The sequence below is a fragment of the Argiope bruennichi genome, chromosome 2, assembly GCF_947563725.1.
Source record: "Argiope bruennichi chromosome 2, qqArgBrue1.1, whole genome shotgun sequence".
NCBI classification, from domain to species: Eukaryota; Metazoa; Arthropoda; class Arachnida; order Araneae; family Araneidae; genus Argiope; species Argiope bruennichi.
Genome location: NC_079152.1, coordinates 100719741 through 100850278, shown reverse-complemented (window position 1 = coordinate 100850278; position 130538 = coordinate 100719741). Strand labels below are relative to the sequence as shown.

At 27.8% G+C, this 130538-nt stretch overlaps 2 protein-coding genes across 7 annotated transcripts; both read left to right on the top strand.

Annotated features, from left to right (window-relative positions):
* Positions 1-22779: 22779 nt before the first annotated feature.
* LOC129989317 (SEC14-like protein 2) lies at positions 22780-60888 on the top strand. 3 transcript variants are annotated; one of them, XM_056097772.1, is made up of 13 exons: positions 22780-22931; positions 30470-30583; positions 30717-30792; positions 34521-34564; positions 36404-36463; positions 40488-40581; positions 43537-43631; positions 44965-45043; positions 49603-49683; positions 51147-51233; positions 53762-53868; positions 57699-58011; positions 60616-60888. In XM_056097772.1, exons 2-13 carry the CDS (start codon positions 30533-30535, stop codon positions 60720-60722), a joined length of 1194 nt encoding a protein of 397 aa, XP_055953747.1. In that variant the 5' UTR covers positions 22780-22931; positions 30470-30532; the 3' UTR covers positions 60723-60888. The 3 variants fall into 3 exon arrangements, with proteins under 3 accessions (XP_055953747.1, XP_055953754.1, XP_055953762.1); XM_056097779.1 differs by lacking the exon at positions 22780-22931 and adding an exon at positions 26782-26923; XM_056097787.1 differs by lacking the exon at positions 22780-22931 and adding an exon at positions 30313-30332.
* Positions 60889-62965: 2077 nt separating this feature from the next.
* LOC129962107 (SEC14-like protein 2) lies at positions 62966-111056 on the top strand. 4 transcript variants are annotated; one of them, XM_056075837.1, is made up of 13 exons: positions 62966-63056; positions 79943-80077; positions 81829-81904; positions 85765-85808; positions 87783-87842; positions 89283-89376; positions 92385-92479; positions 97731-97809; positions 100486-100566; positions 104059-104145; positions 106266-106372; positions 109482-109794; positions 110828-111056. In XM_056075837.1, exons 2-13 carry the CDS (start codon positions 80027-80029, stop codon positions 110932-110934), a joined length of 1194 nt encoding a protein of 397 aa, XP_055931812.1. In that variant the 5' UTR covers positions 62966-63056; positions 79943-80026; the 3' UTR covers positions 110935-111056. The 4 variants fall into 4 exon arrangements, with proteins under 4 accessions (XP_055931812.1, XP_055931810.1, XP_055931809.1 ...); XM_056075835.1 differs by lacking the exon at positions 62966-63056 and adding an exon at positions 76623-76760; XM_056075834.1 differs by lacking the exon at positions 62966-63056 and adding an exon at positions 78214-78347.
* Positions 111057-130538: the final 19482 nt, after the last annotated feature.

Sequence of the window (130538 nt, the reverse complement as noted above, 5' to 3'; positions counted from 1 at the left end):
CGATGTAAGATTATTCAATGAGTTATTTCTAAAATTTAAGAAGAAACTTTTACGTATGTTTTTTAACATTCATTTCTAACTCATTTTTTTTTTTTTGAAATTCTAAATGATATTTAACACAGTCTTGAAGAAACGTAACTAGTCTCATGGAATTTATTCATAGCTATACAGGCAGATATTGCATAACAAAAACTTATTTGACTTAAATACTTCTACATGTGTATGAATTTATGAGAAAACGCATAATTTTCAAGGATTTAACAGGATATTAAACAATAATTATTAAGGTTTATACTGGTTTTTTTTTATCTGAATGTTAAAATACTTTCTTTTGTCTGTTTAAACATTCAAATAAATTTTTATCTTCAGATATATGACTAAAAACCTAATTTTGAATATATGAGAAACAACTTTTCTTTTATACTGCACAATTTTACTTTTGAATAATATATCAGTTTTCTGAGTAAAATTTGCTAAGCTGGAGTACATAAGAGGCTAAATTCCTATTATAAGTCAATGTAAGATAAATGAAATCTTCTATATGAGGTAAGGTAAGGCATGCTAGCTATATACGCGTAACTATTCTGCAGTATTTTGTCTAGAGCATACAATCCGTCTGATTTACAGTCGAAACTATGCCAAGTTGCCACCATGTCATGAAAAGCTATCAAAAATAAATTTTAAATGTGAATTGTGATGTTTTTATTTATAAATACTTGTCAATTCTTATTTTAAAAGAGGCAGCAAATATGAAGAAAATATTTAACAAAAAAAATATTCATGACCATTTAACAATTTTTATTTCTATAGTCTTTTGATCCTCGAAAATAGAAGACTAATAGAAAACTGAACATTTCAGTTTCTTGCAATTTTTTTTCCTTCTTTGAGTAAGATGATATATTTATGAAATAATATTTGAATAAAATGTCCTAGTTTTCTTAGAACTTCTGAGCTAACGTGACAGCTCTTGGATTTTGCTGCGATTGAAATTTTCTTTTCACCCCTTATGTACGTCAGCACAACAACATAGATAGAACATCCCGAATTTCAAATGCCTGTGCTTAATAAAGAGTAACATATCAATGAAAACTTTTTGTAAATTTTGAATTTAAATTAAATAATTTTGAAAAAAATTAAAAAGCATCCCTATGTATAGTTATTTCTTGGCTTAAAAGTTAAATTATAATTTAAATGTTAGGAGAATAAGCATTTATTTTTACATACAAAACAAGTAACATAATAATTATCTATGTGCTTATTATAAATAATTAATCCCTATCTGCAAATTTTTAATTTAAATAATATTGAATAAAAGGGGGGATGAAACGACGACGAAACTTGGACCTCGGTGGTGCGAAGGCAATACCCCGACGACCACGCAGATTCGTCGCATAACTATGACGATAACATACTAGAGTATAAGCTAGGCCAAAAGTTTGAACATTATTTTCTCGTAATTGACTGGCTGTTGCACTTAAATATCTTAATGGATAAACATCCTAAAGGTATACTATTTATTATAATAAATCTTATTCCGAACTGAAGTTTCCAACCTGTTTAAAATATAAATCATCCATCCTTCTTAAGCTCTTTTTGGGACAACGTAGGTATCTGGAGTATTAGATATGGTTTTTCACAGACAAGTTTGTAGTGGAACTATATTTCATTTCCACATTTTGACATTATTTGCTGCTATCGTAACAGGGCCTCTTTAACAGAACATCCACGTTGCTTTGATTAGATCCTTTCTGATGTCGTATTTGAAAATCAAATTCTTGAAACCCGTGGATCCATTACTTTCCTTTCCTTCTTCGGGTTCTTTGATATTAAGAAAGCACTTCATAAGGAAGTGATCAACTCGTAAAATTAATTTCTTCAGACACAGATATAAATGCAAAGTTTCACGAATATTAAAATAGATAGAAATTCTTTTTGGTTACATAATGTTTTCTCTTTACCTTTTCCTATTTCAGAATCTTTCTAAAATAAGCGATTAAACGCTCCTCCTCGTCAAACATCTGAGAAGACACAAACCCCTATTCCTCTTTGAAAACATTGGTATCAAGAATAAATTGTATTTGTGATGGAGAATAGGCAGAAGTGGTACTGTTTTCAAAATCTGTGTCAATTAACTAAGCAAGCTTTCACATTCTTTATCTAATTGAACTCAGCTACAAACAGCTTCGACTATTCTACTTACAGGCTTCATTATAGCTGAGGAGTTTCTTTTTTAAATTGTTGGTTAGAGGTGCCAGAAAATAATGAAGATTGTGAACCATTTCTTTTACTCCTGCATCTTTTAATTTTATTATTTTTTCAGAGTCAGTTTTTACAACTTCTGCAGACCTAATATATCCAAGATAAGTAACGCTTCTAGATTATCTAATTGATATTTTTAGGATTGAGTTTTATATCAACATATTTCCATAGCTTATTGAGATGTTCTCACTAAGTACCTTCAAAGATAATGATATCTTTCAAATATACAAATAGGCTTTCATTATCAATTCAAGCAAAATACTATCTATTAGTCTTTTAAAATTACCAGTATATTGCAAAGACCAAATAGCATCACTTAAAATTGGCAGTGTCCTTGTCCGGTCTTCGGGGCGAATCTCAACATAACAGTCGCCGATTTTCAAATGCTGTACCAAAAACAATTTATTCCAACTCAAGGAATCTATGTCAATAATACAACATGATGAATGATATTTTTTTCACCGTCACTTTGTTTACTTTACAGTATTCCACGATCTATTCTTCTTTTTAACCTATGTTATAGTTTAGATCAAGACTCCTATGATTTTTAATAATATTATTGAAAATTATATACTTAATCAATTACTAGATTAGATCTAGACAGAGTCTTCTTGGGTGCTGTTTACTAGATATATAATCATTGTCAATACGTTGTTAGATAATTATTATATTGCAAGGAGGGATGTCACAATTCGAAATTAAATCTTAGAATTTATAGAGTAAATTTTTGAGCTAAACAATCAAACCAAACCAAATCTTTCAGTTCGTTTAACATGGCTCAAGATAGTTCGAATGTATTTCATTCTTTGACGATTTGCTAATTACATAAAATGTCAACTATAAGTTATAAAACTGTTATTTAGTTTTCTTTTTCTATTATTCTGGGTTTATTATTTGCATTCAAAACTTTGATTATACTAGGGCCTCTTTTTCAAGTCTTCGAGTAGGACTACTACAAGACTTCCATTTTGAGGAATTAAAGGGAGAGTGTCTGGTACAGTCGAAGAGATTTAATATATCTAGGCAATAATAGTTCTGAATGAGTCGGTATTATGATTTTCTCTTTTCTTTCTTAGTAAAGTGCAAGATTAATGTAATGATCGTTTCTAAGCGCTGTAACTAACTGTAATGGAATTTTTATGACTATCTTTGCAAGTTTCAATTATTCAAGATCTAAGATATATAAACCGATTTCTGCAAAACGACTAGGACGAGAATACATTTTTCCATTATATCAGTGACGAACACTTGATTCATGAATCTTTTTTAACTACATTTAATGATCACTTCTAGCCTCCCAAATACCGTCGTTTGTTCGTCAATGGCAGTTCTAAGTAAAATAGTAAAATGCGTATACAACTGATATTATTTTAATTTTTTTCATAGCATCATTTCTTAGTTATGTAACATTTGTTACATCGCCTATCAACATAATATGGAATAAGATTAACTTTCTACATAGGCTCCATTAACTTTGTTTCTAATTGCGGAAACTTTACAAACTTTTACAAGGACGTCTTTCAAAGAAGTAGTCTTTGTTTCACAAGACAACCTATATTTATTTTTATATAATATTTTATATTGAACTGAATTATCCAGCAGGTAGTCCTTTTGAATTTATCCTTACTGGGCACATGCTCACCTCGTGTAGTTTGAAGGTCGTCTAGTTTCTCTGTTTACCTTCACGCTGTATTTGCCTTCTTTCAACAAATTTTCTAATTACGAATTGAAGCTTCTATTGATGATTGGTTTGTGGGATTCGTATCTTATATTCTAGTTTCCCGAATCTATCTGTTTTTTTTATTGAAACTGATTTCATAGATTCGAATTTCATCACAACTGCAAGAGCTTATTCCATATCTTTGGCATCTATCAAACGAGTGGCTAACTGTTTGTCCTCATCATTAATCGTATCCGTTCAACCAGGCATTTGACGACTTCAGCAAAACAACCGGAAAAAGCAAAATGCATCAATCGATCAATATTTGCCGCAAGATCTTGTAGGATCTTTCCCGCCTTTTGATGATGCGCCTTGAAATCTGCTTGATAATAATACTCTAGATGTCTCTCTCATCCGATCTTCATCAATATCTGATGAGAAATACATCTGACTCTTTCAAAAAGGCATAAATTCAGATCTTTGGAATTCAAGAACTTTTCCAACTGTTGACAAACTTATATGTACTTATATGTACTATGTTATATGTACTTCCGTTCGAGATTTATTGAAGGATTTCTGCTGGTGTACGGAGAGATGAGATGAGGTGGCAATTAATTATCTAATTGTCGCAGCATTCTATTTATCGCAGTCTCATGCGTCGAAATAATTCAATTTTTAAAACACTCCATTTGATTGTTCATCAAAAGTAACAAATTTGATGTTTTGAATAAAAAATTCCGTTCATTAGATTCAGAGAAGGAACTTTTAATCAATGATTCAAGAAATTAACGGACTTTAATTTTCCTTTCAATTTGTATGGGATTTGGGTTTTGATTTCAGTGTCCATATCCACCTAAAATTTAGCCTTTGACTCGTATAATTTAACTACTATTTAGACTTCAAATAACTTTATTGCAGGATATTAATTTAATGCTGGAAGTTCTAAAACTGGATATTATATATATAGATGTGTGTGTGTGTTGAGATCACGCACCATTAAAATATGTTTATGCACACACACACACACAAACACACATAATTATCCATTTTAACAGATTAACAAACATTTCATAAGAAAAGAGAACTTAATAAATAATATCAAATAAAGGTTTAAAAAGAGGAGATAACATAAATTCTTCGGGAAAAAGATTTTCTTTTAAATATTTAATGGGGAATTTCTCTTCATAGTTTCATTAAGGAAATACAAGGACTTTTTAATATGTTCTTCCAAAACTAAAAATCCTGTGTTGAAAAAGGGTTTTTAATGGATCGAATGTCATTTCGAAAAATGGTAATTGGAATCATTGATATTATTGATATTAATATAAACAAAATCCTTGAAAAAAATGTAATGCGAATAAAATGTAGTAGAAAGAATCAAAAGTCCCCAATTACAAGACAGTGAAGAAAAAAGTAGCAATTAGGTTAAGTATATTTTGAGCTCTCTGAGTTCTGATCAATATGGTAATTGTGAATATAAATAATATGAAAAATGCGCAGTCACAAGTCAACATTTTCTTTTAACTTCTCAAATGAGACCTACACTTATAAATGCAATCTTTAAGATGTTTGGAAACAATTATTAAGAACGATTCTTCTAAAGTAATTGATTTTAACACAATCAGAAAGGAAAAAGTGAAAACCTAATGGGTCTTGAAAAGGGAAACTGAGACAAAACCATATTTATCAAAATATGAGCTATATTAGACAAAAGGATAAAATTTTAATTCTGATTCATTCATTGTTCAGCTGCGAACTGTTGCTTATGGTACATTTGGTAAAAGATCCTAATAAGGGTTTTTCGAAGACATATTGAACCTTTTATGGAAAAATACGCTCCGATTACATGTTTATTTATTACATATATCTGAATTGTCATATTTTATTAGAATACTTAGACGAAAAAAATATTCTTTAAAGATATATTATAGGGAAATTGACAAAGCATTAACAACCTGTTGAAATGTACTTGCATTAAGTTTTCAAACAAATTACGTGACAATTTCCACGTAATTTGTTTTTCAAACAAATTACGTGGAAATTGTAGCGCAAACTTAATGAAACACATATTAACAAAACAGAAATGAACAGTTATAACGGGAAACTCACTTATATAACAATAGGAAGAGTGAAAGCACCAATTTGCGTCCACGCATCGTAAAAAGAATATAGATTGCCCCTACTCACGAACATTTGAGCACATTCACGCACAAAGACGAATTCCTCGATTCCCAAGGTCTTGTTATTTGTCCAACTTTTGATTCCTTTCGCAATTAAATATTCATCAACAATGTTTCCTAAACAAATCATTTATTATTTAAGAAAGAAATTTTGTAACTTTGTGAATCATTCGGCGAGATAGTTGACTTTTAAGACTATTTGGGCAACCTGAGACTAAGAGCGCATCTTCAGCAGACCCAGTTCTTTGATATTCTGGATAAGAGTCCAAGACGTGAGCTACAACTGACAATAGATGATAAAGTTACAGCCTACGAGAAAAAGATCAAAAGTCCTCTTGATTCAGTGAAGAAAAATTCTTTACTTTAAAACCTCGGTCATTCCCCCCTCCCCATAAACCTCTCCATAATAAATCGAAAAATTCTGTGTTATGTGCGTGTGAGTGTGCGCGTGTGCATGTGCGTGTGTGTGTAAATTTATACACTAAATCAAATTTAAGTACGCAAATTTAGTAATTAATAAATTATTGATATTTTTTACTTAGTAATGGAGATAAAGAAGAAAAAGTAGCACAAATGGCTAAATGAGTCTGAACTGGTTTAATACACTTGATGCAACTATCCATCTTCGTAGATTACCGAAAGTTAAGAGAAAAAATAGCCGCAACAAAATGTAATAGATAAGAATAATTTAGAATAAAACATGCAGGAGAAATACCGTTGTTAATGAATTGGACTTTTAAGTTATAATTTTCTTCCGACTGAGTGTTCTTGGTAGAGAAGATGGTATTTGATTCATGAATTTAATTAAGAACAGTATTCCTATAGATTTTAATTCAAATATTAGACGTCAAAAATAAATAGATTAAATGTGAAGTTAAAATACTTTCTTTTGTCATCAATACTGACGCATAAATTGCTTAATATTTTTGATTTCTAAAATCCAAAATAATTAAGTATACTCGATTAAATACTATAAGATCATGAACGTTTTTACTTTCTCACAAAAAAAGTATAGAGAAAATATCGTTATCGTCGAAAAATATAAACTCGAAATTTTCAAGTATCTTTCACAAAGCTAGATATAAGGCAAATATTGTTATTGTTTCATTATGTACATTAAGGTTCCAAAACAAAATCATTCATTTCATTCAACATCAATAATTTTAATAATAATAATAAATTCTTACTATAAGAATTAATTTCATATAGAGTGTTGTTTCCAATAAAATAGATTCAAATATATTTAATATGCGGCTGGTTGCTTTGAGTCATTTTTTAAAATTTCTGCAATTTAAATTTCTTAGTAAAATCTTCTCCACCATCTTTGCCTTTCAATTCAAGTTTACTTTTATAAAAAAAAAATTATGAAACCCCATTAGATTGATAATAAAAACCATTTATATTTTGGAAAAATTAAATTTGAATTGGGAAATACCACTTAAAAGCAATTATTTGAAAAGCATGGACTCATTATTTACATACATTTGAATGATCAGCATCAGAGTTTTACAATATTAAATAAAAGACAAATAACTGTGTTTACTTATTTGCATAATAGACAATAAACTGATGTCAATGCGTCAATCGTCTTTTTTCAAATCAAGATTTTATAAACACGAGTAGAAAAACAAGTTTAGATTAAAGATTGCATACAAATTGGGCGATTTAATCTTCATAATAAGGCCTTATTTACAGTGATTACATAAAACAGAAAGAATCTATGCCCCTTCCTGTTATGAATATTACAGGTTTTATTTATATTGCATTGCGTGTAGAAAATATCATAAATATGGTAAAAATGAAAGATTCTATGACGTCAAGGACGTGCAATAATGGAATAATTTTATTTTGAAACATTATCTCATTAATGATATATTTCCTTTCAAACATGATGCGCATAATCAGTTTTTCTAGTTTGCTGCTACTAAAGGTTGTATAATGTAAATATGATTAATTATCACCAACTAGAATATTCAAATTATTTTCCTCTCTTCAGTTCAATTTCCACCTTTTGTCATGAATCCCAGTATTACATCTTTCTACGTTAAGATTTATTATGGTAGTCAAAGCTAGAACATTTCTTTCTATGTTGTTGTTGTTTCTTATGGCACTTGCCACCTGACAAGCCCGCTGTTTAAGCCGGAGGGGGAGCGTCTCTTGTTTTTATAGTAGCGCCAACTAGGACCAAGAGTACGACTTTGCTACTCACGCATCACTCATTCGCTTGCACAATCCCTTTTTACAGGAGGACAAATTCACACATCTTACAGATAGAACAACGGAAGAACAACTATGCCGAAACCGGGATTTGAACCCAGGACGCCCAGATCACGGTGAAGATGCTCTACCCCTATGCCAGGAAGCCGGCATTTCTTTCTTTGCCACCGGCTTGTAACATCGTAAAATTCTTTTTTATTAAATCTTCGATAGTTCAACGATTTACTGAATCTTTCTTCTGCGATGTAATTCGATGCTTCTGTATAAGAGAACAAAACCCCTCATTCTCCAAACAGTTTAAAAAACAGAACTGAATAGTTCATCGATAGCTGATTCAGCAAAACACCACAGTTTCAGCTTCTTTTAATTTATTACACTATGGGCACTTTGACTGGATGAAACCGTGATATCTGCAAGCATAGCAATGAATTTCTTTCTTGTCTAGAATTAGTAAACTTAGAATTATCATAGATGGTATTTTAAACCTGTTTGACATCTCTAGGATTATGAGGCTTAAACTTTCTTTCTGGAACAAATTATACATTTTCTTTAAATTGTTAAATGTTTTATGTTTTTTTTGCAACTATAGGTGCATTTTTCTTCATGCTAAGACTCACTTTTTCTTTACAATCGGGAATCGTAAGTTCTGTCTTCAGCTACTTTTTGTTAAACCAAATTGAGCCCTCTCCTCTTCTTTATTGTCTGCAAAGCGTTCATTGATAATATTAGTTAAAATATTCTTTGTAAGTTCTTCATCATAAGTATCATAACTCATTATCACATCTCGCAATTGTAAGTTATCCGTAATTTGCAATACTAGCATTACAAATATTACTAGCATAAAATATTAGCATACCTCTGCGTATTTCAAGTATGGCCGATTTAGCCACGACCTAAACACACCTCTTGAAATAGATTTACATAGTTTTTATTCTTTGATAATTGTTCATGAAGTTTCCAATCTTACCTAATACTTGTTCATCGGTGTAAACTTATATAAATTGGGAAGAAGAAGAAACTACTAAATTTCAATGTATTTTAAAAGAAAATTTGAATGTAAATTTTTTCATTAAAGTATTAAAAATATCAAAAGCTCAAACCTAAGACAGCTTTACTTATATGAAATCCTTATATGATATATGTATAAAATGATATAAAAATATATATGAAATCCTTAAGTGTAGGAAATTTTATTAAATTTCTTTAAAAATTAGATAAAATGCATACAAAAATTTAATCGTATGTCACTTTTCAAACATCTATTTAAAAAAAATTCAGTTTTACTAAACATATTTAACTTTCGCTCTCAAAATGAGTATGGAAATAGAGTAATGTAATATTAAATCAAAATAACAGTGAAAATAACAAAATAGAAAAACTGCAAGACACCGTTCATCTCCATGCATTATGCATTAGGATAAAATAAACACTCTTTCACTCAAGGATGGGTCATGCAAAATAAAAATACAAGAATGAATCATCATCAAAGCAAGACAATTTTACTGCGAGGGATCCTTTTTGTTCAAGGATACTTTCGTTTCGAAACAATTTCTCTGAATGAGTAAATTACTTAATATTTCTCTTCAAGACAAAAAAAAATTGTTTTCTATTATATATGTTCATTTATTAAATAAGAATTGAATACACTTACAAATATATTTAAAACATAAATGTAACCCTCTTTTCAAATTTTAGTATCAATTTTAAACAACCACTTTCCTTTGTTTTTATTGTTAAGATACGAATGCACCATATAAATGTAGGTGTCATTTTACTTTCTCATAATTAAAATATTGCAAGTTGTGACGAGTTAATTTATGAGTTAGCAAAGCTATTGATATCTAAATTATCATCATGTAATCCTAGTTTAAGTTTCGTTTTCGTTAACACTTTAATATTTTTTAAAACTTTCACAATTAATAAAACTTTATAGATAAATAAATCTTCTCCTACTTACAGCAGAGTTACTTTACAACAACGCTCGGAAAACGCGTTTCGTGCCGAGTTGACTATTTCTTCTTTGCTGGGGATAATTTTTGGGGAAGAATATCGCTCCTTCCCCAGGCTTGTATGTCGCCGGGGGAAGGAGCGATATTCTTCCATGATCACAGGAAAAGCCGAAAAGAAATTAAGCTCAGGTTCAATAAGAAGCATTTCTTTTAATGGTGAATGATTTTAACTTTTTGAACACCATTAAGCTGACACTTTCTTTTATGTAGAGATATGTAACAGGCTAACTGAAAATTTAATAAGTAACAATATGCAAATAGAAAAGAAGCTATGTACAATTACAAATTAATTTAATTACACACAAGCATTATATAAAATAATTATAGCACAAAAAATACTTTAAAAATAATTATAAAAAAGAAATTTACTCTGGGACAAGGGGAAAAGTCATGCACAATCAATCAAGAGCTGAGTTGTTCTTAGCATATTGGCTGCATGGTCCCCTGTGGTAGCGTTGCAATATTAAATTGAACAGGCTTTCGCTTAATCGAAGCGAAAAATTACTCACTCCAAAAACCGACTTTCATTCTAATAAATTCCATAGAATTCTCACTACAATAAATTTTCTGAATATAGCTTTTTGAAGTATTAAAAAGAACGGGTTTTGTAAAAAAATTCAAAGATTTGCAATTCTTTTCAAAGATTTGCATATCTTTTATTCTATATCTTTACTTATAATAAAGATGAATGTAAGTATGTGATGGTACTCTGCAGGCCAGACCTTTTGAATAAGAGTTACCAAGCTTGGCACATGCACATTTTGCAGGGGAAAATGTTCAGCTCGGAGCGAGTTTTTTTTCGAATTTTAATTAAAATTTTAATTATTTAAAATGGGAGCGATAGTTTGGTGTTTTCCGCGATACCTTCCGACAATACAACACAATAATTATTTTTACATCAAGTTCAAAAATCATTTTAGTGATTCCAGTTTTTTTTTAATATAAAAATGTTTCCATTTTTAATGAAATTAAAAAATAATAGATTAAGAAATAAAAATAATATTTTCCCCCAATTTACTGCCAACAAAGAAAAAATATATAATTTAACCTGCAAAAGTACATAATGTGTGCATGAGAAGAATTAGCTTTTATCAACATGTTGACCTCAAGTTGACAAAAACCTCAAAATGAAAGATTACGTTACCTCTCGCTGTAAGCCAAACATAGAAAAATATCGTTTTTAGCGCGTATCGGTATGAAATGAAATGTGACATTTTCCTAAAAAAAGCAAGAAAAAACTGTTTCTGATCTTTTAAAAGATCTATGCTATTAAATAATAAATAAGCTTTATTTAAGGTAAACATGGTTTAATATATACTGGATAACCATTCTCATAGAACTCAAAGCTAATTTCAAAATTTTTAATGAAAAAAAAGTCTAGAAAAGTAAATTATTATATTTTATATAGTTTAGAACAATAAATGTCCTTTTGATATACGAATCTTACATTTATTTGCAGATTCTTTTTAGTGTGTGTCATATTTAATAAAATATTCCCTAAGTCGCTAATATTTTAAATAAAGAAAGTTCTACTTTTTAGAGACTAAAATTGGTTGAGTTAAGAAAATTTAAATATCATTATTCTATAAAACGGTCGCCATCGACCAATTAGAAGAAAATACGCCAATCAACATCCGAAGTTTCCAGAAGGCTGACTGGCCTAAAATAAAATAAAATATTACTTATGTCATTTATATCCTTTTAAACGAAAAATTGAAAATTGAGTTTTATGATGAATCAGATAAATTTTATTGAAGATTTTTTTTTTGAGATATTTCATAAATCATTAAAATAAAGGATTCTGATATGTACATAAGACTTCAATAATCAGCGATTCAATTTTCTGCACAAATATTTAAAAATATATATATTTGATTTCAGCAAATAAAGTTTTTGTATTTGAAGTTTGATCACTTCCTCAATTTAAAGTTCAAATTTTATGGAAGCTGACAGAAAATTAAACAGATACGTAGCACAATGAACGGAGTATTATAAGTATGAGTTATATGACTATCAAATTTTGAAGCTTAAAAATATTGTTAGGAATCTGTAATGTTGCTCCCCAGCAAATTTAGTTCCATAATAGGAAAGGCTGTTTTAGAAGCAGCTGTATTGGATGTTGATCGGACATCGGATGAATGACCCCTGAGCTTGACGACAAAATGAATGGTATTAGATACTTCTGAAATTTTGTCATAGGGCGAATGGGTGGAGATTTATCCTTGAATCTTCAAGAACCTTTTCTGTCCTTCTCCGGAATCTATAAAAGGAAGTTGTTTATGTCGAAGTCACTTATATAGTGTATCGTATAAACAGTCAAATGGCATATTCATTGGATTAGTCCAGCGAAGAGTAAGAGTAGAGTGGAACTCAAGCGATTAGTGGACTGACAATTGAGCCGTACACCGAATCTTGGAGCTAAGTATTTAAGTAGCATCGAGTCGTGTGTGGAGTAGCCAGTAGTAAATTGACAGTTCGTTACAGCTAAAGTGAGGAAACAGTGGAGAATAACAGGTGTTTGGAGATATCTTAGTGAATAGATACATAGATTTCCTCCTCCTACTGAGTTTTGTCCGTCTGCTTTGTGTGCTGTGGTTTTTGTTTGCTACCGATTACTACTTGTGTACTGTTGTTTATTGCTTGTGGACATATCGGCTGTGTAATCATAACGTCATTAGTGATGATTGTTGTTTGTGTTAAACCATACACCCACTATAGGCGAACCCGTCGTTCGAGTTTTAGTGGAATTAATGTTTCCGTAATAATATTTTATTAAAGGAATTATTAAGAGACCAAGTCGCGTCAAATATTTAATTGAAAATTTTAAAGAGCATTAATCCCAGCGAACCGGCTGTTCACCAAATGCTTCTAGTATCAAATGAAAAAAAAAATATTACTATTTTTAAATTCACCATGGTAAAATGCATTTGTGGCATATAGTAAAAATTTGCAACATAAGTTACTATTGAATACAATTTTTCAGTTTTATTAAAAACGGTGCAGCACAATTTTTAATTTTTAGCAGAATTTCTCAAAGAAAGTTATATTTACCATCACCTATGCTTGTACAATTACCTAAATGAAATTTTTCTTTAATATTTTGCAATCAATTGAAGCATCACCTTGACCTCAAAATTTATTAATTGGAAATTTTGATTATACTATTCAATAGCTTTTTACTTACAAAGGTATCTTAAGTAATATAAAATAAAATTCCTTTCAAACTTCAGCATCACGTTTTTATTGAAATGTGATAAAATATAATCCAAAATTTATCAAATGTGCATTATTTTTTACTTCTAAAACATCCTTTAGATAGTAATTTATGTTGTTTTCAAAAGTATGATCAACTGAAGGTCACAACACATCTTTCTTAAATGAGACAACAATTTATTAATTTCTTGTTTTATTTATTTGAAATTTCAGTTATGTCATGTGACAGTCTATTTTCTAAATGCTTTCGAAAGTTCCAAAATCGATGTCATTACTTCATTACTTGGATATAACTTAATGCAATGTACATAAAAGGGGAAACGAAAAAATTGTTTTTCTCAATTGTCTTAAAATAAGAAATTTCAGAAAATAAAGGCATGTCACATAATCCATCGTTCAATCAAAACAATAATAATCTTCGAAGTTTCATTCGATTTTTTTTTATCAAGGTAATAAAATCTTCAAATTGCTTTTCACAATGCGTGAAAAAGTTCAACTCGTATTCTCTTGATTTGTTTCAAATACAGCTTTTGGGTCACACATCGGATAATAAATAACAATTTCTTTTGAATTTGCAGGTCATAAAATGCTTCTTAAGAATTCTTTTGAATAATGGTGAATACAAAAACCATAAAACCGCATTTAGGGAGAGAAACCACCTTTTTCCTCTTTCTCACAACATCCAGGCATCCAAATTCTTTATCTAATGTCATTGTTTGGATCAAATTCCACGCATGGGTGATTCGTTTAGTCTTCACTGACCTTCGTAAATTTATCAACACTTTGTTATGCAAGTAAGCAACTTATGCATGCTTATAGTCGTCTAAATGTCATTATATCAGTTAACACCGTAAATCATGTTTCATGAAATGATGTTTGCAATTCGCGCAATGGTTTTTTTAGAAGAATTTAGTTACTCTGAATTACATATTGTAATAAAAAATGGTTAAGTTCCCACCCTAAAAATAGCAAATTAGGAGAAAAAAATAACGTTATTTCCATCTGAAACACATTTTGATTTTTTCTTTCAAAGATGTCTAGTTTAATCTTAAATATGAATCGGTATAAGAGTCCATTCTGTAGGAACGCTTATCACTTTCGTGTATACGTAGTATACACGAAATACGTATTCTTACACGTATACGATATTCTTCTATATGTAGTATAGAAGAAGTATCGTAATAGTCAAAATATTCGAACTCAAGATTTTGATGAATCTCAAATTTTTGGCGTTATTGGAAACATTTTTGGCGTTATATCGGTCTATCTGTGAACAGGATAGCTGAAAAAAGCTTTGAGCTTTACGGATGCAATTTGACATTTGTTAATTAAATTTGTTTATCTATCAAATATTGGACAAAATCTATTTTTAGGAAGTCTGTATGTCTGGCTGTTGGATTCCAAATGAATTCAATACCTACAAAATGCGATGAGCTAGATAGATAAAATTTCACTCACAGGTTCAGCATGTATGATATAGATTAGTTACAAATTTTGAAATAAATTTGTGAAAGGGTTAACCCTTATCTGGGTAAGTCAAATTTTAGGACTTAACTGGGGAGGTGCGGTCTACGAGACCGCATTTCATTCACACTCAAATTAAATTTTCTAATGAATGTATTAGTATGAAAAACTGCCAATATATTTTGCAGATATTTTTCTTGATATATAGATATGTTTTAGAAATTTTTCAAATTATATTATCATTGAAAAATGTAAATGCGTTGGAACATAGATTTTATACTCAAATTACATGTTACAATATTACTTTTTACTTTTTAAACCATACTTACTTTTACAGTATATGAAGGTATTTAGAAGAAAATATAATGTAAAATTCAACATTTATATAAAAAATAAAGAAAATGGCAATGGGTGAAATTGGCCCTTTTTTTATCGGCTTGTGTGACTTTCATAGCACGGTTTTCTAGGGCATTTTAAACATAGAGGTAAAGAACTAGTATAAAAATCAACCTATAAATTCTGTATATATACCTCTTGGTATATTAATATATTTTATAAATTTTTCAAAATACATTATCACTAGAAAAATTAATTAGGTTTGAACATACATATCAGAATCAATTGAATGCGAATTTTCCTCGAAAAACTCTTCCGTATAATTATTCCTTATCACTAAAATCACTTTCTGCTTCATTTAAAAGTGTCTGGAGCACTGCTTCATAATATGATCAGTAAACTGGATGATATTTCGAGGCCCAAGTTTTAGCGCCATCTGCTAAGCCTTGTTTATCACTGGGACACTAACAGGAAGATGCGGTCTTAGAGGCTGAATTCGGTTGAAAAAGTGCACGTGTATTGAAGGTCACAAAACAGGAAGCTACAGGGTCAATCGATTCAATTGAGCTAAACATAGAAAGGGGTGACCGCTAGCAATGGATTTTCTCCATTGCTAGCGGTCTCACAGACCGCACGTCCCCAGTTAAGGGTTAACCCTCTGTCGATCCACACTTTCGCATGCATGCAAACGCAATAATTAAATTGACTAAAACCAGTGAAATTCGTTATGTTACCCTGTGACTACAAATGTAAGTCCGTGGCATGTTTTGGTTTCATTTCGTCGGAAGAAGTGTGTTTAAAATACCTATTAGCAAGATAGATTTAATTAAGATGATGGATTTACGCCAAATATCTATATTTCGAATGTAATTGTTTGTTAATGTCATGTAAGACATTTGTGGCCATATTGAAGGTCTATAATTTTATATGGAAGGAGCAGAATAACATCGTAATTGGACCAAAATAGAATTAGAAATAAATAATAAGTTTACAGTCAAAATTCAAAAAGAAAGATAAAATGAATCCGGCCCGAAGGCTTTTTCAAGGGTCACCCTTAGGCAAGGATTCAAACCAGGGATTTTTTCTGTGTAGGGTCTGACTCTCGTCCAACAAACTGACCCCTCGTGACCCGAAAATCCCAGAAAATTGAGGTTTTGGAGACAAAATTAGTGTCACAAGAATAAAAGATAATTATACAAAAACAAGTAAAATCATTTCCAAAAAACAATCCAGATAAAAACACAGCAAATCAAACCAAAAAAATACCATGAAAATGGAACCAAAATCATTTGAACAAGAAAGCAAAGTACTTACTAATTGAAAGTATAATTCCAAAAGACAATGTGAGGTATAAACTTGTTAGTGCAACTGCACTTCGTTAAATTGAACTAAATTTAAATTTCCCACGTTTACAGCTATATATGCTTACCACGTTTTGTCATAATGCAACATCATCAAAGTTGAAGCGCCATCTGCCGAGACACAACTCAAAGCCAACAAACCGAAGGAAGTCAGACAGTCCTTCTCTTATCAAAACCTCTATATTGCAAAAGTTTTTGGAAAATCCGTTAATAGTTAAGTTTTTAATGAGATTGTTTGTTGCCAAAATATAAGAAATTTTATTATTGCATATTTTTTAATACTTTTAAATTGTGAAAAAATCAAATTTTTTAAAGTTTTAGTGTAAATTAGAATGGTAGTTGCTAAGTTTTATTATTTTAAAGTAAAATTCATCCCTTTTATCAAAAATATCTATTAACGTTTTTCCATTATCAATTTCTATATTTAAATCTAAATAATTAGCTTTAAGTTGATTTTCGTTTGTTTGAGTCAAAACTAAATCTTTTGGGTAACAATTAATAACATCATTAGGATTATCCAAATTTAAATCATCAATATATCTCCAGCCTATTATTAAGTTGTGTTTAATTATTTCTTTTTCATAATAATGTAGGAAAATATTGGCCAACGCACTTGAAAAGGGTGTTCCTATTGGAATACCCTTTACTTGTTTATAGAAATTAATTCCGTTACAAACATAGTTTTATTTAACATTAAATTTACATAACTCTAGCCAATTACTTTTTGTAATAATATCTCTATTTAAATATTCGTCATATATAATAGTACAGACCTCTATTAACTTTTCATGTGGTAGATTAGTGTACAGATTTTCAAAATCATAAGTATTAAGCTTATAAATATTGTTATCTTTTAGAAAGTCCAAAATATCTTTATTACTATTGATAATAAAACTATCTTCATCTTTAATTTTATCTAAGACAATTTTCAAGTATTTAAAGAAATGTTTTCCTGTATAGTAATTGTAACTACCGGTGCTACAAGTTACGAAACTATTGGACAGTATGCATACAAATTTCAGAAACGTCTACGTAAGGTACATCATATGCTGATACGTTTCTTACTATTCATGCAAATTACGATTAGGAAATCAATAATACAGCAATTCATGATAAAAAAATATTTGCACATACCACAGAAAAGAATCTAATGGTCATTATTCTATTCATTTTCTATAATTCACTTTTACTTTCTCGTATTCAAGTATAGTAATCGAACTCAAGACTTTGGTAAATTTCTAGGTAATTTGGTAAATTTTGGTAAAAAATAATCTAGGTAAATTTTGGTAAATTTTTAATAGACCTCCCTTTGTTCCAAAAATAAATTTTCAGAAAAAAATCTATTTTTAAAATAAATTTCCCAATAATAAATTTATAATAAATTAATAATTTATATAATTATAATAAATAAAATAAATTATATTCCAAAAATAAATTTTCGGAAAATATCTGTCTGTTTCAAAGATAACTCATAAAACGATTTAATCTAAATGGATGAAATTTGATATACAGCCTTTACTTCAAATTTATAGATTTCTATCAAATTTTGAGTAAATTTCGTGATGAGGAAGTCTTGTCCTTGTCTTGTTGTTGGTTGTCCGAATTTACGCAATAACTACAAACCGAAGACAGCTAGATAGATAAAATTCGATACACATATTTAACATCTATAGTGTGACCACCTATCAAATTTTCGGCCAAATTCAACAAGGAAATGCTCATCTGCCGATTTGTGCTTTCAGATAAACGCGATAGCTCAAAAACTGTCTTGTTGCTGATTGTCCGAATTTACGCAATAACTACAAACGCAATTAACGCAATAACTACAAACCGAAGAAAGCTAGATAGATAAAATTCGATACACATATTTAACATCTATAGTGTGACCACCTATCAAATTTTCGGCCAAATTCAACAAGGAAATGATCATCTGCGGATTTGTGCTTTCAGATAAACGCGACAGCTGAAAAGCGCAATTACTTAAATATATTAATTTTAGAATGGAATTTTATGATTACAAGTACATTTCTATGTTAAAGTTTTTTCCCCAATTGTTTGGGGAAAATGCATCTAAAACACAACTTTGATTTTCGGATACTGTTAACCGTATATCAGGGATTAATAGTATTTTGCCATAGATCACATGATAGATTCAATAAGAATGCTAAATTTACGCCAAACATTAGTATGTGGTAACTACTTATTATATCCAATACCACTCAAGGAGTTCTTTGGAATAACATATTTTTAGAGGGTATGCTAGAAAATTTTGGAAACTGGTTGCTTTTAATATTAATGTGTTCAGTTTTAAAATGTTTCAGTATTGCTTTTATTATCGCTTAACAGCTAATGCTTGATTATTTCGTTATTGCTTAATATTTTGAATGTAATTCTACCTTCTACGTGTATCATTTTGTTTTAACGCGTACAATTAATTAATGATTACTCAAAAATTTCCAAAACTCCGTTGCATCTGAATTTCAGATTGTGCTTCTGAACTGCTTCACTTTTTTCAAAATATTAAACAACTTGTGGGAAACCACGTTTTCAAATATTTTTCCAGGGTACGTTCTCCCAGAAACATATTTATTTAAATATCCATCATATCATACAATTATTATCTTCAATATAATATTAAATTTGTATTTTGAGAAACAGATTTGTGCCTCATATGTTGTTCGAGGCTTTTCATTTTCGTTGCTGCAAGCTTTAAAATTCTAAAAATTTAGATAGTTATGGTAATTGTATTCTAGTATATCAGTGTATTTTTTTTATCATTGATAGTATATACTTCGAAATAATGTTCATATAGTATTATATGCAAGTTAAGTCAAAATGCAAGCCCAGGTTTCAAATTTTTACCGTGCAACAGATAGTTTCATATTTTTTGAAATTTACATTACTTCAAGAAGTAAAGTATTCACATAACAACTCAAGAATCAGCGTGCTTTTATACGTTATTTTATTACATAATTATCATGTTATATATATATATATATATATATATATATATATATATATATATATATATATATATATATATATATATATATATATATATATATATATATATATATATATATATATATATATATATATATATATATATATATTCATGTCCAAAATTACGGTCACAAACATAAAATCTGCGGAAAATGAAAAACTATTCACTGTGTTGCCACGAAATTTGGCACAGAGGTACACTAGAATGGAAGAAAGAACATAGACACATAACAACATGGAAAAGATTTTAATTGGGAATTAAGAAACAGGGTATATCAAAAATTGTTATATTATGAATCAGAGATAAAGCATTTACCTCGGTAAAAGCCTGTCCAATATGGAGTGTGACCACCTTGCACTGCTATACAGGCTTCATAACGAGCTTTCATACTGTTTATGAGGGTGTCAATAAATGCGTGGGTTAACAATGGCCATTCTTCCAAAAGCGCTGCTTTTAACTCTTGGAGGGTAGTAGGAGGGGTTTTACGCTGTGCAATGGCTCTTCCGAGACCATCACAAACATATTCAATAGGATTGAGATCCGCAGACCTCGAGGGCTAGTCCATACGTCGAATATCCTCTTCCTCAAGAAAATCATCGACGCTCTGGGCTCTGTGTGGACGCGCGTTATTGTCCCTAAACATGAAGTCTGAGCCAAAAGCACTCCGGAACCATCTCACATAGGCTTCAAGGAACTCATCCCTATAGAGATGTGCATTGACCGTACCCGCATCGAAGACGTGCAGTGGTGTACGACTGCCCAACATTATGCCACCCCAGACAAGGATTCCTCTGCCATCAAATCTGTTGGTTTCTTTTACGTAGGAGGGATGATAGCGAGCTCCTCGCTCTCTCCAGATGAAGATTCGACGAGTGTCACTCTGTATAGTAAATCTCGACTCATCACTGAAAAGAACACCCCCCCATTCTTGCTGTTCCCAAGACTGATGTGTTCAGCACCACAACAACCGGGCTTTTCTGTTGGATGCAGTCAAAGGGACGCACTTAACTGGTCACTGGGCATAAAGGACCTTCTCTGCTAGACATATGTATACTGTTTGTCTGGAAATTCTTATTCCAGGCGCAGCAGCAAGGTCCCGAATAAGTTGAGGAGCCGTGGTCAGCCTATGCCATCGTGCGCTTAATGCCAAATAACAATCCTGTGCAGGCGTCGTTGCTCTGTGACGGCCTTGGCCGGCCTTCCTAGCTACAATACCACTTGTTTCGATTTGATTCTACAACATGGATACCACTTTCGGTGCCACTTGTAACCATCGAGCCACCTCCGCTTGAGACTTCCCAGCTTCAAACCTGCCAACGGCTCTTCATCTCAAGGAATTGTCTAAACGATTATGAGAACTCATTCTCATTGGAAACAGGTTAAATTTTTTGTTTTAATGCAATATTCACAAAATTGCAGGCAAAAATCCCAAATACCTAAACGGTCTAATTTTAGTAGTTCCTCAAAAAATAATGCTAAACAACATTTTTTCCCACAACAAAGGTTAATATCGTGTTACCGGTCCTTCACAATATATAAAATATAATTTGTTTAGATTTTATTGGTTGCCATTTAGAATTACTTTGAAAAACATTTTTGTGACCTTAATTTTGGACATGAGTGTATATATATATATATATATATATATATATATATATATATATATATATATATATATATATATATATATATATATATATATATATATATATATATATATATATATATATATATATATATATATATATATATATATTAAAACCCTGATTTCTTTGAGAAGAAAATTGATCAAAATGACTACATATTAACAATCACAGTTATTCTTTCATTCAATGTCTTTAAATAGTTTTACATTTGATTACGTTGAACACTTCTATATTCCAGAAAATTCACCTCTAATTGAGTATAACTTACTCTGTTTAATGACTGATAGAGAATTTGGTGATAATTTCTCTAGAAGTTGTTCAATGATCGAATAGCTGCCTAGTTAAGCTTAGTTGCTCAAAGATTCACCTGTATAGTTATTCAATTACGAATAAACTGTCCTAATTCAATGAATACTTTTTGAAGGTAAAGTGTAACTGTCATGACTTTTCCCTTGAGTAAGTAACCTTCTTGTTACTAAAAAGTGCTTTTTCATACCAGTAAAGAATGGATCATTGCAAGGAGTCTCAAGTCTAAGAATTGGTGTAGGATTCTGCAAAAATCCATCATTTATGTTAATTGAGCAGATGATTGAGATCAGACAGCCTTCAGCGGGAGTTGTAAGAAAATTTTAGTACTTTTCATCTAATCTTATTTTAAAATGAACTCTACAATAACTTTGTAAACGTTTAACATGGCTTTAACCGAATTAAGCTAAACAAAATTAATCCAACTAAAAAGAATCAAATGAAATTAGTAATAACACGACAAGCTTGACAGCGATATGGCGGTTTCCCCCGAACAATACATTATTCGAGGAAGCGAGAATTTCCTTTTACACTTTTTGGTAAATTAAAACAAAAGTTTTAAAAGTTAAACTATTCATTAAATACGATTTTTCTGGTTTCCTCCAGTTAAAAATTACGCATTTGAACACATTTTATAATGTTTGATAAAATCGTTTAAGGAAAGAAAGGGAAAAAACTTTTATCTTTTGTAATCAATAAATATTAATCTTAGAAAAGTGATACTACTGGTAATAATTCAACCTCATTAGAAAATATTTTGAAGAATGATGAGGAGGATGTTTTAATTTCTCAAAAGGATTAAACTGAGGATGAATAAAGAAATGAATGAAAATGATTAAAATAATTGTAATATAGAAAAAAACGGATATTCCAGAAACTATGATACGTTTTAAGGGCATCTGTTAATGATTACGAAATTCCAACAATGGCTGCTTAAAATTATTACTTATGTTCTACAAGGAAAACCTGAAACCAAATCTACTTGACATTATAACTTTAGAGAGTTTACAGGTTGCTATTGTAGCCACGAATTATTGAAATAAATGGGAAAACTATTTCCTTGTTGTACCAAGGCCTGGATATTCCCATTGTTTTGGAACTTCTTTAAATTTTAATTAATGTTGCTACTACAGGTTGCTGCCCTATTTCCACAAAGGAAAAGAAAAACCACAAAAACAAAATAAAAACGTAGAAAAGAGGGAGCTACTCACATTTTTATTCAATAACCGCGGAGAACTTTGATCTTATTTCTTTCACTCTCTGGTCTTCATATCTGGTAAGTTAAGTTTCGTTTGAAAACTTAACTTTAGAACTTTTATTCAGAGTTCAGTTTTAAGCTTTAGAACTTTTATTCAGAGATCACTTTATTTTTATTCTTTTGTTTATGTTATATTATGTATAGGTGTGGCAATTATTTTTGAATTTTATCATATATTTTGTATAAAAACCGGACTCAGTTATATTCTAAATATTTATTACAATTCGATGTGTATTTTTACTCTGTCATCTCATTAAAATTCTATATTCTAAAAAATGTTGTTAACGATTACAAATATAAATTTGTCATATGTTGTTAACGATTACAAATATAAATATAAATTTGTCAAATATTGTTAACATTTATAAATATAAATATCAATTCGTTAAATATTGTTAATGATTATAAATAAAAAATTGTTAGATATTGTTAAGGATTATAAATATAAATTTGTTAGATATTGTTACCGATTGTAAATATAAAAATAAATTTATCAGATATTATTAACGATTATAAATGCAAATATAAATTTGTCCTCCTTTTTTAATTTTATAGACCAAAAGACTAAGCAAACTAGTAATTATGTTTCTAAAGTACAAATTTTAAAAGTATTTAAACCTATATTAGAACTATTCATTTACCTTCAGTTGTTTTTTCAATTATATTTTATATAACTTTTTAACCAGGTTATTTATGAATCTAGCTTCTAGATAATCAAATTATTTCTAAATTTTGTTTCCTTTTTTAAGAATATAAATAACGATTGTAAATAGTAAATATAATTTTTTTTTCTTTTCACAGGCCATCAGACTAAACAAACTATTAATTGTACTTTCTAAAATACAAATTTTAATAACATCTAAATATATAATAAAATTATTCACTTATCTTTAATTTTTTGCAATTATATTTTATATAACTTTATACTCAAGTTATTTATGAATCTACCCTCTAGATAATAAAATTACTACTAAATTTTGTTCTCTTTTTTATGAAATTTTTATACTTTCTCAAATTTTAAATAAATTTCTTTAAATATTTAATAATGTTTTCTATTGTTCTAAAAATTCGAAGCATATTCATAAATTAATTTATATTTTATACTATTCTTTTATTTCGAAGTAAAAAGGAAAAGTTTAATACATTTATTTAGTTGAATAAACTCATTAAATCAGAATTCCATTTCGTTTAATATTGACAAAAGCTGCAGGAACAATTAATATATATAATTATCTTTATATAATTGAACCGTTCATAATTATTTTCATGTTGAAATTGCATATTTTTTCTTATATTAATTTTAATTTTTCTGTTTCGCTAGATAGTACATAAGTTTTTTTAAACAATTTTTCTCAAATGTTAACATCAGCTTAATGAACCATGAAGTACTTTTTCTTTTCCTTATTTCATTCTACTTTCTTTTCATTTCATTTCTACTAATTATTTTAAAAAATCGTATGATATTAAAATGAATTTCTTGTTATTAGAAATTTTAAATTTAATTTACCATCAGAAGCACTAATGTGACAATTGCACTCATGTGACAAAGCTAAATTATTTCAAACGATGGCTTTGAAAAATAATCTATTTTTAATTCATTGATTGTTTTCCTGGCATCGTTGATTTGTTGAAATGCTTTACGTTATAGATATTTTCTTGACTTTTATTATTTTTGAAGCTTTCAAAGAAAAATATTTTTTTACCATCAGAAGTTTACAATTAATTTGTTTCTAACAACTTATTACAAAATTAATTTAATGATTTTATCTTTCTTTATTATTTATTTTTCTTCCTTAGATCTTTTTATACCGCTTTATTTGCCAAAAGAATGACATGTTTACGATAGAATTAAAAACTTGTTCTAAATCGGTTATTTCTTTTATGTAATCATTATTCATTGAGCTTCCTATAAATATATCTATCATTTCATGGCATATGTAAAAATAGTTTTTGAAAGTAAAACACTATTAATATCAAACGAACAGAATGAAAAATGTCCAGGACCTGCAATCCAGTAATAAAAACAAAGAGTTTGCCAAATTTATTAATAATTCGAAGAAATATTATAAAATTAATCCTAAAAGTTATTATTTGACTGTTATTAAGTTAAATATCGATATAATTTTTAAATAGAATTTCAGAAATATTAAATCAAAATCAAAATTTGATCATTCCAGATATCTTTAAAAATGCTTATGAATGAAAAGGATTTTACCGTATTTAATGCTATAAAGTGCATAAAGAAAAAATAAATTCATTTCATAAATTTGACAATGCATTTTACGTTGTTTCTACTTTTTTGTTCTGCTTTAATATCGATTCTCTCTTGCCTTTTCAAATAAAAGAAGGTTGTTCATAAAAGCAATTCACGCAATTTTTATAATAAATTTTCAAATGTTTACGTTATTTTATCAATTTTACAATATCGATTTTCCATTATTGTAACTTAACTACAAATACTTCATTATGTATTTTTAAACTTGATTTAAAAGCAAAATTTTATTTAATAATGTTTTCTCTCCTAAGTTTCAAATAGATAAGATTTTAGATAAGCTTTGCTATGTTTTTATTTTTCAATTCTGCTAGATTTTTCAATATCATTTACTATCCAGTGAATTCCATTAAGAATTTTTTCAGAAAAATTCTTTTTGGATTCCCTTAAACAACATTACTTAAAAATGTGTTTTTTTTTATGATTATATCTTTAATAAACGAAGATATATTTAAAAAATAGGATACAGAGTCTATAACATGTCTCAAAAATCTATAATTGGTCTCATCACCTAATTCTTTCTCAAAAGTTGAAACATATGAAATGGAATAATTTCGCTGTTTCATAATTTTCATTATGTTTTAAATAAAAAATTGGTTAAACTTTCTTAATACGAAATTTAAATCCATGTAACATGATTAGCTTGAAGAAAAGTTTATTTTATAAAATAAATGTTTCTTTATTTCATCTATTATCTGAAAGTATTCGAGTTCTTTTTTTGATTTTGCAGTAAAATAATGCTTAAAATTTAAGTAAAACATTTATCTTTTCAAAATTCAGAAGCAAATTGCACACGAAAAATCCTTTCGAATACAAAAATTCTTACTGATTACTTTTAATTACACTTTACATGATGGATTGACAAAGGGAAAAAACTATAAGCAAAATCCCCAAAAAAAGTAATACAAATGTAAAAAAAGACTGCTTACGTTTAATTCCAGTTTACATGATGGATATACATCATAAGTAAGTTTAATAAAATACAGTAATTTAAATAAAAAACAGTAATAAAAATGTAACGGCAAAAAAAGAGCTAAACATTTTAACCAATGTCAACTTCAATCAGATGAGGAAATATCATGGAATGTCAAAAAATAAGCCGTACTTCAGACCCAGTATTTGTCAACTTTAAAAGGGATTATTTGTCAAGATGAATCTATGACAAATTTTGATGGACATTCCCAGAAAACTTCTGGGACATTATCAGTCATCTACTATTTAAACAATAGACGCTGTAAAACGTGATATTGCACAACAAAGGAGTGATTATGTGTCTGCGTGTCAAGGCTACGTGTTAATAGGCACTATCATACTGTGAACTTTCTATAATATATAGTTTAGTGGTTGATAAAATTATAATGTTTCCTATTCCATTAATGTGTTTAGTTTTCCTTTTATTTTTTGACAAGCATCGGTTATTATGTATTAAAAAAATTTGTAACTTTTTTCCCTGAAGTCATTTGATTGCTACAGATCAAATGTCGTGTTCTTACAACATTATAATTTCACGTTTTTTTTTTTTTTTTTTTCTTATCGGCTTTTAAATCATATAGAATTTGATACTTCTTGAAACAAAAGTCTTATTCTTTTCTTTGTGGCTTTCACTGTGATTTAGTTTCTGGATTTGTAAAATCCCCTTTAAATCGTCAATAAGCACTTCTTGCAGTTTGTGCTTCATTACATTTCAGCTCTATTGAAGGACTGCCTTTGAATAACTGTCTTTATTTAAGAATCAAAAGTAAGCAAATCTTTTGCATTCTTATTTTTTCATCGTTGACTATATCGATAGCAGCTTAAATTTCTCGTTTATTTAAATTATCATTGACATTTCCCTTTTTACTGACTCTTTTTTTTGTTACAGTTCACATAAGAAGCAAGCTTAATTTATGTAGAATTTGCTTTTATTTAGTTCATTTTTATAAATGTATTATCAAATGATCTCACTGTCTTCCGCAATGAAATACCCATTATTTATTCTTATGTATAATCATTGGTTTTTTTAAATGGAAACCTCCACATATCTGTAAGGAAATTTGTTGGTAAAGGAACAATTGTAATTAGTTTTATTTTTTGCCTCATTTAAAACTATAATTATTCTTCGTACTCATTGAACGTTAATAACCATATTTGTTACAGAATAATTCTTAAAATTATTAAATTTGTTATAGAAAAATTATTAAAATTAATAAACAAAAATAAGCAAGTTATTTTAGTGATAAACTAAAAACGAGAAAATAATGCTTATCCGAAAATGTGAAGAAAACAATAACCATTGAAATTGTGTGAAGCAGGTTTTATTAGCATATTTTTAGCAGGGTAGCATATTTTAAAAGAACTGGTATAATAATTGCATTTGTAATTTATTTTAATTTTAATGGTTATTTTGAAATTACATTTCTTTATGGCACCTCTGTATTTAATTTTCTTATCGTATTGTATTCTGTGTCTAACTCTAACACTTTTTTTAAAATTTTTATGTTTAATATTTTATTAGATTTATCTTTTTCTTTTTAATACACTGATTAATGTATTTTTAAAACTTTTTGAATAATAATTATCTTCCACTTTTCAGTAGTATAATTATCTTCTACTTTTCATTTAATCTCTATCATAATTTAAATTTGCAAGTATTATGAAATTTTGAAATCAATTACTCATTAATTATCATATGACGATTTGCTTATGGAATAATAATCTAAATAAAATAAATCGATTAAATGATAATATACCTCCCAAATATTTAAAAAATGCATTGCCATTGGTAAGGGATTGCAGCAAAGTTTTAATTAATAATTAGTGGGTAAAATAGAAAGTAATTGTAAACTTCTATCCTTATAAACATGAAAGTAGTTAAGAAGGACTTTTAAAAGCTAATTATTATTGCAAATAAATTTAATTTCCCCGTTTCTAATAGGTGCAATATGAAATAATTCATATTGCTTCAATCATCTCTGTAATTCCTTTTTGCTCACATTTTATCAAGTATGAGATTTCTTTAAATCATTTTGCAAAAACGTTGCTCATAACAGAGAAAAAAAATATTTTGATTATGTAAAACAAAAAACACCCCTCAGCATTTATTTATTTTTAAATTTATTTTGATTCTATTTATTCTTACACGCGAAACGAGAAATTTTTGAACTTTCAGCACATTTTACATTGAAAAACGCAGATCATAATATTTACACTGACTGTCAATTCCTCGCTTCTGATTGGTGTAATATGAAATAATTCGTTTTATTTTATTCAGTTTGCTATGGAATTTCTTTTTGCTTATTCTGTATCAAGTATCAAATTTCATTATGTCATTGTGCGAAAACCATACTGCAGAAAGAATAAAAAATTGTGTTGCTTATGAAAAAAAAAAAATATTTTTCTCTTGTTTGTGATTCTGTTTATTCTTACTCGAGAAAAGCTAACTTTTGTAGTTTCAGCATATTTTATGCTAAAAAATGCAGCTCATAAAATTCACGCTGATTTATTTTAATTTTCTTGTCTTCCATCTACCAAAAAAACTAGCCGCCTTTGGTCATCAACTTGCCCTCCCAACTTACTGATTTTTTTAGGCAGTTAAACAATTTATATGGAAAGTATTTTTTTAATCACCTTGTTATTTGACTTGACTAAAAAAACTTGAATTTAATTTATTCAGTCTAATATAAACTATTGTGCGTACAAATTGAAAGGTATATATACTACAAAAAGAAAATTTGGGAAAAAAATCCTACTTACGTTGAGTTAATGTCCGAAGAAAATAATTCGTTTTCTGACTTAATTTTGTCTCTACTAAAAGTACGTTATAGTAGTTTGATGGATGATTTTGAATTTCATCATAATATCAAAAATATTGATACAGAATTAAATTTAAAAACATTATTGAAAACGAAGGAAAATCGTTCAGAAATGAATGCATATCATTTTAAAGATAAAAAGGGGGTATCTAATTTTACAGATGTTTCGATACTATTAAATGGCAATGTGAGCTACAAGTGAGTCACGCGTCAATCAACGTTCTAAACGTATTTTCGAGCTCGATTAAGTATTTTGTTTGATGACTATTTCTGTCATTTTGATTTATTTTACATCTTCTTACCTTTGCTGAATACAGGTTTGCTGCATCTCCAATAATATTTTCCAGTTCCAGTAATTAATAAAGAGAAGCAGTAAAAATGTTCAATGAAACAGCCTAAAATTGTTTGTTTGCATTTGTTCGATTATTACAGTTCGACAATAATTAATAAGAGCGATTTCTGTGCTACGTACAAGGGTTGTTTAAAAAGTATCCGACCTTGAATTTTCCTGCTTACGGTAATGATACTAGAACGGCGCCACTATGCCCAGTGGAAGAAGGTAACTTAATTGGCGTGCTTGAAAATTTTCTCTGTATTCCTGTAAGCCAGTCACTTCTAGTTAGTCGCTGGATAAGGTGATTCATAAGTGTTCCTCAGATTTTTTGTTTCTCTCAAGATGACTGAACGAGTTGAGCAAAGATACTGCTTCAAAGTTCGATGATTCTCAAGGCGAAACAATTTGTAAGATTCAACAAGTGTTTGGAGACAATGCTATGAGGATAATACAAGTGAAGGAATGGTTTAACCGATTCAAAAATGGTCGCACATCGTTGGAGACGATCACAAATGCATCGTGAATACGCACCGGAAGGAAGAATAGTAACAAAACAGTACTAGCAACAAGTTCTATGACGACTCAAATATACAGTTCGATTCAAAAGACCAAGCTTCTGGACGTTGAAAAACTGGCATTTGCATCATGACAATTCTCCAGCTCATTCGGTATACCTGATCCAGACTTCCTTGGCGAAATGAGGATTTCCAGTCATCTCTCAACCTTCCTACTCTCCAGATATGGCTTCTTACGACATGTTTGTTTCCGAAATTGAAGATTCTGTTGAGAGTGCACAAAAGATAATGCATAACGCGACAATGGAGATGAACACCATTCCATACGAAGGCTTCCGAGAGCGTTTTCGCTTGTGGAAGGATCAGTGGGCTAAGTGTGTGGAGGTGCAAGTGGTCTACTTTGAAGGGGATTAGGCTCCCAATTTCGTCACTTGAGTAATATATTTTTCCTGGCCAAAGGTCAGATAATTTCTGGACAACCCTCGCATGTTACTTTCATATATATAGGTATATATTTTTCATATATATAGATTATTTTTAATGGTTCTTTGATTTCAAATACCTTTCTCCTTTGTAAAGGTTTTAATCTATGCACTGGTAAAATATTGCAAAAGTATATTATTATTTAAAAAAATATTTTGCAGAAGTGGGCGAAAACTTGATCTTGAATATTGGCACAATAATCTAGAAGAGATTAAATAAAGAAAATGACTGAAACAGAAGATTATTCACCTTCAGAAAAGGAAGCCATTGAAAAGGTATTGATTATTGAACCATAATTTGATAAGAAATGTATTACTATTTCTGAAATATTTTGGATATAAATGCTCTTTAATTTCATTATGGAAATAATTTAGAGTTTGCAATTTTAATTGGCTGTTTATTTTTCAGTTGAGAAAAAAGGTATCGAAGGATCTTGACAAAGATCTGTATGAAGATAGTCATCAACTATATCTGATGTTGAAAGGTAAGAATATTTTCCCAATATAAGTTATCTTTTCGGAAATAATAAACTAATACTTAAATACCTTTAAAAAACTAAAGATTTGAGTAATACCCTGTATGGAAAATCCATTTATATGATTCTGAAATTTTATTATAAAATAAATTAGTCTTAAATTCTTAAAAAAATATTATGATCATAGTGAAACATTAAAGATCCTGGCTTAAACTGAGATAAAGTATTGTTTGTATAAATATGCCCAGATCTAAAGAGGAATTTATTAAAGAAGTTGTTGTTACACATGCCCCAAAACAGCAGAGCTATATCAAGTCTATGAAATTATGTACCCTGAAGAAGTCCAATACTAACAATGGATAATCAATAAGATCCTTCCTGGAGAGGTCCAGACAAATAAGAATGTGATCAGGCGAAGTCTCTTCCATAAAACACTTGAGGCAGACTTGAAAGCGCTTAGAACTCTCAGAATATATAATAGTTCCAAGGTGCCCACTGAGAAACCGATTAAGAGTAGTGCGATCCTGCCTACTACAATCAAGAGTCAGAGTTGGCAAAGTTCATTGATGGCAATAAGCTCGCTATGTACCCTGGACCTCTATCTTACATCAGTAATGTACTGGTGGGACAAGCCAAATGGTTTCATTTTGACTTTTAGCTTAGGTAAGAGTTCCAGAGGCACAGATGAATCATTAGCTCCCACTTTAGGCAGGAGGTCCCATTACCCTTGATGCCAACATCCATTGTAGATGGATCTGATAAGACAAGGGCAGGTGTTTTAAGTTTTGGGGTAAATTCATTCCCCCATTATTTCTCACATATTCCCAGTTGGCCAAGTATTGAATTGAGCGTTCTTCTATCTGACAGAATTTTTATGAGTGAGTGACTTGAGAAATTCCAGTCCTTCATTGATGGCAATAAGCTGACTATGAAAAACAGAGCAGAAGTCGAGATTCCTCTTCTGTATTTTTACCTCTTTCTTGAGATTTGATGTTGATTCCACTGCCAATACAGTCATTATCATTTATGCTACTTATTTTGCTTTTAATTACAATTTATTAACCATAGATTTTGATAAATAATTTTTGTTAACTTTTCTTAAATACTTTTTTCATTAGAACAACTTTCCTATAAAATAGCGACCATCATTGTTCCTCATATCAGAGCTTCATCATTAATTGAATTCATAAATAAATTTGTTTCTTTTTGTTTTTAATATAATTTAAATTGACAATGCTTTATCTAATATATTTAAATTTCACTCTATATTTAGTTGAAAATGTCGAATAATTATTGCGATTGACCGTCGAATTATTGCTGAACATGTCGAATTTTTTTTTTAATCACGTGGAAGAAATTTTAGCATTAGAAAGATTATGGTGCTTAAAAAAAAGTGAGCACCGCAACTCAACAGATCTTTGAGAATTTAAACAAAATTGACATTATATAATTATTTAACAATGAATAGTTTTCATCATATTTTCTAAACTGTCAGCATCCAATTCAACATATCGAAATTTATAGGAAGGCATATCTTAATGTTCACTGCAGTTTTGGAAAATTCATTAGTTTCTTATTCACCTAAACATCGCATTTGATAGTATAAATGGTTCAATTCCTTTCACAATTTCAAACAGCATATAAAACGCAGACTTTATTCTCAGTGGCAAACTCATTTTAGACCTCAAAACGTAATGCAAACTTTACGCTATCATATCAATTATTATCTGGAGGCATATTTTGCCCTATTTAAAAAATATATATGCTATCCTTACACGATTAAGTATCGGTCGAATTAGATTTATTCATAACTTTTTATCATACAGAAAAGTTATTTCTCTTCACATATTTTGTCTATTGCCTCGGCTGAAATGCCATAAAAAACATCAAAATGAGGGGAAATACATAGCATGAATTGTATTTGTTTAAATTGTAGAAATGGCTAATCTACGCCGGCCTCCAGATATGTTATAAGAAATGTTGGAAATTGAAACAGCTGTTTTGTGCTTAAATAAAACACTTAATTTGAGAGAAAAAATTTTAACAGAAAAATTGTAGGTATAAAAAAGATCTATGAAATAAGCTAAGAAACGTAGCGATAACTTAGGTAAGCCAGAGTTAAATTAATTAACTTAGTTAAATTTTTAAAAAGCTATTTTCGCAAAAATATTTTTAATTTCTTTTTAATTTGAATGAAATCTTTTTATCTGAAAAAAAGCAAAAATAAAAAATATTACTTTGTACCGACTCGTTTCCGAAAAGCATTATATAGGTGTGTTCATAAGCATAAAGGTTATCAGGAAATGTCTTCAATCTTAATAACTAAGGCAGGATATTAAACTTAAACTCTATTTTAACCACCTTTTTCTCTAGAAATTGATCCTTATAAAAGCAACCGAAATGGAAGAACAATACTTTTAGAATAGCATTACTTTTCGGTCTACGAATTATGATTGTTTGAAAAAAAATTTGTTGACATTTTCAAGGACTCCATTTTTTTTTTCAGCAGCATCGATTTTTTAGAAAAATAATGCAGGTATATGCCTGGAATTTTCTCAGGATATTTCCATCTACAAAACATACATAAGTGGTATTCTAAAAATTTCGCTCAAGGTTAAAAATAGTGAAAAATATTTTTTCTTATTTCTACATTTTTAAAATTTAATTTTGTCTTAATTAAACATATTATAACGTTTGATTGCTTATTTGTTTAATTTCTTTAATACCAATAATTTTTTTAATTTTATTTTTTATTTAAGCTTCAAACATCAGATTTTCGAATTCTGTCCCTTTTCTTCTTATTCGGTAATACAACCAGAGACAAACTTATAGGCCTGTGTTTGACAGGGATTTCAAAACTTAAATTTAAAAAAAATTGCTGTTATGTTTTTCTGTCACGTCATAGTACAATTCACTAAAAATACTGTTCGTTTCAGTATCCTGAGCGCATTTCAGTGATTATTCGTTATTCTTTGACCTTGATTTTTGACCTATTAGATTCTTTTTCGTTCAATTTTTTTCACGTGTATGTATTATCATGTCGCTTCTGACTGTGTTATTTTATTTTAATCTAAAATTTATTTATTTTATTTTATTTCCACGGGAAACCTGAGTTTACTTTATTGCTAAATATCAACATCTCCTGCCATCTTTCCTCTCACCGCTACTTCGACGAATTTGATCCATCCTAATGCATGCATAAAGGCGCGGAAGGTTTTAGAATCCGTTGTCAAACAATATATCCCCTGCATCTGTTCTGAACGTTGTTAAATTGTTCGATTCCTCTTTATGAACATTCTTCCTATTTCCGCTCTCCTATTACTTTGATTTATTTCATAGACCTGTTCTTTTTTTTGTTTGAAATATATTGTTTATTCCCTTTAATTTGAACTTCTTCAATTTGTGTGAATACAGCAGAATCTATTTTATCAATGATTTTTTTTCCACAAATTGAATTAATTCCGAATTCTGAAATTTGATTCAGACTCTATAAAAAGACACTATATCCCATCCAAATCAAATGTTTTCAAGTATAAATTGGTGAAGATTTAAAATAAAAAATAAGCTAATCAGTAGTACGAAGCTTATTCTGTCTCCAACTCCTCTTAATTTCTGGAATTATACAAAAATGTCTTAAAGCAAATTTAATTTAAATTGAATCTTGATTTTATAACAGCAATATGATTGAAAACCTATTTAATTTATAGAATATAGAATTATTTTTATACTTTTTACAGCTCAAGATTTCGACTTGAATAATGCTGAAAATATGCTTACACAGGTATTTTCTATTTTCTTTCTTGTAATCATAATTTTATTGTTCTGTTAATACCTATAAATTATAAATAGTTATTTAAGATACTGGAATGGCATTTATGTGAAATAGTTTTAAATCCATTCCCATTATTTATTAAAGATTAAATAAATATGTTACCGTTAAGATACAAAATTTAATTAATCTGCGTTAAAGTGCTGAAAATTGTTTCATTTCTTAAATTACCTTGGTAATCTGCGAATTACTTAGATAATTACCTACTAGAACACGTTAATATGCACATTATTTCATTAAAGTGGAAAAATGATGTTTTCTAGAACAACAGCAATGTTTCTGTACTCTTAAATTAAATGTTGCTTATTTATTTATTGATATCTAGAGAATCAAGTTAATACAATAGAATAATCAACATATTAGTTGATAGAATCAATCATCAATCAATTTAAAAATTTCAATACAAAGAATCAAAAGGTTTAAAATATTATTGCTATTAAGGAAATTGGCATAATGTTATTTATTTATTTATCAATAGCTAAAGAATCACGTTATTACAATCAAGCAAAGAACAAATGAGTTAATAGTCAATCATCAATGAATTAAAAAACTATAATACAAGATATCAAACGGTTTAACATATTAGTACAATTAAGGAAATGAGTTAGCAAAAACATATGTTAAAATTATGCTTACCTATTAGCACAATCTAAGGATTGGTGACACTTTGAATTGCATAGCAATTACTTTTTGCAGCAAGCAATTGCATAGCAATTACTTTTTGCAGGGATTTGTTTCATTGCTGTTTGATGTAAATATATTTCAACAGAGGTTAAATCTTTCGTTAAAAATTTCTCTTTGAAAACACTGAATTCAGATCTCGCGCACGACTTTCGAATTTAATGATTCTGAGGCCTCTAATGTGCTAGTTAAAGTGCGAAAAACTTTTGATCCCTCACTTTAGAGCTGCAAATCAGTTAATATGCAGATTAGCCAGTAATATTCCCATTAATGGCTTTCGAGCTTTAACGGTAGTATATATCAAAAAACTTGTGAAGTTCTATTATATATTAAGCATAAATTTATAATATATTTCTATCTAAACGGAAGACTTGATTTTAAACAGACGAAAAAGGTTTTTTGATTTTAAAGGTCATAATTGGAATTTTTTATTTTGTTCTCAAAACGAATGAAAAAATTATGCATTAAGTTTAGTATGAAGTTATCTGAAAGAAAAATTAAATATAAAATTTGAAACTAAACTGCCTCAACTATCGTACAAAGATCATACACCAAGTTCCTTTTCTACAGCTTACTCAATTTTTAAATTATTATCCTCACAAACAGGTTTAGTTTCCAAATTCTTGCTTTAAGGAAGGGGGGATCTAAAATTTGATCCAAAATTGGTCTTTTAAGGGGGAAAAAATTTGGACGATCTTGGGGAAGTTCAAAATTTGGGTGTTTATAAAATTAAAAACCAAAGAATTTTACTTTTTCTTTAAATATTTAAATACACGATCAAATAAAAAGGCTTTTAATTAATATGCATTCGTAAACGAATGTTTCTTTGACATTTATTACAGTCCAATTGATAAAAATTAATGTGTTTTTTTTCTAAAATTTCAGCCTTGTTATCATTTATTTCGAAATTACGGTAATATAAAAACTTTATTCCAGAAAACTGATTTTAAATTTAAAGAGTGTAATATTTCTTAAATGAATGAATTTCCACTTTTAAAAGTATTGCTTCCTTAATAACTTACTGAATGATGCTGGTTTTTGTGTTTACAATACTACTACTTTAAAAACTCTTATTTTTCATTTAAAATACTTGTTTTAAATTTTGCATAGATTTTGAAATGGAGACGGAAGCTACAAATGGAAAAGATTTTCGATTATAAACCACCAGAGGTGAGCATGTAATTCTGTATTTTTAACGTTTTTCATCGGTTTATTTTTTTCTTCTACTTTATAACTGAATAAAGTAGCAAATTTTATGAACAAACCTGTTAGCAATTTCTTTCATAATATTTGATTGAATGAAGCTTCTAAATTAAGAACCATTTTCAATACATAACGAAACGAACTTCATATTAAGATCTCAACTTAGCTCTTGTAATTATTCGCCTTTCTTGTTTTAGGAAATTTTATCCTACCTATTGCATGATATAACGTAATATGCATTAAAGTATACAGAGATTGAAAACTTTCAAACTAAAAATAATCTATTTGTGCATAATGCTTTATTTGCTCTTGTTGTTAGGTCATGATTCCTAGATCTATATAATGCATCATAAGCTGTGAGTATAAATTATGATAGTAAATACTCAAAACTCATTAAGTATATAATCTGACGAATTTTTGATAAAATTTAGCATTGAAAACCAAATTAGTGAAGTTCTGAACAAACAAAAAGATAAAGGGATGATATTCTAAAGCCAAAAAATACAAGCATTTGCTTCAAATCAAAATAATCTCTATAACTGAGATTGGAAAATTAATTTAAACTTTTTATCGATTAAAAAACTTTTGGAAAAAAATACTTGGGAAATATACTGTCTGATCAAAAGTTCTTATATAATTTCAGATATACATTTTTTTCGAATTTCTCCAGAAAGGCTATAAAAATATACCTAAAATATATTTAAAATTATACTTTAACTAACATTTTATAGTGAAAATTTAATCATGAAACTACTTAGGGGATCGGCTAGTAATTATCGAAGAAGTATATTATTTGATTTCCCTCATTTCACAAAATCTGACATTAATTTCTATATTTCATCAATGTTTTTTATTTTCTCTGAGCTATATTCACAAGCATTTTCGTAAAACAGAATGCATAATCGAAAAGATTTTTTTTTTTTTTAAATCCAGTGTTTTTTTTTTTTTTTTTTTCGTATAACAATTAGACTTTTGAACTAAATTAGTTAAAAATGGTAAAATATGTGATAGTATAATATCGAAGCATTATTTTAAAAATCAAAAATGCATTGAATATTCCAAAATATATGAATATTTAAAAAAAATTAATTACGCATGTTTCAAAAGTAGATTATTTTTCTTTTTTATAATTTTAAAGTCAGATTTATCGGGTAGCTTATGTAAAAATTTCAAATGAGTACCATTGCGATTCAAAAAGAGATCAGCACTGAAGTGAAATGAATTTCAAATATTTTCTCACAACTGGTACTTCCTTCACTTGAATTTTCGAATAATTGTGTGTGTGTGTGTCAAATTCGAGTTGCAGTGAAAGTATTACCAATTTTTCTTCAGCAGATTTATTATATTAATTCCTTTACAATATATATGTCCAGTTCTTGCAGAAATGCACAAAGCAACCAACGTATAGCCTACCGAATACAAGAAGAAATCGTCATACAGCAAAAAGAAGAAAGAAAAGTCGTTTTTTTTGCAACACAAGTAAAACATAGTGCGATTTTATTTATAAAATATGGATCTAATTACATAATATTAAAGTCTAATTCTTAAACAAATAATGGTATTTACATAATAATATTTTTAATCACCATTAAATTCTTGAAATTGAATATAATTAACATTTTTTTACAATTCATTAATACTATTCTGAGTATAAATAAATATACGTGGATATTTATCATATTTATAATATTTAGGCAAATTAAAAAATATTTGCATATCTAAATGTAAAAAATGAAAAAAAATTAGAATAATCTTCTCTATTTAATTTTTTATAGGGCAACGGGTTTATAATGAGTTTATTATAAAGTTGATATTTTCTGAATCTTAATAGCATTGAAATGAAGTCTTTATATAAGCTGCTCTTCTCCTTTGACTTCAACAGCGCGAAAGAAAAAAAAATACGTTGAATATGTACGAAAAATATTTTCAATAAATATCCAAAGCTCTCGAATATTCAAGGCATTTACTTCACATTTTAATACAATATCTTTCAAGTAGATTGCTAGATATTCTGTTTGTTTTGTCATAGAATTTTACTGAAATCTCTGCATTTTATAAGTAAAAAAAAACATGCTAACAATTTTCAGTTCAAAAGATAAAATAGCTTTAAGTCATTCCAACGATATGCAATATTTTTTTTTACAAAATCAATACACTGCTGGACTGTTGCTAATAACGGAAGACAATAGCAATGATGGCAACTACAAAATGGAAGGCACAATATATATATTTTTTGGAAATCATTTCAAACAAATGGAATATGTAGCAAACATCCTGGGAGGGGGTTGTGTTCGCAGTACAACCCCTGTAAAAGATTGGTACATTGCCATATCGAGAAAAAGGAGCATTCGCAGCATAAAGCAAATCAGTTTCTTGCCTGCTACTGGCTAACAGATCAACTGAAAAACTGTCGCCGATGTTTGCAACAAGGACAACTTTACACCTGTCGTCATGTTGTGCGCATCCTATTATCGAAACGACATCGGACCTCTTTTACAAAGATGTAGTCAGTATCACAATTGGAGATAACAGGACTAGGCTCGAGTACTTTCCTTAGATAAAAGTAAGTTCAGTCTTTCGTCTAAATGTCGACGACAACTGATCTGGCGTGAAAGTAGTACTGTATATAGCCCGGCATCGTACAGAAAAGATACCGATAACCAACATGTAGTGTCACGGTATGAGCTGCCGTTTTGTATAATGGGCATGTGTCCCTCTATGTGCTTCTATTTAGGACTATGATTGGCGAACAATAAATTAATTATGTTCTGCTGTTTCATGATCGCATGTTCCGTGCTGCCAGCAGTGAAGAATTCGTTTTTATGGGCGACAAATTAACATATCATAGCACAATCGCTTTCCAGGAGTATCTAGAGAGCGATGATATTCAACGCTTCGAATGGCCAGGACGTTCTCCAGATCTGCATCCCATTGAAAATTTTGGGATGCTATCAGAAAAAGAATTATTAATCGGTAATACCCTCCAATAAAGAAGGACACTCTCATCCATATACTGACTGATTAATGGGATAAATTACCCCAAAAGCTGCTGAAATAATGTTGTGCAAATCATGCAACGATGTGTGGAATCTTGTATTCCCCTCCATGATGGCCTTTCATCAGAATACCTGTTGACGGCAAAGACATTTTTTTTCAATTTTACATACTCAGCTCAAAATGGTCATTTTATTCTTTGAACTCTTTTGAAACCTTTCTGGATTTCAGAACACAATAAAATATCGTTACTTTAATGTCCTGGCATTCTGACATTATTTTATTTCACTTGTATCCAACCATGGTTATATTTTACGCTCTATATAGCCATTTGTTGTCCGTTGTTAGCAATTGTCCACTAGTGCACTGTCCAGTAAAAACCAAATAATTGATGAAATGTTCAAACATCATCAATTATTTACGAAATAGCGTGATAACAAATAATTTATTTCAACAATATTTGATCGGTCCCTTAAATAGCTCGTAGCCTATTTTTCACTTGCAAAATGTGAGTTCAAGCATTTTCTTTACACAATTGAATTCAACCAAAATTCTTCCATCTTTTCTGGAGAAAATCGGAAATGCCAAAGCGTCTCTTAATTTTTATCAAATTAATATTCTAATTAGAATTTTCAAAAATCAGTTTGAGGTGAAAATTTTAACCCTCCAATATATATACTTACCGTGTCTGATCTAGATCAATTTGTTTGCCCTGCAAACCACCTACACGCAAACACAAATGCATTCATCTTTATTATTATTACAGATATATAATAAGAAGAAGTATTATAATATTTTAAATCATGTAATTCTTCTTTAAATCTATTTTCTTTCCAGGTGGTTTTAAATAAATCCGTTTCTATTTTACTCTTATTTTATTTAATCAAACGCTCATATAATAAATTTGTTTTTTTCCCTTCATTTTGGAAATTGTCACATTTAACTTATTTGTAATAAAACTAAATGTATAGTTTAAAAAATTATTTCTATTTTCCAGGTAATTGAGAATTATGTCAAGAAACATAAGATTGGAATGGCCAAAGACGGTTCATCTGTTCATTATTTGCCGATTGGAAAATATGATAGCAAAGGTAATTATTCATTTGTAAATGCAGTTATTTGAAGATTTTCCTTAATGTTTGATTCCAGAATTGGAAATTGGGCTAATTTGAGGAATGTTCTGAAATAAATTATCAGGATAAGTTTTCCTTAATATCAGTAGATTTTGTATGTGTATGAAATTTAATGTATAGATTCTACAACATTTTCCTTCTTTGACTAGATTATTTTAAGCATGTTGAGAATTTGATGAAATAAATGATAGATTTGATAATATTCTGTATTATTTAATTATGCTTTATGTAGAAGTTTATTAAAAGCTCAGTGTAGAAAAAGGAGTTTAAATCATGTTTTTATTTTACCTTAATTATCTACCTCGTTATTCATTGAATATATTTCAAAATTAATGGATGAAAGGTAATTTTACATTTTTACATTTCTAAAGAAAGTATCAGTTAAAAAATGCTTGTTCTTCTCTATAAATTTTCATGAAGAGTTCTTTAGAAGTTTGTTGAAGGATAATTAATGGTTGAGAAATAATGAATAAACTTATTTCCATGTAAACAAACAGTTTGATTATTAAATTTTCTCAAATATTAAAGCAAAATAGGCAATCAAATAAAAAAAGAAGAAGTCTATTTCGAAGTACCCGATTCATTGACTGAATCAAGATGAATGTTCTAATTTTTGTTTCATAAACTTAATCCTCAGATTGGTAACGGAAATATTCCCTGCTGTTTATTGTTAAATCTCATCTCCAAATAATGAAATATCTTCCAAAATGTCTTCGCATTTTCCTTTTACAAACACGGATGATGATTAGTTAGGAAACCAAACGGAATGGTGTCCTCGATATTTTCTTTAGTACTCTCTAATAAAAGTTTATACCAGAAAACTCCTTGCATGACGTTGGCATACAATAGGCACGAAATATTATCCTTTGGCGTGAATTTAGCATTTTTAATGAATCTAGCGTGTCAGATCTGGCAAATTATTTAGTGATTAATTAAGGAATGCGGTGAATAACATCCTAAAATAGAATTTGTGATTTAGAAATGTTTTTCATAACCCTTGACACCAAAATTTGGACAAAAAAACTGTATTTATAGTTACAAAATCCCATTTTAAATTTAATATACTTAACTCATTGTGTTTTTGAGTTATCGTGTTTCGATATTTCTAGAAATACAGATCGACAGACGGTCAACCCCTCATTGGATTTAGTTCAAAATTTGACGGGTGTCTACACTATATATGTGAAATCTGAGTACCGAATCTTACTTACCTAGCTCTCTTCGTTTTGCAGTTATCTTGTTAGATTACAATCGAACAGCAGACAGACAGACTTATTCTTGAAAGACTTTGCTCAAAATTTGATAGAAATCTACAGATTTGATGTAAAGATTACATTCCAAATTGTTATTTTCCAGCTCTAAATGCTTTTGAGTTCTCATGGTCATAGACAGATGTTTTCCAAAAATATGTTTTTTGAACTCAGGGTGGTCTAAAACGTGGAGATTCCTCAAAATATTGAGTTCGAATTTTTTAGCAATTACCTTACTTTCTCTGTACTACGTATTTGAGAAAGGAAAAGGGCGTAAATCTTTAGTTTATTTTATTAATGTTGATTATATCTATAAAAGCTCATTCCAGAGTGATAAAGAAAGTTCTATTGCATTTCAAGCGAGGATTAAATCTGAAATAAACTTTTATTATGGTAATTCATTAATTTTTAACTCTTTAAATTTATGTGTTATTGAGGTCTTTTACGCTGATAATTATCAAAAATATTATTGAACAAATGTAATTTGTTTATTTTTTAAAATTTAAAATATTGATTTTTTTAATCATATCAATTTAATTGCCCTGCAAATGCTTTCCTCAATTTTGACAATTTTAAAAAAATATATCCAATATTCATAATAATATTTTTTTATTGTTACAATAGAATTCTAACTGTTTCTATTCTTTCATAAAATATATGAAAATTCCATTGTTGCATCAAATAAAATTTCTTCCAATGTTGAAAATTATAAGAGAAACATTCTGAAAATTATAAGAGTAACATTATTATCTGAACAGTTCGCGACAGGAATAAGATTTTGAAGTTGCAATACCGTGAAAGACAACTGGTAGAGACATAAGCCTGAACAGTTATATTTTTTGACACTGTCACGTGAATTAATTCCATGAGAAAGATTAATATACACAGAATAGGTGTCAGATTATTTTAAAACGTAACTGCAATATTTATACCCAATTGTTTTAAATTTTTTTGAGGAAATCTTGAGCATCGAGTTATTAATAAGAGATTTCATTGAAATTAAACACAAACGATTTTTTGTTGGAATCTACTTTAATGTTTATCTTGAGATTTTTGCCTATATGGTAACCAAAATACGGTGAATAAGTAGTGCATCTGGTAACCTTATTGCTGATTTATTTATTAATGTTTTGCTTTGTTGAGTTGCATGTCCACCACTTTCCAAATTTTTAGATACTTTTGTTTTGATCTCTCAAAAAAGTAAAATTTTTAAAAATAGGTACTTAAAATACTAACAGTTTTGCTGATGAACATCATTAGAAGTATGATCTCGAAAGTAGTTGCAAAATAACGTTTTTATTTAGACTGATTCGTCCATTTTATTTATAACAGCTATATACAACAAAATGCTCATTTTACTTCTTGAAATTAATTACTATGGTCCAAACTTATTGGTCAATCATTAATCTACAATAGCTGAATGACAAACCAGTTTATTTTTAATATGAATTAGCACTATATATATAACAACAATACAACAATACTGCAAAGATGCTACCTTTTGTTAAAGATAGTTCGCCAAAAATATAAATTTTGTTTGGTTACCATTAAATATTTTATACATAAAAATGCATTTTATATCCTTATTAGCATAGGAAAAATGTATTACATATATGTTTCATCTATGCTTGTAAAATACTGTAATATATTTTCCTCTTCATAGGTATTTATATGTCAGTAAAGATAATTGATTTAGAAAAGGTATTTGCAAAAATAGTAGAAGAGATTCTACAGATTCTAAGAAAACAGAAGAAAATGGTAAGCTGCAGCAAAATGAGATTCTTTGACTGTTATAAAAATGATTAATTTTAATTTAATACGAAAAGTATGCAATACCTAAATTTAAATGCAAATAAATACCTTTGAAACAAAATTTAAATAAAATCTGGAATCTTTGTTCATTTGTTAAAGTTATCATAAAAAATAAAATGAAAACTAATATTTTTATAAATTTAATAAGTAATACTTTTATATTTATTTATTTAATTAACATATTAATCTGCCGTATCATCTTCAGTATTGTTTATCTGTTTCTACAATTCTCCACAATTAATATATATTTGATTATTACCATTAATACCTTTTGATTTCTATACTATGTCCCATGCCTTTGAATTGTTAAAAATATTATTATATAACAACTAAAATTTATAAAATTAAATAAAATTCTGTTTAATTATAAAAGTCAAAATTTTTATTAAAAGTGACGATGACACGAATAATTTTATTCATACTTTTATTTCTATAATCAGTTCTGATATAACAAAATTGGAAAATTGGAAAATGGATTTTTTTCCAAAGGGTGAAAAGAAGTATAAAGCAAATATCTTTTTGTTTAGGTGTTTATCAAATGATTTGCTTCATATTTTACAGATAGCCTAAGAAGAATATTAACTAATAGCTGAATTAAAAAAATAAGTTGTACTTTTATCCATTCTTTAAATATTGGAGTTCGATTGATAAATAAAACGAAATGTTCGATTTTTTTCAAATTGTAAAACAATAAAAGAACAAAAAAAATATTTCTAAACGAATACATTACTTTTTCTCTAGTTCAGAAACTGTAGAACATATTGAGAAAATAGCATATCAAGCTAGAACAAAAAATATTCGTTAGATTTTAATTTATGAGGCTTTTCGTAAGAAAATTTTAACAAAAGTTAGAATCTGAGAAAATATCATCCAAAGATATAAAATATCACTAAAACGTAAGGAAATGCCATTATAAAAATCAGTATAACTTCCCAAAACATAGAAACGAAATTCTAAATATGTTATAAAAAAACCTGTCCAAACATTAAAAATATTAAATAAAATTTTTTAAAAAATTATAATTTCGCACAAATATCGACATTTTAATGAAGGCATCTCTAAGGCATTTTTTTTTCAAACTGAGAGAAGTTGAAAATATTGAAATTATTGAAAACATTAAAAATCAAATCTTGAAAACAAATCTTTGATGATTACAGTACTTTCCACGTGCATATTTCTTATTGCGAGAAAAGAAAAAAAAATTGTTATTCTAACTATTTAAAATCTTTAAATTTATTTTCTATTAAATCTGCAAATAATTTTATGTATTTTTTTACAGCCAAGGGGTTCATATCCTAATATGATTTTAATTTTTGACATGGATCAACTGACATTTGCGAATGCAACAGATAAAAAAGGTATCGTGACTTTCTCATATATTATAAAATGAAGTGAAAAGTTTTATATCCCAGAATTTTAGTTCTTCAGTGCACATTTTACTCCTTTCTGTTGCCTTGAAAATATTACTGGATTACTGATAATATTACTGAACTGGATACTCCGGATTCTTCAATTTTCCTCATTTCAATGATTATTTAATTTCAAATCATTTTAACCCTTTCTAGGGTCGTGGAAAGTATGCTTCCCACCAAATTTATCAATCTGTGTATGAAATTATGTAGGTTGGTATAGGTTCTGACAATTTGTTTTAGAAAGACAGAAACTTAGATGCTTCAGTTCTTTATCTTACCCAAAATGATGTGTCTTGATTTGTTACTTAATTATTAATTAACCAAATTAATTAATTAAATAAATTAAATTTATCTAATAAGCTAAATGAATCCCTTTTCTTATTCTAATTTCAAGCCTAAAAATATTTTAACATAATATGACTAGAAAAAAAACGGCCCTTTAAAGGGTTAAGACCGCTGTGTTTGAAATTAATAAAATAAATTTATGTAATGTAAAATGTCTAATATAGTTTTGCCAAGTAAAAAAGTATCAGTATTGAAAGTTGTATTTAGTGCGCTAATAAAATTTGGCATAATCTATTTTTACATATACTATTAGGGTTAGAAATTTTTCATTGAATGTCTGGTATTTTCCTAAAAAAATAAATATTTCTGTATATCAGATAATGCTATTGTAAAATGTGACTATCTTTCCATTCCCAGATTAATTCATAGATTGGAATGAAAAACAGTTTGGCATAATTTAAGCCTTACGCTATTAAACTTTTACAACCTATATAAGTTACAACCAATCTATGTAAAACTTATTGCTTGAATTTCGACAAATTTGACAAATATGTATGTACTATTGTGACATGTACTATTGTATTTAACCTACATGTATATATTAACATACATATATTTATTATGTATTATGTATGCGATAAATAGAAAAAAATATTTCAAGTTTTTATGTAAAGCTTTGTGAATACAAATATTATAATATATTTTGATATTTAGAATTACAATTTCTGAAAGTTTTCAATTACACATATTTCAATTGATTGCCAAAGTATCTAAGTATTCAGATCGCAAAAGCAGGCATCAATCTATCAATGTCAATGAAATAATATATATCCTGTATTATGTGCATACAATAAATATTCCATAATCAAAATCTAGAATATATTATATTACTTTTTAATTATGATGAACAAATAAAAAAATTGTTAATGAAACTAAATTAATATTTGCTGAAAAGCTACATTGTGTTATTGGTTATCGTTATTTTAAAAATAGACAACATAAATTACTAAAATGCATAGGTGTAAAATTTGATGAAATTTGAAGAGCTGAAGTATTTAAATCAATTTATTATTACGCTGAATATAATGAGATTGATAGACAAAAAGTATTTAATGAATATTTTTTTTTCTGTTGAATGAAAAATTCTCAATTAGATATGTGTTTATAATTCAGAAAATTATTCAGTCATTCATAAACATTCGAGATTCTTTAGATGAAAAAGTTATTAATTTTATAGTCTATAAAATGCATTTCTTTTCCTTCTTGCAATAAAGAAAGGAAAACTATGGCTAGAAGTTGTTCATAATAGAAAATATATGGAACTATTGAGAAAGCTTTAATTACTCATAGCAAACCAGGACCAAGATTTTCGTATTGGAATATTAGCAAATGATAATATACAGATATTTTCCGCTAATAAATTGTCTGTGATGTATTGTAATATTACAGTTGCCGATGATGTAGCACTATACAATTTTTTTTGCGAATATTTTATTATAAAAAATAAAATCATTTCAATGAAGTAGAAGAACATTGTGATCGATTTCCCATAATAAATAATGGCTCCTCCAGACTGCTCCTGTGACTTCCCCCAGTTTTTGTTACTACATCATCTTTGAAAGATGTATTAGTCTCGTAGCTAAAATATCAAAAAGTCTAAAGTAATAAATATAATATATTGTATCTTCTCATTCAAAACTATTGGTTTATCTATGAAAAATTTTGAAACGTAGTAGCGAATAAAATTCCTACTATTCACATTTTTATGAATAGTTTATTATCAATAAAAATAAGTCAAATAAAGCAGAAGTAAATTTTTATCGATTTCCTAAATGAATGAATGAGTCTTTATTGTTTATCTTACCGCATCATTCTTTGAACAACGATATCAGATGGTCAATAAAATGTCAAAAACTTTTGATTATTCCATTTTCACTGACAGTTACTGATTTACCTGTAATGAATTTTAAAATTAAAATTTTGCAAATAAAATTCGCGTTATTCCGTCTTTTATGAACATTTTATTGCAAATTAAAATCGATAAAATAAAGAAGTAGGAATGTTTAATCGATTCCCCATAGGAATGAATGAATCTTCATTGTTATCGTACTGCATCGTTCTTTGAGCAACTGTATCAGACGGTAGATAAAATACCAAAAGATCTAGGGAATTCCGTTTTCATTGACAACTACTGATTTATATGTGATGAATTTTAAAACTTAAATGTTGCTAAATAAAATCAATCAAACAAATAGAAGAAACTTTTGATCGATTTCCTATACAAATGAATGAATTTTTCAAATCTTTTGTTTCTACATCATCCTTTTGGCGATTTGTGCCAGTCTTTTGTATAAAATAATGAAGAGTCTAGAACGGTGCGTTTTCATTGTAGATAATCAGAAAATCACATATCTACTAAGAATAAATAATTTTTGAACTTATCAAAATTTTGTATGCTTGGTTCCCTGAAAAATATCCTCATTTGTAAATGCTATAATTATAAGAATTTTGTAATATGAAACAATTTTTTTATGTTTAATTTTCTGCAAATAACTTATGATATCGAAGTTTTATTTTTTCTTAAACTATGTTTTATTTAATTTGTAATCAATATAACCATTACTGAAGCTATGGCAAGAATTTTAATTCAAGATGCCTCACTTAATTAACTAAATAAATAAATAGTAAACCTTTTCCCACTAATTTTATTTTTCTTGAAAAAGCTAAAAACGGTTTGGTTGCAATGCAAAGAATTCCGAAAGTACTTGTATAAGTTTCCTTCATTAGGTCCAATCCTATTTTATGATAAATTCTTTTTGAAAAATCGTGTTTCAATGTTAAGTATAATGAGTTTCTTTGATTTTATTGAAACTTCAATAATGTACTGCAAGATAAAAAAATTTAATAAAAGAAAGCATTTTAAAAGATGCTGAATAAAATACTTCTCATTGCTGAATATTTCACCTGTATTTTGAAATAAATATTACATTCAATTTTAAGAATGAAACAATTCGTCCATGTAATTATGATTTAGATACTAAATTCAAATTCAGAATTACATATATGTGATGACATTAAATTGCCAACTGCTTTTAAGCAAAAAGAGTGATAAAATATAAGAATATGTTATATGACTTCTTTTGAAATTTATAATAAGTAAAATCATACGTCTCATAGAAGCTATAAGATTGAAGTTACAAAATAGTAGGATTCTAAAAAAAGTTATAAGATTACAAGGGAAAAATTCGCAATTTTATCAGGAAACTTTCATAGCTGATGATGTACTTTATTTTTGGATGGAATTACAAATTACATAATTTTGGTATTTAAGCCTGTAATTAAAGCAAAGAAAATTTAATTTAAAAGACAAAGATTAGTGAAGTTTCTTTAAACGCTTCAAGTTATCATAGAAATTTATTATCAAGATTAATAATTTAATACCCAGATTAATTAAATGCATACATTCAGAGTTTAATTTCAATTTTGAGAATGAACTTCTTGCATAATTAACACGGTTTGAAAAGAAAGGAAAATTGATATTTAAACTCATTAAATATTTTTAATATAATGGAATTCATCGTTTCTAGGAAGAATATAATAGTTCATAGAAATATAATAGTTTCATGGAATTTTGGGTGCAATAAATTGAATTATTTCTATGAATGAAAAAAAAAACCTATATAATGAGAGTAATCATTTTTTTCAAAGATATTTCTATAGCTTATGTGAATAGGCAGAAATACTTATGTTACATGAGTTCTGGAAAAGAAATCATAACTATCATAGCACATTAAACAATTCTTTCATTCAAATTATATACATTTTCAAAAAAATTGTATTTTGTCTAGATCTCTTTTAGTGGCAAAAATGTAACCTTTAGTATTAATACATTTATATTGTAATGTTACAAAATGTGATATCTATACATCTAAATATTAAATATACCCATTGTTCAGTCTATTTATTTAAATTTAAATTATATAAACCGATCGCAAGAGGTGAAATGCTAAAATAAAAGAAATTAAACGAATAAATTAAATTTTATTATGAAATTAATTTTGAACCATCATTTGATTTCAAAATTGATTTATTTGAATAAGGAATTGATATGAATATGTAAATAAATGTCACAGTTTTTAATTGCGGAATGAATATTTATTACTTTATTACTTTTTGTGAATAATGTAACATACACATAATATAAATCGCATTTCTTTCAGGACTTGAATATCTAATTCGAATTTTAAAAGTTTGTCAAGATTATTATCCCGGAATCATAAAAACTATTTATATTATCAACGGTGAGTATAATGCATATTTTGTGTGAAGATATTGAGCTTTATTCCCTTTCGAAATCTTATCATTTATTCAAATATAAAGGTTCTTTTTAATTCTAAAGCTCATATATTTTGACTAATTTTCTGTGTTTATTTTTCAAATTATCTCACATTTTCAATTGAAAATCGTTGCTTTTATAAACAGTTAAAGGATTTTACTCTAAAATAATTTTAAATTTAAACATCAAGTATTATCAGAAATTGCTATATTCTTTATTTTCTTGAAAAAGTAGTTTAATGCTGAAATTTAAAATTAGTTTAATTAATTCTTTTATTTTTATGATAATTTATTTCGACAAGCTTATTATATAGTTAGAATTGCAAATTAATTTATCAAATGAAGAAATGATCATATTATTTGAAAATATAATTATTTTATTTTTTCATTGAAATTTTAAGAACGAATCTATAATTTGAACAAAGAATTTGATTTGTAAATAGATGAACTTAAACAGAATAATAATTGTTGATAGATAAAATTTTAAATCGATTTTTTTTTGTATTACCATATTAATTCTAATTAAAATTTATCATTCGATAATTTTATTGCTGCCCATGAACAAACAATTTAAGAGATACACAAATTCTTATACGTTTCTTATATGCTAACTGATTACCCTTTTTGAAAGAACTAAGTCTCCGTGCAGATAAATTCAATATAATTTTTTTCGTCAATTTTAAGAACTAGATAATTTGCATTTTACATTTAATTCTGTAAGATATAAATCCTTCTTAATTTTCTGAAATTTTACAAGATAAAATTTCTTATTTCCCTTTCTTAATTTTCTGTACGAAAATTATTCTTGATATTTAAAAAAAAATCTTATTGTTCAGCTATTATGATATTTAGAAACCACAAAAGCTAAATTTCTAATATTAATAGTGAAAAAGCATGCAAAGATCTCACTAAAAAAATAGCAAATAAGAATATTTGAAATTTTAAGATACATATTTTTTAATTCTTCTCTCGAAAAAAGGCTTCTATATTCATCATTTTGTGATAGTTTTTTTTATTACTTGTTTGTGATGGCGAAAAACCTATATGTAAAACGAATTGTTTAAGGCATTTTTTTTTCGGATTAGAAATTTTTAGATTAGGGAAGGATTGATTTTAAAGCTTAATAGTCTTCGGTCATCTTTTCTTTAATGATGGCTTAGTATACTGTAACTTACTTTAGACCAATAAATGGCATAGTGGGAAATGCCTTTTATTGAGTAACCTGTATAAAATGAATAAAAAAATATTTGGTTTTAATGCATTTGGAATAATAACCTCATAATTAAACCATTCTAATACTTGTTTTTTGTATAATTACTTATATTTTTTAATTAATATTTGTTTCCAGTGCATTTAGATTAATGTATATTGTATTTATATCAATATAATTATTTATGTTTTATCAATAACACATAATATTTTTCTTCAGTTTCTTCTTATTTCATGATTCCCCTCTCAATCGTGAAAACTTATCTTTCAAGCTCTTTTATCAGTTTAGCACAACTTTATGGAACTGGTAAGTAACTAAATATTCTGCATACTTTCCTAAATTATTAATATATATATATATATATATATCCAATTAAGCAACAATTCCTTATCCATTTTCAAATATTACATTTCTATAAAGAATTTTATGGATTCTATAAAGAATTTTATGAGGGCGCTTCTTTTTCAGATCATATTTGGAAGGTGCTCAGTCTAATTTGTAAATTTAGAGTTATTCATATCACTAATTCATATTAAGTGATCCTCTCGACAAACATTTTCTTATGTCGCGTTCGAAGGAAAATTATAACCAAATACATGAAATATATTGACAAATATCTCAAAATACTTGAACACCCGCGTTTCTGCTTCAAAGATAAGAAACATTCTCTCCCAGTTCTTGTTTTTAAGGGGTTAATATACTTAAAATGATCCTGCTTAACTTGTGATTACTAAGCAAATGCATACACAGACATCCCTTCAAAGTAAGCAGAAAACCTCTTAAACCAATCAAAGTGAGCATCCCCAACGAACAAAGTACGCTCCTCGGTTATTGAATCTATCCCAACTAACAAAAGGGGAAAGGAATTTAGTATGATACCCAGGTGTCTCGGGCATCCGTAGCAATTTTGTTGAATGGGCGTTTGAACTCTTTCAATTTTTTCCAACCATACACATTATAAACTAACTTGAATATTGAATAAAAATGTTGAAAATGGATATGAAATATTATACTCTCATTCTTGTTGTATTAATTTCTATTTATTTTCATATACTTGTCCTATTTAATAAAAAAAAGGATTTGAATTATTGAAACTTTTAAAGCTCAAAAATTAGATATTATATCTTTTTAAAAAGTAATAGAAAATTGCATTTTTTATGTTCTCCAGCTGCTTTATAGAAAGGAATATTGAAATTTAGTCTACATTGCATCCAATTTAAAATTTTAATTCTTTAAACATTTGTCAGAAAATTATCATTTATTTCTGAAAATAGCCCGTTATTATCAAACACGATAACTTTTTACGATATTCTGGAACATAAAATATTAGTAACCATAATATTAGTTGAATCATAGTGTTTTAAAATAATTTTACAGATTTTTTATAACACAATTTAAAATTAATTTGTTAAATCATTTATCATTGTCTCTCTTAAATTCCAGATTCTTTCATTATTTCGTTAAAATTTTAAATATTAACAAATTTTACTCATACAACTCACTTTTCAAGTGTTTTTTTAATTATTATTATTATTAGAAAGGAATATCTGAATTATGAAAATCCCCAAAATAAAGACAATTTAATTTATATGGAAAGTTGAGGTTTAAAAACTTGTTTACTAAAAATTTTCAAATTGATGTTACTATAAATTTGCACCTATTTTAAAAGTTTCATTGTAGTTTTGGAATAAGATTCGAAGTTTTTCTGTTACTGAATATAAAGTGGAGAATGCCTCTTTCTAAATTTTTTTTTCTTTAGAATTTTGTACTTAATTGTGAACTCTCAGATATCATGTATATTGTTGATCTTACAATATTTAATCTCAGAACTTTCAATATTATATAGCAAAATATTTATGCTACAACTTTGTTACTTAAAAAATAAATATCCATCAATTTGAAAATTATTAAATTAAATCAAAATATTAGAAACTGAGCATTGACATTTCACTGTTAATTGAATCATATCTAGTCTTCCAACATTTCAATTAAAATCTATAGCAACCTCATTTCCATTCAATAATCTATCTCTGTGTAATAATAAATATGATTGTGTATGTATCTGTAATGTGTGATTCATTATTCTTGTTTAAAATAAGAATCCAAATATATATTTTTTCGTATCTGCTCTAACTTGCACACAAATTCAATCATATCCTTTATAGAGAAATATATCGTTCGTTAGATAAAACTATTATCGAATAACATCGATTCAAATAAATAAATTTCGTTATTTTCCATTTTATTTCTAAAATTTGCACGGTTTGAGAAAAATGTAGAGGATAATTTGCATTGTAAAATATTGATGTAAAATAAAATCTCAGGCGATATTTGAATTCAAAGTTCTTAATTTATTCTTCAGATTCAAGCCACGAAAAATTGTGCTCTTCAGTGTAGTATATCTAAAATGACAATTAAATATGTCTAGAAATTACAGAAATTTATTTTATAATCTTTAATACGTTAATACTGCATGCTTTGATACTAATACGATAATGCATCAAATGCAATGTACATTTATCCAAAAAAATTAAATTTTCTTTTGCATAGGATTGCCAACATATAATGAATCATTTGTTCTTACTTTTGCAAAATTATTTCTGTAGAGGGACATATTTTTTTGTTAGTATCATAAATCTTATTTTAGACAGTTGTGCGTCAAATTATTTTAAATTATATATATAAAATATTCCTACAAGGTGAATGTAACAAAACAGTTAGGAGGTGTGATTTTTTAAGACATTTCAAAATATAGAATCAATATATAGAATAAAATATAGAATCAATATCTGAATAGATAATTTACAAATCAATTACTTTTTTTTCCAATGTAGATGGTTGGAAGGAGGAATTATTGAAAGAAATTGATGCTGATCAGCTCCCTGCCTTTTTAGGAGGAACAAAAACAGATCCTGACGGAAATCCTCTCTGTAAAACCTTAGTAAGTAAATTAATTGCTTTCTATGATGCACCATTTTAAACTGGGTCATTGCTATTGACAACAATGAAGAAAATTCGATGTTTAAAATTTCCTAAAAGATTATAAATAGTTACAAATCATAAACCAACAAACATCGCAGAATTCATAAGTTTTTGACAATGCAATGCCTTTTCCAAACAAATATTTTGAATCCAAAAAAGCTATAAATAGAATTTTAAATTACATAAGGAACCATTAACACTGTGTAACTACATATTACAATTTCTATGTAATCTTATAATTATCTTTTTACAATTTCATATAATTCTCCAATTTTTAAGGAATAAAAGAACACTACTGTGCATTCAAAAATGTTTATAAAATAGCTAAATATATTTCCTTTTAATTTAAAAAAAAACACTTAATGAAAATTATGCGCTGTTGTTGTAAATAAAATTACTATTTTAAAGGTCTTTAATGGAATAGTATGAATAATTAAAATTCGATATCTTCTTAATTAGAAATAGAGCTAGCTAATCGACAACTCAAAAAATTTATTGTGTTGGCGGTGGATATTTGTTTATTATCGTTAGGTTAGATATTTAATTTCTTTTGAAGATTGAATTCTGCGATGAATAATTAATTCAGAATTATTTTCCTTCCTAATTCAGAATTATTTTCCTTTTTCACTTCCAAAATGCATTATATTACTCGCAAATATAGCACATCAAATTAAATACAAGTAGATATTGAATTAATTTTAAGAAATTTGAATTACTTATAAGATGCAGTATATTAAGTTTGCAGGAGGATCATAGAAACAATTTATATGCTGTAAAGTTAGTGGATCTAGTTGTATATACAAATAAAGGCTTCAATTCAAAAATTTTCAATTCACGAAATTATTAGGATTTCCTGTTTCCAAATTTCTAAGAACACTATTCACAGACGAATTATAGAATCTGGTTATTTGGTCCACGGAGAAACGGCGGGTATATTATCATTCACAAAGCTTCGCATTAGTGAGAGATTACAAGGGTCTCGTAATCGTATATCATATCGTGATAAATCGATGGTTGTTATTTCTTTCGATGAAAAAATGGAACATCGATGGACCTGATGGGAAAATAAAATATTGGGCATGATTTTCAAAAACAGTCCAGGAATTTTCTTCATTAGGAAAAGTGGTATTGGATCTACGATAGAGTGGGCGATTTTCGGTTTCAAAAGTTCAGTGGGTTTGGGCTTTTTAGATGACCGAAAGAATTCCAAATAATTAAAAACATTAGAAAAGCATCTTATGCTATTTTCAAAAAATATAACGGGGTGAAATTAGGTATACCAGAATGATAAAGCTCAAATCTCTACCACCAATTCTATGGAAAATTATTTAAATTCGAAATGACTGTTCGTCAGTGGCCATCATCAAGACCTGATCTAAGCCCAGTTGAGAATGTGTTAGGTATTATGTCTCTGAATGCACATCAGAATGCAAGGCAATTTCATTCAGTGAATATCTTGAAGGCAGCCATTGAAAGTACATTGTATAGCTTGGAATCAGAGATGCTGCTACAAAGCTTAAGTATGTTAATAGAAAAATGTGTAAACGATGGTTATACTAAAAAAAAGATTTTAAACTATTGAGTACATGTATTGAGCATCTGTTGTTAAAATATCATATATTCTCTCTATATACATATATGGGATACCTAATGTTTTCATTTAAGTAGTTGAAATACAAATTTTTAGTATCGCTAAATATTTCGTTGAATACAAATCACATATTGTTTATATGAACATATTTAAACCAATGGTGGTGGTGTTGTATGCTTTTCCGTTTTGCTAAAACATACACTTTACCAGTTTTTTGGATGACATGTTCAATCGTATTTCATTAGAATCTTTCAAATAGTTTTACTTCTGATATCACTTTCTCTAAAGTCTTCATATTATATCTCTTATGGTTGTATATGCATTTAATTAAATTACTGTAATGCTTCTTTGCCTTGAATATTTACTTACATTAAATAGATTTTTAAAGCCCAAAAGGGTCAGAAGCAATTTTAAAAAATAAGGGAAATTATTTTTTTGTATAGTATGTGCGGGACTTCTACTCATTAATTATTATTTTTAGAAAAATATCAAATAAATATTAGGTAATTCATATTTACTAATGATAATTTTGAAATTCAATAAATAAACATCTCATTAAATTGTTTTTTTCAGTTTGATTCTCTCAAAATTAAACTTTTTTCAGTTTAAATTCTCTCAGTTTGATTCTCTCAAAATTAAACTTTTTTCAGTTTAAATTCTCTCAGTTTGATTCTCTGAAAATTTAAATACTATGTGTAAACAATAACAGTACTCTATTTTATTCTTAGTAACAAATACATGCATAAAAGGTTTGAAAAATTCTATAATTTTTTTATTCAGTGTTATTCATGTTAAACATATTGTTTATCTAATTTTAAGATGTTTAATCTGTTTCAAGTTATCTTACAAAGGATACTTTCAGCCATTGGTATGTAATAAAAAAAAATAATTCTGAAACAGCTTTCTCTCTTCTTTTTTTTTTTTTTTCTTTTCTTTTTTTTTCTGCCAAAATGTAAACTTTTAAATGTTTTTCTTTCTTTATCATATAATTTGATTTTGGATAATGTGCTGTCTTATTGGTTCAATTAAGAATTTGTAGAATATTTGAATTGTTTTGAGTATTTTCGGTATTTTTTCTAGTAGCATCTTTGAATGCTGTTAAATTTGAGAAGCTTCAATTCGATATGGAGAGAATTTCGAAATTTTATTCTCAAACGTTGTAGCATACTAATATATTTTGCTTAGTTCGTCTTATTTCATTGTGTGTAGAATTCTGTTGTTGTTGTTTCTTATGGCACTTGCCACGGACAAGCCCGCTGTTAGGAAGACAGCAATTTAAGCGGTAGAGGGAGCGCCTGTTGTTTTTATAGTAGTGCCAACTAGGGCCAAGAATATGACTTTGCTACTTACGCATCACTCATTTGCTTGCACAACCCCTTTTTACAGAAGGGCACATTCACACATCTCACAGATAGAACAACCATGCCCTAACTGGGACTCGAACCCGAGACGCCCAGATCACGAGGAAGAGGCGCTACCCCTATGCCAAGACGCCGGCTTAGAATTGTACATCATGCAAGTCACGGAAACAATGTCAGCCTAAAAACGCTATCGTGTTAGTAAAAGCAAAAGTAAAAATCTTTGATTAGGAATTAATGGCCAAAAAAGGCAAATTTTTAATGTAAATTTAATATTAGAAATGTATTTGAGTGAAATAGTGGATGAAACAATAAAATTTCTATTTAATTACAACAAAGAGTAGCATTATTACAAATTTAGTTTAAAATTAATTTATACAAATTAAAGAAAATATAGAACTGAAATGAAATTGTGATCACAGAAAGGTTTATTCTCTTTTAGCATTACATTTTGTATACTGTCTTTCGAAGATAATGCGATTTGAACTTTAAGTAAGACGATTAAAAAATTATATTTTAAAAGAATTTAATTAAAAATTTGAAAAACTCTTTTTTATTGCACACTTACTACCCAAAAAGTTAAATTTTGTGCATCGCGAATTACATTATACTTGATTTAAATGGTACTTTAAATATCTGAATTTATGAGTAGATAACTATAATCTCTGCTTCATTAACATTTATTTTAATACGATAGTTACAGCAAGAATTTTCTACAATTACAAATTTGTAGTTTGGACATTAAAGTGTACCTGACGTTTTAAAAAAATACTACTTAAATCTGATTTCTCAATAAATATCTATTATATTTAAAAAATGAACTCGAATCATTATTTTCAGATTAGCCAAGCAGGAAAAATAGACGAGAAATATTATATCCACAAATCGAAGAATCCTTTATCGAGCGCGCCAGATGTCAAGAAAATTGTTCTTGCAAGAGCCTCTTTTTCAGAAATCGAACTAGATGTCGAAGAAGATGGTTCTTTTATTGAATGGGAATTCGAAACGAAGACCAGAGATATCGGCTTCGGTCTTTTCTACAAGGAAATTGTAGATGGCGAAGAGAAAATAACAGAACTGGTACCTTTACTGAGAATTAACACAGAAGATTACTCTGAAACTGGGGTATACAAATGTGAAAAAGCCGGAACATGTGAGTATTATTTCTCTTATGTATTTAATTAAGTTATTCATTTTTTAAACTAAATAATTATATGTGCACATATGAGCGATATATAAACTGCAAACTTGTGGAGTTTTCTGTACGCTCTACAAATGTGGTATGGTTACCCAATGGGTTCAAATACTCTCTCGTCTAGGATGTATTTGAATTTTGTAGCGTCTTCTGGTCAATGGTCATTCCTGAAGGATTATTCTTTCAATGGGAGACAAAATCCATAGAATCATCAATGAATTTCTGGAATGGGTGTGCTGGTGTGGATAACTTTGCTTTGCTCTGATGACTCCCCAGATCGCCTGATTTAATGCAATGTGATATCATTTTATGAGTATATATTTGGATCTTCTTTATGTATCCCCTCTACCAAGAACGTTAGAATTCAGAGAAGAGTTAATACAGCAGTGATGACAATAATGGGATGACGTTACAAACTGTGTTGAACGAGTTCAGCTGTCATAATGGCTTACATAGAACATTAGTAAAACATCTACTAAATTTCACAAGTTTGAGTTCGTTTTTATACATTACTTATATTTGTAAGTTACATTTTTTGAATATATAGGGTTTTGAGAATGAGTAAATTTTTATAATAGTTCTACATTAACAAAAAGTCGAAAATCCCGGATAGTTCACTTCCCCCTTTCTTATTTATTAATACAGAATGTTTTTTTATTAAATTTTGTAGAAAAGCAAAGCGAATCGAGTATGAGTTTTGAACTTCTTCCCATTTATCAACTGGATCAAAAATCTAAAAGAGTTGAACAATTTCAGTATCAAAATCACATATTATATTTCACTAATATATTTGAGGCTTTGAAGAAATAATTTTCATTTGCACATGGGCATATAAAAAAATAACATACATCATTAAATTCTGGTGCGTTTTTGAAATACCGCATTCTCTTATTTATGAATATATAAGCAAATAGCATTTTGATAGATTTGATCCGAAATATGGTATAAATCTATAATTAAAATGTTCAAATCATTTGTCTACTTTCATCCCTTTAATTCGTTGTATGATATTACGGAAGAAGAGGGAAGCTTTAATGAACAGATTTTACCCAATATAAATCAAAAGTTTTGATGTGTAGTCCAACTTTGATTCGCCCTGAGCTTTGAATTTTTGCGATCAGAAAGAAGCAGGCTAAGTTCAAAAATATTTTTTTACAGGCTCAAGGAGACCTTAAATGGGAGGATTAACCAAAATCTGCAAACTGAAAATGTACACGCTTATAATACATTCCCTTTTTAACTGCCCTTTATTCCGTGTTGTTATGTCGCAAACTGTTTCATCGCTCACAATATCCATTGTAAATCCAAATGTCCATTCAAATCTATATTGTAGCAAAAATACACAAAAATCTGAGTAATTTTTCTCTATGCAAATTGAAAACATTTGCTGTTAGTAAATTGTTTTGAAATTCACTCACCTTGCAACTATTTATGACGCAGGTTTGAATATTGCAAAAATTGGGGGGGGGATTACATGCTTTTTTCAAGTTTGTGCCATGTTTCAATTATTGAACTTTTGTGCAATGTTACAAATTGAATATTTTGAAACTTCCATTTGAATTTATTATATGTGAAATAAAAGTCACACTGCATTTTCTTTACTTCTTTTCATTTTTTTTCTTAAAATGTTGAAAAAATTGACAAATGTTGACAAATCTAGAATCTTCTAATCTTACAACCGTTCTTTAAAACAGTGAAATAATCTTCCCAAAACTTTTTCGCGTACTCTTTAATAAAAGTGTTATTCCCCGATTCAAAATTGTGGATCCAAAGATTTGCATAATATTGGCTAACAATAGTTTCGAAATATTAATCATTGGCGTGAATTTATCCTTTTTGCTGAACCTATCTTGTGATCCTTGGCGATTAATCCCTAGCATTTAGCAATAAATGCACGAAAATGGAATTTCTGTTTTAGAAGAGTTGTCTCAGACACACTGAACTAAAACTTGAAGCAAAATTACAATTCTAATGTCAAATTCACATACCAGATTTCATAATTGTAAGTCATTACATTATTTTTAATTCATCGAATGGCTTGTGAAAGTACAAACCAACAGAAAAATCAATTCCTGCACGGATTTGGCTCCAAATTTGAAAGATATCTATGATTTAGATGTTAAAATCGCTTTGATATTTGTATTTCAGATGTTAAAACCGTTTTTAAAATTTATCTATCCATTTCTCTTCCTTTTGTGGTTATCAAGTTATATAATATTCAGAAACCCAGTCAGACAAACTTCCACTGAATGATTTCTCTCAAAATTTAATAGAAATCTACGAATTTAGTTTCGAGTTTAAATACCGAATTTCATCCGTCTAGTTCAAAGAGTTTTTAAGTTATCTTTATCACAGAGACAAATAGACGGAAGGATGAACAGACAGACAAATGAAATGCCAAAAATGTATTTTTTTTTTAAAAAAAAGGAATTTTAAAAAGTAGAGAATCGTCCAAATCTAGAGTCCGAATTTTTGACGATTATAATGATTTATCCATTACTTGATGTACGAGAAAGTAAAAATGAATCGATAATTTATTATTATTTTTTTTTTTACTTTCAGATATAGTTCTGTTTGACAACTCATATAGTTGGATCAGATCGAAGGAAGTCTACTATCGAGTAAAAGTTGTGAGTCCCAAACAACTTGCAGTTGAAATGCAGAACTGAAAACTTTGTCAAGAATCAGCAATTAAACAACATTTATGGTTCAAGGAACTTTTATTTTTTCATGTTTTGAAATGTTTTTATGTTTTTTTTTTAAAATGTTTTCTGCTCTACTAAAATTGCCAATGTAGTTCACAAAGTGTTTTAATAAAATGTTGCTTTTTTTAAATTATTTTTTCTGTCATAATTCTTTTTATCGTTTCTCCTCATAATTTTACATTTTCTAAAAATTCATTTTAGAAAACTTACAGCGTTTCACTTTTTATTTTGAATAGTAATAATCGACTATTTGGACAGTCTGTTATTACATGAAAAGGGATTTTAAAATAACTGTAAATATTATGTTGCTTGCATTGGAATAATACTGGACGCTGTTGAAAAATCATATGACTCTATCGAGATAACGCAGCAATCAATGCCACCAACAAATTTTTTGGTAGCATTTACAATGGTGTGATATCGATTCGACTGCATGGTTCTCCTATTCCAAAAAGAATCGAATCTGGTGAAATTCGAAACATAGTGCCTTTTTTAGAAACTACGAAGAGAGAGATTTAGTTTTTCTTTTACCGTATAATTTCAATGAATGATACAAGACTGGTTAAAAAGTTTCATATACAGTTGCTTTGAAAAGGAGAAAATACAAAACCTTTTCCAACATTCCAATCAGGAAACAGCAATTGTTGACGGTATCATTTGCTTAGAATTATTGCAATATGATAAATATTTTAATTTTCCTATGAAAGTTCACACAAAAAGCAGTGAAACTCTTTTAAGGCATTTCAATAGGATTCGCATAAAAAAATAACAAAAAAAAACAATAGTAATACTTATTTCATGCTTTCCTGAATTTATGCCCAAACTGTAATTTTATATTAAAAAAATACACTTCTCAGAGCTCTGGAATGAAATTTTTTGTTCTACAAAATTTTTGTTCTATTTCTCTAAACTTAATAAACTATTTTAGATTTATACAAAGAGAAAACATTTTTTTTTTATTTTCAGTTCAGATCAACTATTATTATTCAAAAGATTAAAATCTATATAAAACATTGTGTCTGGAAGTTGACAATTAAAATCAACATCAATTATATTGTAATTAACGAATGCTTGGATCTTCCAAAAAAAAGTCTGTTAATCATGAATGCATTATTCACTAGTAAAATTTGTTGACCTCATATCTACCATTCTATTCCCGCAGAAGGTTAATGCGGCAGTTATAGCAAAAACAGTGAAAGGATGCAATTTGTATAAAGAAAATATTGTTTAAACTAAAAAAAATGACATTAACAAAATAGTTCAATTAACTGTCACTAATTATCTCTCATCTCAAAAAAGATAAAGCTCATTTTAATTAATAGTGCCTTAACTTTGTAATAATCATGTTTTCTGGTTTGGAATTTTCATCTACATATTCTTTGAATTTTGCATTTTTATATTTCTTAAATATCTTCAAATATATTTTTCATACCTAAATTAATGGAATTTTAAAGTTAAATTTAAATTCAATACAAATGCAAAGTAAAGAAGCATTTAAATACCAGTGGGTGCATACCATTTTTAAGGTAATATTTTTAAAGTAAAGAAAAAAAATGAAATTCATCTGCCATTAGCATCGGTAAGTGACACCAGGGAATATTACATTTTTTTTTTACTTCTAATAATCATTAGATATAAATTTTTATATTTTAAAAATCATTAGTCATTCATAACACTATGCCTTCGTGGTTGCCCTCTTAGGCAAAAAGACGTCCGTGCATCTATTTTTATGCTACACTCTCCAGGAACTTTGTTATTAAATTTCTTAATCCAAACCTTTTTTAACATCTGAAATAAAAAAAAAAATTAATATATTTCACGTGCTCAAATAAGAGTTTTGAAATTGAACAATTTAACAAATCCAAAACTGACGTAAAAGAAGAATTTAATAAAGGAAAAAAAGAATTGTAATATTTTATAAGATTTTTTTTTCAATAAGTGCAAGAAAAACTTGTTCAAATATTCAAATGAAATTATTTCTAATTTCAGTTTATTATTATGTTATACAAGGAAACGAAGAAAAGATACAACAGATCATGAAACGTTAGAATATCTCGTTAAACGAAATTATCGATATCAATCGGAAAATAATTTCCTCATAATATCCTTACCCAGATATTCTATTGTCTTATGATTATCAAGACTCATAATTTCTTAGTCCACGATAGCCGACTCATTTCAACAATAGGAAGGAAAAGCAGAAACATATATGCATATAAAAAAATAAAATATATTTTGCTCTTTCATCAGCGAGTAAGCAACATTACTAAATCTTATCCTCAACTGACAGGTAAATAAGTAAGTTTCACAAATTTGTAAATTTATATTTGTTTTTCAGTTTATTTTACTATTCTTTACAATGACTGAGTAGAATTTAAGTATCTATTTCCACTAATACTTTGTTTTTATGAGCTATGAATTCAAATTACTAAGAAAAATTTATTGTTTTTGGAAGATTTTTAACTCTCATTATTTTATCTATCTGCATAATCCTGAAGCATAGAATATCCATCCATTATCATCCGCAGATATTCGCGACTATGTAAACTTATCATTTGGTGATAACTTAATATCGCTGATTTGATAAATACCTTCACTATAATATTATTCTTCAGCAGGTGATAATGGCCAATCATTAATTATTTTCAGTTGTCACACGCTTATATCCGTGTTATGTTACAAATAAATTAATAATTCCCATTTTAATAAAAATTTCTTAAATATGAAAAAAATATTAATGATTTACGCATTGCTTATCTTCCTTATTTCATATTAATGTTTCATGTACGATATTGTACATTTGATCGGTCTTTAGAATCTTTATATTATCATATAATAATATTGAATAATGTTAAGGAGCTTAAAATATTTTTAAAATTTATATACTATAATAAATTAAGTGTAAAAATAATTTAGATTATATAAAATAATAACTTGGGAATATCTGCCTTTTGTTTGTTTATATATTATTTATATATTTTTTTCATATTAGTAAGTTAATTTTCCTTTTATTGATTATTTTAATGTAAATTTGATTTTGATAGAAAATTTCTGATTCCTAGATGCCTTCTACAATCTTCTCTAAAAAAACTTATATCGAATGCAGTGTTATATTAAATTACACAAAATAATAATTTGGCGACAGTTGTATTTTAATTGGTTCTTATATTGGCAAATTAATTTTCCTTTTATTTATATTTTTTTTCCCGTCAGTTTGATTTTGATGGCGAAATTCTAATTGCTGAATTCTTTCTATAGTTTTGCTTAAAAATGAAACAGAAAAATAAAATAAATAAATAAATTCTCTATTTCATAGTTATTGTTTTTTAAAAATGTATTTGGATATTTTTGATGGCAAACAATGTGAACAAATGTCAATCAGTAAAATTTGTTGACAAATGTATCTTGTCCTTTAACAAATTTAAAATTATTTTACCAAATATAAAAACAATCATGAGTTAATGCATATAAAATATGACTTGCAGCATCGATGGACAAAGTCCTGTAAAATTTGTTATATTAGAATTATGCATACCATGCAGCTAGTTAAAATAATTATTTCACGGGAATTCTTTGCATAGTTCTGAATCTCTAAAGCGCATGATTTTGCTAGTCAACAAAAATTTTTATTTTCGTTTAAGTAAAACAAACTGTACAAAAAACTGATTAAAAATTATATTTCATTTTCAAATTACCTCAAAAATATTTTTAATAATAAAACAAAATACATATACCCTTGATAATAATTTCTGTATGTAATGTAGAATTGTTTTAAAAAAATGACTCATTTTCAAATGATTTCCTTTGATGAAAGTCATGATCCTGAAACATAATTTAAAATGTTGGACCAAGTATTATAGATAATTATCATAAACCGTATTTTTTCTAGATTATATAAATGTCAAAATACAAGGAAATCATAATTAGACTTACAATTTTCGTGAGGCTAATTCATTTTTTGTAGGGTTAAGGAATGGGAGTTTGGGGCATTTCAATATTTAAACAGTTAAAGGAGTTCAAACAAATTTAAGAATCCAGGTAAAGCTACGAAAACAAATGGAATGAATTGAAAAAAAATTGAAATATATTCAATTTTTTAAACAATTTAGAATGTAATTAAGGGAAACTAAGGCTTTCATAATTTGAGACTACAATAATTGTTCTTTGTGAAAGATCACATTTCACAAACAACACTTATTGTAGTAGAAAAATTTGAAATATAAACACGTAAGTTATTTCTAACTAGCCACCTTTGGCGACCAGCCGGTTCGCCAATCTTAATGTTCGTTTAAATTTTATTAATTAAATAGGTTGAACCGGAGTTTAACCCCCTTCTTCGCTAAGTTGCGATAACGCGCCAAAGCTGGCAATCTTTATTATGCACTATAACTGAACATCTGCTCCTTTGCTTTTGAACATTTTGCAAGGCCGTTGTTGGCGATTTTTAAAAATTGCGCCAAGAAGGGTGTTAAACTCCGGTCGTATCATTAAATATTTTACGCAATTCCAACTTTAATAGATTCTTCAGCAAAATATTTTAAAACTTCAAATTTTGATAGTCATATAATTCACTCATAATATTATAAATGCCTTCAGTCGTAGCGTGATATGTATCTCTCTAATTTTCTGTTACCCTCGTAGAATTTATGCTTTAAATTAAAGTGTAAATGATTAATCTGCAATTAATATAATAATATTTTTTACTAAAACTAAGCATTTTTTTAATAATATGATTACTGATAATAGAGTCACTGAGCGTTTAAACTTTATGGGCACTAAAGAATATCTTTCTTAATTTATGTAATATCTCAAGAATTTGTCAACAAAATTTTCTCAGATTCATCATGAACAGATCGATTCATTAACAATGTTTAATTTTAAATGCATCAAACACTAAGAAAATAAAATGAATCGTTTAAAATAATCGGTCGAAAACAGGTTTAAAAAAACTACTTAAAAAACGATGTACTTAAAACTATAAGCATATACAAAAAAATATATAACTAACATAAAAACAATTTAATTAAAAAAGCATGCAACTAACCTAAAAATAATTTAGGTTAATAAAAACTACTTAAAAAAAGATGTACTTAAAACTATAAGCATATACAAAAAATGTATATAACTAACATAAATACAATTTAATTACAAAAGCATGCAACTAACCTAAAAATAATTTAAATCATTGAAAACTGGTTTAAAAAAACTACTTAAAAAACGATGTACTTAAAACTATAAGCATATACAAAAAATATATAACTAACATAAATACAATTTACTTACAAAAGCATGCAACTAACCTAAAAATAATTTAAAACATCCGTTGATAATGGTGGTCATGGCAACAATTAGAACACAGTGCGCATGCGTGAATTTTCTTAACCAGTTACGGTAACGCAAATGCATGAATTTTTCTACGCCAGTTGGGGTAACGCTATGCAGATTATACATTTTTAATTTCCTTTATTCTGTATTATTTTAATTCAAAAATACTTCAGAATGAATCTGAAACATGGATTAATTAACAATGTTTAATTTTAAAAGCATAAAACATTAAGAAAATAAACAGAATCGTTTGAAATAATCAGCTGGAAAATATTAACCCTAGCCTCATTACTGTTGGAAGAAAAAAACACTGAAGGCTTACTCATTTGGCGGTGGGGAAAATGGAAGATTTTTTTGGCGGGAAAATTAGTTTTTAATTAATAATTAAAATTCTAATTAAAATTTCAAAAAAGGGACCCCAGGTGCACATTCCCGACCTCTAAGGTATACATGTACCAAATTTGGTAGCTGTATGTCAAATGACTTGGCCTGTAGAGCGCCAACACACACACACACACACACATTGAGCTTTATTATAAGTATATAGATGGAGCCTTCATTTATTTGGAAATTTTTCCAAGATAGAAAGGAAAATCTTTATACTCATTTCTGTTAGCTTTTTTTGGATTCTATATTATATCTTAAAAGCACAAAATAGATTAAAAAATATTAATACAAAACCCAATAATCATTATCTATTAATAATTGTCTTTTATAAATTATAAATACTCATTTCATTCAGAATAAATGATAACTAACTTTCATTTTAATATAATTATTATTAAGAACAAATAAGTTTCAACTTGGGACATTCGGCCATTCTCTCGTAAATAATATGAAAAGAAACATATATTGACATAGAATTTGCTTCAATGTCTTGATGATATCCTGCCAGTTTTGTCTGTCAATGAGGATAGGAATTCATTTGTAAACGGAATTCGTATAAATGCACTTAGAACGTATTAATATTTTCCTATTACAAATGCATACATAATGATCAAAAAAATATTTAAAACAATTGCTTTAGCCATTCTTAAGTTTACTTTTATCAGAAAGGAGATTAGCCGGAAGATGAGATTGTCCTTTCTACTCAATCCCCTTTTACCTCAAGATATGCAAGGACATTGAAATAAAGCGAGGAAATTAATTTCATACAAAGTAACAATAAAATTATCTAATGACCTTTCTGATATACAATGATTCCTTCTGGTAATATGTATTTGTTATTTATGTAAGAAATTCCTTCTGGTAATATGTACTTGTTATTTAAGTAGGAAATTCCTTCTGGTAATATGTACTTGTTATTTAAGTAGGAAATGTACTTGATATGTAAATTCTTGATGTTTAAGCAGAAAATTCAAGAAGAGAAGCTTAAACATCAAGAATTTTTAATGTTGTTCTACACAAGGAGTTTTGGAAAAAAGATATTAGCTAGAATGTCATTCCTTTGATTGTTTTATATGCTTAGACAATATCGGAAGTGCTTGTGTTTAATTTCCTGTTTCATAGTAAAGAAAAGAAAGCCGAACATATTTTTTGAATCCCTTCACTGTTGAATCCAAAATTTGATATACTGTAGAATCAATTTTATATATAAGATTTCTAATTTTTTGTGGGCTTTTGTGTTTCTATGTTTGCAAGCACACAGGAAGATAAACAAATAGAGAGTGTACTCTTTGATGGATTCGATCCAAAGTTAGATAGTGGTCAACAATCTCAGTGTATACTAATACTATTATATTGTTACAAAATTTTTTTCTTCTATTACAAATACCGTCAATTAATTGTAATTACTTAGCGCATTTATTTGCTGTAGTTCAGCAGCTTTCTTGCTGTCTAATCCTCCAGTTTCTCTACGTGTCGGCGACTCCGACTCCTCTCACACCACTTGTGACGATACACACGACGACTCGGACGATCCACACAACAACAACTTAGTAGCTTCTGAGTGCCCGTCTTTTATAGTTCCGGGAGGCGGGGCTAGAATCTTCTGACCAATCAGGGCGTACCTGGCTGCATCTCGGTTGTTAGTGGATGGATCTTGAAAGTTCTCGAACTTTCCGGTACTATCCATTTAGTCGCCAAACTCGTCAAATTTATCGCCAAGCCGCCAAATGCTCGCCAAGTCTGTCGCCAAGCTCTAAGTTCATTGATCTCAGCACGTACAAGACCGATCGTACAACGGTCTTTCATACGATGACTCTATTCGTGCCGGGTAGCAATATTATAGGTTTGTAACAATATACTATTCAATAATTCAATACTCATTCATCAACATTCACTCAAAAATTGTAGATAATCTCATTCGCATATGCAGTAATCGACTAATTAATTAATAAAGAGTCAATCCTTTGAGAAGTTTAATCTAAGATTTGATCTATAATAATAAGAAGAAGAACCATATATCCAATTTCATAAATCTATAGTTTTCGTTGTTGAATTATTGTGCTTGCATGCATGTTGTGAGACAAAGGCAACAGAAAGACAAAAATCTGCCATTTTGATACAAAGTATAGATACCAAATTTCATTCTTCTGGGAATTTGCAATTTTTAGTTATCTTATTTACAAACAAATAGACAGATTTCCCTACAAACATAATCCTAAAAAAGGAGTTTTGACATGACATACCATCAAAATCCTAAAGTTGAGTCATTTGACGATTGTATTATATACTTCGTACTTTGTACGTCTTTGGCTTATGGTTAAAAATTGCTGAAAATTCCATTTTCAGTCCTGTACAAAATACAAATTATAATTTAGAAAATTTTGCAAAGGGTGAGATAGATGGGAAGCTAAGATGTGAAGGCAAAAACTGTATGGATTTGGAGAGAAGATGTCACCCTCCAAACTCCAACAACTTTCGCAAAATAACTAAACACCTATGTGATCTAGCTTTATCCTGATGAAAGGTTGCCCATAAGATTGGTTACTATTGGACTTTTTAAATCGATAACTTCAAATTATTCCATTGAAAATAATACACAGGTTTAACACAGAAGTTATTTTACCCAGAATTAACTTAAGAATGGCAGCAATTACTGCCACACACTTTGGTGTTTATATATATCGTAAAGTGACCATGGGCTACAAGTTCTGATTGGTAACAGTGTCATAATGGTGACTCCATTATGACATTTCGATCTTGAAAATTGTACCACATACGGAGGAAATGACAACCACAAAATTGCAGAATTTCTTTTATTTAGTATAAAAGGGCGTTTTGACAGAAATGATGCTAAAAAATTTGCTAAACGCACATTTTCTTGGTCTTAATTCTCAACGCTTTTATTCCAGAAAAGCGTTCGGAAATAAAATGTAACAATTTGTTATCAACAGATAATTTTATTTTTGAAACCTGAAATGCTTTCTATCAACTACACTGCACAACTTTCATCATTTTTTGATTTCTTGCTGCACATTTTATCGCAGATCATGCGACACACTGGAATAAGCATCATAAATGCGCCATTTACTGTCTTGCAGCGAATGCGGAGAAGTCATTTGAATTTACTGCATAAGATATACTTTCAGAGAAATCATCGGATAGACTATTATTGTTTAGAAATTGGCCCTTTCTCCTGTTGTAAGTTTTTAAGTCACAGGTTCGGGAAATCGCGTCTAAACTAATGTGCATTTTACACGTTTTATTCTTAGAATTATTGCTTTCATGGTTTCGTGCTAAACCAAGAGCGTTCTACAGTTTAGCAGTTGATCTTTTCCCCATATCTCGCATCGTTGTCGAATGAGGACTGTTTGCTCGATTCGTCAACAGGTGGCGCTGTAGCAGATTTCACGCATGTTCATCTTACTATACTTAGATATCAATTTTGTGGCAATAGCTGTCAACGTTCTCAAACTAATGTGAAGTAGAAGGACTTAGTGGTGACAGCCTATATAAATGAACTAATTATTTCATAATGAAGCAACAAATATTAATGATAATTATATAACAACCTGTAAAACCCATTAGGGACAAGGAATAACTTTTTGCGAATGAATATTGGCCTTTTAAATGATTAATAGCACATAGTCCGATTCCTCCAGAACTGCTTTCTTTTGACTTTATAATAAACGAATTTATTTGTCTTTACCTTTGTCGCTTGTTTAGAAACCGATTCGTTCTTATTGTTTCTAACCAGTAATCCACAAGAGGAAATATTAAAATTTTAAAGTTTTTCTTAATTTGTGTAGTAATTAAACATCAAGACGACTACCAAAACCACATTGCCTAGGATGCTCACAAATGGCAAAATGTGACCCGAGACTCTCTCTTACCTATGACTCTCTGTTTATAATAATAAATAAGTTGATTATTTATGATCAGCATATTAATATGACCAACACCTATATTGAATGGCCTACCGGGGTGCTGCAACTCTTAAATAAGAAAAATCTCATAAATATTTCTCGAGTTTCCAAAAACATTCTTGAATTTATAGAAGTAAAAAAGCATTAAAAAGCGAAAGAGGACTTTTTGTTCCTCATAATTGCACTAACTAAAAATCAACAAAATTAAACCAATGTCCATGAAAAACATACACAAATGATAAAGAACGACAGACATTTCAGAAAAAATTTGATTTCAGAGCAATTCGGTTCTCTATATATTGAAAACCAGAAACAACTTTCATAACAATCCAATTTTCACAATTGTTCTCAAATTCATTTAATGGATATATAATAACAAACTATGAGTTGATTTATGAAAAGAAAATCAGCAAAAATTCTTTTATTCCTCTGATAAAAATTCAATGATTTTAATAAGCCTCATAAATTAAAGGAACTGAATATATTTTATATCTTTCAGGAAATTGAAATTAAGTAGTATTCAGAAAAAAATTTCTAAAGAGCATTTAAAACCAAAAAAAAAAAAAAATTAGAAATAATTAATAAATAATTTAGATGTGGTTAATGTTCTTTTACTTTGTTTATATAAAACTTTGTTTATATGAACTTCACTTTGCTTTTATACTTCCTAGGAAAGACAATGTTGAAATTAAAATAGAAAAATTCGCACACTGTTCATATTAAGTGATATAGCTGCAATTCTTTGAACGATTTTTTTCGAATTCGGGCTTAATTCTTTGACATTTTTCCTTTTTAATAAAACTTCCATTTTTTTAAATTTTATTCATTTGTTTCTTATTTGTCTATTTTATTTTACAATCAAATAGTAGTAAAAAACTCGTATATTAAAAAATTGAGGTTGTTAACTTTTCTGTGATACCCGTTTCCACAGTTAATTTTATACGTTAAAATTAACTGTGTACTCTTGTTAAAAAATTTTTAAAATATCATTTAATTTGCTTTATAATCTTTTCAGTCTAGCTTTTTTTTTCTTTATAAAAAAGCGTAAAAAATAATTATAAATTATATTCCTTGTAAAAAAAGCGTAAAATATATTACAGCTTAAAAATAATTTTGAAAAACGTTTTCATTTTTTTAAATGATGTCATTTATATTGTAGATGATCAATTAGTAATCTACGATTTACTTATATATGAAATAAGAAAACTTTTATTTATAATTTCAAAGAAAATATAAACAATATTATAAAAAATGACAACGAAAAACAACATTTAAAAAAAAAATTCTTTAACTTAATACTTATACCTGAGAATTTCCTTTTCTTGCAAACTTAGTCTCATTTCCTTTTCATGAGATAAATTTTCAATATAATAAAATCCAAATAAAATTATCGTGCTTTCTAACTTGGTCACGTGAGACAGCGAAAGTTAAAATTGATTAGAGTCACGAGGCGAACAACGCACGTTGATATTCATATGCAACGCAATTACAATCTAAACTGAAACTACCCTCCATCAAAAATCACGAGATGCACAGAAAATGGACAGACTTCCTACTCTCTTAAATGGCCAATTAAATCATTGAAAGTTGAATTCCACTTCGAAATAGATTCAGTAAAGTTTGCCTAGTTCAGATTTAAAAGAAAAATTAAATAAATGTAGATTCCGTTGAACGAAGTTTCATTCATTATTTCTCAACCACCTTTGGCGACCAGTTGCCTCATCTAGATTAATGGTTGATTGCAGTTAAAGGATTTAGGGATAAGTTGAAATAAATAGTTCCTTCAGCAAATTATTTTTAACGATACCAAAAATTGAAATAGTGCTAGGTACCTTCTAGATAAAGCCAAGGCATTTGGCAAGATCGCATGGATATTACATATTATCTCACTGTATCTGGAAGATCGAGTTCCGCACGGCAGATTTTTTCCCTTCTTTTTCTTTTTTGTTAAATTGTGTGTATGCATGTGTGTGTTTTGAGAAAATATTTAGATACGAATCACTTACTGATTAAATATGAACTGGTCGTTTCAATAAAAAAATCATGAATGCACTTAGTTTAAAGTATTATTAAGTAAAGTAAAGTAAAGAAACAATTTGTTATATTACAGTATTTTTTGACAGTTCATCTATCATTGCTTATATTTGTGAACTAACACTCAGTTTTATCATGGTGAAATCGGGTCCGAGATGGCGCTGTATGACATTGTCACCATGAGAGCAGATAGAAAAAGGCTCTAGTATTTAGTTATAAAAAAAATGTGTGTGTATGTGTGTGTAAAATGCTTTTTCTTTTCGGAGAAGACATTAATGTAGATAAAATTAACAAGAAATATATTAAATACAAATACGTAAACGAAAAATAAAGCAAAATCCGGGACACGAACCCATGACATGTAACACAAGCCTCTTTCATGCTGTTTTGATCTCTATACTGTACTTCTTATACTTCGAAATCTAATGTACTTATTTTAATAGTTATTTAAAAATTAAATTTGTGGGTAATATGTATGCGTTTTTTACAGGAAAGACACCTACATAGATAAACTTAAAAAGCAAACCCCTACCTAAATATACAATTTGATCCAAATGGTTAGAACCGTTTCCGATATACACGAAATAAATATAGATATGCAATAATTCGCGCGTGTAAAATTATAAGATCTAACAGCGCAACATCAAAATAATTGCCCTGAGGGTCATATTCTGATCGTCTAAAGTATATATGTGCCAAATTTGATAATTATATGTCAAACGGTATGGCCTTTAAAGGATCGTCAGACACTTCTCTTATTACTAGAATTAGCAGAGAAAACATTCCTCTCTTATTACTAGCATTAGCAGAGAAAACTAGAAATTTCATTTTCTGACAAAGAATCAAATAACATGAAATTGAATATTGGAATAAACAATGTAAACGGCTTTAATTTCATAGGAACAAGGAAAAATATCGTGGCAACTTATATATATATATATATATATATATATATATATATATATATATATATATATATATATATATTAATTTTGCAACAAATAAATTTAAATTTATATCATTAAAACAGTAAATATTTTCGTTTTTTCTGGATGTTGTAATAATAATTTTTATGTCATTATGCATTTGTATTTTCTGCAGTTATAACTAAAAATGCCAAAATTTTATTTAATATTTAATTAATTTAAACTCTAATCAAAAAATCTTTAGAACCATTCCGAAGTAAACATTTCCGTATTTTAAAGTATATAAATACCACAGTAAGGTAAAAAGCTTACAGTGACATAGGTTGAAAGTAAAAAATTAGATACTATTATTAACATGAGAAATATGCCTTGCCATAGGAATAATTAGAATATTTTTTGTAACATTTCTGTGCTTTTTGTCGAATCATATGACATCGATTGAACATTTCGCTAAAAAGAGTGGTAGCTCTAATATCAGTTTAGCGTGCATATTTATGCAAATCCTCACAATAGAACGAAATTTCATCATTTTCTGTTATCAAAGTGACCTCGGATTATCAAGAATACGCTTGAGAAAGAATTCTTAATACGATCCATTATAGGTTACCTTCATGGAAGAGTTTTTTTAGGAGAAACGTTTTTCGCAATTATGTTAGCTGTAATCTTCTGCTATATTCTGCAACTGACGCAGTTTGTTATATTTTGCATCTGTATCTCATATTCTATTGTATTCCGTACCTTCTGTCGTCAAAGTCACATTGAAGAATTAAGGAAGCCCTTTATGAAGCGATCTTAATAAGATCCATTGCTTTTATGAAGACTTTCAGGAAAAATTGCCTTTTGTTTTTGTATCTGGCTTTAAGGAATATTTTCAACATTCAATCACATCGGAGCAAGCAATTCATGATTAAAGAAAACACGTAGGCCTACTTGTTAGAGAATAAGGCCCGTCTTTCACCAATTTCACCAATTTATATTCCTGATTTAGACTTCGCTAAATCTTAATCCACTCGGCTGCTGACGTGCTCAAAATAAAATAAAAAATTTTAAAATATTCTATTGGGCTCAAAACGCAATTATTGTCCAAAATGTCAGATTTCTAGTACATGATGAAATAAATGAAAAAATTATAAAATAGCCTTCTTATAAACACGGAATATGTGGAAGCAGAATAAAACAGTTTTAAAAGTAATTGGTTACAAAGCTCCATCGGGTTATATTCTTACTTTCTCGTATACGAAGAATAAAGTATTGTAAGAGGAAGTATGTAACTCCAGATTTTGATGACTCTCCATGTTTCAGACCTTCCTAAGTTCTAAAACATAAAACATGTTTTTCAAAAACAAAAATAATGCAAAACCCGTTTTGAACTAGATTGATGAAATTTGGTACATGATTTTTACTCCAAATTTGTACGTTTTTATCAAGTTCTGGGCAAATTCCATTCACAACAAAATCTGGTATACTGTTCGAATCTAAATGAACTTGGTAACTGCAAATCACTAAGCGCTGGAAAGATAAAATTTGACACACAAGTTAAACATTCAAAATGTAGATATCAAATTTTGAATAAATCCAACAAACGCTTGACCGTCAATTGGTCTGTTCTTTCGCACACATGTAAACACATAGCACATTAATTCATAAATTCAACGATTAAATCAATGGAATTCGGTATTGGTTTTGTCTCAAACTTTGTTATCAATCGTGTGTGTGTGTGTGTAATGATATTTTGAAATCTAATTTAAATCCTAATAAATTTCCTAATTTTTATCGTAATTTTGCCCAAATTAACTTCACTCTAAATGTTCTCTTATTTCCTGATCCATTTTCCACTTTTATTTGATTATCTTTATCACGCGCTCTAGAAAACTGATGATATCAGCATTTTCACACTCTGAGTCAAGGGATAAAAATCCCTAATGCTTACAACATTCTTTTAAAAATACCTAAGATTCACTTGCCTAAATCAGCTGACATATTTCATGGTGATCAAAACAAATAAAATGTGTTTCAGGGAGACTAACCTCACTGGTTGAAAATTGTTGCACCTTGTTAACTTCTGAGGACGGGAAAAGCAAGTATATTGCATTAGTTACGATGCTGAATCATTCATTTTTAGAAGTAACCGACTTTTTTATAATAGGCCCTAGGGGGTTACACCTCCTGTTTGCACCGTTCACCAACTCCCAAGAATCAAATTGTGATTCTTTTGGGATCATTACATAATCCTTGCTAGCATCGCTCTCCATATACTTAAGCATTTCTGCTAATAATAATAACTATAAATACACTTATGAATAAATGTAAATTTAAGTTATTTCAAATTGCATGAAATGCTAATACGAATTTTACATCAATTATTAAAAATCAAATCATCAGTTTGTAAAATTCAAATTTGCTGGTGACAAAAATGTTAAGAATTAATATTTATTGTCATGATTTTTTGTCATGCAGGGATTGATGGCAACATTTTGTACGGATACAGGAAATGGGCACAAATGGCTTTTAAGGTATCAATAAAAAAAAATTGTCACGATTACATTTAGCGAAAAATCCCCCAAAAATAATTCAACTTTCAATAATAATCAGTAAATCAATTTTCAGCCTAACCTTTATATTTTTTTCTTGCTTTAATAAAATGTATTTCATCGAAATTTGTCGAAATAATGTTAATAACATTAAAATAATTGCCGAAAAGGACGAGTATGAATAAGATTAATTTAGTCAACCAGTTTTGATGAATGCATCTCTTCACAAATAGATATCATACTGTTTTAAATACTCCGAAGTGGCGAAATTAATTGGTAATCAAAATTGACGGTGCTCCTATAGTTCAACAACTTTGTTGTATAAACTAAAACGTATACGCCTCTACTTAGTTCATGCCGACTTGAATTTTTTATGAATGAGTTTTAACATCTTCATTTATTCCAACTTCCAGTTTTCTACGTTTTTAATATATAATCAAAACTGATTGATTTGAACACATTTTTTTCGCACTATCTAACTCCGAGAAAATAGCGCTTCCGCTAAGGCGAGTATATAATAAATCCAAACGAGTCATCTATTATTAAATGGCGATTATAAAACTCAACCTGAATTTGCACGCACATAATCCTTTTATATATATAGATTTTAATATAGGTTAACGTGTCAAACAGTATTTTATCTTAGAATAATGTAATAATAATTATAATTGGAATTTTGCATTTCAGTCAACTCTCTTACGTATCTTTAATCTGTTTTTACTGATATTAGAACGTCATTTACCGGACGTGCTGGCCGGAAGCGAATACTAGGAAATGCATATACCCGTTGCTTTGATGTCCTTCTAATGAAATATTTACGATATCAACATGGGTTGAAATTTCTTGGATTTCTTTCTTCATGATTATATGTTTGAAGTATGCACCTTTTCTTTCATATGCTATGTTGTTATTAATAGTATAAATTTTTATTTATCCATTCTAAGTTTTAATTCAAAGTAATAGATGTTGAATCTTGCATATTGAATTATCTCTTTTCAAATTGCTTTTGTTTTGTTTTTTTACACTTGGCCAAACTCTTCCGTAATTTCGTTTTTACTAGATTTTTTATGTAAATTTTTTATGGAAATATATGTTGAACAACGAAAAAAATGAGCAGATTCTCTGAGACAGCTTCTCTGTGACGTTAAAAGAAGATAAAAATTTAAAAGTCATTTTTCTACAAGCGATAAGAATTATGCACTTAAAGGAGCAATTTCATCTAGAGCAAATTTTTATGCTGATATTAAACAATAAACTGTTGATTGTAAAAATCGATTTTCCAGAATTTTATTGATAAATGTTTTCATTTAATAAATATATATAGACTGCATCGCTTTACCTTGAATTCTTATATATTTTTGTGAATGTTAAGTACGAGTGTGTTTATTATTTACATCAGTTTAATCTTTATAATGGCTATAGTTATTATATAAAATATCTTAATATTTAAAGACATTACATAAAATAATTATATTTCAATATTTATAGTAATTTTGTACCAAAATATTTATTCAGTACATCTATGTAAAGTGGAGAAATTTTTAGCAGATTAATTTCGCTTGTTGAAAGTTTTTGATAATGGAAAAAAATATAATTAGATAAAATGACCTATCTAGTACTAACAATAAATTTTCTTTCGTTTCCTATTAATCATATTGAGACATTTCACGTATTTAAATCATGAAATGTGCTAAATATTATTATATAATTTTCATAATATTTTGAATTAATTTAAAGTGAATGTTACCAGTAATTTTATTTTACACTTTTTCCTTATTATTAATTTATAGTGCTGATTAATTGGATTTGCTTTTTTAATTTATTTTGCTGATCACTGAGCTGAGTTTGTAGCTGTCTTTGCTGTCTGTGGTCATATACATATCAAAAACAAGCAAACTGAAGGTTCTCATGACCATTAAGCAAATTTAATAAGCCGTCTATTCCATTAGCTGTAGACAAAAATATGCTTTTAAAGCTCTTTTATATAGTTATGGATACAATGTCTCATATGACTCGGATAGTTTCCTCTTCTAAAATTGCAGCATTGTGTTTTCCTCATAGATTAAACTACTGTAAGATCGACAGTTTGTAATAAAAGCTCAAATATAACGTGATCGTTTTTCACATTACAGCTGCGTTTGTTGGTTTTTATGGTATTTTTAACTTAAGCGTAAGTATAATTTTCAAGAGAAAAACGCGCAATTTTTGGTAAATAGTTTTTTTGTGAATGATCAAGTTTGAAAATCATATGACTTCGCATTGCATTTATAATTTTTTGCCTTTAATGGACGCATATTTATCAGACTGTCCTTCAGCAATCATTCTTGTTATGCTAATATGAGTTTGTGAAATCGGTTCTTACATAATATCGCGATTTTCCTTTATTTAATTCCCTATTCATTCATATTCTTTCCAAGAAGATAATTGTTTTCTTCACAAGAATGGATTCTGTCTAAACCGTCAGTAAGTAGAAGATTTTCAGTCTAGGGGATATGTTTAGTCCACTTTTATTTTTAAGATATTTTTTTGTGTTTACATTTGACAACTGCGCTGCATTGTATGGCATCTATGTTACAAATCTCTTCAAATAGTAAATAACTGTTCAAATACTTGTCGTGTCTGGTTTTAGCATTTCAGAACGGACACAGCAACACAAAGGATTAAAGTTTGCATATTTTAGATATTTTAAAGGTCGGGAAATTTACTTAATGTAATTTCTTTTAATTTTATACATTTGAATAAAATCAAACAAAATGTTGTCATTTTTTTAAGGTTTTTCATCCATTATTCTTGGAAAAGCAATTCCACAAAACTCCTTTTCCTATTACATTCTAAAATTTAGAAAATTTCATGCCTATAAAGCAAAATATCATTTTTTGTACATATGTACAATATATGAATTTTTAGATTTGTTTGGAATTATTATTTCCAGAAATAACATTTTGCTACAAATAATAATAATAAATAAATAAATAAAACTTAACTAGCCAATTCTTTTTTGAAATATTTGTACGCATTATTTTTTTAATTCTTTTACATATACGAAAATTGCGCTTGTTTATTTTTTATGCAGATATCAAAGCACTTTTACAAATGAATAACTTTAATTTCTCTTTGCATACTGTATTATTGAATTGAAACTTTTCTAGTACTGTTTCCCATTTTGAATTGTTAAAGATTTATTTGTATATATTTGTCATTTTGCTTTCTTTATAATTATAAATTTTTCAAAGACCTTAATTCAATGTTACTGAGTTTTTAATATTTCGTTACAAAGTCCAATAATTTTTTGCTAAAAGTACCATTTATATTCTGTATTATATCAAAAATGATACATTGTTGATTTGTACAATTATTTTCATTTCCTTTTTGATTAATTTTAATAACATTTCATAAATCAATTAAGAAATAATTAATTTTAGTATCTAGCATTTGAATTTATTTTATGTAAGTTGTGCATTTAAATTAATAGTTAACCAAATAGAATCTTATTTAAAAAAATACAAGATGCTATCATAAAAATTCACTACTTTTCAAATAAATTCACTAATTTATTTAGGTTGTTGTAGCTTATAAACCTGCTTTACACTTTATTGTATTCAATTTTTCTCTATATTCTTCTATTTTAAAATCATCTATCAGCGTTACTAATTTTTTTTGTGTCATTTGCTAGAATTTTTATTTAAGAAAACTCGTGTCATATTTATTTTTTAAATATCTTGAAAAAATCGTTCTAATTTATTTCCGTTATGACGTCCTATTCTATATTTTGCTTATTTAATTTTTCAGAAGTGATTGTATTTTATGAATGCATACATTAATTTAGAAGTGAATTCATTTTTTCTTATTATCAATATAATTTATCATTAAACGTAAATAATATAATAGAAAATATTATTATTATTATATATTTATTATTATTTTATTTGTGTAAATTGAGAAAGCAGTTAAAGTATGTAAAGTAAAGTATTTAATAACTTTACAAAATTTATAAAAACAAATTATTTTCACTATATTTCTTTTAAAATGTTTTTTAAGTATTACACTTTTTCTTATAGGAAAAAAAAGGTTCTTTGCTATCTGATCCATAAATTATTTGCATTCATAGTCGATTGATTAAACAATTATTTTCGTAGCGAAAAATGATATCAGAAGAAGACTATACGGTTGAGGAGAAAGAAGCGATTGAAAAGGTAAGCAATCAAGAAATCAAAAGAAAAAAAAATGCCTTATATTTATACTTCGAAAAATGTTTAAATAATATACTTAACAGTCTTTAAACCTATTTATTTGCCTTTAATTGCCTTAATTGTTATGAGTCTTAGAGACACTCTATTGTTTGTTGAAATACAATATGTCGCAAATAGATTGAAACGCAGTTTAATTCTTAAATTCTTCTCTTTGACTCCTCAAAATAAATTTAGTCAATTAGGAAGCTTTAATATTTTATGCAGCAAAATCATTACAAAAAAATCGAATACTCGTACCTTTAAAATTGAATGAGTTATACTTAACTGAAAATTGAACGCCTGTATAGGGACCATATGTTAAAATAGAAATAATTTTTTTTTACATATAAAAATATAAAATGTATAATATTTACATTCTAACAAATCTTGCATTTTCTTTCTTTTAACCATAATTTTGTCGTTTCAAATATTTATGTTAAAATATTTTTTTTTAATATAGTATAGTGAAATGGAGAGATTTCTTTTTCAATTTGCTTATTTATTCTCAGAATTATTTCTTTTCAGTACAAGTCAACCAAACTTTTTTTGTATGTGATAATTTTGATCTAAAATAAAATTGTTTATCAATTTTACCAATATCAATTTGTATACGGCCCCTATTTTCTCCGAAGAAATAGCGTTTTAAGTGATGCGAAAAACGGCATATGTCAGTTATTTTTCTGTATCATAATTCATCTTAAATACAGTTATGTTATTTTTTTAATGATATTGTTGGATGGAAATAAGATAATTAGAAAAATCTTTCTAATTAAAGGAATTTCTATAGAAGGGGAGATTAAAAATTTTAAATGTGCAACTTTTTGAAAATTAAAGGGGAAAAAATTATGATTGTAGTCTTATTCTGTACCTTGTTTTGAACAATTTTGCAATTTACATCGACCATTTATCTCTAATGGATAAAGAATTAAACAACGTTTCAATCTTTTTGGGATAACCTGTATATATAGGTAGATGTTTTTTTTAAATTTGTAATTAAAATTAGGAAATATCTTAAAATTATTTAAAATCTTGTGAATTATTTTTTAAACAAATGTATTATTAAAAAGGGCTAAATAAATTAAATTATTTAAACTCCTAAAAATTCTAAAAAAAAAATAAAAATGGTACTAAAATATTACATATTAAAAAATAACTTATTTAAAATATTATTAACAATTTCACTGAGCTTGAATAATTGATCCACCTTTCATTGGGAGTAAAGAGCTCAATGACTTTTAATGACTTGTTTATCGAATTCAATGACTATATGCTCATAGTATTCATTTCAATCTCAAGTTTAGTTTAGTTATATTAACGGCCCGTTGTAAAGCAACACTAGGGCTATTTTGGGACGGACCTCGTAATTTTGAATCTTGGTCAGACGACGAGGACGGCACCTGAGCTGGCACGCCCCTTCTCCACACCACACCACATCATACCAGCATTTCAATCTCAAAGAAAACACAAATGATACAAATTTACAAGTTGGAACTTTTTTTAAAATTATTCAGTTTTCTACGGACCCCTTGTATGTAACTCTAATAATAGTAATACGGAATGAATATTTGTATGGTAATGTATTAACTTGTTATTCAAAATTATTACATTGTATTTGATAAAGCTGCTTTACAACATATTGCTTCGTGTTTGCAACATTTTATGGTAAACAATAAACTACATAAAAGCCACTGAGCTTCATTTCATTTTTTTTTCAGCTAAGAGAGAAAATACCAAAGGACCAAGAAAGAGATTTATACGATGACACTTACAGGCTTTATTTGTTTCTCAAAGGTACTGCAGCGTTTTTCATTATTTAAAAAATTTAATACTATATAATGAAAACTTCCCGACTTAAAGCAGATTTGTTAGTTTTTGAAAAGAAAATAATACTAGAAAAAGGGAAATATTAGTGTAATTCTAAAATTCAAAAAATCTTCAAGAAAATTTTAAGAAAAGCAAAATCAAGTGAATTTATTTGCACTCCAGAAAAACTTTAAATAATTTCTTAATTCCTTTACATTACTTCTGGTTCTCGCTTTAGAAAATTTTTTTTTAAAACCAAGTTTTTTAAAAACTTGTTCAATAAAAAAATTAATGCACAGACCAATCACATCTTATTCAAATTGTTTTTTGCTTTCGTCTTTTATTTCTTAAAAATTAATTTCACTTTATTCAAAATAGAAAAAAAAGTATATATTAGAAATTAAATCCCTTTTATGAGCCATAAAAAAAGAGAAACTATGAAACCATTTTTTAAAATATTTCAATAACCAGTATCATGAGACTTCAAACACTTCACTCGAATAAAATATTCAAAGGCAAAGTGTCATATTTAATATTTCAATCCTGTTAAAATCATAAAAACCGAAAACTCTTTTTTCATACTTTTGAAGTTTTTATAGTAATTTTAGATCTTATTCTTTACAGAAAAATGGAATTACATTTCCATAAATCCACAAGATTAATCATTTTTGTCATATTTTTTCCAAATTTCTAAAATAGAATTTAAGTAAATTATTTTAAATACCTCCTGATGGGTTATTATCATCTAAGCTATTAATACATTGGCATCAATCGCATTATTACACATTTCTAAAATGTTTTCAAATCATACAAAAAGAAAATGATAATATTAAATGTCCATTAATATTTGGAAAGAGAATTAAACTTTAAAAAATAAGAAATCTATCCACTGAAAAATATAGATATGAAATTCTATAGTATAGATGCATGTACATGTAAATATGCATTTCAACTTGCGTTTTGCAGTCACCAAAGTTTGGTGTAGTTTTGGTTTTATTAAAGTTTAAAAAAATCAATTCATTCATAATTAAGAGACAGGAAAACAAACATAAACTATTTCGAAATTTGAATATGATTCATTAAAGTTGTTAAACGATTCCAAAATAATTTAAGATGATATTTTCTTTCAATAAATTTTAAAGCAAAAGCTGAAAATAAATTATACTAGTTTCTAAACGAAAATGCTAAAACTAAATGTTTAAACTTGTACAAATTGAGATGAGAATTTTTAAAATCGAAAGCAAATAGGTTATTTACAATATTTTATGTCACTTTAATCCAATTTTAAGAACGATGCTTAAATGGTAATTTATCTGCATATGCCAAAATAAATTAATCTTCATCTTGTCATCTCTCAATTAATTCTTATGTGTATAGTAATTTAGTACATTTTCGATCAGATCCAGATTTTTATCGAATTTTGAACGAAATCCATTCAGAAACAGTCAGACTATCTGAATAAAAGTGGGCACGAAGATTAAAAAAGTGAAGGAACTAGATTTATTTGGGGCATAGATGTAGTATTTAAAATGCAGACCCGCTTCAAATTTTGAGCCCAATTGTTACAATTGTTGAACGTCCGTTGGTCTGTATTTTTGTATTCATATATATGAAGTATTTCATAAACGTAACAAGAGGGTAAATGAAATTATGTTCACAATCTTCAGATCTAAATTATAGAATTTTATCAAATTTTGAAACAAATTTGTCAAAGAATTAACCGTATACCGATCTGTACTTCCACAATCAAACACAATTACTCAAAAGTGTAATAAGTAAAAGAAGTGAATTGGGTATGTGATCATATGAAATTGTAGTTCAAGGTCAAATTTTGGTTTTAATCGATCAGAAAAAAAAAGACCTGATATATGCATATCAATTTTCTGGTATTTATGTATTAACCATACGCCAGCCTTTAAAACTTCCAATCCATACACCACAATTCCGAAAAATTCTCTAAAAATTGCACAGTAGATTCATGTCAACAATTGATAATTCGTAACTGTTGTTGGTTCGCAGCCGAGCAATTAATGTACAAGCGCCGATTTTATTTACTACTAGCCGCCTTTGGCAACCAGCCGGTTCGCCAATCTTAATGTTCATTTAAATTTTAATAATTAAATAGGTTGAACCGGAGTTTAACCCCCCTCTTCGCCAAGTTGCGATAACTTGTATAAGCTGGCAATCTTTATAATGCACTATAAATGAACATCTGCTCCTTTGCTTTTGAACATTTCGCAAGGCCGTTGTTGGCGATTTTTAAAAATTTTGCCAAGCAGGGGGTTAAACTCCGGTCGTACCATTAAATATTTTACGCAATTCCAACTTTAATAGATTCTTCAGCAAAATATTTTAAAACTTCAAATTTTGATAGTCATATAATTCACTCATAATATTATAAAGGCCTTCAGTCATAACGTGATATGTATCTCTCTAAATTTCTGTTACCCCTGGTAGAATTTATGCTTTAAATTAAAGTGTAAATGATTAATCTGCAATTAATATAATAATATTTTTTACTGAAACAAAGCATTTTTTTTAATAATATGATTACTGATAATAGAGTCACTGAGCGTTTAAACTTTATGGGCACTAAAGAATATCTTTCTTCATTAATGTAATATCTCAAGAATTTCTCAACAAAATTTTCTCAGATTCATCATGAACAGATCGATTCATTAACAATGTTTCATTTTAAATGCATCAAACACTAAGAAAATAAAATGAATCGTTTAAAAATTCGGTCTAAAACAGGTTAAAAAAAACTACTTAAAAAACGATGTACTTAAAACTATTTGCATATACAAAAAAATATATAACTTACATAAATACAATTTACTTACAAAAGCATGCAACTAACCTAAAAATAATTTAAATCATCCGTTGATGATGGTTGTCATGTCAACAATCAGAAGACAATGCACATGCGTGAATTTTCTTCACCAGTTACGGTAACGCAAATGCGTGAATTTTTCTACGCCAGTTGGGGTAACGCTATGCAGATTAGAAATTTTTAATTTCCTTTATTCTGTGTTATTTTAATTCAAAAGTACTTCAGAATGAATCTGACACATGGATTAATTAACACTGTTTAATTTTAAATGCATAAAACATTAAGAAAATAAACAGAATCGTTTGAAATAATCCACCGAAAAATGTTAACCCTAGCCTCATTACTGTTGGGAGGAAAAAAAACTGAAGCCTTACTCATTTGGCGGTGGGGAAAATGGAAGATTTTTTGGCGGAAAAGTTAGTTTTTAATTAATAATTAAAATTCTAATTAAAATTTCAAAAAAATGGACCCCAGGTGCACATTCCCGACCTTTAAGGTATACATGTACCAAATTTGGTAGCTGTATGTCAAATGACCTGGCCTGTAGAGCGCCAACACACACACACACATTGAGCTTTATTTATAAGTATAGATAATACAAAGCAGATTTCTTGTGTGGTTAATTCTTAGAATAGAAATATAAGCATTCATGGCATCCATGGCTATGCTTAATGTCCATTATTTTATGCAGGAGGAAGGGGAGAGGGAGGTATTTATTAGAGAATATGCTAGAAAGTTTTGGATGGACCACTCTCACTGGTTCTCATCAATCAATCTATGGATTATGCAACATCTTTAATTAGAAAGAAAATGTTTATTTAGTATATAAGATAAACATCTTTAGTTGAAATTGTTCTTTCAACCTAAAATATTTGCACAGCAACAGCAATAATCAAAAGTATTGAGAATGTTCCCTTAAAATAATTTTATATTTTTGTTTCAAATATTATAATTACCACATATTAAGAATCGACAGATTATTGCTAACTAAAATGAATAATATTTTTTTCTACAGATCACAATTTTAACATTACTGAAGCTGAAAATATGCTTACAAAGGTATTTATAAAATTTTATTTCAGTCAGTTCAGTTTTGAATGCTTTGTCAGTGAGATATTTCCATATATTTTTGTGTATTTTATTATATTTCTAAACTAGTAGAAGTTACTTAATTAATGCAATTTAACGCATTATTTGAAACTTCAAGAAGTTTCAGGTAAAAATTATCAATTTTTAAAACATTAACCTTTAACCTAATGGATTCATTAAATTAGCATTCAGGAAGTGATGGTAATAGCTTGGATTTTTCCATTTCCATGCTATTTACAATTCTTATATATTATCTTAACATATTAACATAACACCACGCATCTGATTTTAGAACTCATGTAGCCCCTATCCGTTTTAACTACATGGACTTGTTATAAAAGACAAAAATTTACAAGCAATCAATTGCAAAAATATGATAATATATACAATTGACAACAATGATAAAAACGAAAATGGATAATGTCTAGAGTGCAAGAATACTGAATAAACCTCATAATGCGCAATATAAGTGAAAACGTAAAGCACTGCATGATCGCTTTTATAAAATAATATTAGAAATGCTGCTTGACGGGCCGAATCGTATAAGTTTAAATGAGCAATTCTTTTATATATATAAATTTATTTCATATATCTCGAAAACGGCTCTAACGACTTGGATCAAACTGTGTATTTAGATAAGGTTTTTCTTTTTAAATTTATCTGTATAGGTGTCTTTATTAAAAAAAGCGATTTTACACGAACAAAAAAAAAATTATGTGAAACATGTGACTGTCTATACATGACTTGCATAAGCGTATCAGAGATCGAGTAGTTGTTAAGGCTTTCGAACTCCCATGCATTTTTCTCATGTTCGATTCCGCGTTTGACTTGACTTCGCTAATAACTTTAAACGAGTCGTAAGGTAGGAATTTATTTCGAGCGAAGCGCTGTCTTTTAGGTACATCAAAGCTAAGGAAGACAGCAAATGAGGTACTAAAGACGGATCACAAATGAACTATGAATAAAATGCCCAAAATATTAAAATATTTCACTGAAAAGTTTGACATGAATATTCTAATTAGAGTAATTGTTCATCATATATTTTGAATGTTATCATATTTCTGATTCTTTTCTTGATGTTGATGGATTGCTCAGGACTCTTTTATAACAAAGACTTTCTAGTGAAGATAATGATTCTCGAAGTTGTCATGAAATGGTAGAAAGGTAAGATGCCCGTAGTGGTTATGATCTGTGAAATGGAAACAGTGAAGAACAAAATGGATAATGCCCTGTGACAAACAGAATTTCTACAAGAGCCCATGACTGTAGTGTGACTTAATTATTATATACGATGGCAATAGTATAATCTTTGTATTAAAGGCTGTCTTCTTGGGGGCGCTAAAAATGTGGATAACAAACTGCCCGATAGAGGAAGCAGGTTCTCGTTTTTCCTAAGAGGGCAGAATTGTGATGTTGCCAAATTAATGGACCTGCCGTCTAAAAAGGACGAAACTTTTAAATTGATAAGTTAATATTAAAGACTGTCCACTTATCTTTCGTTATTATTCATTTTTTTATTTACAAAGTTACTAATTTCTTACTTTCTGTAAAACATTTCACCAAAATTTAGTTTCTTTCATAATAATTTTTTTCTTTATTACAGTGCACAAAACAAGCAGATTATAACATCCTCTATACAATATTTTTCTGCTTATGTTTGATTCAAAAATAAGAGAATATTTAAATAATAATTTTTTAATTCTTTGGCTTATAATTGACTCCAAATGCTATTAATTAAATTTCAAGTTTTGCGATAGTATTCGCAATGAGATATATAGAACTAATTCATACAAAAAACGTATAAGTTCTATTCAGATCAAAACTGGAAACTTTTAATATGTTTCTGAATGTATGGAATATTAATTTGTTCGAATATCCTTAGTTATTAAATCAAATATTTTTTAAATCTGTGAAATAATTAAAAAAGTTATTCTTCATTGGCAGATGTTGAAATGGAGACAGAAAGTGCAAATAAATAAAATTCAGGAATTTAAACCACCAGAGGTAAGAATAAAATTTTAAATCTTCTCTGTATATATCTGTATATTGAATCCTCATTATTTTTATTTAAATATTTTAATTTTATAGTATTAATTTTACTAAAAATTTAAATTTTAACATAAAAGTGTTAATAGAACTTATTCAGTGGCAGATTTCCGAATAGTTAGAACAGAATTAGATAAGGATCACTGAACTGAAACAAGGGCTGCAGACAGGCGAATGAAAAAAAATTGACTATCGCATCAACAGATTTGCAATTTTCGGTGCAATTATAGCTAATTTTTATTTAAAAAATAGAGAGAAGAAGGGAAAAAACTTTTATTTTCATGCTTCTATACTTCGGACTATTAGTTAAAATCTTCTTTAAAATCTTTTTTTTTTTTCTTAAAAACGTCAGAAATTTTTACTAAATTTTTAAATTTGCATTTTCGTTTGCTAGATTATTGAAGCATTCCTGCTATGAATTTTTAAGGTCATAATTTATCCAAAGTGGCTTGTAAAGTTTTATGAAAATTATTATTATTTTTTTTTTTGTCTTAGACATTCATTTCATAAAATGTTTTAGAAATATCTTTATTTTAAATAATATTATATCATAAAATATAGTTATCCAGTCATTAAATGCAAAAATTTATTCTGTAAATTATTCAAATTATTTAAGTTTCAAAACATTGAATAAGAGTTAAATACTAGAAATTAAATATGAATTATTCATTTGAAAATTATCGTCGGCGATTCAAATCAGGTATAAAAATATTTATTAAAATCTTATTGGAGAAATTAAACAGAAAATTTTGCAAAGAAAATTATGTAATTTAAGTATATAAACAACTCTAAAGAGGAAGATTCTCAATGAGACATGTTTCAGATTAAAATAAATTATTATAGTTTATTTCTAAATTAGGGCTATACATTTTTGCAATGGAATTTTTTGAAAATTTGTGAAAAATCATACATTTTACAAATATGAAATCAAAATGTACACTGTTTTTAATATTGATCCAAAGAGAGGTTTTCTAATATCTATGAAGTTCAAGTGAGTCTATTGCTTTAAATTAAATTACTGAATATGATTATTTTCTGTTTCTTAAAGCAATGTGTTTTATATTTAGTTACGACAACTTTTTAGAATGAAAAAATCTCGGAGAAATATCGTTTCTATCCCACAGTTCAAATAATGTTAAAGGTTGAATATTATCTTCCTATTATAGAAAATATTCCTGTTTTCTAAGAAGTAATGTTTATTACCATGCATTATTAAAAAAATAAATGTCCCGGGTTTTTTTTCTGTCAAACATTCACCTGACCAAATTTTGAAAGAATAAATAATCCATAAATAATACATACTATTTAAATAGTTATATACAATTAACCTATTTAATAAGTTTAAAACAATTATTTAAAATATTGAAGTAAAATATTCTGCTATTTCTTGACTTTCAGGTGGTCGAAAAATATTTTGAGAAGAACTTGATTGGTTTCGCCAAGAATGGTGCACCTGTACATTATTTACCTTTAGGAAAATTTGATAGCAAAGGTAACGTTATACTAAAAAACAAGAATTTTTGAAACAATACGCCAAAATATTTCTTTTTTTGTGGTATTTTATAAGTTTAATTATCAAAATACTCATAAATAGCTGAAATGGAAAAGAATTTCTCCTGTGTTATGTTTAAAAAGTTGCACAGTTTTTTATTTCATTTCAGAATTTTAGTGACAATATTAATGTAATAATACACTAACTGTTTTAAAAGAAATCAGAATATTTATATTTTTTTAAATAAAAGATTAATTTTTATATTAACTGAAAGCAGTATTGATTGCGAATAAAAGCAAATTTTAATTCTTTTATAATTTAAATTTTTAAACTATAAAAGGTACTAAAATAATTTGGAGATTTAATTTTCTATTTTAAAGACTCACTAATATGCTGTTCAAAAAGTATATTTCCATTGCATATTGCTCCAAAAAAATACATAACTGATGTAAATCTGTCGAATTTCTTTGCCCCATTTAGAACTCGATAATCCAAGACATTGATTAGTTTTTCTTAATTTAATTTTCCATCTCATGATTAATTTTTCAATGGATTTCAAAGACTTCCACAAAAAAGAGGCTCACTTATAAGCATTACTTTTTTTTAAATTTACTGTTTTATTTTGATAATTTTCTCTTAGGATCAATTAACTGTTTCTGTGAGATTTGATAAGGATGAAATAAAGTGCAAATGAGCAAATTTCTGATAAGCAAAAATAGTAGTTATAGCTCAAATCTCATTTCACCAAGAGAAAATAACAAATAAGTTTGTATAATTGTTATCAGTGTTTTAATTTTCAATTTTTATCTTTTATTTTAATGTATTCCAAGTTAACAATTTTTAACGATATGCAGAACCCTTCTACCTGTAAATGTTCTTTTAAATTTGCTCCTAACAATATTTATATATTTTTTTTAAATGTCAAAAATTGCGAAAGAAATGAATATATTATCTGTAAGTTACATTTTTCTGCATTTTTTTATTTATATTATTCTTTTAAAGATTTATATGAAGATTTTTTTTTTGTTTTGTTTTTTAAAGATTAAAAAACTTCTTTTGATTGTTTATAAAGTTTTTTGAAAATAGTTCTTTTTACTTTATTAGTGACTCACATAATATGTTTATTTCAAGTTCAGAAATATAAAAATGTTTTATTGGTCCGTTTAAAATAAATTCAAATGTGGAACATGATAAAAGAATATTTCTTGAATGTTTTTTGTGAAAAAGATAGTTTAATATTATGTTTGATTTTTATATTTATTATTTCTTGACTAAGATTATAAACCTCATGCAAAATATTGAAATATATAAAAACTTTTATGATTAAAAAGTTTTAAGTAACAATAAACTGAATTTATGCTTGAAAACTAAATTTAAAAAAAGCATTTGTCCGGAAAAAAATTAATTATATTATCAGAATATTCCTAAATTTTTAAAAGAGGATGTATGAATGTTTACAATGTACCTTATTGTAAATTATATTTAAGCGTATATAGTTTGATATGGAAAAGTGAATCAACTCCTATTTGTTACAAGCAGCAGACCAATTATCAAGCGAAAATTTGTAAAGTGCAGAGTAATGTTTTTCTAAAAGAATCCTATTCTAAGAAGATTTCCTATTTCATAAGTGAATCTTAATATAAATATTTGTTAGGTTAATAAATAACCATTAACTATTCATATAAATTTCCAAAATATCATAAGTAAACACAATTGACTTTGAAATAAATGCCAATTGTCTAAAAAAAATTTAGTCACATGAAATATGTGTCACGTGTGCAATTATATATGCAACGAATCTTTATTTTTCAAATTAACTAATACAGATGCAGAACTTGTAAGTTATCAAAAACTTTCGAATCTGTATTCATTCATATAGTGCTTAGTTTGCATTTGCCATTTGAAAACATTCTCCTTAAAAGGCTACTATTAATTCGTAAATTGACATATAAACATTGTGTATCAGATTCTCCAGATAAAAAAAAAACCCATCGGAGAGAGATCTGGCAAACTAGAAATGGGCCCCACATTACTTCTCCTCCAAAAATTCTTCTTTCACAAACTTCTGATGTGATAACAATGATTTAAATAAATTAATTAATTTTGCAGTAGCATCTAAGTAATAACTAACACGAAATATCTATGTGTATTATTAGTAATCGTATGCTAAAATTACCCAAAATGTTATAAGAGTTTTAGAATACACTGTATGAATAAATTCTAAAGAAATAAACTATAATTAATTGTACGTATATTATTAAAAAAACTATTGGAATCCAACCGGTAAATTACTTAAAAGTGAGAATATAAATACATTGTTATGAATATCTATAGATTCAAAGAGTTCAATAATCAATTATTAGCAGAAAACAACTCATAACATTAGAGAACTGAGAAGTAGCCTCATAACTTATGAGATTTAACATTTATAAATTTATATGTATAATTTGAGAAATATTCTAGAATAATTATTCAAAATTTTAAAAAAACACATTTAAAATTAAAAGTAGTATTGATAATTAAAATAAAATAATTTAAACTTATATATTTAAGATATTTAAAAGATAAAAAATACATAGATATTAAAAAGATATTAAAAAATACATAAAACATAAATAAACAATGAAAAAAACTTCAGTTATAACATCATTCTTAAAGTAGATAAAGATAACTGATATTCGTATTACTAAATGAAGAGATTAACATTTTGATATTCTACAAACTGGTAGACAGAGACTAACTGTAAGAGTAGTTTGTACGACAATATCAGCAAAAAGACTTTATTCATGAAAGTTATAGCATGCTGTAATGATTGCCGTGATCTCCTGCATGCTTATTTTCTTAATATTCTAATAATCCAAACTACTTTATTTACCAACGAAACAGATGATGTAAAATAAAAAACTTGAGGAATAATTAGGTATTGATATATTTCGATTCAATAACATTGCAAGCAAATTTTTACCTTAACTCTAATATTATTTAGGAAAACGTCTATTTTTTCGCAGGTATAATTATGTCCACAAAGCATGCTGAATTAGAAAAGATATATGTAAGGATGTTAGAAAAAGACATAGTGTTACTTAGAAAATTAAAGAAACCGGTGAGTTATTAACATTTTTTAAACTTTTTGTAGTTTCTAAATAAACTTTTTTTCTGTTTATATATTAACTCTGAATTTTTTAAAAAAAATTAAGATTTTAATGCTAATTATTTTCAGAAAAAAATGCACTCAAGCATAGAATAATAAAAGAAAAATAAATTTGCATTTATTCAGAGAAAGTGATAATTTCAGTTTGTATCTATATCTGTACTAATAATAAATGTGTATGTATCTGTTTGTGTACATATGCGTGTACGCATATTTTTGTCTGTCTTTATGCTTGTGTGACTGGAGTTTGAAGCTTTTCTGTTGTAAAGATTATAAATATTATTGCCAAAAATGTATTTTATACCGTTTCAAAATTTTAAATATTCTCATTTTAATGATATCAATTTAATAGTTCTGCAAATGTTTCCGGATTGTTGGCGATTTTTTAAAAATTTACTTTGCCTAAGAGACCAACAATATATTACATTATTACCCAGAAATTCAAACCGATTTCATTGTTTCATTAAATATTTAATCGTGTATTTTTCTTCTATTGTTGAAAACTAGAGAAGAAGAATTCTGTTTAATAATCTGCGTAGTTTACAAAACAAATGAAACAGAAAATCGGAAGATTGATAAATCGCATTTTTACTAATTTTCGTTTTTACTAGCGCATTAATGTCATGGGAATGGTCTCCATGAGAAGTTTTCATGAACACAATAAACAGAACTTAACTAAGACAAAATGGCACAGCTTTAATGTCAGATAATTTGGTGGAATCATGGTCATGACATTATACCTAAACGGTTTATCTGAAATAAAACCAAAATTTCTAGAAAACGAACTGGTTGCCTAAGGAGACAAGTTAATAAGAAAGAGAGTGTGTGTTTGTGTCAGTAATGAAGTTTTATAGGGAAAAAAACCATTAGATATAGAGTTATCAAATCCGACACAGTTACAGTTTGAAAGTTTTCATTTTTCAATATTAAAAAAAATTTAAGAATATTAATTTATTAAAAATTATTGAAATTTTGAATATTTGCTTATTATAGTTATGAAATTTTGAATATTTGCGTAACTTTCGAAAATGCTGTAACAGAATAGTTATTTGGAAGCCACCTTAAAATTCGAAAATTATCTTGACAACGACATCATTCGTAGACATGATTTTTTTGTCCATTCTTCTAAAGACGTTTGTAAGAATATTTGAAATAATGTTTCCTTTATTGTTATGAAACTCAAACAGTATTCCTTGTTACTACAAATAGTTAATCCTTCGATTATTTTTCTGAAAAGGTTTCTGTTTAAAGCATTCTATTTCATTCGGGTGTCAATCACAGTTAAAGTTTTATTTAAATAGTAATCCTGGTGAAATATTTGTATAGCTCATTCATTTTTTAAAGTTTCTAATATTTTCTACAGCATAATTGGATGTATGAAAATATATTGTTACTTTTTCAAATTGAAGTTCTGCTTTATTAAATCAGAAATTCTAATCCGATAATCGTGAAATATTTTCTCTAGAACACACAAAATTTCAGTGTTGAACGATTATGCTGTATATCCCTAAATTTTTCTGATCATGTTTCTATTCAGTAATCATAATCTTGAAGGAAATGAAGTTGAATTATTTCCTTCTGAAATTAAAGTTCAAATCAAATGACCGAAAAGCAATGGTAGATCTCGATAATACTAGGTTTCACCTCTCCCCTCCCCCCATCATCATCATTTATTAAACAGAAATGATTACTTTTCAAAAAACTTAAGTTTGAGCAAATCCAAATGAATTCAGAGCTTTAATGCATCAAACTTTTTAATGTTTTTCAATCAAGTCAATTGATTTTTTCATTCTAAAAATGAAAATATACACACACAGTTTGTTTTAAAAAGTAATTTCTGAAGTTTTGTAATATGACCTCTGAATGTCTTTAAAAGATAAAAGACTTCAACGAATGTGTTGAATTCTCTGAATGTGTTCAATACTTAATTTTCTAAGCCCAGAGAAAAAATTGTCAGTGATGGTAAAATTACACCATATTATTTGGTAATAAAATGTATGTAAAATGTAATGAAAGAAAATTAAATTTTTATTTTCTAATAAATAATGCAAAATTCAATTTAAATTATAGACGAAATTTTAAAAAAATAATTTTTCTATTAATTTAAATAATTATAAATAAGAGAAGTTTATTACTGACTTCAGAGAAAATTTCAAGTAATGCTAGAATGAATTCTTTGTTTCCATCTGATTGTGGTTTACGAATGTAAAGTAAAGAAAGTGACATAAAGCAGAAATCACTTTTTTATTATATATAAAAACATTATTTGATTCATCTTTCTAAAGATGGAACTTTGTGACCAGTTTTTTCACACATTTTTTGATGTTCTAAAATCTTAAAATCCTAACTTTTGTGTATTCATTATTATAATGCACTATAACATATTCTGAACTTGAATATCGTTTAATAAACTATTGAATTAAATTTTGATATCCCACATGTGTTGCTTTCTCGCAGTGAGTTTTAAAAACTGCATCCTGGAAGATGAAGAAAACATATTACATATTAATTGAAAGAGCAAATATCAGCTGTTTAGTCTCTTTTAAAAACGAAAGCGAATTTAAATAGGTATCTCTATATGCCTGTTGGCTGTCAAAAAGGATTGCGATTTTGAACCTGTCAAATTCAGTAAATATTAAGTTTGCAATTTATTGCAAAACTTTGTTTTTGTTTCAGAAATTTTCATTGATTAAAAGCTAGACAAAATTTCAACATTTTTTTATAAACTTCTACAAAAATTATTTATAAGTGATCTTAAAAATCAAACAATTTTTTTTTCAGATTAAATTAAATTCTATCTATCAGACACTAATTAAATTACCATGAACATTTTTTTTACATTTTTGAAAACAAAAATCTGTTTTTACATAATTTAAGGAATTTAAGAATTTTTTTTTCTTTTTGTTTGTCTTTACTGACAAGTTGATTTCTTTAAAATAGGTAATGTTTAATTTCAGTTAAAAATTTGTTATGCACAACTTGATGTTCAGAATTCCAATAAAAAATATTTTTCGACATGGGACTGCAATAAACATCTAATTCATGCATTTATGAATCCTTTTACAAAGTATGTAATTTGAGATTTCGAATTATAATATCCTTTAAAACTTTATTTTATGAGCTTCATTCCTGTTTTGTTTATTGTAATTTATTATATTATTTTTATAATGTATTATTTTGCTTAACCAAATTGATCGAATTTTAATTCGGTAAAGCCAAGACGAATTAAAAATGTAGAAGTCTAAATAACCCATTTTAAATTATACTTAATCCTTTGCAGCAATATAATTTTATATTCAGATAAACTAAGTAAATAATAATCAAAATATTTCTTTCTCAATTTTTCTCTCTCAGTTCAAATGGAAAAAAATTACACAAAAATATATTTGATGAAACAATAAAAATGGTTTGTTCTTCATTATAATAATTGATGAAAATTTTGGAAAAATTATACACACAATAATTATCAAAATTCAGGAAATAATATGCTTGACAGTTAAATTGAAATCATTTAAAAGTTATTTTTTATTTTAAAACTATATAAAATTGATTTTGTAAATTAATACTTTCAGAAATTATACAGAAAAATGATAAATGTTTTTATAATTTATTTATAAGTGATTAAAACTTATTTCGAAACTCTAAAATTTTCTACTTAATTTTTTTTTCCAAAACGGTCTGTCCAGTTAAATGTCAGCAAAGATCCAAAAGGGACACTAATATTCTTTATTATAAATACTAACAATTTTGGTCATGTTCTTTGATAAAAAGGCAACAAAGCTTTAATTCCTATTTCATTTACTACCCTCAAAGAGAGCTCTAAGCTCGAAACTCAGTTCCACCGATGATCCATCGTGTTAGGAACCCAGCTTATGTTAAATCCATTAGTCCAAACATATTCTCCCAAAGTAGCGTTCAGAGGAATGTGCAAACCCAGGTGCCATCCCCGTCATCTGACCGAAATTCACTGTTACGAGGCCCATCCCAAAATAGTTCTAATATTGCTTTAAAATGGGATATATAACTAAAAATAAAAATAAAATGATGATTATTCAAATATTTTATATCATTCATTTTTTAGATATTTATTAGCAATATTTTTTAAATTTAGTAACACGTTTTGGCAACACGTAGATAATATCTTCTTGCATTTAATAAAACGTAATCTAGCTTATCCTTAATAACATGAAATTAAAACTTAATGCTTCCTGGTAGTAATTTGTCCGGGTTATTTTTCACATTATTAAAGACATTCGTCATAGAGATTATGTTACTATTATTGATTTCTCAACAAAAAGTGGGCATTGTGCTTTCAGTTTGTCAGGCTAATTCATCATTTTATTTAAAAACAACTGATTGCGTCAACAGCTATTTCATTGTGATATGGAAATTTAACTGGAATAATTGAAGTTAGAAATTTTCAGTTCTGGAAGGATCACTGATAAAATCAAAGCATATTTCGAAACTCAACCTGCGTAAATCATCATTCCATGTATTAATATTGCTTCTGATAATAGAAATTTTTGGTTATTTTTATCTGGGTATTAAATAAGTTCAAGAGTGTCTTGTCGTTGAGAAGAAAAAATTCCATATCTTAAAAATAGTTTTTCAGTGGAAAAAATAAGTTGTTTTACTAAATAAACAACTTAATTTTTAATCTCGGATTATTTCACGAAAAAGTTCCAGCGTTTTTTCTAATGATACCAAATCTAAATTAGCAAACACAGGTATCAGTGCTAGTATTTGTAGACGTTTTTAGCCAGTATGAGCAGCCGATGAAGGTATTTGTAGAAATTTTTAGCTAGTATTACTAGTCTGTTCAGGTATTGGTTGACTTTTTATTTGCTCTATTTCCGGTAGAAGACAAGAAACAATAAGTTCAAAGAAACTGATTTTTTTAAGAATTCATATTTGGTTTTGAGAGTATAAAAATGATTTCAATAAATAATATATAAATATGTAAAAGCATATTTTAAGTCTATATGTAAAAACATATTTTAAGCCTATTTTTTTCAAGTTTCGCTGAATGGGAAATATTTTATGAATAAAATATTATAAGTTAAGTTTTTCTGACATAAATTAAACTATAATTCTTCTCATGTTCTTGAATAATTATCGCTTAAAATGCGATTATTGCTATCTGATTGGTAATTTTTTACAATCATAAAGTTTAATTAATTTGGCATTTTTGTATTTCTTATAGCCAAAAGAATCTTACCCCGGAGGTATATATATTTATGACATGGATCAGCTAACATTTGCAAATGCGACGGATAAAAAAGGTATCTAATGTTTTACTATTTTTTAAGCAAATGCTTTTATTGAAATATTCATATATTTTGTACATAAAGTTACGTTACCACATTGGAAAATCAATTTTTTTGGGACAGAATATATATTTTTTATTCAATATTCTTATTATTTGGATAATTTTATTTATAGAACCCTTTGAGCATGGCTTTTACGTTCATTCTGTGAGAAGTTTTATAAATTTTATATTTGCTATGTTTCTATTTCATTATCTATATTTTGATGCTAGTTTAAACTTTAAATGCTGTTTTCTAAATTTTGCATTTGTGTAAAGCCTAAAACCATTTACAGGGTGTTGCCGAATTCGACCGACAAATTCAGAGGGGTGATAGTAGGCATCAGCAGTATAAAGAATCCCCATACAACATATCAAACGACGTTTAATTGGTGAAAATCACAAAATATAGAGAATCGGAGAACTGTTGGGAAAAAAAACTATAAAAAATTAATAAAAAAAATAACAAGTACCGTTTTCTGGTAATTTTTCGTCTACTTAATGCTTATTATCTTTGATCTGAATTTGTCTTTCGAATTTGACAAAGCTCTCTGCGAAGATCGGTACTGATGCTGCCGCGATGCTTTCTCGTTTCCATTTTAGTTTTTCTTAAATATCTTTAAAACTCCCTAATTCTAGCACTACACACTTATATTAAACTATAGAATATAAAATTCCTTACATTTCATTCCTTCGTTTTTGCAAATATGGGTTCTAAACTAATTTTTCTTTTTCAGTAATTTATGACCCCTTAAATCATCAATTCCGCATGTTACCAGCATAAAAAAAAAATTTAAGAATGTGCTTTCACTTTTAAAAAGTTCTCAGTTTAAACACCATTTGTTATTTTTCATGACTCTTTTAGTTTCTACTTCTTCGACTATATTTTTGTGATTTTCCTCAATTAAATGTCTTTTGGGACCCCATTCTGAATTTGTCAGTCGAATTCGGTAACACTCTGTATATTAAAATTTAAAGTATATTTTTGTTGAAATTTGATATAATAAGTTCTCGATATGCTCTACAGTTTCTAAACTGTAGAATTACCAATATGTTCGTTTGAAAAGATTGTCAGTTGTTTTAATGCTTTTAAATTCGTAAAAAATAGTATTATTCCTCAGTTTACCTCCGTATTTCAGTATTAGTTAGAAATATAACTTATTTCATAGTTCAGGTCGTAGATAATACATTTCATAAATTTTATGCAAACTTTTGAATAAATCGTTTAATAAACTTTTAAATTTGGAAGCGTTTTCTTTCATAACTCTTTTTAGGTAAAAACAAAAACATATTTTTTCAGCTTTAAAAACAATTGTGACTTTTATATCTCTTTTTAGCCAAAACACAATTACATATTTTTCTTTCACTTTTCAAAACAAGTTCACCTTTTATATTTATTTTTAGTCACAAAAAAAATTCTACTCTTCAAAACAATTTTGGCTTTTAACTGACATTTTCTTGTTTCACAGGTATTCCTTTAATTTATTTTATGCAAAAAAAAATCCGAATTTTAATTATTTTGTTAGGTTTTCGAAAAAATTGTTTTCTAATATTATAGCATAATTTGAGTTATTATTACCTAGAAATACTTTCAACGTATTTTCTTATTTGTATCGTAACGATTACATGAAGAATAAAAAACCACCAGGAAACTTTTTATGGAATTCATAATGGGTGAATACTTTAACAACTCAGAATAAATTGAACATAGAAGAAACTTGCAAAATAATATTGAAAATTATAACCTATCTTCTAAATTTGTCTTACAACTTGATAATTTGTCTTTAAATAATAAACTTGTCCACATATGTCTAACTATGTCTAGGTAAGCGTTTTTTCTAAACAATAATTCACAGTATATTTGCAAAAACTGGTTCGAATTTTTTTTTTTCATTTATTTATTTTAAATAAATAAAAAAATATTTTTTTTTGCTCGTTTATTTATTTATTTGTTAGGTTTAACTTTTTTTAAACATATTTTTTTCTTTTTCATCTAAGTCACAAAAACCCTTTGGTAAGGCTTTCGATAGATATAAAATGGGCAAGAAACTTCATTGTGTTATCATGGTAAACACTATAATCAATTTTAACAAAGAATAGGAATATTTCGCAAAAGCAAATTAAAAAGTAAGTTTCTTTAACCGAGGTCTGAAAACTCTATATACTGACAAAAATTTAAAAATCCACAATAATGCGCACAAAATGCAAATATATATATATATATATATATATTATTAAAAATCGTTTACTTTAGGTCCATCTGCTCTTATTTCATAATATTACAAAGTACGAATAATTTGTTTTCTTGCAGATGTTAAAATGTCCGTGATGAATGTCAAAAGTTTTTGTTGGATATATTGAAAAGTGGATATATTCTTTGCATTCATTTCAAAGAATATATCCACAGTATATCTTAAAAAAATTTAAATATTTCCAAATATTGTGAAACAAATTTCAGATGTTCTCTTGGACAAAAAAATAAGTGAAAAATTGATTTTGAGGGTTTCAATAATAAGGAGTGAATTCAATCAAGAATTACGTTTTAAAACCACGAAAGAAAACCAGTAGTGCACATCTCATTATTTATCAGTTAGTTGTAATTTGGGAGTTCTTCAAATTTCATGTATAATAATTTCAATGTCATTCTTTTCAGCTATTGAATACATGATAAAATATTTTAAAGTATGTCAAGACTTCTATCCGGGTATGATAGATGTTATGTATGTTATTAATAGTAAGTATATTTTTCAAATTTTTCAGATAAAAACTATTTCTAATAAGAATAGAACAAAATTTATATATTTGTTCTAAGATTACGTAATAGTTTTATAAATACAGTACACTCCCGATTATCCGCGGAATTGGGTGGCGCGGCCGCCGCGGATAACAAAAATCGCGGATAATCCGAAAAAAGCTAAAAACGGGTATAGCAAAAGAGAAAACAGTCATTCCAACTTTGAAAAATCGTATTATGTACAATAAAACGTAAAATAAACAGCAAGAAATGTTTAACTAAAGCTTAATATTTTAGTCTATCACTCAAAACTAACTTAAAATGCATTTTGTTAGTGAAAACAGAAAAGTGCTTTGTACTTACGAGAGGCATCAAGGATACACAGAAAAATTAATACATATGTACTGTTTTAATACTGTAATGTATTATGTAATTACAAAAGCATAACTGTAAAACTACACCTTTTTGAAGAAATCAATCATTTGTGTTTGCTTCTTGCTTTGGAAGCATTTTCTCTTTGCCCGGAAGCAAAAAAAAACTTAGTGCGGCAGGCGCGGATAACCCGCCCGCGGATAATCGGGAGTCTACTGTAAAAATTGTTAAAAATGTAAGTTGTAATTTTTAGATAAAATTCAGATAGAATATCCCGCAGAAATTAATCACTTTACAAAACATTCTTATTACAACGTGAAACTTTTCTAATAGTATAACATCTAACATTATTATTTTTAACATTAAAAATGTGTCCATGTTTCTTTTTTTTTTCAGTTATTTGTTTGAACTATACATTTTTCTGTCTCTCAAGCTTAAAAAAATGTCTAAAATAAACTTCAAATATTTTTATTTTCTCTCCAATCTGTCGAGAAATCCGTTTTTAACTTTTTAATTAAGTCTTGAATAAATTCAAATTAAATCAATTTATTACTATATAAGAAAAGAAAAGAACCATTTCAGTTAACCCTTTGCGCACGGGTGTTACGCATTCTTAAACCAAATAAACTCTGACGAAAGTGGAAAGTTTACTAATTTTCTAACTGCTAATTATTATTTTCCCTACTTGCTTCAATAGTTCTTAGTGGCCCTGAAACTGTTAGTTCTAAATGATGCATGTATCGAAGTGCCTTAAAGCTCTATAGTATATTCCGAATATCAACAGAATTACCATGACACTAAAGCAATATACCTCTGTATAAGAGCCATTTTTTCAGTACAGGTATATTCAATACTTTTCAAATTAAGATTAATTTCAGAAATATGACCTATTGAAAGCTTATAAAATTATTAATTCCTTACATAACTCGCTAAAACTAGGGTGTCATACTCTTTAGCCTAGGACTTAAAGATAAAAACAATGCACAGGTTCAAAAATTTTATATTAATATGATCTAAAAGAGAAACAAAATTCTAGTTGATGTCATAGACCAACTAGATGTTGGTTTCAAGAGACCTTAATATAAAATATATAAATGATTAATGGTACTATTATATGAATATTGGAGCCATAATTGTTCACATTCTGATATATTTAAAAAAAAAACAAATTTCTCTCCAGCTCAAAGACGGTTTTCGAAGATTTAGCTTTTGCATTCAAAGTATAATTTCAACGCTGCATGCATAAACATTAGGTGCCATATGTAAAAAATATATCTCCTAGCAACAAAGCTCTGATATGTAAATCTCGCCCCGTACACAAAACATCCAAAAAACTGGACCTAAAAAAATTATTGAACCGTGCTGTATTTGTGGTAGAGTTGAAAACAATTCTTCGGAGCATTTTGGAGCATTTGGAACTTCGGTATACCTTCGGAGCATTTTGAGACCTATATGTAAAGCATGCAATAAAACACAAATGAAAAATAATTAAGGTATCCGAATACGTTGAAAAGGTCAATTTTCTCAAAAAATGACATTTTTTAAAAATATTCTTTAATTGGATAGACCAGTCTTTGAGTTATCCAAAACAGGTTTACTTGTGTATCTACTTTAATTAGAAGTCAAGATATTAATTTTTTCGTAATGATCGGTAAACTAGAAGTGGACCTTTAAATAATCGGTAGTACTGATTTAAAGGGCCCAAAACATATAAAAATATGTGTAAACACAAATTTAGTACTAAATACAGAAAATGTTTTGCACGGAAAAGCGCAAATTGCCTTTGAGAGTTTCAACGAGGTTTTGAGGAAATTTGTACCAAAAGATGTCTTTGTTGAGCTCCGAACCCACAAATTAGGGGAATTTATAGCTGTAATACATTTTAACGAAGGTTTTACAGGATTAGTTAAAATCCTTAAGGTTATCGGAGTGTATCCTAGTGCAAATACAGTTAGAATATTTGCTGTGCTCGACAAAGACAGAATAAATGAAACTAGGAAGCATTCACTGCCGAATGTAAAATTTGGCACATAAAATGATTAAAAAAGGTGATAATGATAATGATAAAAAAGGTAAAAATGATTTTAAAAAATTAAACGCTGCGGAGGAAGAAGGTATAACCCATAAATATGGTGAATTTTAAGTATGTACACACATAATTTATTATTAAAATATGTAACTGTATACTTTAAATGCATTTTTCTGAAAACTGATTTTTACTTATTTTTTGCTCACTTCAAATCAAATAACTCAAAATATATTTATCATATTACCATAAAATTTGATGGACTTTGTTTTTATACTATTTCCTAGGGAGTGAATTGAAGGAATTTGGATTTAATGAATACTTTTTTTTAATTTACAGCCAATTGTTTGAATAATAACGTCATAAATTTACTAATAATTTCATAATAAATCTTCGATTGGCTCTAAAATTTTTATTTATTATTATATCCATACGCTTATCGTTCATTCCCCGGAGAAAACTATGTAGTTTATTTTGGTATAAGTTTTGTTCGGATGAGAATAATAGTTTCTGGTGTAGCCAATTTGAAGTTTTTAAAGAATTCGCTTAAATTTATGCTATTAAATGCCAATTTTTTAAAAATTATTAAAGTTTATTTCAAATATTGACATTCTATTACTAATTTTGAGTAACCTTAAACCCACAAATATGGTTAAGTATGTCTACGCCAAGTTTTTCTAAAAAAGTGCTCCGAACGTGTTCGGATAACTTAAGATTGAAATAAGAAAATATGTTTGTTTTTTTATTTGAGCTCATTTATCCATGAACAACTCGTATATATTTTTTCCCGAATTTGATAATTTAGTAAGTAAATTGCTAAATTTTATCTCATGACTTTTTAATAACCTATTTAATGTCAAGTATTTATTTATTTGATTTCCATTTTTGTAAGAATCTTAAGTTTGAAAATTATCTAATCTCCTCTATTTTCTGAATACAATTTTTAACTTAAAAGTATTTTGGAGGATTTTAATAATAAAAAGTTGTTATTCTAGTGTATATCATTTAGAGTTCAGATATTTAGTAGTTGTTGAGTAAAAATGTCTTCAAACAATTATCTCAGTTTTATGCTCTAACATGTATATCTTTTTTAGTTTCCTCTTATTTCATGATTCCTCTGTCGATTGCAAAAAGTTGCTTGTCTGCCGATTTCATAAGTTTAGTGCAGTTTCATGGGACAGGTAACATTATTATTTCCCTACTTATAACTCAACCTCTTATTTATTATATTATAAATTAAATTAAAATTTACAAGGAATTCTGACTTTAAATCCACTTTATTTCCTCATAATTAAATCCCTATACTGATGTTTGAAATTCTATTTTTGTAATATATTAATAATTAAAATCAATCTTTTAGCATAAATTGATATAGCTTTATAGTATATAATGCGAATTATGCTATTTCTGTACCCAAAGTACATGGTAATTAATCTCGCATCATCATGTGTACCCACAATACTAGGACTCGATATCCGAGAGAGCTGTCTATTTACACATATGTCAGTGTGAAAAAGAGCAGGATAACAAAATAATAAAGTTAATTGGATAAATTGAAAGTTTATATATTGTTTTGACAATACAATTGAATAGCGGTACAAAATTTTGAACACAACTGGCGAAAAAGAAACTCTCCAAAATGCATACTAGATTATCTTCCATATTCTTATACTACGGTGGCAAACGCAAGAATTGATAATTTGTGTAAAATTAATTCACATGAAAAACCAAACTTTTCTCTTAATTGAATGTTAAGAAGTAATAAAAGGATCTGTATATTTTATAATTTATAATTTTATTTGTAAATAGCTGTAATGTATTATTACAAAATTCCTAAAACGGTAAGGATTGTCTGTGTCGAAACCAATTTCAAAGATAAGGTGCCCATGATACATCAATTGTTGAAAATTTTAATTAATTAGGAATTTTAGTAATGAAATCAATTTAATTCACAAAGAATGTTATTGGGTTTTATAAAATGGGTCCCAATGAATGCTAATACTTTTCTGTTACATTCATAGATAAGTCAAAAGGTATCCATATTTTGACCTAAATATAATTGTAATGAAAGTTATGCTGCTGGGATAGTTCAAGTTTTGAAGTCATATAAATGAGGCTTGGTAGTAAGAGTACTTTTCTCTTTTACTGAAGCGTGAGCATAGTCACACAGCACGGTATATGAATAAGAAGTAGTATATGCCCTCCTCTATTTCATCTGATTGGAAGTTGTTACACATGAAAAAAATAATCGGAAATTGTTGCAAGGAAACTAAAAGCAAACAATTTCTACAAAATTTCAAAGCCCCACACGCAAAAATTGACGTTCTTTCAAAGGGATGAAAATCTCTACAGGTCAGATGCAGCATTGTAATATTATCCATTTGGTTTCGAAACCCTGGAATACCATCCTAACAACTCGGATGTCTCACAATCAATTTCTTTGGACCACTCAAATATGCAATTTGCGGAAGTCGTTTTCATATTGAACATAAGTAAAAGATCTTCAATCAACGGCCTTTCAATTGAAGAAGAGTTGATTGGATGCAGTTCTGATGGCTTTTATCTCAGGGAATATACAAGCTTCGGGATTGTTGCTCTAAATATTGCTGCACAAATCAGAATAGCAAGCAGTCGCCACGGCTCAACTGACAGAGCATCCAATTGGTTGATCCATAGTTAGAATCCCAACCATGATGTTTTATCTTATTGAAAATGTTATAAAAATCTTTTATTATAAATGCTGAATATTTAAGAAAGGGTCTAGATCTTTCTTAAATATTCAGACTGATTACTCTCAAACATTCTATAAGTCCAATCAGTGATGGATAAGTTCTCAGTCTCTTGCTGTTGTGAGTTGCCTCTTTCTAATAAATGCTTGTTTAAACTGAAAGCATAGTTACATCTTCGTGAGTATATATTGCAGAGTCAAGAGATTACGTAGTGAAAAGATGTATTTATCCAACCGCTAGAATTGCTTCTATTTTATCAAAATTAAATTTCTTTTTAATTTTTATACAATTTTCGAAAGAATAAATCTGAAAATAAAAATACGATTTTATGATTAATATTTTTGAAAGCTCAATTTTTTTCTACTGAAACATTTTCGTACCTATTTTCAATTCTTCAACTAAATGTTCCTCAAAACTGCTTTTAATATATTCCAAATGAAACAAGAATTTCGTAAAAGAACACCATTCAGTTGTGTTTTAAAATTCTTAATGCATTCCTTGAAAATAATAATTTTTTTTGGAAAGAATTAAAATCCCCGTTTAATTCTAATATTATTTTCCTCTGAATTTAGATGGTTGGAGAGAGGAACTGCTGAAAATAATTGATGACGACCAACTTCCGGCCTTTTTAGGAGGAAAAAGAACAGATCCAGATGGAAATCCACTTTGCAAAACTATCGTATGTGAAATGTTGTTGTTTTCTAGTTGGTATTTCATTGATTGCTATAATACTTCTCAAAATAGCTATTCTTCAATTTGTTGCAGTGTGTGTAGAAAAAATATCAAAATATTATATGTTGTTACTTCTTAATCAAGAAAATCCACAAAGCCAAAAAATTAAGTAAAGGAATATGTAAGATGGTTTCTAGACGTAGATGAAAAGAACACGAATAAATTTGACTATAGACTTATCCTTGCTGGGATAAGGTTTATCTTGAAGTGTTTTTGATACAAGAGTCAAATATTAGTATACTGAGCCAAACATACAGTAAATCATTGATTTTAAAAGTTCGGAAAGCCTTCTCTGATCATTAGCTTTTTGTACTTATTTATGACAATAAAATTCTACGTGAACGCATAATAAACAAAGAAAGTATGGATAAATTCAATATAAAAGTTGCATAAAAATTTTCTAAATAAATAAGTAATGTAACATTTTCTTTCCCCAAATCAACAGGATTATTCCTATAATTTTTTTCCGTTCTTTGTCCCTGAAACATGCCTTCACATATTACACCTTCCTGATAAGTCAATAAGACAGGTAGACAAGAGTTACATGCAAAGATTTGGCAAAAATTTTAGAACTCTGTAGAATATCAACAAACTTCATGACATCATTCTACTTCTAAAGGTTGGGATCTACAGTCCTGAAAAAGCAGTTTGCCATTTTATATCTTCCAGAAGTCGTTACAGTAAATATTGAGGAATTTAAGTATTTTGCTCTCTAGGTAATGCATAATTATAACAACCCTTGTTTCATGTCTCACCATATGTTTAATATAATCGACATTTTAATGATAATTTTAAAGTTACTTGTTAAGATTAAATTCAATTTTCGTAACTTTGTAGAAATATAAATATTTTTATTTATTATGTAAACATTTTTTATTATTATTTTTATTAAAAATGTAAGCATTTTTTATTATTATTTTATTTATTTCATTTATTATTCATGGCTGTGCAGCATCTACGATTGCACAGAATTATTTAAATTTCTGCTTGTTGTTATAAAAATCGCATTAACTAAATGAAATATTAAAATAGGAAGGAACCTGATTAATTATGTTTGATAATTGTGCTAAACTAATAATTTTCAATTTAAAAAACTTGTATATTTATCCCATATGTAAATAAAAACCATTTAATCATTCTTTGCTGTTCCGTTCTATCCAGAAGCTTACTTCTGATAATTCAGATTGCATGACCATTTATGACAGTAATATTCTTCGTGAACACATCATGAATAAAAAAATTAATTTATTTATTGTGAAATTACGTTGCCTATCCAGAGAACAATTATTTGTCTTTTGTTCTTGGTTTTCATTATAAACGGTTCACAATCAATTTAAATATATTTTATAACTATTCCATTACAATTTAATTGGACTATTACAAGATTTTCCTGCAATATATCGTCTGAAGTTGCAACACCACTGCGAAAATATGTAAGAGAAAATTATTCTAATATAAGATCCGTATATCGTTATTTGCACGAAACATCATATTGTTTTCTTCCTTTTTATTTTTTTAAACACGAATTGTTGTATTCTTTCTTAAATTTTTTGTCAATATGTTATACGATTTTAGTTATTTCAATAGTTTTAATTTTATTATCTTTTATCAATTGAGCAGTATTGCACATATTCTCCAATATTTCACTTATATGTTAATTATGTTAGACTTCCTTTAAAACTGTGCTTTAAATGGCATTGTGATGAGTTATTAAATTTTTCAAATTGTTATTGCAAACTTTACTTATTTTTACTGTATATTTGACACAGTATACCAATATTTGTCTCTTGTGCCTAAAACAGTTCAATACAAATCCTATCTCCGCAAACATAAATCTATAATCTAATATATTAGTAATCCTTCCACCACTTCCAGGAACCATTTTATTTTTTTTTAGTTCTGAAATTTAATTTTTCAATATAGCAGTCCCACCCTAAAAAATACCATGACTCTTTTTATAAGATTGAATTATTGATAATATTACACTGCAACTTGTCTGTGAACACTGAAAAGTATTTAGTCAGATCACCTTCCAGCAATCGAAATTCGTCATTTTTAAGAAACATTCACGATAAATTTGTTTGGCATAGGTGGTTAGTGAAACGAAGCAACTAATGATAAAATATTTATGAAAATAACGTGAAAAATTTGAGAAAATTCAATTATGCTCATGAAAAAAAAATCTGTTCCAGTTTAAACACATAGTGAAATAAGATTTTTATATGATTCTAGCAACGCATAGATGTTTAATTATATTTTTAATATTTCTTTTTATGTCAAACATTTCTTTGTTTGGAAAGTCTTTTTAATTAAAAACACAATTCTGCAAACATTTGGATCTTGCTTATTAAATGAAAAACAGATATTGAACGGTGTTATTAATGTACACAAAACAATCTTCATCGCTGAGTCAAATAATGTAACTGCAAACAAATATGTTTTTTAAACAGAGAGAGGGGGGGGGCATTTTTCAAAGAAATAACTCAGAAATGTTTTATTAAATTTCATTAAATCAAATTGGAACCTCTAAATTCTATTCTTTTCCTTCAAATGTGCATGGCTTGAAATAATTAAAGATTCTGTGACGCATTTTATTTTATTGTACTTATGCTGTGTAAAAACAGCGACGTAAAACCGGAATAAGCTGCATTAACAAATGATTACAAATTTAGAATTTAGAAGTGAATGAACATTCCTTTCCTAAATACAGAAAAACTCATACTAATATAATAAAAGTGAAAGTGAAAAAATAAAAAAAAAGTGGTAAAGGTATGAGAAATGTTCCGCGTGTTACCACAGAGTATGTGAAATGTGCCGCGTTTCTTAAAATTTTTCGAATCCATTGTGAATATTTAGATGAAGAATAGGATGCGATGTAAAAGCACAATGTAAGATAGTGTTCCACAGATGTTTTATGTTGGGGGCATTTATATTAGTCATAAAAATAGCATCCCAAAATAGGTTCTAATCTTGATGTTGATTGAATTTCGATCTTAACATATAAAGGATACATTAAAGCAGATTACCTCAAAAAATGTACTTAAATAATATTTCAGGTTGTTCAAGGTGGCAAAATAGATGAAAAGCACTACATTCACAAAAGTAAAAGTTCACTAGTAAATGCCCCAGGAGTTGAAAAGATTACTCTGGCTCGGGCGTCTTTCTCAGAAATCGAACTGGAAGTCAACGAAGACGGTAGTCTCATCGAATGGGAATTCGAAACGAAAACCAGAGACATTGGATTCGGACTTTTTTATAAAGAGATTGTAAGCGGAGAAGAGAAAATCACAGAATTAGTGCCCTTATTAAGAATTGATACTGAAGATTATTCGGAAACAGGAGTGTACAGATGTGAAAGAGCAGGAACATGTAAGTATGCTTATTTTGTCTGAAATGCGCAAGTTATCAAAATAATAGAAACACGATGAAACTTACAAAAAGCTTCATTAATAAAGTGTTAGATGAAGCATGAAAATAGCTTGAACAAATCCGGGGATTGAATTGTTCTCTTGGAATCTGAGTGTTTTTTATTAAGTTTCCAAGTTGTTGTTTTCTATCTCGGTAGATTTCAAAGCATATTTTCAAGATATAATAAATTCCCGATGTTTTATCAAAAATAGACCTTAGTTTAATTTTTCTAAAAACATCTTTTCTATCCAAATATATATGAATAATGAAACAAAAAAGAAGGAAAATACCCTTAAAAATTGTTTAATCCTCACTTAAAGGAAAAGGATTCCTAATTAATATTTTAAATTCACAGAAATTTAGTTACACTGTAAGTAATATTATCTAGAGGAATACCAGAAGTTAATGTTGATAGAATGTATTTAACACTTAATGCCATACCACACCAAGGTTTCTAAAGTTCATGTGGCACCTTTCCGGTTAGGCATACATGTAGGTGGACTTTATTGAAAAAAAGGAAAAGAAAGAAACTATACTGATGTCTGTCATTTGTAAAACAGCATACAAATGACAAAATATGAAGGCATATAACAAAAAACGATAAAGAATTAAAAATATTTGGAATAATTATTAGAATAATTTCTGTATATTATTTATTATTTTTATATATAAAATTATTTCCCATTTTTGACCACATAAAATTAAATTTAAATTGGTGAAATAAATATATCCTTTGCAATGAAATTCTCTTTATTTCAACTTAAAATTGTCAAAAAATTTAATGTGAACGTTATTTCAATATCACCTTTGCAAAAAGAATTATATATGCTTTTAGTTATTTATAGCGAAATAAAATAAACTTCTTCGCTTATTTAACATTCTATTAAAAAGGAAGATTCTTAATAGAACGTTAAATACTTTTTTTTTATTTCACATTCTTATAATGTATATGAAAATTGCATCTGAAGTTAAATTTTTTCTTTTTATATTCCAGATGTAGTTTTATTTGATAACTCATACAGTTGGCTCAGATCAAAAGAAATCTATTATAGAATAAAGATTGTGAATTCCGAAAAAATGGAGAAAGAGACACAGAATTAACATCAACATCCATTAGAATTACCAATGAAAGGATGGTAATAAATTTTATAGCTGTATATTTTTAACCAAAAATTATTTCTAAATATCAATGTAAGAATAATAAAAAATATTTCAGTAAAACATACCTACTCTAGAAATTACTTTCACTTCTCTATCAATATGTTACTTGATTTATGTAATAAAGTCCTTGAATTTTAAAATTGTATATATTGCGTTTATACAAATATTATATTATTAAATATTTTTATGTTCGAGAAATTACGAAATTTAGTTTATTACAAAAGAAGAAAAAGAATCTATTTACTAGATCTTTCTTTCGAAATAATTGCCACGTGCAACAATGCAATTTTCTTATTGTACATAAAAAGATCTAGAATTCAATCGCAGTTTTTGCTTTTGCTATATCCCCAGTGCTTTTGTCACTTCACTTCTTTGAAACTTGAGAGTCGTTGTCTCTTATTTATTTCAGTGAATTGAATTCCACATTTCAGCAACTGTGATCTACACAAACGTAAAGTTATGAAATAACATTCTTGAATATGTAAAAAAATTGAATATATTTATGTTAGTCATGACGATTTTAATACAATATTGTCTCAGGCGAGAATTTGACAGTTTCTAAAATAATGCTATAAAACGTTTATTATTTTATGGTACATTGCATTTCTGTTCGTATAGTAATTTGTGTATCCTAATTGATTTTTATGTTTTGGAAATATTTACTGTCAGTCCGCTTGCTAAACAAGAATTTTATCTAGAATTTTAATGAGAATTTTAACCAGTCTTCTAATTACGAAATGCTTCAAACAGCATGGTCAATCCTGGCGCTTGTGCCATCAAGACATTTCCATATCAAATTATTAGTTGTTAGCAAAATATAAATTTTTTAAAATATTTTTTTGTTAAGCCCATTCATTTCTTCTAGATGAATTAATTTCGTAATTAATAATTTTTGAAAATAATTAATTCACTATCTGGAAACATATTTCTCGATTCTTTTAGCATCAGGACGTAATGAGAAAATTAGAAACTCTACTATATTATATTTTATAGAGAGAGTGTTAATAAAATATTATTTTATTCAGGTGAAGTCCATATTGCCAATCAAATTTTCGCCCGAAATACTGATTTCCATGCTGTGAAATCATTAACATTTAATTCATTTATTTTAAATTTCATTTTTATTCGATAAAACCAAAAACTGAAATTTGATGGAATCAATCTACGAGAAATTATTACACATATAATTTAGTATGAACAGGTAGTTATCAAAATAATGGATACATCACAAAAGAATATAAGATTCTTTATTAATAAGGCGTATGGCTAACTTTAGTTTGTAAAACGGCTTGTCCTTCTCTGGAAATCAAATCATACTCGTGTTGAATAATGTTTAGAAGAATATTGCACAATTCTTCATGAAGATATTGTGACAGTTCCGGAAGAGAGATCAGTGGAAAATGTCGATTCCGAATTGAACGCTATTAATAGATTATAACTATTCGATTATATTGAGATCAGGGGAATATGAGGGCCAAAGCAGATGTTACTTCATCCTCTTGGCAATCAAATCATGACTGGAAAAATTTCGCTACATGATGGAAGCATTCTGCAGGAAATGAAAAATTCCCATTTCCTGCAGAAAATGAAGTTTGCATCATGGAACTAATCCGGACAGCTAAAACTTCTCTATATTTTTCCCCAGTGAACTTTTCTTTCAGGGTAGCAGAAAGACATAGATGGGTGCCCATATGATGACATATTCGTCTCCATGGAACGAGACAATCACGATCATACGCTTGTGCAGGTGTCCTCCAAATGTGCATTCGTCTTGTTATGGGAAAAACTGTGAAAGAGGATTCTCCTGATCATATCACTCTCTGCCAGACCAGTGTGTTTGTTTCTGGCATCACCATAAGCGGCGTCTGGCATTACCATCAATGACAAGTGGCTTGGAAATTGCTACTTTGCCGTTATTGTTCTGTTTGGGAAGTTTCCTTCTATTTGTAATGACACAGGAGAAGCTAGATGCTGATCGAACTCTATGGTTTGAATACTGCACTCGTTGGCCGCCATTTTTTAGACATTACAATCCTCTTCAATATGCGACCGTCTCTTTCCCTCAGTTTCTCCTGCTATCCACCATTTTGCTTTGCCAAGCTTGTCTTTCTGCGCTATGTGTCCGCTGTCAGTTAGGACTTGTACAGAGGTACAGTCACACTGTACCTCTAGAAATGCCTAAAAACTGGGATATTTCTATCATGGTTGCTCTAGCTAGTCGGGCTCATACAGTATGACTTCTTTGAAAGTCTATGAGATCTGATATTTTACGCTTTTGACAAAAATCCAAGACGTATACAACTTCGCTTAAGCTATTTTATACTACTATTTTATATTAAAATAGTAGTTAGAATTTTATTTGAATCCTCAAAAGCGTATTCTTAAATGTCACTTTTATTCACAGGATTTCCAATTATTTTGATAACCGCCTGTATATATTCTATGAATTAAAAGCGAAATATAAAATCATATTTTGGAGTTAAAGTCCAAAAAAAGCAATAATTTAAATTTGGTACGCGATTCATTGATTTAATGAAACAATGAAATTTTGAAAAAAAAATCTTATTAATAGTGAGGCAATTATATTAGAATTTCATCATAACGATTAAGATGTTTCTTATAAATTGTGTATAAAATGAAATTGTGCAATTGTGCAGTTGGGAGTGTCATTAAAAAAGTAAAATTTTAACTTTTTATATGGTACAAATTTTAATAGAATAATGTTTTCAAAAGATACAGCTTCTAAATTCCAGAAAATGCAAAAAATTCAATTTTGAAGTTTTGAAAAGTGGCTGCAATCCTTTTACTGTTTTGAAGCTAACTTATCAAAATACCATAAAGATTTGATATTATATATATATATATATATATATATATAACAAATATATATATATAACATATATATATATAACATATAACAAATATATATATATATATATATAACAAATTAAAAATGTAAATACATATTAAGTAAGCTACCTATTCTACTATTTGAACTATTCTACATGAGCTGTCAAAACAAAGAAATGGGCCTATTTTGTACGATTCTGCTGAACGATTTTAAAAATAAAAGTACGATTTTGTACGATTTTAAAAATAGAAATAATTACAACTTTGAAATCACTTTGAATAATCAATTAAAATTAAAATAAGTCAATGCTCTATGTTTACGCTAGCCAGCATTCTCAAAGTTTTCTTTATTTACTTGCAAATGAAGCTATATAAATAAAACATTTATTTTTTTATATCCTTAGTGTTTGTATTCTTATCTAAAAGCAACTTTGAAAATTTATCTGAATAAAAATACATCGAATTTTAATCAAAACGAGGAAAATATCATAATTTGACTTATAGCATAGATAAGTTATATTTGGTAAGTTTAACGTTTAACTGATAAATATCTTACATTTTATAATGAAATTGCTCAACGTTATCTTGGCAAAAGAAATTGATTAAATATGATACGCATTAAAGTAAAATTACATATAAAATCTCATATAATCTTATCTTAAAGCCATCACGAATTTATAGAAAATATTAGATATACTGTGATCATGTATTTAAACAAAGAAAAGGTAATTATGCTAATAAAAAGCAATAAGATTTAAAATAAACAACAAATGTGCTGCTTGTAAAAGTCAAGCTGTTTGCAAAGAAAAGGTTATCTGTAAAGGATAAGGTAAAGTGAATCACAAGTTTTTTCAGGAAAATGACAGGACTGAATTACTAGAAGAAAATAATTTAAAATTAGAAGAAAGTTCTGAAACAAGAATAAGTTTCATTGTGAAAGTAAAAAATGTTCATTTCCGTTTCTAATTAGGAAGAGTGCTAGTTAAGATCATTAAGATCATTTTAAAAGTTCATAGAACATTTTTTAAGAATAACCGAATTAAATAAGGCATTTTGCTGTAATATTTGATGCATTGCATTTTAACAATATTCTATCTAAAAGCATTGGCAATTGTGCATGGCATATGTGCAATAACATCACACAGCAAACTTTCTGCAGCATTACATTTTTCTCATACAAATTACATTTTATAGATTTGTGCAAAGATGCAATATACTTCTGAAAATTCGAATTTTTCTCACTCTTTGACAGACAGCTTATTTATGCGACCTTGACTCGAGCATTTGCCAATTAAATAGGAAAGGCAGCTGCAGATATTTGTAAACCGAAACTGCGTTAATCCTAAGAAATTCTATCCCTTTTTTAAGATATAATTTGATTTGACAAACTTCTGCTTAGTTAACATTTGATATCTTTAGACACAGATTATAAAATTTTAATTAAATAATTTTCTTTTAGGAGCTCTTTTAGATTTTGTCCTTAAAAACCAAAATAATTCTATGAAATTACCAAAAAATAATTGATATTGATTTAAGTCATAGCATTTATAAATGGAGAATAAAAATACAAGCAATTACTGAAGTTTCGTCAAGCTGAATATCAGGTTTACTGATTTATTAATTTTAGAATTGCTACTTTTAATGACTCTTTTTGTCTGAGTCCGACTCTTAAGGAATTATTTCAACTTTACGAACCTTTCTGATATGAAAAAGTGTAACACGATTTCAAAATTTAATGACAAATACATTGATTTGATTTGATTTAACATTGTCTCATCTGCTATTACAATTCGACACTGTGACAGGCCCCTGGTTGTTGAAACATAATCATTATCCTGTACTGACAATTTTTATTCAAGTTGTACATACACGTGCCAATAAGCGTGCTGCCCATGTTTTGAAATATATCTTAACAAGACACAGCTTTTGATCGGTATATTACTTGATTCCAGAGATTGACTGGAACTTTCAACGTGTTTTATTGACGTGGAAGGGCAATTTTTAACTTTTACAATTATTTGACTATCTTTTTATCTCGAACTATTTCTTTAAAAGTGAGAAAAACTGATACTAATAAATTTCTCTTCCAGTATTCATTTGAAATTAGGGGTATGTTAAAAAAGAAAGCCATGGTTCATTATTCAGTCGACGTAGTTAGAACTTTATGCTCTGTTGTTAAGCATAATTATAAAGTGACTAATAATTACTTTGGATGTTAATATATTATTATCCAAAATATTTATAAGCAACACAAATAATAATTTAATATAAATAACATTAGATTATTATTTCAATAAATTGCAGATATATCAGTAATTATATTAACGGCTCAAGGAAAAAAAATCCAATTTTTAATAACCTAAATTCTAAATTTTATTCTGAGATACAGTTAATACAGTTTTAAAAAAAATAAAAACTTCAATTCACTTTAACAGTATATTTCTTAAAAACATGTGTCATGAAAATGATGATCATACTGACAATGCTTTTGCTGACTATTAGAATTCTGTTTTCAAGTCTAGTTCAGACTATTTCATATAGAATACGACCATGAGCAACTGCGCCGGTGATTTTGTTGAAGTGGACAACGCTGCTTATCGAAATATGGTTTTGACGATCAGGGAATTAAAATGATCTCTATCTGTTGGTGTCGATAACATTTCTTCGTTTATTATTAAGGGACGCACAGTGTTTTTGATTTATCACCAGTTTATTTTGTTTACTTTTTGAGATCTAATATATTTCTTCAAGTGCGGAAGCAAACGATAATTTTATTGTTTTCTTTTAAAAGATGATGCACATGATTGTAAAAACAATCATCTTATTACTGTTTTAAGTCCTATCTCTAAGATTTTTGAAAGCATAACTCATAAAAAACTTTTTCAGCAAGAGAAGAATCTGATTTCATCGTCTCAATATGGTTTTATTCTTAAACGTTCAATTGCCACTTCTGTTTGCCAAAAAAAAAATATTTTTTTCATTTGAAATTACTTTATTACAAGAAGTTATTTACATTGACTTTTCGAAAGCCTTTAACTCTATCGATTTTGAAATTATCTTAAATAAGCAATATAGTTTTTTGTCTTATGACCAACTGACGGATTGGCACATTTTAGGACTTACTATTTAAGTAACAAGAATATTTATGTATATTTTAATAACATTGTTTCACATGAGTTCTTGAGTGACTTCTGATATTCCATAGGACCTTAATCTTGAACCTCTGCTTTTAATTTTATTCATTAATTATTAGTAGTTACCAGTTATTTATGAAGTTCTTTTTTTTTGTTTAGTTCAATGATACAGAATGATTTTGATTATTTAGTTCTTTTATTTTCTATGGACTAGCAGTTTTTTTAGTTAAATGCGTTCTTATTTAGAGCACTTTTAAAGTGATTTACTGACAATTAAATACACCTGAACACTGATAAATGTAGTATTCTCAGTTATATTAGAGAGGCTGTCCTTTGTATCATATCTATAAAATTAATGATTGTGCTCACATTACCACACTCATATTCAGTCACAGATTTGGGAATAATCTTTGACACTAAACTTGATTTTACCAACACATTGATTCCCCAGTTTCCAAGGCCTATTTTAAGCTTAGAACTCTCAAACGCAAAAGATTTTGCATAAATGTCCGAGTGAAATCGCCTGAACGTTTTATGCTGTTCACATGTTATATCCTCCCTGAATTATCGTAGAATTATTAGGGATACTAATTATCATGATAAAATTCAAATTATTGATCAAATTCAAACCACATTCATGCGGTATTTGCTTCATAAAAAAAATTACTTTCAAGATGCATCTTTTTTTTGTCTACATGATACGTTTAATTTTCCTAGTTTGTGTAGAAGATTACAATTACAAGGAAAGCAAAAGCACTTCTACTTTGTATGAGTAGGAGTGGTAAAGATGTATTTATTTTTTAATATGATATAGGGGGCAACACTATATATACATTGAAACAGGTAGTGGCAGGTGGTACAAACAGGGATCTTGATGTCTTTTTAGTGCTTTCGTACTTAGGTGTTTCCTTTTTTTAATCCTTTATGTGTTTGCATTTCTCATACTCAGTGTGGTTTTGAATTTTGTAATTTTTAATTATCTGCAGTTACTTCGGGATTTTGTTTATTTTTGGTTCATGCACTCAACATATGGAGTTATCTCTGTTGTGTACTTACTTCAAATGTGATTGCATTCCGAATGAACATTTTAAAACACGAACTAAAATAGTTATACTTCGAATTTTTGCTCAAAAAAAGATTAAAAGAGTATTTATAAAACCAATGTATACCATTTAAATAACAAAAGTACTTTAAAAAAATGAAAAAAAATGTGCCTTTTTTCTTGCTAAAAAGAATTATAAAGTAGATATCTTTTAGTTTAGACCTTTATCAAATAATTGGATCAAAATTTTGCAAATAGCTAAAACATATATAACCTGGAACCAGAAAAAATAAGCTGAGTACTACCCACTCTTTAAATATCGAGATTCGACTAATAAATAGCATGGCATTTTCAATTCTTTTCGCATTTTAAAGCATTAAAATAGCTATGAAACATTTCTAAATAAATAGCTTACTTACGGTCTAATTCAGAGACTACAGAACATATTGAGAAAATATTATACCAAATTTCAAACAAAAAATATTAATTTAGTTTTAATTTACAAGAAATTTTGTAAGGAAATTCTATTAAAGATTAATTTTTTTAAAAAAAATAGTATTTAAGGATGAAAAATAGCATTAAAAATTGTAAATGCAACTATAAAAATCATTACAACTTATTAATAAATGAACTTAGGAACAAAATTCAAACATTTTTTAAAGAAAACTGTTCAAGCATTAAAAATAATAAATTAAAAAAAATTCCATATTTTAGAAAGAAATCGCTTTTTCAACGTAATCACCTACTTTAAATAAATAAATAAATTGCACTTCGTGCAAGCTATTATTTTATAACTATCGCACTCCAAAATTTTTGATTAATTGTAAAGTGTTTATAAAATTAATAAAAACCTCATAATGTATTACGTAAAATTGTGAACGTGTTTCTTTCCTGCTTCTAATATTTACTTTTGTATTATTATTTTTTATTGTTTGAGAAGCAAAAAAAAATTATAAATTGCATTACCTTTGAATTGCAATTTTTTAGGAATTAAAAAACACCTTAAAGATAATTCCATACTCAACTGAATAAAACATGCATTTTAAAATATGCATAAAAATATTCCCTATTTATTAATCGTATATACCATTATTTCAGTTGTTAAAAAACCTTAGAATTTCAAAAAAAATGTACAAGTATAAAAATTAACTATGGATCGGTATGCCTTCAATTTTTCATCCCTCCAACAGCATCATATAAAATTCATGGAATACACATTAACTCTTACGAAATATTGATAAACATAGTTTAACTGCTTTTTCATAATAAATCGTAGCAATTTCAGGAAACAAAATATTGAAAATGTATAACGATTGTATAAACGGAAAAAAAAGCTCAAAATTTCTTAACCCTTGATCTTAACAATTATAAAAATAAATACTTACATAAATAGAGCAGAATTAATTTTATGTATTATTCTGCTACAAACATAAATTCACAACATTCATAAAAATATTTACTCCTTTTATTTTTATTATTTTAAAAATCTTTGATTGATCATGATTAAAAAGCATAAAAAATTCTAAGTAAAATTCAAATTCTTATAAATAAAGACTTTTCATTCGTAAATGATGCCAGAATTCAAAAATACGCTCCATAAATTTATTTGAATAAATACTTTAAAAGATTTTAACAATCTGTATGCCTTGAAATTCAATATTTATAGAGTTCATTCCTAGCAGAGGACTACTTAAAAAGTGGGGAAACAAAATTGTTTATTTTCCTGTAAGGTATCAAAAATAATGAAATAACTAAATTACAGATTCAGCTCTGCAATTTTGCAGGTATATTTAGAATATTTCAAATTATTTGAGCCAAAAAAAAGGAATTCAATATTTTAATGAATTTTATGGTACTATGTCACCTTAAATATTTGTGAAAAGAGTAACAAGGGCTTTGAATTTCAGTTCAATAATGAAAAATGCAATCTGCCTTTGAAAGTATACAAAACATCTTTTTAATTACAAAAATTCAGAAACTAACTGGCATTATTAAAATAAGTATAATCTTTTAAATTTTATAATGGTATAAAAATCAGTTTTACGTTGTAATGTTTTTAGGAATTTTCTCGTAAAATATCAGAATTTTGATTAATTTTCGATTAATCAAAATTCCAATAAAAATTTCAAAAAGTATTTCCTATATGCATATTCCCACCTTCCAGATTATATTGGTGCCAGATTTGGAAATCGCAAGTCTGACGGTCTGCTCTGTAGAGGCCAACATACACATTCATGTTTTTCATTAGTAGAAATAGGCGTAGATTTAAACAAATTTAACTGTTGTGCTATAGCAATATATATAATTAAAATTTTCGTATATAAATCACAATTACCATGTTTTGTTTAAAGATAATCTGAACTTACTCCGAAGTGTCTCTTGTAAACAGAGATTAAACAATCGTTCGAAATTCGAGAGTTAATTTATAATGTTTATCTATGCCAGAGCATATGCATAATATTTATCTATGCTATCTCTGAGGTATAAGATAGCAAGTTTTCGCTCATAAATATTAATAAAGATTTTTCAGAATATATCACAAATTGATTCTAACGGAAATTTCATTCTTCTAACTTGATCCTTCTTTGCTGTTATTTTAATCTGAGTAATCTTTCCAGTAATAAGCAATTCTATAAAAAATATGTGTTCCTTAATAAATTTGACATTTTCATACTCTTTGAGACACTAGGTAGCATCCATTAATGGATACAGGAAGAAAGTATGAAATGGTATTTTAGAAAGACTTACCAAAATAATGGAACAAGTTTTTATTCTTTAAACATTGGAATTAGATATATGCTTCAAATATTAATGTTTTATTAACTGAGGTAAGAAATTATATAAAAGCACTTTGATATCTCTGAAGAGCGATAGTACAATATCGAAAGAAAAATACTCATTCTTATACTCATCAATAAGCACACAAAATTTTCATTCTTCTATAGTCTTTTTTTTTTAATATTAAAAGACAAATTTACCAACTTTTCACCACTTTTTCAAATCTCTTACTGTATTGTACTCAACTGTCTGTATGAGTCTTCCGCTTATACATATGAGGGATAACACACATATCAAAGCAAATACTACTAATATAATTATTAACTGACATTAATTTTTAAAAAGTTGTCTAATTATATATATAAGGTTTACAAAGCTTGTTCAAAATAAGCATCTTCGACACCTATACAAATTTGCATTCTTCTAAAAAACTTCCATACATGTGATATAAATTATAACTTGTAACATCAAGACATGATTCTTGAATCCGTCACAAAGATCCATTAAATCTACAAGAAGCATGTGACACACAGAAGAATAGAAACAACTCATAAAAAAAGTGAAAACGTGTCGAGTCAGATGATTTAGAAGGAAATTTAAATAGTCCTTGTCAGACAATCTTGTTAATCTGTCTGAGAATTCCGCCTTCAACCATCGTATGACAGCTGAGGTATGGTAAGAAAGAGCACTATCTGATTGAATATACCTTATGGGAATACGTCAAAGACAATTCATCCGTTAGTTAGTTCATATATACTAAGATTTAAAATAAAATAATATATAGGTCACCATTCAGCATATTGCTATACAAAAAGGAACAACCAAAGTGTTTCTACCAATGCCATACTATACTTTTAAGGAAAATTGCCACTGCTGATGAATCTGTTGGATATCAAAATTATTTTTTTCTCCTTGATAGCAAGAAAAAAACGAAACAAATATTTAACGTACGTAGTTTTTCGAAGATTCCATTATTACTGTTACAGTTATTAAATATAAACTAAGAAATAAAAGTTAGTTCGTGCAGCTACGTACACACATCCTCAACCCTAATGCATCGGACTGTATCCGTAGTTCCCTTATGAATAATGGACTTTTATCTGTCCAAAAGTTATCGCTTTAGCTTTTAATGCTTCTATCTACATTAAAGCGACATTCGTCTGTTCAAATTAAGTTTCTCAAAAAAGATGCATTTGATTCTATCTGAAGATAAACCTAATTGCAATATTCTAGATGTGTGTTTTGATTGTAGTTATCTATGCTAAATGGAAATCAGCTATAACATAGTTATATTCCTTAAATTGCCTTTTTTGGATTGCTGAGTTATGAACTGACTAGAATGAAAGAATCTTGAAGAATCGGTCAAAAATATTTATTTCTATACTATTCGTACAACACCATTATCTTTCCCGTTCCATCTTGGTGAAGTATCTTGCAGTTTGCAATCACTAATCATTTTGTAAATCCATTTCTTAGAAAAACTCTCGGAATTCAGAAAAAGATATATGGCTCCTTCTGCAGCTAGTTTAACATGACGATTACATATTTTATAAATGATCAGCAATTTGAATCAGTACCTTTATTTTCTTGTCCAGAATTCCGCTACTTCTCTAAATATTTCAAGTGTCTAATTTCATAATTTCGCTTCCTTACTTTATAAAGTCAAAATTTTAACTCTGTCTAACAATAAAAGAGAACAATAGTATAAGTGTGTAGTAAATTGTTGCTTTCAAAGCTATGATGATTTTCTGATATAATTCTATTTGAGAAATATTTACATATAAAGAATTTTTCATATAGAATGAGTTCGCATTTCTAAAATAAATATCATGTTATAAATTAGTGATATGCTCCTTTAAATTTATAAATAAAGATATATAATTGCAAATCTTATGCTTAGAAGTTCGCAATTTATGAGCAAAAATAAATTTAAGAGTATCATTTAACTAATTATGTTTCCAAACCATAAAGAGCGTATGAAAATTTCAATTTTTTAGCAGCATTTTTCATTTCTCATGGAAGCAGAAATGTTTACATACAACTACGCATCGTAATTTTAAAAAAAAATTGTAATTGGAAGTATATGTTAGTATATTGTAAGTTTAATAAATATTGTAAGTATATTGGAAGTTTAAATAAATGAGTCCTGGGATATCTTATATAGAATATTATATTTCTTGTTTTAAAATTTTTAAATGCTCGTTTGATTTAATAATTATCATTGTATACATGTAATAAATAACTTTTGAAAACGTTTTCTATATTTATGGGTGGGATTGTTAATCATCATTCACTTGGTGGGTTTGGTAGATCTATTGCATTGTTTAGGATCAGAATTATGTGATGCAAATTCTTTCAGTTTGAGCAAGTAAATATTTTCAAATACAAGGTCGCAAAATTAAGAACAATCAATCCTGTTTTTGTACAGTAGATAGACACCACATCAAAGAAATCGCAAAAAAAAATCTTTCTAACTTCAAAAATAGTTACAACAAATACTTTTTTACAAGGTATTAAAGAAAAAAATTGCAGTGAAAGGGAACCACATAAAAAAATCTCACTTCAAAAATCTGTCGAGGATTTACGAAATAATGAGAAAGTGCTTTTGAAATAAAATAAAAACTTTTCACAAGAAAATATTTTATGAATTTAATTTATCATTTTAGATATAGAGAAATTTTTTAATGCATACAATTTAATACTACTCGTTGCAATCCAAAATCCGCATCTTCTTGTTATGAACTGGTTCAAAATAACTTTCATCACTTGAATATATTAGAGCTGATTTATTTTTGAACTTTAGAATTAGTATATATACATATGATTTATACCATAGTCATTATATTAGTATACGTATGTACACCTATAGAAAACATTATAACGGTGTTATAGTGCAACACCATTGGAATTTATATAACTCACAAAATAAAATGCATAAAAAAAGGGCAATTCCCATTTAACCCAGAAGTGGGAACCTGAAGACATTATGACATCATCCTGCATTCCAATAGAGAAATGTCTCTGAGAGACGAAATCAAATCATCGTTTCTTAATTATGCCATCTACAGACCAAATGGAGACGTAGAACTTGGAAATCTTGGATTTCAACGCCTGTCGTTAGAATTTTTACTTAACAAGCTAGAGGAAATAATTATGGATTCTTGAAAAAAATCGCTCTTGACACACAAAAGAATTCTCTTCAAGCTGGTGCATGTGTTTGACGAACTAACAGCACTCGGAATTCAAATGTGTATGAAAATATACTTTTCGTATTATAAAAAAAAAAAAAAATATTTATAAATAAAGGAACTGTTTCAAAACGGAATTTAAGCTTAAAGTAGGAATCATAGTGGCACCATTTTTCCATTGAAAGATGACTAAGCAGCCTCATTTTGATTCATTTGTTGATAAATAAAATTGTTAAAAAATTCTCTGATCAGTTTCATGGCCTTGACAAATTTCTGTTTTCTATTTGGGAACGAATATAAATCAAAATAAAACGTTTTGTCATATTCTCAAAAGCTCATTTTGAAAAAAAGGAAAACAAAAATTAGTTTTGACAACTTCCTCAAAGATAATCTTAATAGAAATTTAAAACCAAAGAAATTGAAAAACCATATCCTGTCTTTAAATGGAAAAGCCGATTTTATCAATCCAAAAGTTATAAACGCCACAAGAGAAAAACAAAACAATTATCTGTATCTAAAAAGATTTTGATGTTATCTTTCTTTAGTTATCATTTTGAGTATAATATATAATAAAAGAACAATAGTGCAATAGCATCAGTAGTTTGAATAAAAATGAAATGTGACAGCTTCACTTCCTAGTTATATTTTACTATGATTTAACGTTTGAAAATAAGAAAATTTTCCAATTTTTGTGCAAAAAAAATTAAAATAGCCATGTTTATCGTTTGTAAGAGTATTGTATTTCTTAATTATAGTATAAGTCAGAAACCATGCATGGTTTCCAGTGGTTTCAAAATATTCTCACAATTTATACACTTATTTAAAATTATGATATTATTTGCATATGAAATGTAAATATACGATAGCTTTGCACTTGATTGGATGTGATTGGATGTGATAATTCTCTGGCGCAAGATCCTTTTCTAGGATATGCTGCACCGAAAACACAGTTCACTTATCGAGTTTCTCTTTAGTTCCTTAAGATCCAAAGTAAAAAACTGGTAAAACAGTAGGTAAAAGTACTATAATAGTAAATTTAAATTTCATTAAAAATTCCAATTTTCTTCAAGAATGGAAATAAATTTTTACGGGGTCTTTCTCCTATAAGGAAAGACAGGTTAAAATCAGAGGAGTTAAAAAAGTTAATACGTTCTCTATAAAAATCCGAACACTCAATTAAAATATGACGCATAGTCAGTGGAACATTGCATGAACCACACACAGGTGGAGATTCACCGAATAATAAGTGTATATATATGATACGTGAATGGCCGATACGCAGTCGAGTTAAAATTACATCAAATTTTCTGTTGAAAGTCGAAGTCCATGTAGTAATACAGGGTTTTACTTCGTGGAGTTTATTATTTACTTCTTGATTCCAGTCATTTTGCCAAGTCTTCAGCATCCACTTACGTAGTGTGCTCTTGATATCAGTGTAATGAAGAGGCTGAGGGCGATATGTAGTAGCAAATTTAGCTGCAGTATATGCCTGTTCATTACCTGTTATGCCGACATGCGCTGGTATCCATGAAAATAAAATTCTAAAGCCTCTTCTATGCCGATGGGATTGCAAACGCTTGATTTCCTGTGTAAGACTATGAGAATTCCTACCACCATTCAAGGATTCCAAAGCACTCAAAGAATCAGAGTAAATAATAGCTTTTACTGGACTTATTTCAGAAAGACATTTTAGTGCCATATACAATGCTGTCAATTATATATATGTATATTATTATAGATATGTAGCTCTATTTTCAAATCTATTTTCTTTTCCCACAGACAATTATTTCATGATTATCTACCCATTTATACAGATGGCTCTAAATCTGATACAAATACTGGTTGCGCTTTTGTTTGTGAGAATGACATTATAAGTTATAAACTTCATGATTTTACCTCTGAATTGACAACTTTGCACTTGAAGAGAATCTTACTTTAAATTTTATTTAATTACTTGTCAAAACAACTTGTGTTCATATACTTTTTAATTATCAATTCATTCTGCATAAAAATGACTCGTTTTTAAAGATGTTCCTTTTGAAATTATGTATTTGATAAATCTCTTTGAACATAACTTTAAATATAAAACTGTACCTCATTTTCTAGGCGATTTCCAGTTTTGTATTCATTTCATTAACAATCTAATTGAATTCTTCAATTACTTAAATCTCCAGTTTCTCAAAAGTGATTTATAAAAGGCACTAGCCAATATTCGCGGTATTTTTCTTTTATGAAGGATTAGGAAGCCAATATTTATTTTTCTACGGGTTAGATGCTAAAAGGATTGTAAGTTTTTACATTATAGAATAGGAAGTATAAAAAAAATTTCATCTTAAGATTTTGAATGAATACCATTGTAATAAGACTTTCAAGAGTCTAAAAAACAGTCTGTATTTCTGTCTGTCTGCATGTCTGAACGCATTAACTTATTGTTGAACATTGGTAGTAGCTACATCACCAATGAAAATGTCAGTTAAACTTTGGAACAAAATTACTATCGATCTATATATTCGTGGGTATATAAATACAATAAATAAAAAAAATGAAAAAATTAGTTATACGAATATTCTAAACTTGAAGATTAGTGTTTAATTTTTTACCAAAATGGTAAACGAAAATAGGCAAAAAATGTTTATAGATTCTCCTCTTCATGTTACAAGGCTAAACACAATATGTGCTATATTGTGGGAATCATTATCCAATTTTGCCCTACCAACTCAAGAGTAAAACATTATTATCCTCATTTTGATTATTGATCTTAAGTATAGAACATGTTTCTATACGTTAAGTATTCTTTTAAACCGAAATTCCTTCATGATTATAAAGGAATCTACAGCACATTATTATATTATTTTTGCCCGAATTTGTTTTTATTTTCTTTTTTTGAAGATTCTAACCTGGAATATAACGACTCTAATGTCTTTATTTTTTGTTGCACACAATATGGTCCCACAATTTATCATTTTCATATTAATTTTTTAAAAACTTTTCTACCATTCTTCGCAATCTAATCATAATTTTAATTCTAAGAAATTTTCATTAACATTTTTTTTTCAAAAGTTCGAAAAGAATATAAATATGTGTTTTTTTACGTGTTTGAACATAATTTTTGAAATGTAATTGGTGCGAGAGGTTTCATATTCATTCAATAAATATACCGTTTCTTAAGTTTTCATTTGTTTGGTTTTCCTTAATTTTAAAAATAAGCATTCTCCTTAGGAAAGAAAATATTGACTTGCATTAAAAATTATTTTTCAATTTAATAAAATAAAATAAATTCATTGAAAAAAAGAATATATGAATATTTGGTAGCAAAAATTATTGCCTTTATCTGAAATTTTGCATTTTATAGCTAATACAATCAAATGTTATTGTTTTTGAAGCATCAATCTATAATAATATCACGAACTGATTTTATTAAATGTCGATTTATTTCACAAGGTTGTGAAAGTGTACGCTTATCACCCTCTTTCATTTGTAGGAAATTATTGTTAAAAGGGTAAGCAGCAATTTACAAGAGGAAGTTTTGAATTTTTAAGAAATTAACATATTATCTACTCGTTTTTTTTCCTATGAACTTGTTTTGATACACAAATTATTCTGTGCTTCAAAATAGTGGCCTTTTGCTCCTACAACTTAGTTTTATTGTATACTATCCGCTCTGGAGACAAGCCAGTTTACCAATATTAATGCTAGCTGAAATTTTCAATTAAATATTTTATGTAACTTATCCTTTAACAGCTTCTACAGCAAAATATTTTAAAGCTTGAAATTTTGATGCTCCTATAATTCACTCATACTATCATGGAGATCTTAAGTTGTTCTGTTCATTGTACTATGTATCTCTTATTTTCTGTGAGTTCCCTTAAAATTTCAACTTTAAAGTACAAATGATTGAACTACAATTAATCTAAAAATATTTTTTTTTCTAAAAATATTTTTTTTTCTGAAACTAAGCCTTTTTCTTAAATACAAGTACTGAAATCTGTCTTAAGTGTATTACAGAATATTTTTCAAAATTTATGTAATATCTGAAAGAATTATTCAACAAAAATTTCACAGATTCATTATAAAATTCAATCTATATAGTTTTACTTTCAAAAGGATTTCACTGATGTGAATAAAAATATTTTATTTTGCTTCGGTCTATTAATACACTGTAAAAAATTATAAAATCTGAATTTTATATAGTCCTTTGGTGATAAGGAATCATATTCAATGCATTATTCTTGACATTTCAACTTTTAAATAAGTAAATGAACTTTTCTATCTTCTCCTATCAAATCTGATCGATTTATGTTTTGAATAGAATAGTTTAGAATAATCAAAATTTTCATAATCTTAGGACAATCAATCTTGAGAACCTCGGGACTGACTGGGCTATCATCTTTAGCCGGTTTTTATTGAATAATAATATTTAATTTTTTTTTTAAATCAGCCAGTTTTAGGAACTGATTTAATAGATTGGAGTGCAGCTCTTTTTATTTAAAATATTAGTTTACAAGAATATTATTTTATATTAGTTTTCATTAATATGTTTGTTAATATATTTAATATATTTCATTCATATATTTAATATATTAAAATATTATTTTTCAAGAATGATTCACAGAGCAGAGAATCTAGATAAAAGCTAAACATCCGTAATTTATTAGAGAATTTAGAGACTCAAGTTACATAAAATGAAATTATTTACTTCCTTTAGACCATTTCAACACATGTATTTCTATTATTAAAGGTTTACAAATTAGCTGTTAGGCCTCGAATGGAAAGGATATATATAAAACCATATTTGCCTTAAATAAAGCTGATTTATTGTATTAACTAGCCGCCTTTGGCGACCAGCCGGTTCGCCAATCTTACTGTTCGTTAAAATTTTAATAATTAAATATTTTATGCAATTCCAACTTTAATAGATTCTTCAGCAAAATATTTTAAAACTTCAAATTTTGATAGTCATATAATTCACTCATAATATTATAAAGGCCTTTAGTCATAACGTGATATGTATCTCTCTCATTTTCTGTTACCCCTCGTAGAATGTATGCTTTAAATTAAAGTGTAAATGATTAATCTGCAATTAATATAATAATATTTTTTTACTGAAACAAAGCATTTTTTTTAATAATATTATTACTGATAATAGAGTCACTGAGCGTTTAAACTTTATGGGCACTAAAGAATATCTTTCTTAATTTATGTAATATCTCAAGAATTTGTCAACAAAATTTTCTCAGATTCATCATGAACAGATCGATTCATTAACAATGTTTCATTTTAAATGCATCAAACACTAAGAAAATAAAATGAATCGTTTAAAATAATCGGTCTAAAACAGGTTTAAAAAAACTACTTAAAAAACGATGTACTTAAAACTATAAGCATATACAAAAAATATATATAACTAACATAAATACAATTTAATTAAAAAAAGCATGCAACTAACCTAAAAATAATTTAAATCATTGGAAACAGGTTTAAAAAACTACTTAAAAAACGATGTACTTAAAACTATAAGCATATACAAAAAATATATAACTAACATAAATACAATTTACTTACAAAAGCATGCAACTAACCTAAAAATAATTGAAATCGTCCGTTCATAACGGTTGTCATGGCAACAATCAGAACACAGTGCGCATGCGTGAATTTTCTTCGCCAGTTACGTTAAAACAAATGCGTGAATTTTTCTACGCCAGTTGGGGTAAAGCTATGCAGATTTTACATTTTTAATTTCCTTTATTCTGTGTTATTTTAATTCAAAAGTACTTCAGAATGAATCTGAAACATGGATTAATTAAAAATGTTTCATTTTAAATGCATCAGACATTAAGAAAATAAACAGAATCGTTTGAAATAATACGCCCAAAAATATTAACCCTAGCCTCATTACTGTTGGGAGAAAATAAAACGGAAGCCTTAGTCATTTGGCGGTGGAGAAAATGGAAGATTTTTTTGGCGGAAAAGTTGGCAGTGGGGAAAATGGAAGATTTTTTTGACGGGAAAGTTAATTTTTAATTAATAATTAAAATTCTAATTAAAAATTCGAAAAAAGGAACCCCAGGTGCACATTCCCGACCTCCAAGGTATACATGTACCAAATTTGGTAGCTGTAGGTCAAACGGTCTCGCCTGTAGAGCGCCAACACACACACACACACACACACACACACACATTGAGCTTTATTATAAGCACTAGCCGCCTTTGGCGACCAGCCGGTTCGCCAATCTTAATGTTCGTTAAAATTTTAATAATTAAATATTTTATGCAATTTCTACTTTAATAGCTTCTTCATCAAAATATTTTAAAACTTCAAATTTTGATTATCATATAATTCATTCATAATATTATAAAGGCCTTCAGTCATAACGTAATATGTATCTCTCTCATTTTCTGTTAGCACCCGTAGAATTTATGCTTTAAATTAAAGTGGAAAGAATTTATCTTCAATTAATATAATAATATTTTTTACTGAAACAAAGCATTTTTTTATAATCTGATTACTGAAAATAGAGTCACTCAGCGTTTAAACTTTATGGGCACTAAAGA

Excerpts from the sequence above, each read along its gene's own strand:
- LOC129989317 (XM_056097772.1), top strand. The coding sequence starts at position 30,533 with ATGACTGAAACAGAAGATTATTCACCTTCAGAAAAGGAAGCCATTGAA. Across the intron at positions 30,793-34,520 it reads ACTATATCTGATGTTGAAAG|CTCAAGATTTCGACTTGAAT; the intron begins GTAAGAATATTT and ends TACTTTTTACAG. Across the intron at positions 43,632-44,964 it reads TAAGAAAACAGAAGAAAATG|CCAAGGGGTTCATATCCTAA; the intron begins GTAAGCTGCAGC and ends ATTTTTTTACAG.
- LOC129962107 (XM_056075837.1), top strand. The coding sequence starts at position 80,027 with ATGATATCAGAAGAAGACTATACGGTTGAGGAGAAAGAAGCGATTGAA. Across the intron at positions 87,843-89,282 it reads AGGAATTTAAACCACCAGAG|GTGGTCGAAAAATATTTTGA; the intron begins GTAAGAATAAAA and ends CTTGACTTTCAG. Across the intron at positions 100,567-104,058 it reads TGTTATGTATGTTATTAATA|TTTCCTCTTATTTCATGATT; the intron begins GTAAGTATATTT and ends TATCTTTTTTAG.